The sequence below is a fragment of the Medicago truncatula genome, chromosome 2, assembly GCF_003473485.1.
Source record: "Medicago truncatula cultivar Jemalong A17 chromosome 2, MtrunA17r5.0-ANR, whole genome shotgun sequence".
Lineage (NCBI taxonomy): Eukaryota > Viridiplantae > Streptophyta > Magnoliopsida > Fabales > Fabaceae > Medicago > Medicago truncatula.
The window spans coordinates 18,047,735-18,177,581 of NC_053043.1; the positions used below are offsets into that span (position 1 = coordinate 18,047,735).

Consider the following 129,847-nt stretch of genomic DNA (forward strand, 5'->3'; position numbering starts at 1 on the left):
ATTGTTTGGATATTTTATGACGGAATGGAACTAATTTCCCATTCCATTGTTTGAAAAGTGGACGGAACGGGAAGTGTCATAACTTTTTTATTTCATTTTTACCCTTTAGTTTAAAATATCAATTTGTTGAATTGTCAGCTCAATTCAATCAATATATGGTTATTTTAGTATCAAATAACACCAGAATAAATGAGTACAAAATAAACATGAGTAACACCATAAATTCAATATATTTTTACGAAAATCTTTTTTTTTTAACGAGCAACTTCATTCAGGAGTTTCAAAGTCAATACATATTTATGCTATAAACAACAACAAATGATATAGTACTGGTTAGTTAGAATTGAAAATGTTGTGCTGCATAATAATGGTTCCTACATAATATACAATAGTTGTATTTTCATTTGGTAGCTTAAACTTCATAGGCTTAATTATAGTAAAATTAGATCAATTATTGAAAAGCTAGAAAACACTCAGGAAACAAGATGTAAGAGATTTATGATTGAATGGATATATTAATTAAAAGAAGTGGCAGTAGAAACGAGACTAGAAAGAGTAGTGTTATTTGAACATCTATTTGTTTGACAACTAAATAGACAACCTTGTTTTTACAAAGAAAAATATGTATTGGCACGAAAATCAAAGTAATAGAGAGATAAAATAAAAAATGTAATGTGGAATGAGAGAGAAAGTTGTACAAAATGGTTGTACAAGTATCATTTCTTTAAAAAAAAAAAAAATGATATTTGTACAACCATTTGTGTACAACTTTTGTACAACTTTCTCTCTCATACTCACATTATCTTTTTATTCTCTCTTCCTTTTTCTCTCTGCATTGTTTTTGACCAATGAAAAGATATCACAACAAGGTTGTCCCAAAAGTTATAGCAAAAAAGTTGTTCAAATTGTCATTGTTTTATTAATGTATTCCATTCCATCGGATACACCCCAAATTGGAGGGATGAAAATTTGGCTTAATGAGTGGTATTGGATAGAATGGATTCCATCACACTCCATTCCATTCAATTCCATTCATATTTCATAAAACCAAAAATGAAACATGGTTCCATTCCATTCCATCACTCTCCATCAATCCAAACATAGTCTTAGTTCTTAGCGATTCATATTGCTATGTAACATTGTCAAATATATATGAGTATTGCTGTTCCCACATGTTGTTTGGTTGTGCCACACGAGTAAAATACCAAAATACCCTTCGGCAGTTTGCTACCGAGGTTTTTAGGAAACCGGCGGCAGTTAACTGCCGAGGAAAACCTCGGTAGTTAACTGGCGAGGAAATTTGATTATGCAGACAGCAGGTTCTGCATAATTCTAAGTATTTCCAAGCCATTTTTTCGGCCAGTTTTTACCTGTAATTAAACCAAAGCATTTCCAAAGGTAATATAATTCATATGTATGATTGAAACTCGGACATAATGAAGATAAATACAATATCTTTTACAATTGTTCATAATTAAATTAAACCGACATTTGGTTAAAATTAAACAGACGTTTGAAATTCATCAAAACATTACAAAGTGTCCATAATTAAACTACTCATTACACATCATTAAATTAAATCCCTACTTACATTCAATGCAATTACATATGGAACGAACATACATATATAATATATTGTCTTCCACCATAAATGGAAGCATGAAGCGTGGCATATAATCAATAGGACGCATAATCGGGATAGCTTTAGGCTTTGGATACCGAGTAGGTGGTGGAAGTGGGGAAAGTGATGTTTTACCAAGACGAGCACCTTTTTTCCTTTTATATGATGATGTAGTTGGTGATGGTGACGGTTGGCTATCCGGATTTTGGGAATCAACAACCTCCCAAGAAGAAGGGATCCGACTAGTCGATGTAATTTTTCCTTTAGACCTCGCAATGTCGACTTTTTTCTTTGCTCCCTTGGTTGGTACTTTTCGTGGTGGTGGAGACATCAAGGTGGTTTCAGGAAATGCCAATTGCCGCAAACCCTCTTTGACCTCAAGCTTCATTTGGAAAGGGAGTTTCTTTAGACGCTCTACAATAGCCTTCAACTCAACCTCGACACAAAAAGCATCTTCATTACTTTGTTCACCCATAGATAACCGAAGCCAATGGTGGTATATCTCATCCAATAAAATTGGCTTCTCTTGAAGGAGTTTTGTAGCAATTTCACATGCACATGGTAGTCCATAAGATGTCCTTTGAACACAACCACAAATGTCATTGTCCATGCACAATGTTTCCCTACAACGTTTTTCTTCCAAAGCAATGTTGTCCAAAACATTTCTAGACACATGACCACCTAACCCCGAGTACAAAGTGACATCTTTGAATCTATGTTCCAACACGCAAACATTTTGACCAAAGGATGTTTGTATAGCGGTCAACTGGAGCAACAACATGTGATGTATTTTCTCCCAACAAGTACCCAAATCACCCACACTATTGTCCAAGTATTTCTTCAACAAAGCATGGGCCGATTCGACCCTGTTTGTGGTCCTGCAACCAAGATGCAACACATGGTCTGTCCATGCCCTCACAATTTTGTCCTTCACTTCATCCAAGGTGGTCATGGCATAATCTACAAAAATTGGGAAATCACTACATGAATCTTTGAACTCCACTAATGCATTTGCATATAATTGTTGATTGGGAGATTCAACCATAGCTTTCCATGCGTTCATTATCTTCTTCACCACATCCCGATTGCTCACCTCTTTCCCATCCTTTTTAAAGCCCAAAGGATATTTACAATTCAAGACACACCTTTGTTTAACATTAGCTTGCACATGAAAAAAACAATTCAATGCATAACTTTTCGGAAAAACATGTGCAACCGCTTTCATCAAAGACATATCCCTATCGGTAACAATCACCTTAGGCATATTCATCTTTGACGAAAGAAGTTTACGCAACATTGTTAAAACCCAAACAAAGTTTTCTTCTTTCTCATGTGTCATAAATCCAAACCCAACCGAATATGTCAAATCGGTTGAAGTCACCCCAACTACCTCAAACATTGGCATCCTATACATGTTGCTCTTGTACGTGGAGTCCATAACCAAAACCGTTGGAAAATTGTTAAACAATTTAATGGATGTTGGATGAGCCCAAAAAATATCTTCAATAGTATTACTTTCAAGTTGTGTTCTTGAGTAATAAGTATAGTTGTGCTCCTCCAACTTCGAGATTAGAAATTGCAACGGCTTCTTGTCACCCCTATTTTCCTTCCATATTTGTTGACGTTCATTGTACACTTGCTTCACATTTGTCATGCAATGTGGTCTCTGGTTCTTCAAGTGTATCAAAATATTTCTTGGAAGCATCTTGCTCTTGGTCAAGTCACGTACGATCTTCTTGTCGTCCTCCTTTAATCTACCGGCAAGAATGTGTCCTTCTAAAGCCGGCTCCATGGGATGGTTGTGAACTCCATTAAGAATGTTCAATCCCCATTCCTTTGTTTGCTTACTTTGATATCCACTAATCATGAATAAGCAACCGTATTTTCTTGAGCCCGTGTTCGCATGCTTCGGTTTTTTTTCGGAACTATGTGACTTCCACTCCTTTCACACACTAGCCGGAACATTGGATTGATCAAGCTTGATCTTTGTGTGACAATGGTAAATCCCGCCTTATTTGCTTGTCGGCGCACCCACTCAAGCAATTCATCTCTATTTTTCGACTTAACGTCGTCTGAAAAAAACTTAGCCGTGTCGACCTCGTGGGGTTGAAGTGGGAGTACACTGGAGCCGCCAACATACTTTGAAGCTTCATCTATGTTTGTTTTCGCTTCAAAATTAGGCGGTTTGACATCTCCGGAATTTTCGACAAAATTTTCTTTTGTCTCTCCCGGAACATCTTTCGCATTCTTTACCATTACTATAATTAAACAACACATAAATATGAATTAACAACTAAGTAATGCATAAACATCAATGCCATAATAAATCAAAACAAAAAAAACAAAAAAAAACAAAAGAAAAAATTTTTTGAAAATTTGGCAGTGGCTGCCATTTTTTCGTGGTGAAAATTTTCACCAAGAGTTCCTCGGTACCTAGCTACCGAGGTTTTCCTCGGCACTAAACAACCGAAGTTTTCCTCGGCAGTTAACTGCCGAGGATTCCCATGACAGGGTTCTACGTAACTGACGTAGATACCCCTAAAACACCCAAAAAATGACTCAAATAAAACGCACAATACCTGTTTTTTTACGTCAATAGTGTGTTGATACCTCCTATGCTTGATGCTTGAATGATTTTGGATCAAAAATTGATTATAGAAAAAATGGATTTTGGGATTGAAATGAGGTTGGAAATGAAGGTGATGAAAAATAGTGTGCAGGGGGAGCAGGTAGCTGTTTCATCGGATGAAACATTTTCCTCGGCAGTTAACTACCGAGGAATTCCTCGGTAGTTAACTGCCGCCGGTTTCCTAAAAACCTCGGCAGTTAACTGCCGAGAGGGTATTTGCGTAAATTACTGGTATGGCACAGCCATACTATATGTGGGAACAGCAAAACTCAATATCTATATATTGCTATGTAACATGCGCTAATTTTGATTAATATTTATATTAATTTCTTTTATGAATTTGTATGCAGATATGATTGCATACACTGCCATCAAAAAAATCATTGCATACACTGCATTGATTCCATCGTATGGCATTGCATGTGGATAGATATATGTAAGATTAAAAGCAACAAAAAAAAAAACAAATATTATTTAAATGAAATTAACAATCTTCTTATTTATTTAGCTTTATGCTTTTTGAATCTCTTTTCCACCATTTTTGTGCCTCAAGTATTTTTGTAAAGAAAGATAGATGCACATATCAACGTATCAGAAACTTATCGTATCAAATACTGTACTGTATACATGTATCCAATACTCATATTGTGTCTTGGCACCATCACCTACTACTTTAAACCAAGCTCAAACCAAAGCAAATTATATATTGATCACAAACCAAAAAAAGTTTCATGCAGAAACTATTCCAATCCAGTCCAAAAGACAAGTGTAAGCAATACCAATTTTAAAATACTTGTGAAAGTAATAAAAAGGTTCCAAGTGCTAATGCACACACTTTGAAGTTTCTCTCAAAAAGAGTAATTCACAAGAACACATGAAAAGCACAAAATAAGTGACCAATTACCATGAAAACACCGAAACCGAAGTGATTAAGCCAAGGATGATTTGCCTGTTCGGTGAAACTATCACCGGACAACAGAAGCACGTTGTTTTGTTCCGCCAAATGTGAGTCCTCCACTGCATTGTGGTGCTCCTCCCCCCATGTTTGGAGAGTTTCCGAGAAACATGTGCTCTGGCTGCCTAAAACTGAAACTGTTGCCGGAAAAACATGTCCGATCGGAACAACTTGTGATGGAAGATATGTTATCTCTGGTTTTTGAGGAATGATGACTTTCCATCTCTGAAGTATCTTCCTTTTGATAATTGTTGCCAGGGCCAGAATGTGAACCAGTGACAAATTCTGCATTAGACTCTGAAAGCTGCTTGGTGCTTAGAAATCGGCCACCAGATCCTCTAACTCTATTCAAAGCATGTTTGTGGCGAGATTCGTGAAGATATGGCTGCATCAAATCAAACGGAGTAAACAATTAAAAAAATAAAACGGTGCAACACATTATAAAAAGTTGAATAAAATCAGAAACTTTGCTACTAGTTTATATGCTATCAGGTCCTGAATAAAAAAAGTAGAGTTCAAAGCATGGAACATACTTTACGATTTTTGATGAGTTTGTTCTGTGCCTCAAGTTTAGCTCGTGACTGTCGCCTTCTCAGTATACCATGGTATTGTTTTGCATTGACATAAATGGGCCCATCTTGTGCAAGATCAAGTGGTAATGCAACTCTGGTGGATGCTAATCCCATCATTTGAGGCAACATTTGGGGTTGATTCTAAAACATTAAAAAACAAACATTTCATTTCGACAAAACCAAGCATCAAAAAGTGCTAATAGCGCATTCATGAAGAGATATATATTACTAGACAAAACACTTACAACAGCATGCGGTGCGTAAGCAACTAACGAACCAGCGAAAATTGGATCACTATAAGGATAATGAGCATGAGTCTGAGCCTGAAAACGGACGACAATAACTGCTTGGTTACTAAAAATGGAAGCGAACAAATCCAAATACAGAAGTTTTACATACCATTGACTGATTATGATCAACTTGTGAGCAATTGAACTCGGTATCAGGATGATTCAAAGAGAGAAAAGGCTTCATGTAACCTTCAACAACACAGCCATTACTTAAAATTTAGATCTTGACCTGAGAGAATGATTCTGTATAAGATAGATTTGAAGGCAGGAATATCACAAACATAAAAGAAAGTTATGTAAAAGCATAAGAGGAACACGAAAGGACATATTTACAAGACTAAGAAACTACAACACAAAATATTTGTTTCTAAAGGATGTGAAGGGAGGTAATATAACAAAAGCTTTTTCGCGTGTAGGTGCCATAAAACACCAAATTATCAACATATCTATACTGAAAGAGTAAAGGTATCCTTAATCGGGTTTTTTCAGTATACTAACAAGGATCGAAAATGAAGCTAATGACACAGCTCGACCCACCAGCATACTTGAGAAACAGTGATAGGAGAGTCAGCAAGCAACATATTCGATGTAGAATCAATCGACAAAAACCAAACAATAAAACTTTTTAAACATGAAAATCGTAACAATGAGAATTAGCTTAGCTGCTCTCATGTCAAAAGATAATATTCTACTTTCTTCGCTACAATTTCTTAGAAAACATAAATTAGGCCATGGAGACTAAAACAACCATGTAGAACAATACTCGTTTCGGACATACATAGAATGAAACGTTGTCAAAAATCATATAACACAAATCAATAAGACAAACCCCTTAAACTATAGATATCAATATTACATTCAAAAATCCTATAGTGCTAAATTAAAAAAAAAAAATTAAAAAAATTACAGAATGCATCCATCTCCTCAACATTGTAATAGGAAAACAAACCATGCATGCTTGGCTAATTTTGAGTTAGCTTAATTCAGTTTGCAATCCTTTCAAATTTAGTTGGCTAAATTTTTTACTCCATAACAATATTCATATTAATCCATTCAAATTGCACATGCATTCTTGTCCTTATAGTGATTTTTCATCAAATTATTTGTTAAATTATGAAATGTCACATTAAAATAATACTATCCTACAATTCTCAAAATCTTACAAAGGGATCACAAAAAACTAAGGCACCAACCATATAAAATGGATCATCAAACTCAAATCTCTGCCTTGAAACTTGAGTTCAATATTCTGTTTAGATCTTTGAAAAACCAAGTAGTAAAATATTGAAACTTTAAGTTTATTAATGACATCAAAGCCCCCAAATTTAGATTATTTATGATTATCCTTTCACTTCTCATTGATCTTAACGAAACTAAATAAATTAATTTTGCTCTTTTGCTTATAAAAACTACAAATAAAAACATTATTATAAAAACAAACACATGCCAAAAAACAAACACAAAAGAACTGGTTCATTCATACAAGAATTGGTTAACAGAAACAGTTTTACCTCAAAAAACAAAACAGACAAAAAAACAACCTTTTCAAATCTGAAGTCAAGTTAGTGTGATCTCAACTAACAACCACAAACTCCACATGCAAATAAAAAACACCAAAATTTAACCTTAAATCATGCTAAAAGGAAAAAAACAATTATAAATGAAAAATAAAATATAAAAAGCATAATAAAAAAAAAACAAAAAAGGAAAAAAGGTAAAGAGGATAGGAGAGAGAGTACCTTTGGGATCTGGCAAGAAGGATATGTATGAAGAAGAAAGACAAGTAAACTAGTTAGAAGTGTTGTACTTGTTGGGTTGAAATTGGGCATGTTTCCTCTATTGAAACCCAAACCAACCCACTTATATAAATGTTGTATTCTCAATGAAGCTATTTTTTTCACACTCTAGAATCATCTTTTTTTTTTTGGTGAGACAAAAAGAAACAGGTGTTACAATAAATACAGAGAGTAACAACCAGCACCAAACTCTACTACTCTACCATCAATATTATTCATTCACAAGTCATAAAAAAACTAGTTTTTTTTTTTTTTTTTGGTTTAGAGTAATATTGTGAGTGGGCCATGGACACAGTTCCCTAAACTTTGGGTCTTCGTTTTCATCACTCAGCTTAGCTTAGCTCACAGCCGCCCCCTCACTGTTTATGTCTCTCCCACGCGCATATCTTACACGCGCCATGCAAATCTTGTTTTTATTTTTATGAAAAATGTTATGGACATCTTCTTTGTAACATTCTCTTTTTAAGGTAGGAATTTGTCTCAAAATATCCTGTGAACATAGTTCAGTTGGTAGGACAATGTATTATTATATGTAAAGGTTGGGGTTCAAACCCCATACACCCCACTTATTCATTTTATAAAGTGAAATTTGGCCGCTAGGCTACATGACCAAAAAAATAAATTATTTGTCTCAAAACTCATGTATTCAGACGTAAAATGGTTCTTTTCAATGTGAAATTTATATTCTTTTAAGTTTATTAACATGTATCTTTAATACAAGAGTAAGAATGTTTCAATTATTTGATCTCAAATATAAACAAAAATTGATCAAAGAAAGTTGATATATTTGGTACAAATTTTGGACCAAATACGTTAATTTTTTTTGACCAACTTTTTTTTTTACATTTGAGATTGAAATAGTAAGTTGTCAGTCGAGAACGACAAGCAATCAAAAGTAGGATAAGCCAAATTCTTTTTAAGTTGAATCTACAATAGTTGAATCCAATATATTTAAATAAGAGATAAGAAGATTTTTCTGAAGTCCACTAAGCTTCACACAGGTTGCGGTAGTGTCGGAAGAAGTCAAAGACATGTGAAACTTAACAACTCAATATTATACTCGTGTTCAGGTTTATAACACCTATAATCGAAGTATCTATCTTCATATAAGGCATGTTTGAAGGCAGGATTGTGCACATGGATAAGGTAAACGAAAAACCAATACATCAAAAGTTTAAAATGTGCTTTTTTTCAACTTAAAATTTCTTCTTTAGCCTTTTTAACCAGTGCTTCAGAGACATTGATTAACATTTTTCATTTTAGAAATAATGAATAAAGGTATTCTTCGCAATTACTATCACACTTGGTTTGTTCCAAGAAATCATGTATGACCTCTCAGACAATCTATGATGAATGATACAATATCACATGAACACATTCACTCATCACATTCTCTTGATATTTTCCCCCAATAAATAGACCCTTGATTCCACGCAAGGCAAAACTTAAGAAGAACATGGCTCATTTGGTGCACTCAAGCTCTCATATCCTTTCTCATCTCCATAAGATCCCTTATGCGACATGCAAAAGTACAAAAGGGTTGCATGATATATGCCGACAATCAAAGTAATCACCTTGAGTCACAAAGGAATTACCCCTCAGAGAATGAACTTGAGCTTCCAATTCCATCTTGGATACAACGTATGATTAAATCTTCAACAAAGGATCACAACAAGATTAATAAGAATATACTAATATAGAAGAAAACTACAATTTTTAGGAATAATAATATATACTCTTAAATAGGGAAAGATTGAAAATGGTTGAATAAACTCTAAGTGAAGGATTAGAGTTCATGAGACTTGTTCCATCCCTCATGGGTGACAAAACCTTATATAAAAGTGGTAAGGTTTTAGACTCAAAGAACAATGTTAAAAACGTAATGTACAGAGAGAAGGATAAACCTTAGCAATGAAGAATAAGAAGTCAAATAGATATTGTGATGAGTGTTTTTGACCATTTGAGAGTTGTTCATGATCAAGGGTTTGATAAATACCAATAATGGTTCATTTGAGAAGTAAAAATGATAGTACTGTGGTTTTCATTAGAGTAAATTTAATGTTGCATCTTGTTTGCTACAAAATAACGATAGCTTCATCTTGTTTTATAAAAAATTTCAATTTTGCAGGCTACATGTGGCATTAAAGAATAAATGTAAACTTTATAACAACGTAATATAAGGGATTAACTATAAATAAAGGAACTTCTATGGTACACTTACAATTTTGAGTGTACCGGTACTCTTGTTTCACAAAATTTAAAATTAACGATCACTTTAATGAAATAAAAAGGTATTTGTTAATATTTATATTTTAGAAAACATCATTTCGTAAGAAAAACCATCATTTCATTGTTTATAAGGATCATATTAAAAAATTTACATTTTGTCATAAAAAATAATCAATATTCATTGTTATGAGTAGTAAAAATTCTTAAAAATTAAATTTTATTTCGTCGAAGCTTTTGGTAAATAAAATTTAATTATCTTAGTTGTCAATGATAGAAAATAATTATTTTTCTTCAAAAAAACAACTCATTTATTATTAATTTTACGATTTGGTGTACCGATACACCTAAATTTATTGGATGTATCATAGAACTTGCCTAAATAAATTGTTCATTATAGTAATACACTAAGAGGTTACATGTTCATGATGATATTTCACCTATAAAAAGAGTATGGCGTCGAAGAAGTAATTTTATTGCTTTGTATCAACTTGATACAAAGGAATAACGGCTCTTCAACTAAATAACCGGTTTAGTTAATAAAGCTAAAATGATTCGGTTAATTTTGTTATTAAAACAAACAACATAAAGGCTATGTATAAAATATACATCAAAAATTATTTTACAGCTTACACCCTCCATTCACTATTATAAATAAAAATCTATTTTTTAGATTCATTTGATAAATGATGTATGCACAAACCATTATAACATGAATGCCGACAACGCCACCACACCAACAAACATGATTGACCTTGAGATTTTTGGTGCCCGCAAGAATTAAATGAATGGCTCCCTTTATTGTTGAACTTGAAAGTTACCCAATGATTCAAATAACAACTCTCGACAATCATTCCTTTTTTTCTTCAAGTGATTATGCTGAGGAATGAACAATGTGCCTCTGTTGTAGGTTCTTTAACTTCTTCAAAGAGTATTACGTACAAATTTTTGGATTTTTGTGAACTACTAAAAACGAAGGTAAATAAAAGGCGGATTGATTGTATGACACCACCAATATATTATAAACTTGTGGGTTCTTTAACTTCTTCAAAGAGTATCAAGGACAAATTTTTGGGATTTTGTAAACTACTAAAAATATAGGTAAATAAAAGACAAAATGATGGAGGATAAATTGCGAGTAAAAATGATGATTTGATGGATTGTATGACACCACCAATATATTGTGAAGTTTAAAATAAAAATTTAAAATTTTATTATAGAGTTACTTTTCCATCATTCTCATGTATTAAATATGACTCATGGAGTCATGCATATCAATAATTAAAAACACAACCGACTAATTACATACATAACACCACCTATACATTTTTAAAAGCATTCAATCTCCTTAATGCTTAATATATTAAATGACTCTTGGAGTCATCTATGTCATGTGATAACTAGTATTATATATTTTTGAAATAAAAACTAATTTAAATTCTAACCCTTAACACATTTATGTATAATATATCAATTAACTATCAATTAACTAAATTCTTTTAACAATTAAATGTGTTTTTCGTCCTTATAAAATTATGAACTTTTGGTTTTTGTCCCCATAAAAAGTAGTGATCCTCTGTCATTCCTAAAAAAGTCTCTCACACGTTGTTTTAGTCTTTGATAAAGCCAAAATTGTTTAAACATCCGTAAACTTTTAAATTTTGAATGCTTTTTGCAGGCATGTTTAAAAAAATTATAGTTTTTTTAACATGTTAATTTTGAGTGGGTAACAAAGGATAGGAGTTTATGGAGGTGTCAAATATGTTGGGATCTCCATGTTTCATCTTGATGTTTAACCACACTCTTAGTGTGTACATAATATATATCATTTGATGAATCCAATACTGGCACATGAAAAGTATGCATAAATCACTCAACTTCTTCTTGCTAATCTTCATCACGAGCAACCTGTTTATCTGAAATGAAATAAAGGGATTGGGGTGAGACAGGATGTCTCAGTGAGTTCCACCTATCCTAGGCTGCAGGCAATCTCGGCAACTTATAATCGCCTGTACATGAACCTAATTTAGGTTTTACTATTCTGTTCTGCATATTTTAGCGATCGGGGGAAATCTAGGATCTCTAACTGTATACTATTGATGACTGTGCATCAACACTAGTTTTTAGCTATGTTTATGTCGTTTTTATCACATTTAGAGAGACAACTGCTTGTAAATCATGGTGACATCAAACCAAAATAGGAACAAGAGCTCAAAGAGAAGAAACTGAGAAAAAGATGAAAAATTCCTAAAAGTAAAGAATCGTGCCACGTTTGTAGTATATCGTGGCACAATATGAGAACATGGGACAAAGGATTCAACACTGGAAATTTCGTAGCACAAAGCAATATGCAACGTGCCACGATGCTAGGTTTTGTCTGCTGCCACATAGGATTAATGAAGCCATCTTGCCACGATTGGATCGTAACGTGGCACAATGGTGGGCTTTCTAAAACCCTAAAATTCTTTCTATATAAAGCCAGCTGCGGCCAAAGATTAGGGTACCGATTTTGATTGCGATTTTGAGCATAGAAGACACCTGGAGACCGAAGAACTAGCCCTGAATCTCATACAAACTCATAGTTGGTCCGGATTTATGTATGTTCACTCTTATTTATGCTTATAATTGTTAGCTATGAGTAGCTAAACTCTTAGTTTGATTGAGCCATGATGAACCTATTGTAATATATAAATCAGTAGTTGATACTCTCTTTATTATTAATGTTATTCAGTCTTTATTTATAATTACTTGTGTTCATTGCTTTTTATATAGTTGCTTTGTATGACTATTAACCCTAGCTTCTTGCAATTACATGAATTGATATTAGGAATTGAATGACTATTAACCCTAACTTTTAATCCTGAAATAGTAATCCTGTTTGATTCAACATAGGAACCTAGAGATAGAAAATTGAGGATTATGACACATGAATTAACGTTCTTTTATCGCTTCCGCGGATCGGTTTAAGAGATTAAAAGGTTATAACTTAGGAAAGGGTTTGAGTCAAGAGATTGATCAAAACTACTTAGTTAATTTATCTTAAAGATTGAATAGTAATTAGGAATAAAGGGAGGTAAACTACTCATATAAACCAATAGCGGATTCATCGGCTTAATCATTCATCTCCAATCATCTTTCGAACAACTTTTACTTACTTTTGTTACACTCAAATCTACTGCCCAGGGCAACCAAAATAACTTTTATATATCCTAAACTAATAACATATTTGTTATAATTGGAATTAATACAGTCTTTGTGGAACGATATTTATTACTAATTCGATAGTTATTGGTACACCTGCCAATTATCTATCAACTATCATAAGTATTGTCATAATCATAATCATATTCATATACCTTAGTAATCACTAAACTTTCGACCCGTGCGACGCACAGGTCCTGCTGGCTTAGAAATACACCGATAAATTATACCTTAGTAAAAAATTGATGTCAAATAAGTCATATGATAAATATGTATTAACATTAATATATTATGATAATATTCTTAACATGTTTACTTGTGAGTTATAAGTTTCACATTGTTTAAAAAATTGGACATTGAACACTATAAATGAGAGGGCCCATAATTTCATTACCTTAAGATTTTGGGTTAAAGTTTAATATCTCTCACTTGCATGGTGCCTCGTGACCCCAAGACATTCATATTTTTGGAAAACCACACAAACATAAATTGTTATCATGAATTACGAAATATTATTCTATAGACCACATTTGGCGTTACGTTACTATATTTAGCCTCTTTATCGGCTATCAAACTGATCAATTGGTTATAAATATCCAGAGTGAGTGAGACAGTATTAGTACACTTACAAATTCATGTAACAAAACTAAAAAACAAATAATACACAACTGCAAAATAAGTCCACCTTAGACTTCATAATAGACTAATGCAAATTAGTTTTAACAAATGAAGTGACTAAATTAGTTTTAACTGAGAATTATGTTCTACCCAAGTTTTGATTAGGCTTCCTTGAAAAATTGAGCAACAAACATATGAAACGTAAAGAAAAAATGACAAAGAAAGTTCTACTTAGTCTATAGATCTTATCTACCATAACTTCAAGTCTTACATTGAAACAAACCAAGCAATAACATTAACACTTTAAATAGAAAATGTATTTGAGAAATATTTGAAAATGAAGATTCTCCACAAAGAAATATACTAGTATTTTATCATTATCAATATCCATTAGCATTCTTTATACATGGTTTCGTCAATTTTCAAATAATACCAATTTCCTATCTTCAGAAAAACATCCTTTAGTAATGTAGCGAAGATATGATAAGGCTATAAACTTTTGAGAAAAAAGTTTCATAGCTGTCTGATTCATTTATGATATGTTAGTAGAAATGATGAATTAAATGGCTCTAATATACGTTTAATAATTTAATATACTAATATAATCAAAATAAAATCATTGTGTATTAAATGGATCTACTTCCGCCTTCTTTTTTTAACATAAAGTTAATGGTCTATAAAACAAAAATGGAATAAAGAAACTTGTATATGATAAGGAAGATTTTAGAATTGCTCGAACAAAGAAGCTCACCAAGGACCATTTTGTATGCAAATCGAGTAAACTTGCAATTAAATACCAAAATTTCAATTATACAAATATAATTATACACTGAATCATGCAAATAAACTTATCAATCACAAAAAATTCCTAGACGTAGCAGTTTAACAAATGTAAGCAACTGAAGAAAAAATTTCCGCATGAAAGTTCTATTCAATATCTTCAAAGTGCAAAGTAAAAGAAATAGACGACCTACAAACTTGAAATAGAACACAACACAAGATATCTTCTTTCAAACTCAATTGGTATCATTCAAAAAGGAGTTTCTTAGCTCATGATATAAAGGTTCTATTGTGACTGATGCAGAGTAATTTGTAAAACATAACAATCCACTTCATAATATCACAAAATAATGTTAAAGTAATATAAAATTACACAACTTTTGAGTATCATAAAACTATAAGCTAACTTTCCAATGCAACTGGCTTCGCTCATATATGAGTTATATAGCTCAAGTTATAAGAATTTTATTCCGGCTATGTCAATTATCTCTGGTCTTGCATTTTATCTTTTTGATTCGATTCAAATATTCTTGATTCGTATCAATCTTCATTTGGAAACTTTTGAATCATACCAAGTATTCTTGATTCGTATCAATCTTCATAGCTTTAGTTTTTTCTTGCCTGAATGAAATGTATCAAACATTCTTGATTCGTATCAATCTTCATCTGAATTTTTTTGAATCGTATCAAACATTCTTGATTCGTATCAAATTTTGACAGCTTCAGATTTTCCATTTTCACATTACTGAATCGAATTAGACTTTTACTGGATAGAATCACAACGTTGTTTTTGTCTAAAATCTTGCACATATCACTCCTTCCTATATATAGCAATACCCATACTCCTATCAAACTATTGAGTCAATTGCAACTATCTCTCTTGAGTCAAGAATATTTCCACTAGTTCTTTAGGTTAAATACTTATTCTAAGAATCTCTGTGATCTTTGAGTCATAAATGGCTAGAGTGCTATAAAGATTGTATATCAATTTCATTCAAGAAATAAAATATGAATAAGTAAACTACTAATAGGAAATTGGAAAGAAATAGAATAGAGGATGTCAATTCTAGATTGAATGGATATCTTGTTAAGAATGATTGAACGGTTATTTGGAGGAGAAAATTGTTGAATAGAAAAAGATTATAGGAATTATTAATATATATTTTTATTGTGAAAAAATCTTTTTGTGAATTGGAGGAAAGTGGGATGCATAAGTGGATGCCACTTGTATAATGTTGTAATAAGAATAACCTTACTTTAATATATATAGTAGATAGTAGATAAGTAACGCACGTAACGATTATGTATTATATACACATTTACATGGGCTAATGATTTTCTTATTAAAAATGGTAGGTGGTTTTCATTGTTATGGAGTGCAGCCAGAGCCCCTAATTGCTCTTACCTAGTATCGTCCCTCCCATCCTTTACAAAAAGTAAAGTAACTTAACCAACCTTTGTTTTCATTTTCAGCGTCTCTTTCACTTTTTTGGTCTCTTTCAATTCCTTCATTTTTTTCACCTCCATTGTGTTCATATTCTTCTCGTGCCCGTTCTCCTTTTCCACCTTCTATATCCTTTTTCCATTCTTTACCCCATCCCCAAATGTACCCATGTGGTCCACAAAAAATGCCATAAAACCAATCTATCTCAATTCTTGTTTTGGATTCTTCTATTACACCAACTGCAAGTCAACAAAGAGTTTTTTTTATTGAGTACAATAAAATAAGAAAGCAATTGCGCATACAAATTATAGATATACTTTGATTCTCGTCTTTGAATGGTTCAATTGCGACAACATTTATAAGAACTAGTGCACAAAGAAATAATAGGACAATAAAAGGTTTGATATTCATCCTTGATAAACTAAAAGTATTACGATGAAATATGAATACAATCAACAACTATTTATAACAACCATCTAAATATATATAGAAAATAAGAATAGAAAGAACTTGATTAGATAATATATATTGTACAATAAAAAATATAATATATTTATAAGTTAGCTCGTTGTGAGGTTAATAGGTTACCAATATCTATTGAGCTAATCAAAGGTTAAATTTGGACACATTTATCAAACGAGGTAAGAAGAATTTTAGCACAACTAACTAGTGATTAAGATGGTCGATAATTTATTTAATCTGAAATATAGCTATAGCTATTTGTATAAGCATAAATATGAAAATATGGGGGCGTACCTAACGCGTAAGTAAGATTGGGTACTAGCAAGTAGAAAATGGTTAAAAGTAAGGTGATAAAAATGTGATGTTATCGTACCTGTGGGAGAGGTCCCCTATTTATAGTAGTTGTTCTAGTGTAAGGCTTCTTATTGTTTTTTATCTTCTCACCTTAATTTTAGAATAGTTAGTCACAAGGTGAATTTAAACTATTAGAGTAACACAACCGCGATAGGCAAGGATGCCTATCTGGTTTAAGTGAGTCCTTTATAACTAGGAATGACTCAATTACATTTTGTGTAACTAAACAAAAGATAAGTGGTGGCGCCTATCTGGTTCAAATCGTGTCCTTATATATAGGAACAACTAGACAACTATTTGGGAATTGGTTATGTTTCAAGGCAGTGGAACATGTAGGTGCTTTGATGATATTCGAGGTGGAACAAGGTTATTCCTAGTATACTGCAAGAGTTTGTTGTCCAGTCTTGTGCATTGATCTGAAGTGGTGCAAGATTTTGGATCATCTGATGCACCACGTGACCTGACAAAGTGGTCATTTGACTCGTGCTGGATCCTACCGTCCCAGTAGTATATTGTGCTTTGCAGTGTTTACAAACAGCTCTAAACACACCTTTAGTAATTTCCTTTTCATCGAAATCTTTTCAAATTATACTTGTTTTTTTCCTCTTTCTCCCAACAATTGGTTCAGCTTGAGTTTCTTCTTCTTGGGTTGCATTTGCTTCTGCTTGAGTTGTGTTTGCTCCTGCTTGAGTTGGTTCTTCATTTGCTTGAGAAGACATTTTTTGTACATGGTAAAAACATTAATGAAAATGTGTTATATTAAGTAGAAAACTATTAATCAATTTTATTAGTTTCTGCTTATTACCTTGTATATCAAAAAGAATATGATCAAAAATTTGATTACCCATCTATTTTCCTAATATTAGAAGCTCTACTATGACAAAAAAAAATTAAGTATGACATAATTACATGATTCTATTTCTATGCAAGCATGCAAGCATGGAAATCACAAGAACAAACACTAAAAAGGGGAAAAATTTATTATATGAGACAATGAAAAAAATCCAATAACAAATGGGAAAGAACAAAAGGTAGCAGCGATAAAAAAAAAAAAAAAAGGGAATTCAAAAGGTAGCAGCGATAAAAGGGGAAAAAAATCCAATAATGAAGTTCCAATCCAAATAAGGTAGCAGCGATTCAAACCTGATACGGCGGTGGCGGTGATAAGGTAGCAGCGGCGGCGATAAGGTAGCAGCGATTCAAAAGGCAGTAGAAGCGATTCAAGAGAAGCCAAAGGAATGGGAATTGGGAATGATTTTTTGATATATATTAATATAATAATAATAATTAGGCCTATTAGGCTTAACTTATGGGTATAGATAGGCCGGCCTAGCAGGCTTAACAGGCTTTTTTAAAAGTCAAAGCCTGGCGTATTTTATCAAATAGGCTTTTTAAAGAGCCTTAACCTGACCTTTTTAATAAATAGGCTAGGCCAGGCCCGGCTTAAACAGACCAGGTCGTAGGCCTCTGTAGGCCGGCCTAGCCTATTCCCAACCCTAGTGGTCACCTCAATGCACCTTGACTTGACCCTTTTATTAGGACTTCTTGCCTTGGTGTTGGGAGACCCAAAATATAATTGGGTAGGGCCTTTTAGGCACATACCATTACACTAGCCCCTATACCCTTGGTCACGTAGTGAGTAATAGGTCTAAGATTGTTGAAGTGAAAAGTTTTGAATTTTTATCTGATGTGGAAAAAGTTGTTTTTTTTTACAATGTGGTTTTGTCAATCTTGATGTGGGAACTCATTTGAATGCAGTAACCCCTAGCCTTCATAAACTTATAGCTAAGAGATGATGTGGAAGTCTAAAGGGTTTTTGAAGCAACATCTCAAGGGTTACATCCCTTTGATTCATGAGTGTTTCAATGCGTGTATCCATTGTGACATTTGACTGACGTAACGATGGGATCGTTTCCTTTAGGAGGTTTGATCTGAATTTTTGGATTTAATGGTGTTAGATCTTATTGTTCGATCGTAATTGAGTACCTCCAAATTGTTTCCAATCGTTGTTTCGTGTTCCCCTCCAATTTAAATATATACTTTTGAGGTTTCCTTTTTTGCGCATTTATTCCACCACGTTATCCCTAACTCTGGTTCTCTAAGATTCTCGTGCTTTCAATTATTTTTTCCTTCAAATATTTCTTTCCTGTTCTCATATTGGGTATATTCTCATTTCTTTTACCAGTGTCAGCAAAGTCTTTTGTGAAAAACAATGTTGTTAGATTTAGTACGCATTTTGGCTATTCTATTGAAGCCTAATTTTTTTTAGGATCAGACGGAGTTTTTATCTTTTTCGACAACATAAATATGTCATATAGGTTAAGGTCTTTGTGTCGATTTATTCTCCCCAAACTAAATGCTCTTAGATATGGATCGTCGTGGCTATTCTTGGATTAACGAGAGTATTATGAGTGTGGAATCCCAATATATGAACCTAAATACCATTTGGTCTTTCATTTTCACCCTTCATATTATTAGGGATCCTTATAGGTTGACAAAATTCAATTTCTTCCCTTGTACTCATGTCGAACTATCCGTTTTAGAAAGGTAGGAAATTATACTTTGGATTTCACTTAGACTTTGTTTGGGAGTTTGGAGGGGAAGGGATGGGAGGGCTTTGGGGGTTGAAAATATATAGAAAAATGGACAAAAATTCACATTTTTTTGAAAGAACAATTTTTTAGAGAATGATAAACTAATACTTATGATTAATATACTTTTAATTTTAAGAATTTTATAACAAGATACATTGAATTTGAAAATTTCATATAACCCTCCATAACCCCTCAAAACCCTCCCCAATACAATTTTTGAGTTCCCCCAAATGAGGGAGATTTTTTATTATGAGTAAAAAATTAACCTCCAAAACCCTCTCCTCCCAATGTCTTCTATTTCTTTCACTTGCTTCTTCCTTTTTTCCAAAACCCTCCCCTCCCCTCCCCTCGAAACTCCCAAACAAAGGCTAAATTAAGCTAATCATAGGCTAAATTGGACACATTTTTCAAACAAGGTAAGACGATTTGTAGCACAACTAACTAGTGATTAAGATGGTTGATAATTTATTTAATCTGAAATATAGTTCTAGCTATTTGTATAAGCATAATAATTAGGGGAGAAAACATGGATGGTATTCCTATATGAAAAGATCGGGGTGTACATATTCAGCAGGAGATTTTCTTTACTGGTGAGTGGAATTACCATGATTAGCCATACACTTATTCTCTAAAAAGAGGGAATGCCTACAAAAATCTTAATACACTCCGAAGCTTAAGTAAGATTGGGTGCTAGCAGGTAGAAAAGAGTTAAAAGTAAGGTGATAAAAATGTTATGTTTTTGTACCTGTGCGAGAGGGGACTTATTTATAGTAGGTTATCTAGTGTAAGGCATCTTATTGGTTTTTATCTTCTCTCCTTAACTTTATAGCAGTTAGTCACAAGGTGAATTCAAACGATCAGAGTAACACAACCGAGATAGGCAGGGTTGCCTATCTGGTTTGAGTGAGTCCTATATAATTAGGAACGACTCAATTATATTTAGTGTAACTAAACAAAAGATAAGTGGTGGCGCCTATCTAGTTCAAATCATGTCCCTATATATAGGAATGACTAAGTAGCTATCCAAAAATTAGTTACGCTTGAAGGCAGTGGAACACAAATGTTCTTTGTTGATATCTGAGGTGGAACAAAGTTGTTCATGTATACCGTAAGAGTTTGTTGTCATGTATTGTGCACTGCTCTGAGGCACTACTTCTGAGGTGGTTCAAGATTTCAGGTCATGTGATGCACCACGTGACTCGACGAGGTGGTCACCTCAATGCACCTTGACTTGACCCGTTTATTATGACTTCTTGCCTTATTCCTGATAGGTCTTGGTGTTGGGAGACCCAAAATATAATTGTCCAGAGCCTTTTAGGCCCATACCATTACACTATCCCCTTATACCCTTGGTCACGTATTGAGTATTAGGTTTAAGAGTGTTGAAGCGAAAAGTTTTGAATTACATCGATGTGGAAAATGTTAATTTTTTTTACAATATGGTTTTGTCAATCCTAATGTGGGAACTCAATTGAATGAAGTATCCCCTAGCGTCCCTGGACTTATAGCTAAGAGATGAGGTGGAAGTCTAAAGGATTTTTGAAGCGGTATCTCATACATCACTTTGGTTTATGAGTGTTTCAATGCGTGTATCCGTTGAGACATTTGACTGACGTAACAATGAGATCATTTCCTTTAAGCGGTATCTCATACCATTAGGTCTTTCATTGTCACCCTTCATATTATTAAGACGAAATTCACTTTCTTCCCTTGTACTCATGTTGACCGTATATGTTTTAGAAAGGTAGGAAATGATACTCTGGATTTCACTTACTTGTATAGACACTTAGTAAAAAAGTTTGGTATTCGTATCCCCTTTTATGATTTTAAGTGTGAGGTACTTCATTGGTTGGATATCGAACTTACGCTGCTTAATCTCAATATAGTTGGGTCTTTGTCAAATGTTTCGAATTGCTCTGTACACATTGGAAAGTGTCTTGCACCACATCGATTTTTTCCTTCAGTTTCTACCAATTGAAGCTTACAAACGAGGTTAGTTTTTGATCCTTTAATGTCCAACCATCTAGGTCGTTGTTTAGTTTGTATTCCTTAAAGGTCTCTCTAGTTTTTAAGAATTCCTTCTTCATGGTTGTTGTGTTCCTATGTAACCATATTTCTTTTATGACGCCCAACGTGTTCCTAAGTTTCCTTTTTATTGGAATACTATCCCCCAAAGGGATTAAATGTGTCCATTCTACCTAATACCTCTGATAACCCAATGTATTGATTTTGTTGTTCCTTCAAATCTTTGAGTTCAAAAGAGTTTATGGATTCCGATATGATCCATCTAATTTGAAGAGAAATTTTAGTAACTACTATGGAATCATATTGTGTTTTCTCTACAATGAATTTGATGTTGACTAACCTATTTTTGTTTTCATTGATTAGCATATAAGATGCCTCATAAGTTCAAGAGATCAAACTTGGATCAATTGCTTGCAAGGCAAGCAAGTCAAATAAAGTGTTTGCCAACTTGAATGAATAGAGAGATTCTCCAAAAATGAGGCTCATGCTTCTGAGAAGAGGCAGAAAAATAAATGAGATGTTTCTACCTCCACCTCTTGCTGGTAGGCTAACCTGTTTGAGATTGGCGCCAACTGGGTCTGGTTCTCTTGAAACTTGCAACATCGCAACTATATCAAATATCATTCATGCTCGCAGTTCCTTGGTTCCAATATCGAGTGAGAGCACTAGGAAGTTTGTAGTCATTGTACAATTCAAAATGGATAAAAATTCACAGATATTTGTAGTGGATAACGTTTTGGACCGATAAGTCTAATCTCAAACGTTGTTGATTTTTTTTTTATGAGTAAGTAAACTAAATAAATTTAGAAATGTGATTGCGCACAGGTGAATTCAAAGAAACTTCAATTTAACGACTTATCGAATTAATCTAGGTGATTAATATAAAGATAATAAAATCGATGTTAATGAAAAACTAGTTTTAAGATTGAATGTATAGAAGCGCACACATGAGTTGCTCCTAAAACGATAAAGAATTTAAAAAAAAAAAAAACAGTTTTTAAAGCTTTTGAATAAGGTTGATTTTATGTTACCTTGAATCGTTAAGATTTAGTCGTTATGACTTAAATTTTCTGCGTTTGTGAGATGAAACTTCTCAAAATTTGTTGTATCAAAAGAATAGTAGAAAATTTGAATAAAGGTAAAATCTTTCTCAAGACAAAGATGCCCAAACCTTTCGACAATCAACTTTAGAGGAGAGGAGCCGGATCAAAAAAATGAGTTCGCCTACTCTATGTCATGACATTACTCTATTGCTAGGTGGTGTCATATCAGGCATAATGGTGCTGCCATAACAGCAAACCCAAAAGTAACAATTAAGAGTTTGTCATTCATACTTCCCTATTGATAACATTTGGAACTCAATCCGATGTTAGGATTACAAAATTTATTAGTTAATGGAGTGGATTATATGGCATAAGCATTTGACATGATCTAATGAGGACACATTGTAATTTCCTAACCTTCCATGCATATATACTATGACAAGGATTATTAGCCTCACAGACTACTTCCTCTTGTACCTGAAAGGGAATTTGAATAACATTTTATTTATTAGCATTGCACTCCAGATCGAGAATGAAATAGGTATTTCTCTCGACGCTTAAAAAGATCATAAGAATAGTTTCAGAAATGAGATAGGTTTTTTAAATGATACCTTGACTTGCTTTTGAACGATTTCTTGACCTTTCCTACTCCAGAACCTCTTTGTTTCGGCTTTTTATCGTTCATGTCAGTCTGGAATATCTCCCACATCTCTTCTGTCCTTGAAGAAGTCTTTTCCGGAGGATTAGATTTATTAGATTTCTTTTGAGGCTTCTTCACAACCTTTCCAGAATCTAGTGCTCTCTTGACGGCCTTTACTGCTTTTGCACGTCGGTATGCAAGATCAACAAGTGCCATTCCACCCTTATCATTCTTATTTGCCCCCTTATCCTGCAATTTTATGCATTTCATTTTCAGTGCAACAGAAAGTGAGGAATAAAGAAATGCACCCCAACCTTTGACAATACAGAGAAAGTTAACAGTTAAGAAGTGATTACTTTTGGCTTGTCATCCTGCTCCTCGTTCTCCAACATCTCTCTAGCAGCTTCCAGCTTTCTGCGCTTCTTCCTAGGCATATTTTTCTGCATTGAAGATATTTCCATCAAGTAAATATGCAAGTCGTAACAAAGCGCACATGCAGCCTTATGTACATTTTATATGCAACAAAACAAACTGATCATTATGCACAAGAAGGTTGGTAAACACTTCTTACCTCTCGCTCTCGCTTCCTCTTTTCCTTCATTTTGAGGTCCTCAGCTTGCTCGGCACTAATCACCTTCTGAGAAGAACCCTCTTCCTTATCCAAGTATGCCTGTTTACAGTCATTTTTCATTTCTTATTAACATAAGGCAGAATTTTAGCCAATATTTTGCTGAATCGGAACCAAAAGGTCAGTTAATCACTAGTTCGGCCGGCATGCCACCTTCATTGTTAAAGATTGCAGAACATCGAAGGGAAATAACGAGCCTTCTTTGCATGCATAATACTAGGTTTGAAAATCTTAGGTAGTTACGGATAGCCCATGTATGGTTAGGACTTAGGATTGAATTATTGTAATTAACAATATCCCAAATGTATATAATACTAAGACCTTGAAAGGAATGGAGACACACACTTTATGGCTAATAAGATGGTTCTTAGAATTCTAAAGTAATACACTGTAAAATGGGAGAATCAATGCCTGCGTTTAGAGGAATATCAGCAAAATAAAACAATGCCATACTTTTGCTGCTTTAGCTGAAAGCTTCTTCTCCTTCTCTGTAACAAACCAAGTTCTTTTGGGGCGGGAGAATATCTCGTCCCTATGTGCAATCATGTTTTCGGCCTGCAATATCATATATAGAAGTGTGTGATTTTATTGACAGGATAATGTTAAAGATGAGAAGATGGAAGTGTAACTAAATTCAAAGAATACAATACAGACTATTAAGACAATATAATAACAGACAAAAGTAACTGATCAATACCTTGGTGGCCTCCATTTCAGCTTTCCTTAGGATCATTTCTTCCCTGATAAAATTGAAAAAATAAGAATTTAGTACAATATTAAAAAGAAAAAGAAACAACAATGAAGCCTCGACAACTAAATGTAATCAAAACCTCTTTTCTTGAAGTACTTCAGAAATTTGATACTCCATTTGCTCAATTACTTGAGACCACTTGAGTATAGCTTGTTCTGCAACAATGCGGCTTTTCAGCTTTGACCCAGCCCTCTTTGCCTATTAATTGAAAACCAATATTCACAAGATTATATAGTGGCTTGATTAATGTGTAAACTTTTTTTTTCCTCTCATTTTAGTTTGCATGTTATCTCATATCCCTTAAAAGATAATCAATACACCTTTCAAATAGGAAAACAAATTACTGGCAGAACAAACATGCAGCAACCCGTGAAAATATTGAAAATAGTGGTTTTTCAAGGCATATTATATAAAGTGGTCAACATAAAAGGTCCATATAATCTAGACCATAGAAAAAACTACAATCAGGAGATATATAATGAATGAATATTTTTCTGTAAAGGATGAAATATGAATGATGTAGAAGCTATCTTTTGAAATGTCAAACTTGAATAACTCAAAGGGAAAGTTAAGTAATTTTTATTGACAGACTCTATGTAACTGTGACCTGTAACCCAGAGATCAACGTGCATGACTTTTTTATGTTGCAAGGAAAAGTGCAAACGAAATATATGAAGTGACATATAGCTTTTAGAAACACAATCAACAATTCTCCAAATTGTACTCACAATAGCTTTTAGAAGTGATCGGTCACTATCAGTAACAAATGTGACAGCAGATCCCGCTCTCCCAGCTCTTGCAGTACGACCCACTCGATGAACATAGCTTCAAAGTTGATAAAGATGTGAAGGTCAATAACTCAGGGAGAATGATATTATATTTAAGGTAACAAAAACTGAAGCATGTACAAGTACAGAACTGCTAACATGTGGCAATGTTGGCCATCAAGAGCGGAGTTTTCAGTTATCAAAGAATGTTTCATATAGTATACCTGGTAAGATCACGAGGACATGCAAAATTGATAACTGTTTGAACACCGATAATGTCAAGGCCCTGTAAGTAAAATTAAGTGACTGTAAGATGTTTATTCAAAACGACAAAAGAAAATGGTAATAGGAGGCAATACACTTAGGTAGTGTTTGGTTGGATGGAAGGAATTATTTTAAACTTTTATCGCTCTTTTCTTTTTTTGGAGGGAAGGGATTACAGCAAAATCAGTAGAGTCTTAACTGGCTCCCCACCAATATTGGAGGGATTTGGAAGGGAGAGATGATGTCTTAATAAAATTTTAGAAGATTGACTAAAATCCTCCCTTCTCTCAACCAAACATAATATCTCATCTAATCCTTTCCTCCCCCTCCCTTCCATTTAAATTATTCTATTTGTTTGAACCAAACATGCCCTTAATAAATTGATCTTCCTCTTAAGCTAATCTAGTTTCACTATCATTATCCCGTGTTGGGAATATGCAATAAAAGATATATTAATACTATATTCAAAGTGATAAAAGAGAAATATGAGTCGACTCTTTTACAACGAATTCTTACACGAGCAGCCACATCAGTCGCAACCAAAAAATCCACTTGCTGCTTCCTGAACTGTTCCAAAGCCTATACAAATAACCAGAAGTGATAAGTATTGCCACAACAGCATTAAATGTAGCAATTCCTTTTAGCAGAAAATTTATGAATAAATTTTACAAAAAATAATCTGAATCAGCTTCATCAATTTAGTATCCTAAAAATATGATAGTAAAACAATAATTTTATAACTACAAGCCATACAAAGAGCTAAAATGCAAAGATCAAAATATGCAACATACATCAAGACGTTGGGCCTGAGTAAGATTTCCATGAAGCTCAGCAGCTTTCAATCCAGATAATCCAAAAATAATCCTCAGCCTATGTGCCGCTTGCTTTGTTCCACTGCATATCAAATGCGAAAGTATTTAGTAGTTAGAATTAGAAGAACAGTGAACAGAAGTTAATAATACAAAATCTGTGGAAATAAAAATATAAATTCAAAATCGGAAATATACACGGGATCGCGGTAAAATCAACTTCATAGCTACTACCTCTGTTGTCAATGCGGAAATATGGCACGGCGCGGCCAACTCAATAATTGGCACAATGCGGGAGCGGGGCGCGTAGCAGGCACTATTTTGGTAGTGCGGCCACTAATAAATTTAATACTAGATACGATACTATTCAAAAAGAAATACTAAAATACCTTAAGCATTACTCAAAATTTCATGAAGTATTTATAATATGAAATAAAAGGGATTGCAAAATCGAAAATGGCTAATACCAATTATATACAACTAGTACAAGTTATTGTTTTACTATTTATAGGTTCGCTTTGGCCGTTTTCAACTTTTGACACGTGCTGACACCGCCTGAGACGCGCCGACGCGGCCTGGTGCGGCGGTCCTGATTTTTCCGCTCCGCTCCGCTATAGCAGTCAGCACGGCCGCTATTGAAAACAGAGGCTACTACCAGTCATTCATGGAAAAGAATTCACTAAAAGCTTTAGAAATCAACTATCACAAGCTGAATGTAAGCATAGTTATAGTAAATAATCATGAAGTGATACCTGAAAATTATCACTTTAGAGGTAAAAGTTTTGGTGCACATTGCAAGGAGAACTGCTTCATGATTGACTTCACGCATTCTTCTTATTCTAACCACTCTGAAGAAAGAAAGAAAAAATTAACAATAGTTAACAAGGCTCAATGGATTTCACAAGATGCTAAACCATGCAAACAGCAAACTACAAAAAGCTTAACATAATAGTTTTGCATAATTATGGTTTTTCGATAGAAATAGTACTTCACATGTATGAAAAACACCCTTCTTCATCAATTTTTCAAACTCAAAAAACCCTTTATGCTACTACCACCATAATTTGCGATTGTCTTTTATTGTAAAACATACAGCTAAATATCATAGCATACAGAACAGAAGTCGATGGAAGATGAATGATCAAATCAGAAAATGAAAGGGAAAGTGAAGAAATTACTCCTCAGTCAAGGATGCTGGCCGTTTTGCAGATGGATCAGCAGAAAGACGCACGGGTTTTGACAGGGAAAGTTTAATAAGATCATCAACCTCCTCGGTCATGGTTGCAGAAAACAGCATGGTCTGCCTTTTTTTGGGACACACGCGAACCTGTTAAAAATATAAAGTGTTTGACATTGTTTTCCAAAAACTTGTCAAGAGAAATTGTGAAATACTAGCATATGTAACGACAATTATTTCTGCATCATAGGGTTGACTAACACTCACAAGTTCCTGAATTTCAGCACTAAATCCAAGCTCCAAAAGACGATCTGCTTCATCAAGGATTAAAACAGCGAGATCATCCAAATCCACCGACATCGAATTGCGCAAATGGTCAATCATGCGTCCTGGAGTAGCCACAACAATGTCTGGCCTTGATCTCAAGGCAGCCTCTTGCCCCTAAGATTAGAAGTTACAACTTTTAATCATAAATCAATAGCAACGAAGGCAAACTGCATTACTCACCAACTAGATAGTGGAGGTTTTTAAAAAAAAAAAATCCCATATTGCTCTCTCTCTCTCTCTCTCTCTCTCATTCATAAAAATAAATCACTGAACTGTGTGATATATATCATCAGAGTTACGAAACCGTTAATAACATTCCATTTAAAAATATAATCCTATGTATTTTCCGGCTGATTAGGTTGGAATAGTTCATAATAATGCTTGTTTATTTAGTAAGTCATAGAAAAACATTCATGTTGATACAAAGGGATTTCTTACAGTTTTCACATCATCACCAAGGAATAGAGACCAAAAGAAGTGTTTGAAAGATCATTTTTGGGCTTATCTCATAATATATGCACTTATATTAGTGTATGGATACACTTGTAAAAGTAACTTATGAAACGTTTTCAGTTTACTTTAATAAGTTCCCATAGAATGGTTTATGAATAAGCACTTAATTAGGCTTTCTAGAATAGATGATTGAACTAGCAGTTAATTAAAATATTTTCCCAAATGCACCCCCAAATCATAATACAATACTCAATGAAACAGTAACCTAACCTTCGTTGGCACACCACCAACAATCAGGCAACACCTTATATTATCAGTAAATTTAGCAAGCTCCTCTATCATACTGTGAACTCTGCCAAAAACAATTAGGAATGAACATATTCAGAAAGAAAATAACATGAATCACCAGAAAGAAGTACTCTGAAAATCTACATATGTGATCTTTAAACGAAAGTTCTTGATTAAACACAATAAGAAAATGTTTAATTTCAATAATGTTTATTTTCATTAAAGCTTACTTAGAATGTGATCATTCACAAGTTTTAGTTAAATTTACTATAAAAATGTATTTCATTAATTTAAAAACATAACAGAAAGAAAGATAAAGGCACTGAGTATGTCAAAAAACAAAAACTTGATTCATTCATTGCACAGCCATAAACTGAGCTACGTATACTCATTGAAACACAGGCTTTTGAAAGTGAAGTACTGAACCTGGATTTCCTGCTGTAACTGCTTCACGCAGTTACATGCAGTAGTTAATCTCAGCCGTCTGATCTTTAATCAGTGGCTGAGATCAAACTGTGAAAACTGGTCAAACAAATCTGAACCGTTATATTACTTTTCTACGGCTGAGATTAACTACTGCGTGAAGCAGTTACAGCAGGAAATCCAGTTCCGTGAAGTACTTAAGAACATGAATGTGAATCCATAAAAATCCACCCGACATATTCATACATACTGGTAGTAGTAGGCATGCTCAGCCAAGTAAAAGAAAAGAACATCAACATAACACTTCAATATCTATACGCCAGTTACTCTCCTGGCACAACTAAATATCTGTAATGCCTTCGCATGATAAATAAGATTAAAAAAATGATAACAGAAGAAGCACCCTTATAATAAAATGTGAGGATACTTACTGGACTGCCAACTCTCTTGTTGGAGTAAGAATAAGAACCCTTATTGCATGCACACCTTTTGGACGGAACAGCAATCGCTCTAAAGTAGGTAGCGCAAATGCAGCTGTCTGCATGATAGCAGGATATGGACAAAGGGTGTTAAAAGAAATACTGTTATATAAAGCTCAGGCACCAAAACATAGAATCAAGGTATCACAAAACTATAAATCACCAAATGAGAGTAACAGAAAGACTACCTTTCCCGATCCTGTGATGGCGCTTCCACATATATCACGACCAGTCAATGCTAATGGTATACAAGCCGCCTAACATTAAGATTCAAAATCCCAAAAACAAGTAAATATTTCAATCTGAATTATGCTAGAGATCATAGAACTACGTAACCAGAAGGTGAAGCCAAGTAAATTTTTCAAGACAAAGGGTCCTATATAGCACAGAGTTACAATGCTACATAACTTATAAGGCTAAGAATCAAAATAACAAAAAATACAACGCAAAAAAGAACCTGAATTGGTGTTGGTTTAGCATACCCCAAGGCCTCACAAGCCAGGAGTAAAGAGCGAGACAAATTGAGTTGCAAGAATGAATCGGCACTAAAAGAGGTTCCATCAGAAGGAGCAAAAAAGGGCTTGTTGTCACCACCAGCATTACCCTCTTCTCCATCTTCTTCCGATCTATAATCTTCCTAAACAAACCAAATCGCACAAAAAAAAAAAATCAATTTCCAAAACAAATAACCACAACTATCTATCATCAATCCGAAAACAACTTCTAGAAATAAGATAAAATATGCACTTCTTCTATAATCATCCTACCAATTCAACCCAATATTAGAACTTCTTCTATTTAAAAAAAAAAATTGTAATTTTTTAACTTCTACCATAACTCAAGAACAACTTCTCAAACATATAAGCAATTTTTCTATCATGAATAACTCTTTAAAGCACTCTACCTATACAAACCCAACAAATATATTTTTCAATAAAAAAATTAAAAAAACGAAACAAGCAAGCACTTTTTCCTATCATGAATTACAATGCAACATTTGAAACAAGCCCTATAGCATCGACACTGCTGATTGAAAGTGTGTCCGCTGTCCGAACATGACACTGACACATTGATTACAGTGAGTTAAGTCATTTTCTCAAATTATTATTGGTGTCAAAATGTCATTGTTCGTGTCTGTGCTTCACACGAAACCAGTATTTCTATGATCTTCCTAAACAAACCCATAAAAAAAATGTGTTGAGAGCTATAAGGGGACATATATGTATGTATATGAAAACCAAACCACAAGATTATTTTACTTGTTTATCAGGTTCAGAGTCAGAGTTACTGTAGTCATCGGTGTCGGGGAAAGCAACAATGGGCATGGCACGTTGTCTAACGGCATAGATTTTGTCGTCTACAGAGGTTGTACTCCTGCGAGCATGTTCTTCGGCTACTGATTCCGAGTATTTTGTGAAATCCCACGGAGACTGTGTTTTCTTCTTTGAAACTCGTGGTTCTTTGTACTCTTCTTCTTTCTCTTCTACTCCTGATTCTGATTCTGATTTACCTTGCTCTTCTTCTGATTCAGGATTGTAGTGTTCAATTTCTTCGTCACTGGGAGGGTCGAAGAGGAACATTGTTTGCGATAGTTGTCAATCCCGGATAGCAGAGCGGAAGCTATTTCATATATTTAGGAATTATTATACAGTTAGTATTAATAATCAAATAATTGCAGAAAAATGAAATAAATTACTCAAAACTCATAATCAGAAGTAAAAGCCAACAAGGAAACAAACAAGTTAAGTCCAAGACTCTGTTTTGGCAAGACAATTTTGAGCTTATAGCTTATATCATATTATTTCATGTTTATAAGCTAGTTTAACCGCTAACTTTACCAAACACCCCCAAATGTATTCGACTAGCTTATTTGCAAGCTATCCGCTATAACTTCTTCTATAAGCTAACTTATCAGATATCCGTTGTTTTCTACCAAACAAAGCGTAAATACCAAAACTCAAACAAAAGTTAAAGCAAATTTGGAAAATCTGGAAAAGAAACATAAATCAAACAGATTATCAACAAAAGAATTGAAGAAACAGAAACCAAGTTTGAAAAGAAAAGAAACAGAGAGAAACAGAAAACAGAGGAAGAAAGGAAAGTGTGGATAGAGCAGAGAACAAAGCAACAAACTATAGCTATGGAATGATAGGGGATGCGACGGCGCTTGAAGACAATGCGGCTGTGGACAGAACGGAGCGGTGGAGCACGGCCTAGGTCCAGAGGTTCGCAACGTCAAAAACCGAAACAAATGGGTTTTATTTGGGAAATTTAGGGACAAAAACCCAATACACTCTTTTAACGGCTGCACTCAATTTAAGGGCAATTTCGTATTTTTCTCTTTCCATTTGCGACCGTGCCCCTCCGAGCCGATACAGTCATATGTACGGGTGTTCATTGGTCCGGATAACCCATTCAACCCGCATTTGTTCGAACCCATTTAAGTTTGGTTCTAATCCGAACCAACTCATTCAAACCTTTAGTAGTTTGGTTGAAGTAATGAGTTTATGATTTCAAACACTTAAAAATGTCATTTTATGAATCTTTGTCTCACCCTTTAATTTCGTTTGATATTGTGCATAGTGATCGTTGGACATCAACAACTCTTGGTCATGGTGGTCATCGTTACTCTATTTTATTTCTAGACGATTTTATAAATTTTTTATGAACTTTTTCTTTTGCACATAAATCTCAAGCTTATTCCACTTTTCTTCATTTTCTTAATCACATTAAAACACAATTTAAAAGAGATATAAAATGTTTTCAATGTGATAACAGAAAAGAATATGACAATACTTCTTTTCATAATGTAAATATAATGGAATGAGCTTCCAATTTTCTTGTCCCCACACCTCACATCTTTTTGACATCATGCTCTTCATATGACTACTTATTTGTTAATTATTCTTCCAACAATTAGCTCTTCAAACACCAAATACAATTTTTTTACCAAAAACGTCCCTCCTATTCTCAACTTAAAGTCTTCTGGTGTCTCTGTTTTCCATTCATCCCTTCCACTAGTAGAAATAAACTCCAACCAAGGTCAACACCATATGTCTTCTTAGGTTACCCCTCCAATCATATAGGATATAAGTGTCTTGACAGACCGCAAGTGTACAACTATGTCGGTTTTAGTATAAAAAGTATTGTATCCACAAAGACCAATTTAACACAGAGACCAATTTAACAAGTACCGCTTCTTGTTCTTGTTGTTTCTATGTTTATGAAATGCGAAATTCAAAACAACTGGGTTTAGCGCGTAAAATAAATATTGGTTTTAATTAAATATATGACGGGTAGAGACATAAACGACGGGTTTCCGTCACTCGAGTAATTTTGCGCTTATTAAATAGTAACGAGAAAAATAAAACTTTTGTAGAAAATATTGAATAAGAGACACCGTTTTGCTTTCGCAATACGTTGTCGGAATTTTTTGACGTGTAACTCGCTGCTTTCGTAGTGTATAATTACGGGCTTACAAATTCTCTTTTCTTAATTCAATAGATTCTTAATTAAAGGAAGAGAAGTGATTTCGCTTTAACCTTTTCAATTAAAAATATGAATTTTTCGAAGTCAGATGTCGTTTGTCTCTATTTTTGTAGTATTTTTTGAAGTCAATGTCGTTTTTGCTCTTTCAACGCGAAAATGATATCTCAGTGTCTCAATTTTCGTAGTAGACATTTTAAATTGCAAAACATAATATTTTAAAATAAATATATTTAAATTCTCGTTACAATAAAAGAGACGCGTAGTTTACATTTACATGAGTTCCGTCATTGGTACGATGGTCCCTCGTTTTGGACTCAAATATAAATGTTCAGACATAATTAAATAATTCTCTATACATGCCTTTGATAAATTCATGCTAAAAAAAGTCAAAGAATGAAACCTGTTTAATGTTGATCACTTTAATTTTATAGAACAGCATGGAAAGTTCAGCACCAGCATGGAATAGCCAATATGTTTATATTGAAGAGCCACGCAGCAACAGTGAGAAATATATAGCAGTAAAGAAATTCAATGGAAATTGGATGAATAGTAACTTAATAGGAGCAAATTCAATTGATTGGAATCCAATAATTCAACACCAGCGATGGATAATAAATATGGAACTAGGGTTGTCACTTTTTGCGGTGGCAGCATGAATTAAAAAGAAATAATAATAATAAAATAAAAACTAAAATTGAAATTTTATCGAAGACTAGGGTTATGAAATTGCGGTAGCTAAAGATCTCTTGCAACTGAGTGACTAGTGTAATTTTATAGTCTAATTCTTGAGCAGAAAAATTAACAAAGGTTGTTGGGCTTGTGACGTTGATGATTTCTTTCTTTTCCTCTTTCTTCTTCACTATTGCTTGTTATGTTCCTGAAACACATCAAAATATAAGCACTAGTCGGGCAAAATACAATAATTGACTCTAGAATAAATGGAAAACAAACTATTTAGACAGTGTATTTTGAATGTTATCATGTTTTGAATTGTCTAGTCGCAAAATAATCATTTCTAGACAATCATTTTTTATGAAAGTAGCTTTCCATTCTCTTCTTCACTTGCTCTCGCATCCTCATGCTATTCATTTTTTAATACAAACAATGATCCCTTTCCTTATCACATGTTACCTAAATTGAACACCCATCAATCAATACAACCCACTCTTACACCTAAAACACCACATATCAACACTACTCCTCATCCCATCCCATCGGCCTCCACCCTACCTCCCTTACCCTAATCACATTCAACGCCAAACAATACCATCAACAACACAAATCAACCACCAACTTGTATCTCTAACACCCCATCCCCCTCCTATTATCCCCACACCCACTTCGTCTCTGCTAATCCTCTATTATCTCCTGAAATGATCACTCGAGCTCAACTTGGCATTTTCAAACCATGGTAACTTTTTAATCTCCACACTTCTACTTCACCCATCATTTCTCCCTTGCCAACTAATTCTATCAATGCATTACAAGATCATAACTAGAAAATGGTTACGAAAGACAAATATGATGCTTTTATTGAAGATAAGATGTGGGATTTAGTAACATGCCCGGCTAATGATAATGTATTCGTAATTTATGGATTTTCAAGCATTAGATAAAATCATATGGTTTCTTCGAAATAAACAAAGATTTCCTAGTAGGGAAATAAACTAGTGTAGATTGTGGAGAAACTTTTAGTCCGGTTGTAAAACCAGCAACTATATGAATAGTCCTCGGTATTGCTATTTCAAAATCATGGTGTCTACATCAAATGGATGTCAAAAATACATTTTTACATGGTAACAATAATGAAATTGTTTATATGCATCAACATCCTGGCTTTACCATCCTGATTATGTCTGTCTACTAAAGAAGTCACTATATGGCCTTAAACAAGCCCTTTTTTGCATGGTACCAATGCTACATTGAATTTGTTGCTACATTGGACTTCTCACACAGTGCATGCGACCATTCCTTGTTCACATATCACAATGTTAATGACACGACATACCTTCTCTTGTATCTCAGTTACTAGACATTTAGGTGGTCTCTTTCTCTCTCAACCTATGTCATCTTGAAAACCAGTCTCCACCCCCATAGTCACTAAATCAAAACTCAGTGTCAACAGTGGATTTTATTTGTAGATATCATGCATATAAATTCTTTGGCATGTCTAATCACTGCCAATGTTACTATTATTTTTTCTCTTCTTAAGTTTATTATTACTATTATATTCATTTGATCTTTTTTATTTAATTTATTTATATACTTTGCGTTCTTTTTTAACAACTAATTGTTAATATGTGTTATTAAAAAAAATCCTTTATTTTAAGGAGAAAACTTAGGTGCATTTTCCTTTCATGATTTTCGTATTGTCCTTCACTTAATTAAAATTTCTTTTTTGTGGTTATGACAAACTTTGAAAAAAAAAATGTGGATTTGAGAAATCATAGGTAGTTGTGAGTATTTTATGTGAAGTACCACACGAAAAGTATTTAAGAAAATGCACCTAAGTTTTATCCATATTTTAACTCTAACAAAAAACTTAGGTGCATATTCTTAGGTGCTTTTCATATGGTTCCTAAATAAACTAGTCATGAAAAGTATGTTTTTAGCTAAGAATCATATAAAAAAGCACATAAATAAATTCACATAAATTTTGTCCTTATTTCAGACTATTTATTTGTTTCACAGTTTTCTCCTTCATTAATTTCATTTTAAATTATATTTCATTAAGCATAGATTTGTCATATTAATATATAATTCATTCATTTTTTAAATATTAAATTGATAGAGAAGATTTTAAATGATTATATTATTAAATTATTTATTGTAATCAATTTTATATATTTATAAGAAAATAATTTTGTTTTCCTACATCTGCTAATTATTTTTATTCTTTTTTTTTAAGCAAAGGAGATTACAACCTCAGTTGTAATCCCATAATATATATATATATATATATATATATATATATATATATATATATATATATATATAGAAAGATACAAAGCAAAAAAACAAAAAAAAAAAAAAGGGGGGACATAAAACCAAAATCCTCAAGGTTAAGAAATTTTGAAATCAGGTAAACCTAGCTTGTTGTGCACTAAGTCTGCCCTAATACTATTAGGAGGATGAGAAAATCAAACATGAGAAGCAAGTTGTAATCCAGTGTTTGCGAGAGTGTCAGCGCATTTGTTTCCTTCCCATAAATATGGGTAACAAAGAAATTCATAGAAGCACTGAGATGAATACAGTTGCTCCTATTGATAATTTTTGAATAATTTTAATTAGATAACTAGGAATTATTCCTTAAAAAAACCAGGATTTATTTACTCTATATTTTAATTAGTTTTTCTAAAAAAAACCTTATTATCTGTTTCAATGACCGACTAATATGAGGGGTTCAATCCCACCGTGCATTTGAGGAGGGATTTGCAAACTTTAAAAGCATGTCTCTAATATTTTATTAAAAATCAACAAAATTCCAATTGATGGTAATAAATTGATTAGGTAACAGATGATAGAAAAATGGCAGTATCGTAATTTTAATAATACGTACATAAAGATGATATGCATCTTATCTTATTGCTACAAAACAAAGATAACTTCATAGTTTTATAAAAGTTTCAAAATTTGTAGGTTATATTGTTTCATATTAGTTGAAGATGATATACATCTTTTGTTAGAAAGTCCGGATTATTTCAAAAGTTTCTTTGATGACACAAGAGCTCAATATTCTTCCACTCTTTGGAGCTTTTAAATTTTATTTCTACTTACATTCTTGCTTCATACATTGTTTGCGACTACTTATGTTGTAACAAAGACTCTTGAAGAACCTCTCAATCAACCACATAAGTGGAGTCTGATCAAGGTTTTTTTTTTAATTAAACTAGAAAATTTAAAACATTAATATATGTGGATTCTAGGGTGAAAGCTCAATTAAGTCTTTCACTGATTATATTGTTACATATTTAATACAATGATAAACTTAATTGAGTCATCAAGAGGCACTTCAATACCTTCATATAAACTAAATTAATAAGAATTTAATCTTTTGAAATGAACAATAGAACTTCCGAGTGAATGTTTGGGAACTGTCGTTTAGCAAGTTTAAAATATCTCATTTCAGAGGTAAGACAATTGTTGTAGTTGGAAGGTGCATTTCCTACCTAATCACGATCTTCTGGCGGAATCAAATTGTTGAGAATATTTTTAGTTGATCTCTGCAACGTGACAAACATATTGATAAACGGAGCCATGTTGTGCTGCCAAAAAATCAAGAACATGCTCCTCACATCGTCGTCCTTTAATTCTAGCCGAATTAACGTTATTCTCCTGTCGTCAAACGTTGGACATTCATACCAAATGTATTTCACCCTCCTTGTGTCTTCGGGGTTGAGTCCTTGGTGAATTTCATCCAGTTGATCCTTGAGACCTTTTAACATGACATTGTTGTACCAAACCTTGAACATTTAAGGTTTTCCACCGTTGAAGTGTATGCAAATACTGAACAAATCGGTCATTGTTTCAAACCTACCTACACCATAAAAAAATTATACAATCAATGAAAAACTCATTCAAACATTTTGTCAAACACTTGGAGTGCAAATTATACATAATTCCTAAAAATGATAGCTATAACATAAAAATGAAAAAAAATATAACAAAAATAATCAACTTATATCTAAGTTTTTTATTTTTTTTCCTTAAAAAAAACACTTATATCTACTCTTAAAATAAATCATATACTCTTACATGTAAATCTACTCAGGTTATCTAGGCCTCGACAGTTTCACCCTACGAGACTCATTGTCCGCGACAATCTTGGTGATACTAACGAGCCATAGCCGACCTTTTAAAATCTCACCATAACAAACAAATAACACGGCACGACATATAGCAATAACAATTCAAACCATGATTGATGCCTTGTGATAAAATATATAAAATTGCAATTGGAACAGAAGGAATAACGGTGGCGTTTAGAATACACAAATGAAACTTTTTGTGTACCATACCTCAAATGCATTATAAGCCATTGATTTATAATTTAAGATTTTAATGGTAATGATTTTAAAAGGGTGATTTGTTGTGAGAAGTAGGAGATTATTTTGCCTAACAAAAAACGTGCGGGACCCACTGGTCTACCCCGCCTTCACCATCTCCTCTCCCCTCCTTTCTCATCTCCCTCCTCCATATACACCTATGTTCAATAATTATCCCTTCTTCTCTGCAAGTATTTTATTTCCAAAACATCTATATTTTGCATCTTATGAAGATGGTTGGACTTCTTTACAGTGAGTTGTTTCCCACAAAACCAATGACAATAATTATAGAGAAAGAGAACCATGGTCCACGATTGTAAGTTAATATGGAATAGTTGCAGATGCTTTGCTTTGTTCATGTGACAAGATTTTCATTCCATGGATGGATCTTAAGTTGAATGATTTGCCAATAAAATTGGGAAAAAATGTCTATTATGTTAACCCAAAAACATACTTCATCTATAAACATTTTATGTTAACCAAAAGCTTGATAAATATTTCAAACCCCAAAAAACAAAGCTTGATGATTATCCTTTGGTAATAACATGAACCATGAAATATCCTCCCAGAAAAAAAGCACCGGAATGAATTGTACACGTGCTATCTCTAAGTTCTTTTGTCAGGAAAACAATCTACTACTTTTTGTTACAAGATATCCATCTAAAATCATTACCATTGAACATTTAAATTATGAATCAATTTTACTAGAATTGTATTTGGATATGGTACAAAAAAAGATTCATTTGTGTATCCTAAATGCCACCAGGAATAACAAGCCAAACCAATAATCAACTTAGAAGGCAAAGAAGAATTAACACCTTTATCTCTTAGCGTAAAGAATATATGATGGCAATTGGATGAAAACATGAGTCATGTAACACGATCAAAGAAATCTTATGAAGTCATGCATGATAACTTATTCAATTGGAAAATAATTAACGTCCGTGGTCGCTAATTCATATTATCCTTGTGAAGATAATTACACTGCACAATCAAATTAGTTAACCTATTTCTACATTAATTAAAATTGTGTTGTACAAATAAATTAAAAATTATTCTACGAACCACGATGTCATGTAAATTCCTCAGAAGGGGTCTTTCTCCCAAATGTGAAATAAATTCCCCCTTACCTCAATAATTACCAAAGCAAGCATTTCCAATGAGTGAGCCTTTCTCCAATCTTCTCTTCTAGCCTCCTTATATAAAGAAGGATATGAGAGACGTTGGAGAGGTGCCAACACGTAATTTAGAGTCTTTGAGAAGCTTGATCATAGACGTTGGAATGTTTTTTGATTTGATTAATGTCGTTGAAGAGACATTTTAAAATTATTTTGCTTCAAAAGGAATTATTTGTTTCATTCGATTTGTCCTTGATGTTTTTTGTTTGTTTCTGCATGCGATCATAAGAAGACAAATTATACCTTATAGTTCAATAATGACATCTTCATAAGACGACAAAATCTAACGTGTTCTTCAGAGTCTTCAAAGTCTGATGTCCTTCAGAAGCTACTTCTTCAAAGTCCAATCCTCTATAGGCTACATTTTTTTTTCCAGAGTATGGTGCTCTTCAGATTCTGTTCTAGATCTTCATCTTACCTTCAAATTTCAATTGCTCTTGTATATGTTCTTCCATAACCAAAACTTGATTTAATACATATAATTTCTAGTCAATGGTCACGCACACTTGAACATACATTAGCATATCCAATTGTTCTTTTAATACCTTGTTATCATTAAAACCTAAGAGGCATTGTACAAAACCTATTTTGTTTCAACATTTAGTTGGCAGGGCAGTAGGATTATGTTCAAAAGAATATACTGAAATTCATTTATTTTTGTTATTACTCATCTTATATGAAGAAATTTGATGTGAGAACTTACATAGTTCATTCGGTAGAATACAACATATGTTATCTCCATTCTTTCGAATTTTTTAATACACTGAAAAATTGTTAAACTATGTATAAGATACTTCAATGCCGACATTTCTAGTAAGTACTATGTATTAAACACAAAGATTGAAGTTATGATAATTAGAATGATTCTTCAATTGGTTATCCTTGTCACAAGCAGATTCAATCTTTGTATTGATATAGTTCAGATCATATAATCCAAACATATTTTCCTTTGAATTCTTAGCACAAGAGTATGTATATGGGATGCTCCGATTTTATAATTCAAAAAAAAAAAAAATGTGACATACACATGCTTTGAAATAGAGTCTACAAAGAGCGTTCAAATTATAAAATTCAAATTACTTATTATTTGTTCCGATTTTAAAATCCGAATTGATGAAAATACATTTTTTCATAAAAAATATAAAAAAAGCCATATTTTAAATTATATAATTCAAAAACTCCAAAAAAGCATTTTCAAAAATTAGTAGACCGTGTGAAAATACAATACGATGGAAAAAAATTGCCTAGAAATATTTTATTTTTTTAAGGACAAATTTCTTTGAAGTTGACATCATCCAAAGTGTATAAGACACAAAAGTGAGAAAACACACACATTCATATTTCACATAATCCTCTCCTCTTCCACTAAACTCTTCTCTTACCCACCAAAAACAAAATAAAAAAACTCAATCAAACTCACACTTCCTTCCATTGTTCTCTCTTCCTCCACCACTCCAATGTCAAGCACATGGTACTTCTCTTTTCTTTTCAATTCAATTCAACATTTTTCTCCTTTTTCATTTTAATATTTTTATTACTTTATTTTCATAAACTACGTACTATATGTTCCTCATTTTACTAATTTCTTAATTTCTTTCCCTTTTTCTTTTTTCTGATATTTTCAGAGAATCTCTAATTTTCTTAACCGAAGTCACTCACTGCTACGCATGCCGCCTACAAATACCTGTCCCTCGATTTTCACATTTTCTTAACCGCACCCTCCACATTATTATTACTATATCCACCTCCATTTTTTGTCGTTTCATTTCTCACACAAACACGATCTGAATTCCAAAGAACAAAAAACATGCTTACATGCATAGCACGTCCAAAGAAACTCGAAGAAGATTCAGAATCAAACAACAATGCAAAGAGCGTAAAATCTTTGACATGTCAGATAAAAGACATGGCATTGAAAGCTTCAGGTGTATACAAAAGCTGTAATCCTTGTACTCCTGCAACCCGCCTCCGAAACGGTGGCTCCGAGTCAGAAGTTTCTGACTCGGAGAAGTTTCGGAGGACGAGGACGTGGGGGAAGGAGATGGAAGCTAGGTTGAAGGGGATATCAAGTGGAGAAGGGACGCCAAGTTCGTCTTCTTCGTCGTTTGGTGGAGGAAGTGGGAGGAGAGTGGTGGTTCTTGAGGAGGAGGAGGGCAAGGAGTGGGTGGCACAAGTGGAGCCTGGTGTTTTGATTACTTTTGTGTCTCTTCCAAGAGGTGGTAATGATCTCAAGCGGATACGGTTCAGGTACGTTGTTTTTAATTACTGTCCTAGTGTGGTTTCTGGTAGAACAATTCTTGATCAGATTATATTTATCTCATTACTCAGCTCTGCGCAATGAGAATCCAAAAGTTAGCATGGAAAAAATTACCGTGTCGTGTTATTTTTTTACTATTTTTTATTTTACAATTTAGTATTCGGTCCAAATATCGACTAGGTCAGAGATCAATCTCATCGTCCACTGGCATAGGTGTATTGGTTTGTGATGTCGTCTTGAGATTGGCTGGTGTTGTTAGAGGTCAATGAATGATATGGACCCTCTTCTTTGATTGATTATGGCTAGTGGTCTAGTGATGATGATAGTGAGTAATGACTATGGTGTGTCTTTTCTTTTTCTATGTTGGAGGGTTATTATCACATTTCACACTGTTAAAGTCACTACTCTCTAGTCTCTAGTCTTCTTTAGCTACTTTTCTTTTTCTCTTCTTTTACAGTTCATAGTACATATTTTAATTTAATTAGTACTTTTGATTAAAGAATATGAATAGGTATAGTCGAGTTTGATCCCTATCTTAAAGCCAGTAATTGCTTAATTTTACGTGAAATTCATCATTAATTGTGGTATGGGTGGTCTGAATTTTGTGGTGATGCTTGATTTTGATGAAGCACAAAGTATAGTTTTTGTAAAATTACCGTTTCTTTCTGATTGATTTTTAGTTTTTTTTTTTTTTTTTTGTGGTTGAGGTTTGAACTCAAATCTTGTATATATCATGCATTGTCCTACCATCTGAGTTAAACTCACGAAGACACTGATTTCTTTAGTTTACTGCAACCATAAAATTATTTGCCAAATAAAATATTTACCGAAAAATTAAAAAGCAATTGTGGAATTGAGTTAAGAATTTAGGATACTTCTTTTGTCAGAAAGAATTTGAATATCTTTTTTTGACCAAAAAGAACTTAGGATATTTATTTCCATGCACACGACTATTGATTTCGTAAGTTTCTTTTTTTACTAATTCTGAAATTTTTTTTTTATTGTTTTTGACCAAGAAATAGTTTTTTGTTAAAAGAAAAAGTTCACTTAAAAGTGATTTTATTTATACAGTAAAAACAAAAGTTCGATATTTGTTTCCATGCATGATTATTGATTTCCTTTATTTTTCCTACTTCTGAAATTATTATTTTTTGATCAAGAAATATTTTTCCATTAGAATATTTTTCCTACTTTTCTTTTTTCATATTGTCTTTGACCAAAAATAATTTTTTATTAGCATAAAAAAACCATTTAAAGTGAGTTTATTTATATAGTAAAAACAAGTTTTTTCTATAAATTTTTATCAGATAATAATCAGGATGCATAAATTATGTTGTGATTATAAATTCATTGCTCTTATTTTTTATTTTTTTGGTAGATATCATTGCTCTTATTTTATAAATATATTATATATATACTTTGGTACATTTATGTCTAGTATTTGGTAAAATAATATAATTTACCAAACAAAAGAAGATAACTAACAGCTAAGTATCCCACTAATAAAAAGAAACTAGCAGCAAGTATATTAAGTCTCTCTCTAGGTTCCTCCCACTAGATAATTTTAATTTAATTTATAAATCAATTATACATGAATAGAAGGTAAATAATTTAATTTATAAATTAATTATACATGAATAGAAAGGTAAACGAGCAATAAAGATACGCCGTTAGACTTTTTTAATGACAAAACTAAAAACTAACGGCAAAGTCTATAGGAGTACCTGAAAAATATTTCTCAAAGATAAAAAATGATAACTAGTCTAAATAATTTGTACATGAATGTGATTATAGACTTATTTGTTTCTCAAAATGTATATATGATGGATTACTAAAATAATTAAAATAAAAATGTATAGAACTATAAAAAAAAAAAAAGTAATTAAAAATGAAATTATTAGAAAAATTCCAAAGTAGATGTGGATTAAATTTAAGATCTCGATATCACATGGTTTGTTTATTTGTTTTCAAGGAAAAACGTGATTTAAATAACTTTAGTATGTTTCAAGTATAGTGTTCTTAGTATAAAACATTTATTAGTCGTACTAGTGCAATGCTAGGTTTATTTGTCTTTTATGCAAGTTTGAATTTGGTGAGTAATGATCCTTCAACAAACAATTGAGGCTTTTTATTTCTCAAAGCAACCTAAATTTAGAAAACTAAATCTCACTTTTTTTTTTCACATCATATATTTTATCTTGTCTCTCACAAAGTCACAATCTCACTTATCTCTCTTTCCCATTTGAGCTCATTTCTAAGAGTAAAAAATGAGTATGAAAATAAAATTTCTCATATAATGTTAGTTAGAATAGGCAAAACACATTTTTGGTCAAATTTGGACTTGGATATAGGGATGGATTCGAGGTTTATTAAAGAAAATGAGTGATTCTCAAATACACACCGTAATATCATACATAAGCATTGAATAAGTTTTAATCCTAATACACCATCAAAATATTTTACATTGTTGTCAATCAATTGTAATGGTTAGATTAGTAAAAACGACCAACTTTAATTATAACTACATTTTAATCTCATATTATTGATTGTGATTTATCGACGGTGTAAATTTATTTGCACTTGCATCCTAACAAATTTAAACTTTATTTTAGTATGCATAAATATTTCTAAACTTTACACACACTTTTTTCTCTACATGTCTACATCTATGTTTCTTCTCAATCTTTTTTTTCTTCTTTTTATCCTATAATATTCATTCCATCTCTCATTATTTTCTCTCTTTCTTTCCATTAGTTTCCTATATTTCTCTCATAATTTATAGGTTGAACAAGAACCACCCACTTCATACCAAAACCAGCATTCTAACTTCTTAGCCTAAAAGGGTTTTGTGGGGCCCAACTCCCCTTCACCTTTGTTTGAAGTTTCACCACGCCTTTACTAAAAGCAATCACAAAAGTGTTTCAAAAGAAAAACTTATTCTAGCCCCAAAGTAATTTGTGGGGCCAAGGTTAACTGTGTTAGGAACCTTTAAATTGGGTCATGTCGTTTGGTCGGAGAAGCTCATTTGTTCTTTTCTCATATCTCTTCATGCCGGATTATGTGACTTTGTCATCCTATAATAACAGTTTTTGTCTTTTATTATTATGCAATTTTATGGGGTGTGCTTTCATAATCTTCCACTCCTAAACTATATACAAGACAAAATGTGAACCTAGGTGGGTAATAGGGACCTAACAAAGTGATAAATAGATAACATAGGCTTTTATACTAAAGTTTAAATTTAGTCTCTAAAATATCTCTCCCACTTATTAGTCATTAAATTATATAAGATATAATATGTTGAAAGTATTAATTAAAGTAACATTAATTTTTATTCGGTTTTGTTAACGAGTATCACCGGGATACTCTTTAAACATACTAAATAAAGTACTATTTTTTTAAAATTTAAAAGTTTTTAGTTTTCAATGCATTAATTACACAAAGTTTTATAAAAAGTTACTATTTAAAGTGTGCTTCGAAGACACTAGTTAATATTTCTCATTTTTATTTTATAAACGTTTTTAAAAGGATTCAAACTCACTACTTTGAAGTTATAAAACAACTTTTATCATTGAGTTAACACCCCAAGTGTAATATAGTAACAAAGGTATTACAATATATGAAAGTTTGTCTTGTTAATCTTTAAAATATATAAAATTTGTCAATTTAGTCTCTTACGTATCAATAGCTAGAACCAACAAGATGGATCTTAATACACTTCATAAACTTTATCATTTTTATGTTTTTTTTTTTACAAAATCATTTTTATGTATTTTAGATAGTAAATATATATATAATAAATAACTAGTGCTATTTGAGGACTTAATTTACCCAATTTGGATATAGTACTCAACACCAATTATTTGATGCCACATCACCTTTTTATATTTATTTAATTTTCAAATATATTTAATTTTTGATTTTATTTTATTTCATGGGTGTTGATATCCAACTTTTTTGGGTATTAAAGAACCCTTCCCAAATTCATGATAAGTTTTTTCTTTGACAAAATGTTTTTATAAGTTATGGTATCGTACTCTCACTCTCACCTAAGTTTCATTCATATTTTTGTCTTCATATTATGTTATCTTATCGTAAGATAAAAGCACGCATGGCATTTGTGTATATTGGCCCTACATGATGACTTGAGGTGCAATCCCTACCATTATGTTGCTGGTGGGTGGGTCAATCCCTACCACATCAGTGATTCTATTTGTCTTTTTTTCTCCTGAATTTCAGATCACAAATAAATTTAATAAATAGTGTGGTCTTAGGCTATTAGTAACAAATTTTAGATATAGTGTGGTCTTATGCTAGTACTATTAAATTTAAAACGACTAAAACATCTAAATCATTGCATTGTTTGGTGGGTAATTGACATCAAAAGTTTGGACCCACCTGCTTTTGAATGTCTAGACAACTTCATTGTATGGTCAATGCAACAATTTCATTTTCACAAAGCATGATCGGTTTTACTAATTATTATTCTTTATTCATCTTACAATTCTTTGTCAAAAAGCATCTAGACTTGTATAATTGACATCATTGTCATACACCACTAAAAACTGCAAATTCAACTATGAAACTTTGGTCACAAAAATAACACAATCATATGATATAATGGCTAAATTGGTCACACATCATAATTATTAGAATATTTCAAACTTAGGGTTTCACGATTCACGATTTTAAATTGTGGTTCCAGTCACAACAATTCCGATTACACTGCAAACCTTTATATATTGCAGCAAAATGTGGACAAATATGGCTAATGCAGCCGCAATTGCGAATACAATGCCATTGAGAAAAACTCGAAAATCTTTATATTGTGACCGCAATTACAATCGTTGACTTGATTAGCTCTATGCTTCATACACTGATGATACACGTAGTAAAAAAAACTCAGTTGTCTTCGTAACATTGAAAAAATATTGCTTCAATTGAATGCAACATCATAAAACAAAACGGGGTGGCTTAGACAATAGGAACAATGTAGTTGTCATTTTTTTTATATGATGATATGATATGATGATTTCGCAACTTAATTATTGTTTACGTTTGATGTATAGTCGCGATATATTTAACAAATGGCAAGCTCAAAGATGGTGGGCAGAGAACTATGATAAGGTCATGGAGCTTTACAATGTTCAAAGGCTTAACCGCCAAGCCTTTCCGCTTCCAACTCCGGCAAGATCTGAAGACGAGGTAAATTCTCACTCTGGTAATTTGTTATGCAGATGCATCGGTACGGTGGAAATAATACAAAGTAGAAATCCTCACTTTGGTCTAGGCCAATTGATAATTTTTCCATGTGAATGGGATATATTTAACAATGACAATATACTTTTACATATTCAAAGTCATTTTAATTTTTAAAGTAGGATGTTTCTATGAGTACCATTTTGATAAATGGTATATAATAGACAATCACTTGAAGTATCAATGATGATGACTAATGTCGCGCATTTGAAGTTAAAGTTCACAATCTTCCTTGTTTTTGTTAGTGAGACAGTGACTTGATCGGTGTCGATTCGACACAAAAAAGGAAAACAAATGAGTTGAGTTTTGAGGTACTCATATTCGTTATTTCTTCAAATTGGTATCACTCAAGTTGATGTCTCACTTGTTAGGACGAGTAGGGCAGAACTTCTACTTCCTATAAGTACAGTGAATTGTTGTTGGAATTTTAGGTGATTTTCAAGTACTAGTCCACTATGAACCACCGATCAATGTAATTTATGCCGTGTTGCTCACATGTCTATTCAGATTCATCTTTTTTATTTTAGAGGACTGAAAAACCTCATTTTAGTCATTGAAATCGACAAAACATTTTTGAAATCATATATTAATTACATATTGGTCTGTGAGAGACATTGAGTTTAACCTATAGTTATAGATATAAGAATAAGTTGTTTTACTGTTTTTGATTTGTACATTTGTGTGAATATAATGCAGAGTTCGAAGCGTGAATCAATAGCAGACAGCCCAGTGACACCTCCACTGACAAAGGAACAACTATCACGCAATTTATTCCGACCAACAGGAATGGGAATGGGATACTCGTCCTCAGATTCCTATGATCAACACTCAATGCAGTCCAAACATTATCAGTATGACTTGAGTGGTATGAACTCAACCCCAAAGGTTTCAACCATTAGTGCCGCTAAGACAGATATATCATCAGTAGCTGCTTCTATAAGAAGTAGCTCTTCTAGAGAAGCTGATCGCTCTGGTGATTTATCGATGAGCAATGCTAGTGATCCGGATAGTGAGTGGGTTGAGGAAGATGAACCTGGTGTTTATATTACCATCAGGTCTATGCCAGGCGGCAAAAGGGAGATCAGAAGAGTCAGGTTCAGGTATGCTGTGTACCAATTATGTGGTTAGACTCTCTTTCGCAATTACCTCTGTCAAAAAAAAAAAAAAACTATTTCCTTTGTCTGCATTCATGTTAACATGCAGTTAATAAATTTGAATTTTTGAAATGAATGCATGCATCACTTCGAATCATATTTTTTAAAAGTGGCCAAATGGATGAATCCAAGGGTCTGGAAAGAATTTTTTAAGATGTGAATTGATGCTGCCTTAGTTGTAGGCAATCCAAATCTGGAAAAGAATTTCTGTCACCACAGGCACACTATTGTGAATTTGAACCTTAGTCGTGTTCGGACTTTGTATTCTAGACCTATTTGGCAAAGTGAAAATATGAGTCTACTGATTTCGTGTGATTGTGTCAATGCATAGTTATCCCCCGATGACAGGGAATTCAGATCCCAAATTGTTCACCAAAACTACTCTTAGATATTTAGATGTAGTCAACCTTGCTTGAGATATGTGCAGACCATGATTGTTTGACAAGGTCGAAAAATAGAAATGAAATCACTTTATACTTGTTGCTAAAGCAAGTTTTTCGGTCTTTAGCTCTTCAATTCATAAGAGGAAAGGCGCATGACTAATTTTGAGTTCAGTCGAGGTATAAGTAAAAGTAAAAGCAGGTAAATGACTAGTTTAGCTAGAAACGAAACTTGGATATTACCCGAGTGATTTGACTTTAGCTGAGACTTATTAACCGCATGACTTGAAAACAACAACTTAGTTGTTTCTACATCAAGTTGGCAACAATGTAAAACAATTGAATGTGGAAACAAGTAATTTACATCACATCCTGCTTTTGCCAAAGTTACCGCGTGCAAATTTATCGCCAAATGTGACTTCAATATTCAAGTTGCTTCTCTGATGCTTTATGTGTGCGTGTATTCTGTTTCGTTAGTAACCGTTGCTCATTCTGCTGCTACACATAGTCTTCGTTTCATAAGCTTGTTATAAATCTACGAAATTAATTTGTTAATGTTTATTTTTCTATGTTACAGTCGAGAAAAATTTGGGGAGATGCATGCTAGACTATGGTGGGAAGAGAATCGCGCCAGAGTACATGCACAATACTTGTGAGATTATTCATCGAAAGATTTGCTGCTAATGGCTTACAAAATGTGGAGGTGGTGTTATTAATTTTGTTTAATTCACAGTTCGCGACGCGATTAGATACCAAATGGTGCTACTTGCACCTCTATCTTTTTGAACTTCATATCATCTTCACGCGCGCGGTTACTACTAGTTATTATCTTCAATGTGGGAAGTAAATTTATTTAGTTTCTGTTAGTTAGAGATACCAGTGAATCAGTCAAGCAATTATTTTGTTGAAACTTATGAGTAATGGTTGTAAATTATATATATAGCTGTTGACATTGGATACAGAAAATGAGTCATGTTACTCATTACTTTTTTGTTCTCTAAGCATCCAACTTGCAACTCCTATTGTCAGATATCTGCTATATTGCACAAATAAAATGAACTTGCATGTGTCTATGAAGAACAGACATGATTTTTGCAGTATTTCTTTACGACTTTTTTTTTATCTTTATCTTTATCTTTACAATTTTCATTCTCTTCCATGTGGTTTTTTTTTTCGCCGGTATATCTAGTAAAACAAAGATTATGGTTCAGAGAACAAACTTGTATTGAGCTTAACTCATCTTTGTACGATGAAGAGTGACGGTCTTTAAAAACTCTAATCATATTTAATATTTATTATTATGTATCATAGTAGCTTATCTATTTTGTTTAAGTGTAAGTTTAGTATTATTTTGACTTTTTAGTAGACTTGTGAATGCAATTCTTTTAAAAAAAAAAAAAAAAAAAAAAACAAGAGTAGGGGTGTGTTGGTTATAAGTTATAACCACATAATAGTAAATTTTGCAAACTGCAAACTGTAATTGGCTTGTGATCCAAAATACATGTGCTTAATTTAATTATTATAAGGGTTTTACAAACAAAGAAATAATAAGGGTTAATAGTGCTTTACCCCTGTAATATAGGTCATTTTTGGTTTTACCCCCTATAAAATATATTTTTTTGGATTTCGTCCTTGTAATTTGAATATTTTTGGTTTTGGACCTTCATGAATTTTGACTGTACAAAATCGAAGATATAGCAGGGGGGTAAACCGAAATTTGGTCAAATTAACAGGGGGTAAATCGAAATTTGCTCAAATTACAAGGGAGGTAAACCTAAATTTTCTCAAATTACAGGGGGTGAAATTTTTCATGAAGGTCCAAAACCAAAAAATCTTCATATTACAAGGATGAAATTCAAAAAAATTATTTTACAGGGGGGAAAACCAGAAATGACCTAAATTACATGGGCTTAAAGCACTATTAACCCAAATAATAATAATAATAATAATTAACAATAGGTTGTTGGCCTCTCTTTTCTTTCTCCGTCACCACAAATTTATATAAACACAATTTTTCTTCTTTTTATTTTGAATTAATCTAAAAAGCCCATTTCCGTTTGAAAAGAACGCATGTTTGCATTTACTTGTATGCGAAGTATTGGTTCTTATTGAAAATCATTTGTGCCTAAGTAACGATCTCTTTTTGCGGTTACAAAGTATTGGGGGTTTGATCGATCTGGTTTTAAGTTTTATTGAAAAAATTGGACATGAAAATTTCATGGATGATGAGAGAAACTATTTTTGTTTTTTGTTTTTTTTTAATTGTAGAAGGTTAAATGACGATCAATCTATCTTTAATAATTCTCAGAGAGAAGAGTAAAAATAATTAAGGTATTTTGTAAAAAAGAAATTTGAGGAAGGAATATATACAACCAGATTTAGGATAAGTTCACTCTCCCATTGCGGGAGACATGTATTACTTGCCCACCCTAAAAGGCGCCCTTATATATTGCTACTTGCAATTAGGGATTAAGAAAAGTACTTGTGAACAAAATCTCAATTTAATTATTTAATTATTCCTATTTTTATGAGTAGTGGGTCTCACTTAGTAGGAATTTCACCCAACAAATTAATTTGTAAAGTCTGTGACCATCTGTTTGGTCCTCTGGTCTAGGATTTGGACTGGACGTTCATGGTATGCTTATCTGAGCTATTATCTAGTGGAATTTAGGGTGTGCCTGTTGTATGGTCTCTCTTCTACTTACGAGTCCTCGATTAGGCTCGGGTCTAACTTGGAGTGGACCTCGGCCTCGTCCGAAATAATTACCCCCAAGATGTAGGTTGAGGAAGTCATAATGTAGCTTTATAAAAGCTTTCATGAGTCCAGTACTTTAAGTGGGGACTTCTTTGGGCTTACCAGCTTTAGATTCATTGGCTTTGTCGTCTTCATCTACATTGGCCTTTCATGTTCCCGGTTCCTTGGGTCAATGTACCTTATTATCCTTTATGGATAATACTGTTTCCAAAAATTTGCAGCTGAAACTGAGTAATTTCTTCTAGACTTTTTCAGTTCTTTCATCCCACAAGACTTATGGACCGCTGTCAGTGAAACCACTCTTCCTCTAGGTAATGATCAAATGTGGAGAGTTTTGTTGACTCTCTTAAACTTTACCTGTCAATCTCTAGATGGCCATCCTGAAGGGCCAACTTACCCTTCTCGCGGGATCGAGGGTCACTCAAGAATGGTCTTGTCACCCTCTAAGATAGACAATTGATAGTTGTGGAGTTACTTTACTTTGTTTCCATCTATGCATACATTTTGGGCTAGCCTAAAAATTTTGTGTTTCCCTGGCCTCATGATTTGACCTTTATCAAGTCTACCATTAGGGGGGATCTTGCAGAGGGAGACTTGTACTTTGATGTAGATCTCATGAACTCTTTCCCTTTCTGGCTATAGATGTCTCTTTTGGAGTATATCAAGTGTGTATGGGGGTGAAAGTCTTGTCACTATAGATGTGACGTTTCAGTCACCTTTTGACACGTGTCATCATATCTTTGTTATGTCGTCACATTGGGTTGTGTCATTGTATTATCCGATCAAGGATTAATGATGGCTTTGGTGATGGTGTGCATCGCTCCACTGCTCTCGTTTGACGAGGGGGTTTTACGGGTTTTATCTTTTAGATGGTGCTCTTTCGCCTTAAACTAGCATATCTTTTTCCCTTTCTTCTTTAACCAGCAAATCTTTTTGAAATTTGGATGGGTTCCCTTATTTATTTAAAGGGTGTTCCCTTTCTTGCTTCACATTCCAAACTTTTTTTAACTTTTTTCTTTCTATCAATCCTTCAAGTTCTATTTTCCGGTGTTTTTCTCATAGTGCACCTTCATCTTTTTCTTCTCATGTAGGTGGTTTTCCTCTCTTTATGCGTTTTCTAGTGGTTCTTCCAGATCTCCAAGGTTTATGAGCCCTCTGTCTTAACACGTAGATATCGTATCAGAGGTCTGTTTCTCCTCATGATGTGTCCTTGCTCTAGGGGAATCTCCTTTAGGTAGGTGCCGAAGGGAAGACATTGCCTTGGTACTCCTGTTTTTTGGGAAATTTCTTCCCCTCTTCCGGGTAACTTTATCATTGGGACGAGAGTTAGTGGGAACATATCATCCAAGTTATGTATCTTGGTTTGAACTTCTAGTTTTATATTTTATCCTAACTCCTTCCTTTCTTTCTCCAGATTTAACACCATGATGAAGAAAACGGTGTATCCTTCCAGTTGTCTCGTCATTTCTGCTGGATATCTTGAATCATTCCCCTATGTGAAGGAAGAATACATGGGATTGCCTTTGATTTTTTTGCGATTCTGGTGAACATGTTGTATTTGTTTTGTCTTTTTTTGTGAACTCTCCGGCAGACTGAACTATTGGGCCTCCAGCTTATGATAACTGCATATGTAGCCGGTACGAACATTATTCCTAATGTATGATTACATGATTTGGGTCATAAGGGTCAGGCTTGCCCTTTTGGCTTTCCATTTCGGCATTGTGGATTGCTCTTTTGCCCTTTAGGGAGTTGTGGACCGCTAAGGTACCTTTTTCTACACCAAAATTCAAATTTTCTAACGTGTTTGACTCTTTTTTTTTTTTTTTTTTTTTCAGATTCTATAATTCGTAAATACAAAAATAATTTTGGGTTTATACGATCCAAAATGTAGTTTTAGGCTCTGTTTGGATTGATGTAATATAACGGAGCAAAGTGGAATGAAATATAATGGAATGGAGTGGAACGGAGCGGAACAGAACATATATTCCATTCTATTTGTTTCGAAAGTGAACGGAACAGAACATGTTATAATTTTTTTATTCCATTTTTACCCTTAGCATCTTTCATAAAATGATTAGATTTTTATCACTTTTATAAGAATTTTTTTCTAAAAAAAATAAAACTTTCACTTAGTTACCCTTATATGCAGAATGAAAATGGAAACGAAGAAAATAATCATTATATTCAACCATGGAATTCTATTATTGAAGTAGATAAATAAGATACCTCAAAATCAATCATGAAACTAAAAGACCGTTTAAAAAAATACTAAACCAAAAGACTTTCACTTAGTTACCCTTATATGCAGAAATGAAAATGGAAACGAAAAAACATGAAATAACTTCAAACATGAAATGAAAAGTGAAACGATAATTTAGCAGGAAAAAATTGGTGAACTATATTTGTTTATAAGTATTCTAAAAAGTGAAACGAAAAATCATGAAGCAGAGACAACGCAAAACATAAAGAAATGGAGCAGAATAAAAAAAAACGTAAACAGAGGGAAGAAGAAGAAATGCTACAGTTTTGTGAAATAAAAAAATAGGGGTAAAAAGATAATTAATGTAATTAAGATGCTTCATTCCATCTCATACACCCCAAATTGGGATGGAAGAAAAATAAGAGAAAATGATGGAACGGGATGGAATGTATTCCATCACATCCCACTCCATTCCATCCATATTTAAAGAATCCAAACAATAGAACATTATTAAATATCACTCCATTCGGCTCCATTCCAATGGATTCCATCATTTCGAACAAAGCCTTATAGAGATTACACAAACAGCTCCAATGTGTCTTTGGCTCCAACAGTTTTTGAATCCAAACTAAGTTCGAATTATAAAATTCGAAGAAAGAGTATTTTTAAAAGAAAAAAATAGGGTGTGTTTTTTTTTCTTTTCCAAAATAGGGCGTTTAAGAATGCAATAAGATGAAGAAAGTAAAAACCTAATAATTTTTTGGAAAATGTTAACCAGTGTCCCCGGGGCATTAGTTAAGGCCTTTAAAGGTAATTTATCATGAAAGTATGTATAATCAATGCATCGGAAATCAAAATATTTGACTTTTTTATAAAATAATTTCTTCTTTTGAAATCCTTAAAGAGTGTCCCAGGAACACTCGTTAACAAGACCCTAAATTTTTTGATGTCCAAATATTATTTTGGAGGCCTGATTCTATAAAACTGGTTGTAGAAAATTCATTTTTAAACCCCTTCAATATCTTATGGGCCCTTTAAAATTTCCTTTTTAACCCTTAATATATACCTCATGTCGATATATCTCATGAGACTTGAGAGTTATTTTGAAAGACTATTATTCTACCAGGAAGTTTTCACAAATGAGATAGCTATTTGGGAGTTATCTCCTGGAAGTAGGGCTGGAAATGAGTCGAGTCGAATCGAACTTGTCTGATCTCGACTCGACTCGTTAAGAATTGGCTCGGTTTGAACCTCGGTTTGAGTTTGGCACGAACTTTTTTTTTTCAGCTTAAGTTCGGCTCGTTTAAAGTTCACAAACAATTTGGTTAAGTTCGTTAGGTTCCATCTGTTTGTTCAAAGCACATAACTATGGAATTCAGTAAAGTTATTTGAACCACGTATCTCAAAAGTCAAAGAATTTAGCTATTATTACACATAGTAATTAACACCGATATGCAACCACCAAATCTAGTTTTGTCTTCTTATGTCATTTGTTTCTCTTATTATAGATAGATAATCATATCCTCCATTTTTCATGCATGTTCCGATGCAGGGCTATTTTAGTTTTGAAATTCTTAAAAACTACAACAACGTTGTGCATGACGTTGTCTATCAATTTTAAAGTAGCTCATTTTTAGCCTATTATTGCTAAGTGTTTGTCTTAATTTTAAACTACAACAACGTTGTGCATGGCGTTGTCTATCACATTTGATATTTTTTTTTACCCAACAACATTTCATACTGTTTAATTTTATTTTTTTTTTAGGAACGGTTTAAATATTAATGCAACTTGAGAATTATAACAAGTACTCCATCCGACAAATTTTTGCTCTTGACGTCTTATATTTTATTTTATGGTTGATGTTAACTTGTATTCTTCGTATGTATGTTAAACATTTCATAAATGGTAAGAAATTATTAAAAAAAATTAATTTCAACATTTTCAATAATAAATTAACATAATTTTTAATACATAATTTTATTAGTCGATTCTTAACATGTGCTCTAATGACATAAATTATCATTTCTCTTATTATATTGGAAAATTGAAAAGATGCATATGTCCAAATGATGTCCTAATTTATATTAGAAGAGATGCACCTTATCAGGTGAATAAGTGGATTGTCCAAGGTTCGAACCTCAGTCCCTATATATAACAATGTATTGTCCTACCAACTGAGCTAAGCTTACGGAACCTGAATATCCTATTTATGGTGAAAGGTATTATTGTTCAATAACTTCTTGGTGAACAAGAGACTTATAAAGGAAATGAATACTACGGATTGGAAGTCATTGTTGTCTTCTGAAATCATTGATATCTCTGCCCTTGGCAGCTGGAAGGAGATAAGAGATGATAATACGTCACTTGGTTGACGTACTTGCTTGACGTAATCAATCCAAAGTTATTCAAATACGTGTTCTTGGAGAGGAAGGGGTTGAAGCTACTTATGAAAAATAAATTCAAGCAAGGACGTTGTAAGGAAGAGTTTGGAGAGCTATGAAGCACGGACATTCCTTGGATAAGGCGTGTTTCCGTGTCAGACACGTGTCGTATTAGACACGCGTCGTGTTCGACACCGACACGACACCAACACATATAATTACACTGCAGTTTGTGATTTTCTAAAAAAAATTAGCTGTGTCGACGTGTCGGTGTCCCTGTCGTGTCCGGTGTCCGTGTCTGTATCTGTGCAAAAGAGAATGTCTTTGGGTGAGGTGCAAAAGTGAAAATTGATGGTGTTTAAAGTCTTCGTGCTTAGTTGATAGAGACATGCATTGTTATATGTAGGGGTTGTGGTTCAAACTTCAGACATCCCATTTATTCTCCTTCTTAATTGCACTTTTCCCCCTACTTTTGCTAATTGTGCGATTTTGCACCCCCTCTTTTTTTTTAGCGATTTTGCACCCCATTTTTTGTCCCCTTTCTGGTTGGATGGACTTTCTTGTGTTTAATTGCACTTTTGCACCCTATAATTTTGCCAATTGTGCGATTTTGCACCCCCTCTTATTTTTTTGAGCGATTTTGCATCCCATCTTTCGACCTATTTCCCCTCTTTTAATGATGATTTTGAAGACAAACACAATTGGCAAAAGATGGGGTGCAAAATCGCACAATTGACAAAAGGTAGAGGGAAAAAGTGCAATTAAACCAAAAATGAATTATAACCACTAGATTACTTTGACAAAAAAAAAAAAAAACAATATCAATCTGTTAATCTCAAAATTTTCTGGCTGTGCACATACACATCCTCACATTAATGGACTAGGATTTGTTACAGCGAAACAATACAGTTTTCAATAATAACCATTGAATCTTATTGGATGGTACTGTTATATTTTTGTGAATAATGATGCATCAAGCGAACTAAAGAGAAATGATATTTGAACATCTCTTTTGCAACAACTATTTTAACAACCCTATATATATAGGGGTATTTTTGTAAAAATAAAAAGAAAAAAAAGCTCAAAAACACTATATCAATGTGTCATAAGGGTATTTTTAGGTTGTTGGAAAAGTTGTTCCAAAATTATAGAAGTCTAAGGAGGCTTTATTCCACGAAACATAGGATTTAATAATGTCGGCAAATTGTTAAACACCTTTATGAGTTTTCACAATATTAAAATGTCACGGGCAGTATCCATAAGTCCTAGCTCAATTGGCAAAAATGTCAAAATTGCTAGGCCGGATGTCATGATCGGGGTTCGAACCGCGTTACCTCCATTTGTGTGTGTGAGTTTATAATGACTTTGTCATTTCGTCTATCTAAAAAAAAAAATGTCACGGGCAGTGGGGAGCCACATTAGTTGAAGTACACATGCTGAAAAAAAAAAAAAAAAAGTGATAGCAAGACCAATTTAACAAGGTCGTGAATATCTCGGGATAAAAAAATTCGGGATACTCATCATTAACCTTTCTTATTTTATATCTTCACTTTTTCAACTTTACAAATAAATTCTTGAATCCAAAAATCATGAAAGAGAGGTACTTTATTTTTCGAAATAAGTAGTGGCTGATCTTGGTTGACAAAAATAAAATTGATATTCATTTATTTAAATTGATAAAGTATATAATATACAACACATATTCAACATCATTAATAACGTAAATGAGAATATGCAAACAAACTCATAACATCTAAGTTAACAACATACAATGACAAAATACTTACAAATAATATGATAATTGATGAGAGTTTTTCACTAGAAACCAAACGAACACCGCAACAAGATAGAAAATCATACAACGCTGCAAAACACAACATCACCCTTTGACAACGAAATCACAAGGGAAAAAAACTAGATCTATGTAAAACTTACTAATTTAGACTAAAATATGGAGATAAAGATGGAAATAGGTGATTTTGTGTCAAAAATTTATCCTAAACCTTCCTCTCAATGAAGAAAATGGAAGAGTAAACTAGGACCGACTTATTGAAAAGATAGTGAAAAAGATGGAATTTTAAGAAGCACTCCTAGTGGAGACATCATGATCCTTACCTACATGATGGATTTCTGGAGAGTGAGGAGGGTCATCAAATGGAAGAATGAACAAACCTTTGAACACTGAACTGAACTTGGCTTCCTTCATTGTACTGAATGTGTTCTTAATCTCACAAATTGCTTGTATGAATGTAAAGTAAAGAGCCAAAAAAGCCCCAAAGGTTGAAAGTCCCACAGCCCAGCTAGTTAAATAGTTGTGCACAATTGCAACTCTCAATCCTGCACGCCAAGAACTCAAATAATCATTTGCATCATTCACAACTTTGTATAAATATGACTCATTCATATCAGGAACTATATCTTTAGTTATGTTGTTGATTAGTTCTTCCACATGTTCATCACTCCCTAAAGAATGATGAATAATCCCTTTATAATGAAGAACAGAAACATCGTTGGTCGAGTTTATGAGTCCGTTTAAGAAAAACATGTAATTTGTCATGTCTGGGTTGCATCTCTTGTGACATTTCTCGAATGCAACGATGTTACGAAACACGGTTCCTCTATGATCACCAATGTACAATGGAGGAATAGTTAGTTGCTTTATCATAACTCCCCATTTTTTTCCAAAGCTTATATCCAACAATTCTCTATTCTCACAAGCTTTAATTTTCACACCCCCTTCTTTTAGTTCGGTTATTGAATGAATCATCTCGCTCTGACGTCCTCTCAGCTCTTCGCCGATGAGTTTCGGTCTTATGTTGTATCTAAGAAGATCAAGAACATGTTCAACTTTATACTTGTAAGATGTTTGACATTTAGGGGTTTTTCTCGACTCGGGTTTAAGCAAACCGTAGAAGAATTTGAAGGAAAGAGTGTTGAAACTCATTTGTGGTTTAGGACTATTGGTCATGTTATTGGTTAATTCAAACAATTTTGTTAAAACAAACATTGGAAGTTGGTTTTCGAGCATTATCAACTCGCGACGAATGGTTGGTAACATCCATCTACTAAGAGAAGGAACATGTTTGAATTTGTTGTCTGATAAATCTCTCAAGAGTTGAATGATGAAAGAACCATCAACTAACATCATCTTTAGAAACTCATCACTGCTTAATTTGATTTCACCCATGTAACATCTTCTAGCATTGATCTCTTCTTTCTCAAGAAACTTCCAAGCATCTTCTAATTTGGCTCCATTTGCACCTTTTTTATCAAAGAGACGCTGAAAGAACTTGTTTTTGAGAATTTCCATTTCTTGTAGGTGTTGTGATCCATAATGGTAAGGACCTATTGAGATATTGTTGGGTATGTAGGCTTTTGGTTCTACACGTAACATGTTTGGTGGGACCCTATATATGGATACACTCTCATTATTTTCTTCAGGGTTTCCAATTTTTACATCTTTCTCAATAAGATTCTCCCAATAGGTTGAACTTGTTTTGGTAGTGCCATGAAATTTTCTTTTGCTGAGTTTCTGAAAAGTCAAACTAATGAGCTTATTGTAACTCATAGTTGGGAAATTTGAGAGTAAGAGTGAGGCAACAAGTTCTCTTGTTCTCTTCAGAGTACCACATTCATCTCTTTTTAACTTGCAACAGGTCAATATTTAATATTCTAAGTCAACTTGTTTTTTTGAGTAAAAGTCATGTGAACATGTGTGAACTGTAGAAATGTGTAAAATGTGTGGAAGCACTTAATGCCATCATTACTCACCAACCATAAAAGCACAACTTTTGAAATAAGATGAGTATTATAACAATGTCTCTAAAGTTTTGACGATAACAATATATAAAAGGATCTTGTTAACCAATGTCTGTCTTAAAGATATTGATTAAGAAATCCGCTAATAGAAATTTTATCTTGAAAATATAAGTTTTTACTTGTTTTTTTTGAGTAAAAGTCTCTTAACATATGTGAACGGTGGAAATGTGTAAAAACAAACTTTTGTGAAATTGTCATGCATGATAGTATCTGGGTGTTTTTAGTTCTCAGATTTGGTTCTTTTACTGCCAAAGGTGTGCAGCTCGGTGTAGTTATGGCTGGTATATAATTTATGGGGTTTTTCTACGGTGCAGTTAGAAAATTGACTTTTTTGACTTTTTTGGAAAGAGATATTCTTGCATGAACTCTCACCCAACACATTATTCTTACACTTGACTAATAAAAATATGACACATGTTATTAACTTTAAATAAAGTGTGATTTTAATTAAGGAAATGGAAACATAAATGGTGGTGGGTGGTTCTTGTCGGTTAAAGAAAGTAGAAAAAGGAGAGAGAAATATTAAAAATATTTTTTTTTTATATTAATTCTTTTTATTATTTTAATGAGGTGTTTGATTTTAATTGGTTGGGTGTAAGAATGATGTGTTGGGTAAGAGTTCACGTAAGAATTTCTCTTCTGGAAAAAGTTATTTTGTTTAGTCAATAGTATAATTGTCGATGTCATGTTAGCTAGTGTGCTGCTAATAGACCACTCTAAAACTAAACTTTACCTTGTTACAAATCAGTCATCATACAAAATATTAAGGGGAATTTCAATCTTAGTGCACAAACGAGAATCTATATTTAATTTTAATCTAATCAAGGACACAATTGCAATAAGTAAAGATATAATAACACACATTATGGATAAATATGCAATACACCATATAATCTGACATGACATGAATTAAATACACAAATATTCAATAATTGACCATTTAACATCACCAAAAAAAAAAATTCATTATCACGACTTCACCGAAGAATTTTCCATAATTTAATTGGATTGATGGTGGTAGTTCCTTGGAGTTTTAAAGAAGGCATCTTTTTTGAGTAAATAGTCATTTTCCCCTCTGAAATTGTAAGTTTCGTCAATTATCCCCCTGAAATTAACAAAACTTCAATTACCCCCCTGAAATTGCATAACGTTAATCAATTTACCCCTCCGTCAAATTTTTCTGTTAACTGTTTACGGTTATGATCAAATATCCCCCCTGAAATTTTGTACTTATGTGCAAAATGCCCCATAAACTTAAAAATTTAAATTTTTTTTCTTACCAAAAATCATACATTTAGTTCTTCAAGTAGTATATTGTACCTATTGTCATAAAAATTCTATTCACAAGAAAATGAATGAATATATGCCAAAGAAATCATGGTTTTGTCATGTGCAGCATTTTCATTCATATTTCATTTATCTACAAGGAGCAAGATAAATTTTTTACAAAGAAGGTAAAACTAAAAACCAAATATTAAAAAGATATCAAGCCGTTGAAATAAACCAAGACAAGAATGCCATAGTAGCAGAAAATTAATATCTATCACATAACTTTGTAGTACAATGTAATCTATCGGCTTCATGCAGAAGGTCTATGACATAATCTATTTAACATGTTGCAGCTAATAGATATGACATTTCCTGCATTATAAAAATTATATCATTAATTAAGTTGCAAATTCACAAACCTAAGCCTTGTTTCTTCTTCCTTCTGTAGATATTAACCTATGAATTTTCTTTATGGACACACAATTATCAAAGACTTGTTTACTTTATGACTACATACTCTAACATAATTACCAACTTATGTAAAAAAAAGGTCTTCTATATATGTATATATTTAAAACACATGAGAGTAACATACATTCCATAAAGATTTATATGACCAATAGCTGCATAAACATACATTCCATAAAGATTTATATGATAAATAATTGTTAATTGTTTGCTTTTAATATCTTTTGAGTCAAGGATAAAAAATATATATATATAAATTTTCAAGTTTAGGGGACATTTTGCACATAAGTGCAAAATTTCAGGGGGGTATTTGATCATAACCGAAAACAGTTAACAGAAAAATTTGACGGAGGGGTAAATTGATTAACGTTATACAATTTCAAGGGGGTAATTAAAGTTTTGTTAATTTTAGGGGGATAATTGACGAAGAAAATTGACTATTTACTCCATCTTTTTTTATTTCTTTTGCCTCTATGTTCGCGACCTTTGGAGAATGGTGTTTTGTTTTTTAAGCTTGCCACCAGCTTCTATTGATTGCTTCAATGTGCTACTATAGTATCTTTTGGGGAGTCTTGCTCTATGTCAATGTGCTCCTGCTTCTTGGATTTTTGCCTTGGCACAATCATAATATTTTGTTTAATTTATCTTCTAGGCTAATAGTCTTAGGTTAAAGCTCTTTTGCTTTTGGCCTTGTTTGTTTTTTATCTTCATTTAAGTTTGGGATTGGTATATCTTTGATAGTTCTTTTGGTCTCTCTTGTGCGTTAGTGTTTATTTGTAATAAGAGTGTATTATTTGGGCTAATCCTCCAAAATTGCACAATTTTTGCGAGGGGGACAAACATAAAGAAGAAATAAAAGTATTTTAAAAACTAAAATATTAAACTTAATCAATAAGTAAAATTAATTTACAATAATTTTTACTTATACTTAATGAAACACGACAAAGAAAACAAAAGCTAACAATAGTTATTTATAAAATTTGAGCTATATAGAGTTTTAAGAAGTCAAATTTATTCATAATGGACACTAAACTAAATAGATTATTAATATTATTTTAATAGCATCTCTCTTTGAACCAACCAAATTGTTTGGAGTAACCAAATAATATATTAATGGGGTAGCTATACATTAAGGCTATGTTTGGATGGTGAGAGGAAAGAAAGTAAAAGGAAAGAATGATTAAGGAATGAAAGTGAATAGAAAGTGAAAGGAAAGTAAGATGATTTTTAGGTTGTTTGGAATAAGTGAAAAAGTGAAAGGAAAGAAAGATGTATATTTAATAAATGACATAAATACCCTTATATAAAGATTGTAATTTACATGCATATCAACACGTAGAAATATATGTTTATTTAATAAAATCAAATATAAAATTAGGTACTTGAAGAAGAACTATGACAACACGTTAATTGCACAACCCACGTTTGCCATTTTCCGAAAAATAATGGTGTATATATTAGAAAAAATAACATGGGACTATAGATGATAAAATAAGGGCTATATTGTCTTTTCAGTCTAAAAGTTTATCCACTCCCACTTTCTTTACAAATTTGAGCGGAAAGAATATTTATGTGGGTCCCATATATCAGTTTCTTTCCTTTGTCATGTTCCTTTGTTCCAAACTATGGAAATTCTTTCTTTCCCTCAACTTTCCCACCCCCTTCACTTTCTTTCCTTAGAAACAAACAACCCTTAAACCATGTTAATTATTCAAGTTTTTATTTTTCCTTTTGGAGTAGCCAATGCTACCCCATGAATATACGACCATTTACCCCTGGTTATACCGCCTTTTTATTGGAATCTCATCTCTTTCGACAAAAAAAAAGTATAAACTCTTACAAAATTTGTGGAAGCATTTAATTCCATTATTCACCTACCTTGAAAGCAACACTTTTGAACTAAGATGAGTTTTAGTACAATGTCTCTAAGATTTTGTTGATAACAATATATAAAATAAACAATTTGGTGCTCTCTAAAGCTTGTTCGAGTGTGTAGGACAATAGAATTAAAATTCAACTCTAAAGTCAACAATCTCTGAAAGTCAATGCACTGAACAAAAAAAGAGGCTCTGATGACAAAGCTCTGATTGAAGATGGTCAACAAAAAATCAATGCTTTGATCAAATATGCATCAAGTTGTGAAGACAAGCTCTGATATGAAGACGAAGCTTTGAAGGATCAAGTTAATGATTAGTGCTCTGATGAACATCTGACCCACTTTTGTCTTCTTCCGAAAAAACATGATTGTCAACAATTTGTCCACAATCATAGTGCTTTTGTCTTTGTGAATTAAAAGAATACAAGTTGCAAGAGCGGACAAATCTTTGTAAGAGACAAAATGGATGCAACATATCATTCCTAAAGAAGCAAAGAAATTTTGAAGTACTATTCAACGGAGAAATCCAAAATGGGCAAAGGATTTGAATTCTGAAGAAACTTCTCAAGGAAGTTTGGTGAGCTCACATTCTCTTCAAACAACGGCTCTATTCAAATCTCCTATAAAATGACATTGAGTGTTTGAAGAAATATAGAGAGAAATATTCGCTTTCAACTGTGCCGAAATTCTGATAAAGTATTAGCACAAAAATACTTAGAAAAATTCTTACAAACTCTCATCTTAAAATTCTTATGTTAGAAATACTTTTTAGATACAAATCATTTGTATTATGCTTAAATTAGTTTATCACTCTTTAAATCTGAAGTGTACACAACAACAAATTCCTTTAAACTCTTAATCATGTTGGATTATAGGAAGTCCTTAGGGAAAGACATGAAATCTTAGACGTTGTGTTTAAGTACTTTTGTAATCAAGGTTGATTATAATTGAAAAAAACTTTCGAGAGTGAAGGAACTAGAGGTAATCCCAGATTGTTTCTAAGTATTGTTGGATTATAGGAAGTCCACTTAAGAGTACCACAAGCATCCCTTTTTAATTTGCAGCGGGTCAATATTTAATATTCAAGTCAACTTGTTAAACAAAGTAAAATGTCCATCAATTTAGGTATGTAGTAATTTTTTATGAAGTTCCCGTCTTGTTAAAAAAGAGTCTCCCATTTATATTAGTATATCATAATTATAAGTAATTAAACCAACCACATGTTTTTTGGATCACACGCCAATTATAGTTTTGCAATTTGCAAAATTAACTTTTTTTTTTTAGTAGTTGCAAAATTTAACTATTATGTCCTCACATGTGTATCCTTTAGTTCTATTAGTTTCATAAAATGTTAAAAAGAATTGTGATCTCATGCAGACCTATATCAGCGAGTTGAGAGAAGGATGAGTGACTGGGGATAGTGATTGTTTCAAGGGTGATGGATCTGCAAACATTTTAAAGATGTGAGTGTGAGGTCGTAGACCTATATTTAGATATTAGTTTTGAGTTAGTTTATATTGGAAGGGAATTTTTTTTTGTTACAGCAAATTTAAGGTGATGGGATGGTGCCTCAGTTTAAGGCATGATCTTTAGGGGACTAGTGAGACTCGAACCTTAGATCTCTCGAATTCAAGATCTATTCTTTTTATAATTAGACCAAACATTTGAAGTTATAGAAGGTGGATTTGATATTTATATATAAAAAAATAAAAAAAACAGAGGTGAATTTGGATTTATCATAATACAAATCTTTATTGGACAAATGTCCTTATAGTACATTATTTGAGGGCAGGAGAATTGTTCGTTTCCAGAGATCGAAAATGAAACCTTCTTCAATGTCCCTTTACCAAACTACCTACGTGAGACATATGATGGCTTGATTTAGGACCACATGTTTTTTATTCAAGATTTTATGGGACCTTGAACAGAAAAATCAAGACTTAGAAAGTCTCCTATTTATGATAGTTAAACCAACCACATGTTTTATGGCGCCATTTATGGGTCACTCACCGATTTTAGTTTTGCAATTTACAAAATTTACTGTTGCGTTGTTAAGTTTAACGTGTTTGAACTAAGAGTTAAGAAGTTAGAGGTTAGGGTTCGAGCTCGGATAAGAAAAAGAAAATAACATAATAATTTTTTTTCTTAAAGGAAAATAACATAATAATTAACATTTGTCATTAAAAATAACTATTACTTAGTTACAATTGTATCCTCTCCCTTAAAAAAATAATATATATTATATATTTTTTTGTAAAAAAAATTCTCAAAGCCAATGATAAGGTGACACGTGTCCACACTTAACGTTTTTTATTAAACCTAACGGAAACCTAACAGAAGGGACCAAAACGAGACTAAAAAAAAACTTAAAGTACTCAAACAATCTTTTTTTTAGTTAATGGACCAAAGCGATACCAATTAAATACTTAAGGGATCAAAAGAGCATTTAAGCCTTCACATATTCTACTCAAAGCCAAAGATCTGGAAATAATAAACAAAAGTTATCCATAAACAAAGGTGAAGTTCTTTCCGCCATGTTTCCCGCGCCTTATTGTATTCCAAAACTATTTATGTTTGAATTCAAAAATCTGAAATGTATTTGATGTATTCAAATTCTAGAATTCGGACATATTTATATACATTTCGAACCTCTCATTTTCCCCTCACTTCTGCATTTTAGTTTGGACTCTTAAAAACTCACAAACTCTCAAATCTGAAACCCACCATATTGTGCAATTTTTCGTCAAAACTTGTTTTAATCCATCACATTTTTTAGATTTCCAACTACTACACAAAATGTTTGTAGACATTTACTTAAATCTTACAGTTTTATATGCGGTTTTTCTTCTTCTTTTTAAAAAAATGACATTTTTACAAAAATAAAATAAAATTGCACATCATTAGATAATATGACAACATTAAATATAATATGTATGTGAAACACTTTTAGACTCTCAAAAAATATGATATAACATTTTTTTTTTCCAATTTTACCCTTAATTAAATTATGTTATTTACTATTTTATCTTTTCTATAATATTATTTAAATAAAAAATAGTTAAATCTCATTAAAATATAAAGTACCCGACTTTAATAGGAACAATATCATTCACTATTAAAAAAAAATCTTATTTTCCAAAAAAATTAATTGATATATCATTCTACATACATAAATAAATATTATAAACGTTAGTATATAAATTAAAAGGGTCGATCTCTGTGAGCATAGCTCAGTTGGTAGAGGCATGCATTGTTATATGCAGGGGTTGAGGTTCGAACCCCGAACACCTTACTTATTCACCTTGAAAAATGTGAATTTTAACCATTAAACTAAAAAAAAAAAGGTTATGTTAACAAAGTTTTCACATATAATAGATATTTATTAAGAAAAATTAATTTTCAGTTTATTGAGAAATAAGTTGCCATAATTTTTAATACTCTTATTTAAATATACTATCTATAAAAGTACATGTTAACATTTCTCAAAATCAAATTCATATTCTAAAATAATTATTCTTCGGGCACCTCAAAAAAAAAAAATTATTGTTAGGTCTCACACGTATTGTGGCACGTGTGGGAAAAGATGAAAACGAATTATTTCGTGGATGATTCGTTGTTTCAACGCTTACCGCGTAAGCAAGCTAAACGATCAAAAGCAGAATCGCTTCCAAAAATAATCACTTCTCAGAAACCACGATTGTGTAGATTATTAAGTTCCGTTTTTCTCATCGAATAGATCTCCGATTCAATCAACCATCATGAGTTTCATCTTCGGAAAGAGAAAAACACCTGCAGGTTCGTTTATCCTCAATCAAACCCCTTTTTTGCTATCAATCTTTGAAATTCAAAAATTTAATTCTTCAATTTTGATTATGAACTTATCAATTGTCATTAAAATTTTCATTTAATTTAATTATTTTCAACATGATCGTTGATCGACCTTTTTTTATTGCAAATTCCTGTGATATTGTAAATCATAATTCGCTGCTGTGTTTTGATAAACATCTTATCTGTAGCTTATAGCATAAGCGCTCATGTAGAAGCTATTTCTACAGTAAAATATGAAATAAAGTTAAATTGTTTTCATATAAGCTATAAGCTGTTTTCATAAGCTATCTTGGAGAACTTAAGAAAATAAGGTGAAAATAGCTTATGAGCAATGTCATAAGCTGTTTTCATAAGTTGTACAAAACAGTTTCACAAAACTTATGTCAGTAGATAAGCTTGATTTGAAGTTGGATATCTCTGTTATGATGATCCTTAGTTTTCATCATGTATTGGCATATCTTTTGATTGATTTGATGGGATTCAAATATAGTTTTTGTAAGATGAAATACTACATATTGATTTCGTAGTATATGATTGAGTTTGTGATTTTCAGAGCTTCTGCGGGAAAACAAGAGAATGCTGGACAAATCAATTAGGGAAATTGAGCGGGAGAGGCAAGGTTTACAGACACAAGAGAAGAAGTTGATTGCGGAGATAAAGAAAAGTGCCAAACAAGGCCAGATGGTAATGTGATCATTTCTTGATCGTGTTCTTTGCCTATGAAGTTATTTGTTGTAGCAAGTTGAATATGGTAGCTTAGATTATCTGTTTTGATGGCAGAGTTGTTGTAGCACCCTGCCACTATTATTCTGGTAACAATTACATGATTTGTACATGAATACTGTAGTTGTATGAGTAATTATATACCCTATTTCCTAAGCAAGATTCTTATATGCTATACATAGAATGTACATGCGAAGAGTGAGTCCTCTGCCAGATTTAGTAGATAATGAAAATACGTAGCAGTGCCGGTGGTCACTGCGACGCCTTGGGAATGTAAGCCACCTTCCACAGTCGCAGTTTTTGTGGCCGCGGTTGGCGGGGGAATTGTGGCCGCAGTTTTAAGTTCAATTTTTCAAAATGCCTTACTTATAAAACATTGTCTTTTTTTAAGGTTATAATGGCCCTTCGAACCCTTTAAGTGGCCTAATAGTTTACTATTTCAATTCCCACATTTTCTTTCATCTTGTCGCTGTTTCCTTCTTCGTGTGCTGTACTGCTTCTTTGTGTGTTCTGCTGCGCCTTTTTCATCCTCATCTTCATCGTTTTGTTCTGTTTCTTTGTTTGTGTTCTGCTTCTTCTGTGTTTGTTTTCCGTTCTGATTGTTTTGATTTTATGTTCTTGTTCTGTTCTTGCTTCTACTGCTTTGCTTTATTCTTCGTTCTGTTAAGTTCTGCTCTTTGATTACTTTTAGAACTTGATTTTGATGGGATGTCATTTTGATTACATTTAGAACTTGATTTTGATGGAAAATTACAGTTTATTATCATTTTTAATTATGATGGTCTCTTTAATTTTGTATTTTTCTATTTTTAAGTATTTATGTTTACTTTGTACACTGATATTTAGTTTTTGGAATAGTGGCTATCCCACTATTCGCTATAGTGCTGTAGCATTTTAGGGGGTCGGCACTACGTGCGACGCTATCTGGGATTAACAAAATAGAGATCGCTGAGTCAGCCAGTTGAAGCAACATTTTAGCCCCATAGTTTTACATCAGGTTGTTGCTATGCACAGCACTCTGTCTTGACACTAGACCTAAAAACAATGCTGTTCTATCTAATGGTACCACAAATGAACCTTTTTCCTTGCGCAGTCCTGATTGCCTGAGGGTGTGAACCACAACATCCCAATGCTGTTACATTTAGCATTTAGACACACACTTACACACCTAAATAAAAAATAATTGTTGGTCTAGTTACTATTAGATTTGTTCAGATGACTATATTTCACTGGATCTGTTAATGGCAGTCATTGCCTTGGTAGTAGTTTGATGTTAGGATCCAATGGAGTGTTTGCGTATCATTGAGTCAATAGGCACCGCATCGGTTTCCTAAAGTAGTTTTTGGCATACTTTAGCTTAGTGGTTGTAGCATGTGTAGTTGACTGTGCCACGACAATCCCTGAAAAATATTTAAAAAGGTCCAAGTCTTTTGTCTGAAAATGATTTGACAAATGCTGCCTGAGACATACCAGCGGAATAATTACAATTGATAACAATATCTCATCAATATAGACAAGAAGATAGATGAAAAAGTCAGGTGGAAGTGCACTGAAAGAAAATTGTGTGATCAATTTCACATTGAATCATGACAAATTGCATGAGATAGAACTGGATAATCAAAATAAGGCACGAGGAGAATGCTTTAATTTTATTGAGAGATCAGGGTAGTTAGCATACTAAGTTAGCTGATCCCTGAGCTGTAAAGCATTTATTCTTCCTATAACTGACCTTGACGATGAATATCTATAATGGTAGGAGGAGGCAAAATTAGGCTATCTTGGCTAAACTGATACTATTAATTACTAGGGAGAGTATCTATACATGTAAGATTTGTGGTTTATTATGACTATGATTTGTAAGATAACCCTTAGAAACTGTACTCCTATGATGTCAGCCATCTCTATTACATTGTTTCTAATCTGATTGGCCTTAAGAAACAAGAGATGGACATGTGAACTTACTTCACTAACCTAAGTTTGATGCTCTGCTACCAAATAATGAAATTGGGGTTTTGAGGATGTGTATATTGGTAACACAACTCTTCTGATTATACAGATGATTGGTACATGAATACGGTAATGGTATTACGCATCACACATAATATTTTCTTAGCATGATTTCTTATATGCTATAGGTGCAGTATGCATGTGATGATAGAGATCTGCATTCTATCAGAATACACTTGAATTGCACTTAGTGCAATTGGCAATAGTAGTTAATGTTACATTTTCTTAGTATTATGTAGCAAGACAATGGAACGTGAAATTTTGACTGAATAGAGTTCTTGCATGATAAAATAGTAGAACTGGTTTGCACACGTTGAGTGTAGTTTGCTTTTAATATTGTAACACCAAGTTTAGATTTTTACACCAACCTTAGATTTGGCTGCAATGACACATGTATTTTAGGTTCTTCATTGTTAACTTCTGATTTAGGCTTTAAGGTAGCCAGGCAGGTGACATTTATTATATTAATGGCATTTTTGTATTTTATGTAATTTTGTTCAGGGAGCTGTTAGAGTCATGGCAAAAGATCTTGTTAGAACAAGGCATCAGATTGAAAAGTTTTACAAGCTAAAATCACAGCTCCAAGGTGTATCACTCAGAATTCAGGTATGTTAATGTTTTGTAATCTATTTTATTCTATCATACATGTCATTATTGATAATATTATGTTCTAAGGCTCATAGCAATATTTGTTTCGTGGAATTTAATCAATTGGCTAACACCGGTAAAAGTTTGATCGGACACCATGTCTGTCTTTAACTTTTTGATTGAATTGATTACTGAATGCTAGTTTTTTTTGCACTACGATTTTCAGACATTGAAATCAACACAAGCTATGGGTGAGGCGATGAAAGGTGTGACGAAGGCCATGGGGCAAATGAATAGGCAGATGAATTTGCCAAATTTGCAGAAAATCATGCAAGATTTCGAGAGACAGAATGAAAAGATGGAATTGACTATGGAAGTGATGGGAGACGCCATAGACGATGCTTTGGAAGGGGATGAAGAGGAAGAGGAAACAGACGAATTAGTGAACCAGGTCCTTGATGAGATTGGAATTGACATAAACCAAGAGGTATCTTTCTTAAATGTTTGTCATTCAACATTAATGTTCACCTAAAAGTAAATGACACTAGTGGTGACTATAACGATGCATAACGAGTTTTTGTTTCAATGCACAGCTTGTAAATGCACCATCATCAGCCGTGGCTGCCCCGGCTGCAAAGACGAAGGTACCTCAAGCTGAAACTGCTGCGACCGATGATAGTGGTATAGACAGTGATTTACAGGCAAGATTAGACAACTTAAGAAAAATGTAGTCTTTCATCTATGATATAGGAACGGGACCCCTTGTTTATTGGGAAAAATGAACCTCATATGTACTATGCTATGATTGACAAGTTGTGCCAGGATTTGATGAATTTGTGATTATAAATAGATGTTATTCTGTATAAATAAAATTTCTTTTTTCAGTTTTGATATGCTAATGGCTTAATTACTTTGAATATGTCTTTGTACTTTATAGTAATTGTATATCTCCTACAATCAAAGAAAAAAAAGAGAAGGAAATGTAATATCGACTCTTGAATCCAAGTCATGGTCGGACCCCAAAAAATGTAACATTCTTTTGAAGGGTATACTTCCTAATTATTATATTTTATTTTTGTATCTATGAATATACAATATGGTAAGGATTTCATAAATAATATTTTTTTTTTAAAGATTCATAAATAATATATTTATTAAGAAAATTTAATTTTAAAATTTTGAAATATAAATTGACACAATTTTTAATACATAATTTTTATCTTTGATATACGAACATATGCTTTAAGGGTACATGTTAGATTATCTTAATATAATTAGTAAGTAAATTCAAAATGACTGTAAAAATAATGGTCGAAACATCTTCAGTGATTTGGGTTCTATTTTGAGTAGTGGACGGTTCATCACTCAATCAATCAATGTGTTTGGCATTTATTAACATGAATATTATGTAATACATTGTCCGTTTCGATAAATAAATATGATATTTGTGTTTTCTTTATATCCATACGTGTATCCTTTATACAAATAATATACGAATTTTGAGGTATACGTAGATGTTTAATGATATCCATAGATAACTTTAAAAAATATTGACTTTTGTAAAATTAATTGACATTTATAATACCTAAAATTACTTCATCTTACAACAAAATGATCAATAATAATATCAATACATTTCAACCTCAATTTAACAATAAAAATTTTGAAACAAAACAAAATCCATCACATCAATTTCATTTATCCTTTTACCACATAACAATAGTTTTGAATTAAGCAAAAACTCATATACTCATGAGTCATGACCAAGAGTTGAGATTGAACATGACCAAAATTTAACATGAGGGAATCTATTTTCGAAGAAGACTTTCTCACATTATAAATACATGAGAGAACTTTTAGATACACACACTCTTTTATGACGAAATGTGATATTCAACATGACCAAAATTTAACATGAGGGAATCCATTTTCAATAAAGGTGAAGGGATCCTGTCATGTTTAAAAAACACAAGGGGTCATGTCTCTGATTCCCACTATCTAATTATCCATCTACTTTCAAACACACATACTCTCATGACCAAAGGTTGAGAATCAACATGACCAAAGTTGAACATAGAAAACCATGAAGCACGGATACATCAAAATAGCTACCGTATCGTATCTGATACGTCCTGATACTCCGTCGATACGTATCGATGGAGTATCCAATTTATTTATTTATCTTTGAAAAATAAAATAATTCTGATACGTCGTCGACACGCAGCGATACGCTGCCGATACGCCTCAGATGCCACTCACACAACTAGTTCATTTAGTTTTCCAATAAAAACTTTCTCCTCCTTAATTACCCCTCTTTGTTTTAGTTACTTCTTCTCTCTCCTTTAATAGATACAATATATTTTTCTATGATTTCATTACTCATTACATATACGTTTTTCTTTTCTTTAATATAGTTGATACATTTAACCAGTTGTCCATTCAATTGTACGTTCAACTCTTGTTCAAAAAAAAATTTGTACGATCACCTATGATTGTAGTTTCCATTTTATATTTACTATAAATGTTTAAGATTTGTGTTATTTTTTCTTCTTCTAGGTTTTACAGCAAATATTTTTTCTATAAATGCACATTCAATTTCTGTCATATTCAAAGCGGTCTTTTTATTTTAATTTTCTTAAATTACAATAATAATATATAATTTTTTTTATATGCGTATCTCAAACGTATCGAATCCTATATTTTTTAATGAATGACGTATCGCCGTATTGGATACGCGTCGTATCCAATACTCGTATCGTGTCCGTGCTTCATTGATAGGAAATTATTTTGATAGAAGGGGAAAAGATCATCTCATATTGAAAAAAAAAAAAAAAAAACTTGAGGGAGGTCATGTTTTTAATCACCACCAATAAGAAAGGCATGAATGCAACTCATTCCACTAACAAATAATAATAATAATTAATATTTTTTATTTAATATATATTTTTTTAAATGCAATTTTGTTAACCCTAATATATATATAAAGTAACCCTTTCAGCTTCTTTGGACTGACTTTTTCTCTTTTCAAAAATGTCCCCAATTTTCAATACAAATAACACATGTAACAGATAGATAAGAATAAATTTAAATATTAAAATAAAATTGTAACAAACACAAATGTCCAAATTTTTCTTTATCATTTAAAAAGTGTAACAAACTAGATGAGATACTAACTTTTTCATTATCTCAATTATACCCTTAAGCAACAACTTTTTCTATAATAAAGATTGTTGTTGGTGTCATTAAAAAAAAGAATTTAGATTATATTTTTCGTTATATTGTTGGTTTCATTGAAATATATAATCATGGTTAATTTGATCTGTTATAATTTGAAAGAAAAAACATTTATATTTTTACTTTTTTTACAAGATTTTTATTTTTACTTTTAATCAAAATTAAAATTTCATAAAAAAACAGCGTTAATAATTTTCAAACGTTAGCGCAATATATAAAGAATTTTGGTCTCCCCGTTTTAAAAACTAGTTTTTGTCTTCCACTTTTTTTTTTCTTTCTGAATTTTGCTCACTTTTTAGTCACTTTTTATGACATGACCTATTCATTAATGATATGGAAGTGTTTATTAGATCACATGGAATATCTATTTTAACAAAATATGTTTAATAAATATTGTCACGTCTTATATAAATATGACACATCATTTAAAATGACCCAAAAATAGAAGGAGAGATCAAAATTTTGAAAAAAGCTAATTTGAGAAACCAAACAACGGATTTTTAAAATAAGGGTACTAAAACTTCAATTTATCAAAAACTAAAAGACCAAAAATATATTTAAGCTAAAATAACGATTACTATTTTAAATATTTCTTTAGAACTATATTTTCAACATAATTGCAGTTTTGCCCTCAAATATAGCGATTATGCAATTTTCACCCACTTCCCCACTAAACAAAACTATTTTTAGAGATAGATGTAGTATCACAATCCGTCGCAAAAGCCCATTAATAAAACAAGACGATGAAGAAATTTCAATGATGTTGACTCATGTGGACACCAAAATGCCAACCAATAAAATGGAGCTGTAAGACATCCCTCCTTCCCGATGCTAAAAAACAAAACAAAAGGCTGTATAAATGTGTCTTCAACTTGATTCAAGTTTCTAGCACATATAGTATTTTTAATGTCTTGCAAATAAGTGTATTAAGAGTATTAGTTGAAGAATCTTTTAATAAAAACCTTCTCTTAAAAATATAAAGATTTATTTTTGTTTAAGTAATGGTTACACCATTTTTTATTATTTTTTTTTTATTTTTAAATTTAACCGATGTCTCAAGTATACTCATTTACTACATTCTTAATATATTTATTTTTATGTAGTAGGTAGTACAATTTAATATAGACACTTCATTCATTTAACATTAACCGCGTCATATATGGAGCATTTAATTTTATTTTCTCTCAACAAAATACTTAATATTAAATGAAGTGAAATAATAGTTGAATATCTATATGTCTCTTGACCAATGCATATGAAAAATATGCCTATATTAAATTTATCAACAAAATACATTATCTTTTTTATTAAATCCTTCAATTATTATCTCCGCGAGCTTAGCTCAGTTGGTAGAGATATCACATTTTATATGCAAAGGCCGGAGTTCGAATCCCGGACACTCCACTTCTCCACAATTAAATTGTGTGAGTTCTAGTCACTAGGCTATTTGACAAAAAAAAAAAAAAAATCCTAAGAGGGAAAAGATTAATTTTTCTTTCATACAAAAAACAAGAGAAATGATCAATTCTTTTAATTCTCTCCAATTAACTAAAGATATTTTTCGTGAAAATACATTAGTATATCTTATAATTTAAAAACCAATCTTATAAAAAGGGATAAATTTTTATTTTGCAAAAATAATCTTTTAATTCTTTTCATTTAAACAAAGATATATTTCGGTATAAGAGACCCATTTTTATTTTACAAAAATGTGTCACATATATAGTAAGAGAGATAACGAGAGAGAGATAATAAGAAAATACAAATGACAATATTTTCTCATCTAACTCAACCTTAAAGTTGCTCCAATCAAAGAACCTAACTATAGTGTGGTGGGGTGTTTCTCACTCACTATACTATGTCGTGTCCTAGATGCAAAACAACATGCCACACACACATTTCTAAACTAATCAAATCAAACAGAGATGCTACCACCAGATTCAATCACCCCATCACGATAATTCTCTTCTTGAAAATTATGACAAAGAGGGCCAACAGGTGTTCTACAAATTGGGCAATCAAAGTGAGAATAAAGCCACATATCTATACAAAGAGCATGAAAACAATGTTTACACTTTGGTAGCTTCCTAACATCTTCCCCTTCTTCATAAACCGATAAGCAAACATAGCATTCATAATCATAACCCTTATGTTCTTGTTCTTTTGCTACCACTTCCTTCTTGTACTTGAAGCTTGAAAGCAAGTTCCTTTGTTGGTTTTCAAAGCTTCTTTCAAATCCTTCAATAACCATAAGATTTGGCCTTGTGGGTTGTGATTGATTATGCCTCCTATTGCAACGTTTGATAATGATGATGTTATATATTGCTAGGACTATGGCTGCAATTCCCATCACCACTAGACCATAATATAACATGGGTATGCTATTGTTTTTGTTTGATAAAGAAGGTGGTGGAGGAGGAGATGGGATTGTGAAAGGGCTTAGAACATCAACCATTTTGTTGAGAAATTGGGAGAAGAAATTTAATTTGGAGAAACAAGTTGAAGAATATTTAGTATATAGAACTAGACATGAGTGTAAGATCCTATCAAGTTGAAGAATATTTAGTATATATAGAACTAGAGATGATAGTAAAATCTTATCTAAAGTCGATTGAATGAAAGAATTATTAGACATTATAATTTTTTTTTTTTTTTTGTGAAAATAATACATTATAATATTGATAAGTATTTATTATAAAAGACATGGTGGTTATGTCATGATTGGGGAAGATAATAAAATATTAATATTTTTATTTGATATGTAATGAAATAAGAATAAAGGACAAAATGGTGTACAACAAGGACCCAAAGTTGAGTGAAAGTGATAATATTTGTAGAGTAGGCAATGATATTTGTATGATTATTTGGTGACATTTTTTATTTTTATTGGAGAGAGAGCGCCCTTAATGTGAGTATGAAAAAAAGGGTGTTTAAAAATTGTCATAAAATAATTGTATAAATATCATATCTCTTATAGATAAGTAGGGTTGGGAATAGGTCAGGTCGGCCTACAGGGGTCTATGGTCTGGCCTGACCTGTTTATTAAAAAGGCTAGGCTTAGGCTTTTTAAAAAGCCTATTTAAGTAAATAGGTCAGACTTATGCTATCAAAAAAGCTTATGAAGCCTAATAGGCCGGCCTGTTTATGCATGTTAGGCTTCATAGTGGACTTTTTAAATAGGCTTTAAAGCTTTATAGTGAAATAGGTTTTTAAGGCCTTATAGTAGTGATAGACAAGTCTTACACTGAAATAGGTTTTGGGGCCTATTAAGCTATTTAAAAGTAGATAAAATGGAATGTTTAGTGACTTTAATAGTAAGTAGGCCTGTAAATAGGCTTTCAGGCCAGGCCAGACTTTTAAATAGGTCAGGCCAGGCCAAAAAAATAGGTCTATGAAAGGCCATAGGCCAAGCTCAAGCCTGCAAATTTTTTCGTAGGCTCAGGCCTAACAAAGTCTGGCCTGACCTATTCCCAACCCTATAGATAAGCCTTTTGTTCAATTGTTAATTTTTTGTAATAATCACAATAAGCAGGATAAATCTAAAGCTCAAGTGGTAGTTGCAACAAATTTTTTAGAACAGAAAGCAAGACAAATACACCAAAATAGTTTCCGGTCATGCCGAAGGTTCAAAATAGGTGCAAATGCAGATTAAACGATACAAACAAAGAAAGTCTTGGCATTAATGCTCAAATGGTTGATCACATTCTTGATATGAAGTTAGGAGGCAAAACTGTTTTTTCATGAATTTTTTCCATCAGATCAAGAAAAAATTGATAAGAATCAAGCATCTAAATATGAACTCAATTGACAACTTTTTTGTGAAGAGTTCGCATAAGAAAGTAGTAGCAGATTCACTTTCTTTGGGGATCATGTCAAACAAGCTTTGGTTTATAATGCTTTTGATGGTTCCATAGTGGTGACAAATTCTAACGTGTCAAACTTTAATGCAAATATTATTGATGATATGTAAGTTGATTTACAAAGTGTATCTATTGTGCCCCGATAAGCAATGGATTTCAGAGTGAATCCTCGACTAACGTGTCTCAGAATAAAGAGATTATTGACTTGGATAAAAACACAAATCAACAATTTTAACTTTTTAACTGATTGTTTCTCTTGTTTTTAGCCGGTTCTATCTATTTTCGTCTTTCTTTTTTGACTTATGATTTTCTTGAGGGTTGTGGTTTTATTCCCCTGTCTCTCTTTGTGCTTTTTTCCCTCTTTATATTAATATATTATCAGAATGATGCAACAGGCGACCCCTTTGCACGTATTTTTATCGACAAAAAAAAAGTCAAAAATAATTGTCAGAAGTTTTGGTAAATCCTCCATGATTAAAAACGAAAATGAATCATGTCCGTATTTTAAGGAAATAAGTTTATAGTATTTCATTACTTAAAGTGTGTTCAATACAATATGGTATTTCAACCAACATTCTGATGAACACGTCAACGGTCAACAATCTGATGGACTCTGACCATAACTATACTACAATATGAGTTATACTAAAACAGATCATGTCAAGAAGATTTAGAGAAGTCTTCATGTCAAATGGAAACCCAAGAGAACTGTGATTTAAGAAGCAAAAGACTTGAACAAACTTGGTTTGGAGACTCTGATGATCCCTCTGAAGAGTCGGGATATGGAGCTATTAAGGGATGATCCATCCAAGAAAACTAAGTCTATTGCTCTCAAGTCAATGGGAAAATCTCTCAGCTCTTCAAGATGTACAGTCTGAAGAAGACACTTCAGAGGAAGATCTCGCAGAATGGTCTGATGAAGATGAACTGACATTCTTGTCTAGTAAATTGAGTGCATGCATGTTATGCTTAATCAAATCTTTGTCAGGGGGTCATTTACGTTGATCATTTATGTCAGTAAAAGTGAATAAGTTAGTTGTTTATTTATTTAACAAAGTATACCATATTTTCATATAACTCTTTTAAAAAGTGCTTACATGACGATTTAAAATTGACATGGAAGGTCCAAAACGTTTTTAAGACACCAAACATGATTTCTTAATTACTTTTTTCTTCTTATCGTTTTTCACTTTAATCTTAATTTTACCGATAAATATTTCATCAACACCATTATATCTAGAAATTGTAACCCGTAAATAAAATGATTAATCGTTAACTTTTGATATTAAAAGTTGTATCATAACATAATAAATCAATATGCTCTACTACCATTACATGCATGACTTTAATAGTCATATTTAATACATGAAGAATTAAGAAGATGGGTTGATGATGAGGTGCATATAGGATGGAGGTCTCTTGGGATGCCAACTTAGTTGAGATGCCGATGATGCATGTCTACGTTCCTTGCTTATCAAAAAAAATTAACATGCATGATTTCAAAATTCATAAATAGGAGGATGAAAGGGATGCAATATTTTATGATGTATCTAATATTTAAAATTATTTTTTAATTGTAATTTTACCAATACTTGATAGATTTACTTACCTTCAACTACTCTTGAGGTGTTATCTTAGTGGGTAGAGCTTAACATGGTAACCTTAAGGTGTCGAGTTCGAATTCGCTCGATGATAATTCTCCCCAATTATGAAGAGAAAAACCTTTCTCCGGACTAAATTTTGGATTATTTGCAATTTCCTAAAACTTGCAATTAAAATTACTCCATCCGTTTCACAATATTTGTCGCTTTTAAAGAATTTACAAATACCAAAAAATCAAATAAATTTTGTTATTTTTGATGAATTTTTTTGTGGATTTTCTATAATACTCTTGACCATTTATTAATTCATTCTATTATTTTTCTCTCTACAATAAATAGTTAAGACTATTTAATTTTCATTTTTCTCTTGACCATTTAATGAAACCAGAAGGAACTTTATTCCTAATAATTGACCTAAGATTTCATTTTCTCTCCGGTCTCCACCGTCTCAATAATGCATATTTCTAAAATTATTTAACAGTTGAACTGTCATTCATTTCACAATGTGCCTGTCAAGAAAGTACTTTTCTTTCTCTCAGTCTTTAGACTAGCCTAGTTCTTAAATGTCTCAAGTAGGGCTGGACAAAAAGCCGATACCTGCTCGAATCCGCATTAATCGGTAGATAAAAGAGTGATTCGGACGGATCATTTTCAGATGAACCGATCGTCAGGCTATTTTTGTCAGTTTCCAACGGATGACAGTGGTCGGTTACGGACTTGGATTTTCAATCCAACGGAACTCGAATCCGATCGATAGATAATAGTGATACACACTCTCAAGAAGTCTATGACTTATTCAGCATAGACACATAACAAGATAAAACAAAGAGTTAAATATGTTTTTGATCCCGATAAATATACCAACGTTTCGTTTTAGTCCCTCTAAAATTTTCCTTCAACTTTTAGAGGAACTAAAATGAAAAATTGGTATATTTATAGGATTAAAAATATATTTAACTCTAAAATAAATCTATTTGTAGGCATCAGTCTCAATATAACCTCTCCAAGATTAAAAAGTCCTAGTCAATCATGGTCAGCAATAACTATCTTTATCTGGCAGTGGCACACACCTCTACATAACCAAAAAAAATTCCCTGTTTTCTTCTTTGCTTGAAAATTTTCCACTTTGAAGAAGCTGCAAGCTAGCTCTATATTCTCTTTCAGTTAAAGTATAGTTGAAAATTCATAGTTAAGAATCTAGAAAGTCATAAACTTGTGATGGAACAAGAAGAAAAAAACATGAAAGACAACAAAACGACAAAAAACGAGGTTGTTCTTCGAATTTCCAACAACGAAGAAAACAGTGATTTTGGTGGTACCCATTTTGCTGAAACTAGTTCCTACTCTCCTCAGTTCATTTCCAAGACGGGTTCATCTCCATCTCCAAAAGGATCACATGCAGAAGCAGAACTCATGGAGCTTGAGAATCTCAGAAGAAGCAATGTTCAAGTTCCTACAACAAGCACTTTCTTGGCTAGGTCTGAATTTTCAAAGCCAAAGTCAAGAATGGTTGAGCCACCATTTCCAAAAGATGCAACCTTTGGTGAAGAAAAGACTCAAATGAAGAAGGTTGCAGTTGGTTCTCCAAGGGATGTTCATGATGGAAGTGGAACTGTTGTTACTCCAAGGACACCTTTGATTGCTACTCCAAGAGGGAAGGAAGAAGATGAAGAAGATGATGATGATGATGATGAAGAAGTGTACAAGACTGCAGAAGTTGAAGTGAGTAAGAGATCTGGTAAGAAAAAGAGGAAACTTTGGAGTTGGATTGAGTTGTTTGCTTTTGTTTGCATTTTAGGGTTTTTGATTGCAACCTTATTGGTTCATAGGTTGCAACATAAGGAAATTTGGAGTTTGGAACTTTGGAAATGGTGTGTGCTTACATTGGTAATTATCTCTGGTAGATTAGTCACTAGTTGGTTTATCAGTGTTCTGGTTTTCTTAATTGAAAGAAACTTTCTGTTTAAGAAGAAAGTTTTGTATTTTGTTTATGGTGTTAGGAAGAGTGTTCAAGCTTTTATATGGTTTAGTTTGGTACTTTTGGCATGGAGTTTAATTTTCCACAATGGAGTTAAGAGAACAAGAAAAGTTATTAGGGTTCTCGATTACATCACAAGGGCACTTGGTTCTTGTGTTATTGCATCGGCTATATGGTTGGCGAAAACATTGTTGATTAAGCTGCTGTCTTCACATTTTCAATCATCTAGATTTTTCGATAGGGTTCAAGAATCAATTTTTCATCAGTACATTCTTAGGACTCTTTCTGGTCCTCCTTTGATGGAGATGGCGGTAGGTAAGAGTTCGAGTGGAGGCCGACTCAGTTTCAAGACGTTGATTAGAGATAATGAGAAGAAAGGGAAGAAAGAACAAGAACAAGTCATTGATGTGGACAAGCTCAAGAAAATGAAACAAGAGAAGGTTTCGGCTTGGACTATGAAAGGATTGATTAATGTGATCAGGAGTTCTGGATTGTCTACCATTAGCTATACACCAGAGAGCATCTATGAAGATGTGAGTGACAACAAAGATAATGAAATTACTAGTGAATGGGAAGCGAAGGCGGCTGCGTTTCGAATTTTCAGGAATGTTGCTAAGCCAGGAAGCAAGTAAGATTTTGTTGCCCTGCAAACATTCCCTGCAATGTGATTTAGATTCATTTTTCTGGAATTGGCTTATCATATTTTCGTTTAACCGTTGAAATCATCAGGTGCATTGAGAAGGAAGATCTGTGGCGCTTCATGAGAATTGAAGAAGTAGAAAATTTGCTTCCACTTTTTGAAGGAGCAGTTGAGACTGGAAGAATTAAGAGAAAGTCTCTTAAGAACTGGCTGGTAAAGTCACTTGATATAGTCTTTAGTATTTGTCTGTCCATTTGATTATATAGCACCGACACTTCAGATTAAAAACATGTATTACTGTCCAGCACGTGTATGTATCTGACACTCGTACGACACCAACACATTCAATCACTTCTATTTTCTATATCTATTTTCGGTGTCTACATATCAGTTTCGGTGTCATGTTCAGTGTCTACATATCAGTTACAATGAATGCTCACATATATTACTAATGTTTGCAGGTGAAAGTCTACCTAGAGCGTCGATCACTTGTGCATTCACTAAATGATGCCAAAACAGCTGTTGATGAATTGAATAACCTTGCTTCTGCAATTGTCCTTGTTTTGTCCATTATTGTGTGGCTGCTTGTTATGGGACTCTTAACAACTCAAGTTCTTGTCTTCATATCATCACAGCTTTTACTTGTTGTGTTTGTGTTTGGCAACACAGCTAAGACTGTATTTGAAGCTATTATATTTGTTTTTGTGATGCATCCGTTCGATGTCGGTGATCGTTGTGTCATTGATGGTGTTCAGGTAGTTTTCAATTGTTAATAACATGGTTTTAAATTGTGGTTGCGATTACACTACATTCCTTTATATTGTGGGAAAATATAGTCGAAATTGCAATTGCGATTGCAGAGGCCTCAAAATCCTTTATATTGCAGACTGCGATTACAAACCATGGTTAATCGATATATCCTTTATATCATTAATATAGCAGATGAAGAAGTGCCTAATAAATTTATTATATGTATTTCACAGATGATTGTTGAAGAGATGAACATATTGACTACAATCTTTTTGAGATACGACAATGAAAAGATATTCTATCCAAATTCAGTTCTTGCAACTAAGCCAATCAGTAACTTCTACCGGAGTCCCGAAATGAGCGATTCTGTTGAATTTGCTGTTGATGTTTCTACTTCAATAGAAAATATTGGAGCCTTGAAGACTAGATTAAAAGCGTAAGTTTTTACTATGCTCTACCTCTAAATTTTAATATCAGAAGTCTTTTGTTGCATCTGTTATACTTGCTCTTGATTGCAAATCGATATATATTGACTTAGGCATACAACGCGATTCAGTTAATGGCTTAATAGCGGGATCAAATCCCCGGATTGGATAAAACATGAGGACCAAAACTGCATTTAAGCTTCAATTAATTTACCATTGAATGAACAAATGACTTTATATTGGTAATGTGAATTTCAACTTAATGTTGATATTTTTGTATAACATGTTTGCAGATACTTGGAGAGTAGGCCTCAACACTGGCGTCCGAACCACAACGTAATCGTTAAGGATATCGAGAATGTAAACAAGATGAAAATGGCTCTATATGTTAATCACACCATAAACTTTCAGAATTATACCGATAAGAGCAGCAGAAGATCTGAATTAGTCCTGGAGTTGAAGAAAACCTTTGAAGATCTTGATATTAAATACCATCTTCTGCCGCAAGAAGTTCATCTCGACCGCCAAGGAAATGTTAGCGACGAGAAACAGAGAAATAAAGGAAGGAGTTGTTAGACATAGTTGGATATTAATTAGAATTAGTTTAATGTAGTTTAAGGTGGTTAGAAGTTAGTTGTGATTAGTTGTTAGTTGGTTATATTAGTTATACTTTAGTATTACCAAAATTAGCTAACTTATGAGCAATTTGATTAGCTTCATGCCTTTCATAATCATGTATTGCATTGCTAAAAACTGATATAAAAGAGGATAAAAATGCTTAATGCAGTCCTTAAACAAGATAATTTCTTTTTCATTCACGTGACTCATTCATAGGGATATTATTCCTTCGTGGCTTGTTTGTTTGTGTACTCTTTCTGAATTTTGCTGCTTTCAACTGAAAAATTGCATAAGGTGTCAACTAATAAGAGAAGTATGAGGCGGTGAGGATAAACATGAGAAAAACTCACGTAGTTCAAGGTTTATTTTATATGTATTATTTGTTTTTCTCTTTACAATTTTTATTTTTTGATTCATTTGAAAGAGGTAGAGACAGGTTTATCAGTCTGTGTTTTCACAACAGTTTTATGTTGTGCGTCACAAATAGTGTTATGTGTTTGCACAATTTATATCATTCTTTTTTTGAACACAATTTATGAATCCATACTCCCGTTATGACCCAACAACTTCATACATTTATGTAATCATTCAACACTAAAAAAATGTTTAGTTATATTTTAATGAACAGAAATCCAACTTGGTATTCTTAGAATTTTTAATACTCGTACACTAGGACAAACTACTTGCACTTGACCCTTGACCTGATAACCAACTACTTGCACTTACCTGACAGTTACAAATGGTTCAATACAAGTTACAAATGGTAACTCTTGATCACATAAAATCTATCGAGATATGTGATTTGATCGACTTTTTTTTTTTTTTTCATTGGCTAACACATTCGATATTACACTTATGCTTATATCATTTAATTCGACATACATTTTGAATGCAACATATTTTGTGGCTAATCAGACACGGTTTAGCGTCCTAACATACATGTCCTTAAAGCAATTTATTATACCCTGATTTTGGACCTAAAAATACTCGTTCAAATTTCTTTTCTACCACTGATAATTGTCAATTTACTATTGTTTTACTTTGAACCTTCACTTTATTTTCATCTGTATATTTTACTGTCTCTGTCTCAAGGTATTTGCAAATCATGATTTTGCCTGTGTTTTTCTTGCATAAAACCATCCAAAGTGTTTTTTCTTGTGTTACAAGTCATTTGAAAACTCTCTGAATCATTGCATTACTTTTCTTGCATTTTATTTCAAAAATCATACAAAAAGGGTATTTTGGTCGTTTCCTGCAGTGGAACCCATTTTAGTCCATGTGTTTGTCTCTGAGTCTTTTCAACTTGTTTTACAAATCATTGTTGAGTCTTTGTTTAAAAACCATTTCAAAAATTGCATCTGAGTCAGGTTGAGTCATTTTAGTCCCTAGGGGCATTTTGGTCTTTTCCTGTCAAAATTTCGGCAGAGAGGTATTTTGAAATACCTCATTTTTGTAATTGGTTCATTTTAGTCCTTTTGTTGATTTTATTTTAGGTTTCACTTTACTTTTTTTTTTCAATTTACCAATTTTAATTCAATTTTATTTTTAATTGCATTCTGGTCCCTCAAACAAGTTTCCAGAATTGCACTTTAGTCCAAAACTTTTTAAAATTGCATTTTAGTCCATTATTAATTGCAGTTTAGTCCTCAATTTTACTTTTTTGCAGAAAGGTCCCTAGGTCACAACAAGTCCAAGGCCGAGCCATACAAGTCCAGGTGTCACCATTTCATTGGTCCAAAGGCACACTTGGCAGCTTATAAATAGTGCACAGTGTCAGAGATCCATTAACTACGTGCCACATCACAAACAGAGAAAGATCTTCTCTCTCTTGTCAATTAGGATCAAAACAGAAAAATCACCAAGAACAATTCACAAAACCCTAACTTTCCATAACCAAATTTCATCAGAAATTGCATCAATTCTCAGAGATTCATGGTGAATCTTCATCATTGAATCGTTTTTTCCTCTGCAATTTCAGTGCGAATTCGTCACCAAGTGGTGACAAACTCAAGCACGATCACAGAGCTTTTTTTTGAGAAGAAGAAGGAAAAAAGATGAAGAATCCGAACCGGTAAAGAAGAAGAAGAAGAACCGATTTATTTTCGGATTCACGCAACAAATCATCAAACAGAATCAAGTTCAAGTGTTTCCGAAGATCTTCGCTCGAAATCTCCAATTGAAACCACAAGTAAACACATAAACTTCATCTTTCTTGCTCAAACACATCAACACAGACAAATCAATGTAGATCTATGGAGTTTTAAGAAGTTTCATTCAAAACTGGAAAACCTAAAAAAATTCATTCGAAAACCGTGAAGAAATTTCTAGATCTACGTTGATTCGAGCCTTGCATGCAAAAAATAAGTTCAGATTCGTGTTTAAAACAAAAAAGGATATCCAAATATGTAAAAAAATTTGAAAACGGAGAGGTTTCGCATCTCCGGTGCGGCGGCGCCGCCCTGTTGGGCCGGCAAACCACCACGCCGGAGCGGCGAAGCTCACCGGAGAAGATGAAGTTCATCTTCTGTTTTTCCAGAAACCGGCGAGGGAGGAGAAGAGAGAAGTGAGAGCTTCTCTCACTAGGATGAGAGAAGAGAGAGAAAGAACATAGCAAAGTGAAAAAACCGGCGCGCCCTCCTTTTATAGGCCAGTGAACCGGACCGGTCCAATCCCTTTCATTCCTGGCCGTTGGATCTAGGGTTTGATCTCCTGGATCAATCCTGTGGTTCCTGTGCATCCGGATCTTTTAGGTTTGGGCTTGGGCTTTTTCCTTTTGGTTTTGCTGCGTTTTTGCTATTTTTCTTGCTATTCACACCTTGTTTCTTGCTATGTGGACCTCCTGCTTGCTTTATTTTTTTTTCTTTCATAAAATTCCTAAAAATTTTCTATGTGTTTCTTGATACATTTTTGATATTTTTGTGTTGTTTTTTTTTACATGTCAAAATTGATAAAAATATATGTATTTTTTGATTGTTTTTTTTCTTTTAGTGGAATTTTGTGTAATTTTTGCCATATTTTTGTTGATAATATTTTGATATATGATATGAATGATTGATATGCAATTTTGTGATGGATATGCCTCTGATCATGTGTTTGTTTGTACTGTTTTTGATATGATTTGTTAATTTCTTGTGTTGCAAGTAATGTGTACTTTTTACATTTTGTTGACATTTTTACCGTTTATCTCATATTTCTTTGCTAACTTGTTCTATCATTTTATGCCCTATTCTACTAACCATTTTATTTCTTGATTCATTCACCTCATAAGCATTCTATCATTTCATCTCCATTTCTCTTAGTTTAGGTCTTTTACTATTCATTTCTATGTTAAAGTTGACATGTAAATTTAGGTAGTTTCAATTTCTCCTTTTAATTTCTTGCAAGACCATAGAATGTAAACTAGGGCCAATGTAACGGACAATGGACTCTAATGATGTACACCGACACAAGCACCGACACGCACACAGGTTGTATGTTGATTTACCGCTTTAGATGTATGCTTAGGAAACGCGATACTTAGAAAAATATCAATTTTCCAAAATAAGTAAATTCCATCACTTGAAACTTTTCTTAATAAACCTTGGAGTCAAAACTCCATTGAATTTTCCCTTTATTTTCTTAATCAAACTCAAATGAACTCTAATTCCAACTTAGACCTTTTTAATAATAAATACCAACCACTCACCATTTTTTTTCTCTCATGCCTTTATGGCCTCTTTCCCTTCTTTAAAACCATTTTTTTTTTAAACTTAAAATCAATTGAAACACACAAAAATATTTTTGAAAGAGAACTACATGGAATTTTGATCCCTTAAAAGGGTATGTAGGCAAGAGGTCAAAACCTCTCCAAGTCCAATAAAATAAAATCTCAAACATTTTCTCCCCCCATTCTTAACACAAACAACTTCTCTTTTCAATAAATAGCATTAAAAATAAAGCGTAGACATAAAGCTAGGAAAACGGTTCCTATAGAGTACTATAGTCGTTTCGGGTGCTTAACACCTTCCCGTAACGAAAACGACCCCCGAACTTAGAATTTCTAAGGGTTTTCTCAATTTTACCCTTCCCAAGAAAAAATAGAGATTATCAAAGATTGAAAGGTTCAAGCCTAATTAATGACTTGATACCCCAAAATCGTGATAACACAATTCATTTATTTTTACCAAAATAGTGTTATCGACAGTGAATGGTTAAGTGGCTTTGCTGAAGGTGTTACCATGTGTAGTGCCTATGACACAACTTTGGAGAGTGTTTGAAGGTTTGAAGCATGTGAAAAGGTTACGATTGAGCAGTTGAATTTAATGGAAGCTCGATTTATAGACCATTGGTTGTGAAGGTTCGTTGATTGCTTGATTTAGAGTGGGGAGACAGTGATTAGGCATGATCTACCTTTAACCTTTAACTCATTAAGGGCAGCTGCCCCCACTACTTATTTGTTTTGTTTGAAGATTTTCAGTAGTTTTTTTTTTGTAGTTCCCACTAAAAAGTAAATAATACCCCTCACCACAAAGAGAGAAAAAGAATATGAAAAACTCTTGTTTATAAATAATTAAAATACACAATGATAATGAAAGATAATTGCTCTAATTAAAATACATAATCATAGCCGAAACATGTTTCTCAGCCACGGCGGATTATGATTATGTATTGATATGAATGTTTGTTATATAAATTTATTATTGAATATATTTATAATATCAGTTTTTTTAAACAAGAATATAAGTTAATTGTTTTAATATTTTTTAACATTATTTGAATACTGAAAATAAAAGTGGTATATATAAAATTAACAAATAAATGAAATAAACCACTTGCATTTAATGTTTCTCGCACTCTTAAATGAAAAATAAATGAAGTAGAAGAGTGGTAGAATAATGAAATGAAAATAGGATAAAAACAAAACTTTTTAAATGGTAGAAGGTAAATCATGAAATTTGTAGAGCTCGTTTGAATCATTACTGTCGTGCATAAGTAAATTTTGTAATTAAAATTATGCAACATTTTAATATTTGATATCTTATGAGGAAATAAGAATATACTATATGTATCATATAATAAATTACAAATTATAATAATCTTTTAATAGGATTATAAACCTAAAAAAAGTTAAAATAATAACTTTTAAGATAAAAGCTATGGTATAGAACTTGTGAGATTATAATAATTGAGTTTTGGAGGCGGATATCTATATGATTATAACTAAAAATGATTTTTTTTTTATTTATAACTAAAAATGATTTTTTTTATAATTTAATTAATATAATGAGAGAAAGAGAGACAAAAGTTACTCTAGAACTTATAGGGTGCCAATATAGTAGGGATGATCTGCCTTCTCCGATACCTCTAGCGTTTTTTGTTTTAAAAAATAACATATTTGTAAAATCTCATTGCAATTACTGTATAGATAAGAAACAAATATGAGCAATAGAAAAAAGAGTTTCATAGTTATGCAAAAGAGTAGGATTAAGATTGTATCAAACAGATTAAAATCAAATCAAAATGAATATGAAAAAATGAAAATGAAATCAAGAGAGGAAAAAGATGGACTAAGATTGTACCAAATATTGCAAAATAAAAATCAAATATTGCTTCTCTTTACTTTTTTGGGCAAATTATTATAGAAAATAATAACATAGGATAAGAATGATTAAAAAAGTTGTTGAACTTTTTCATCAAATATTATGTGTATGGATCAAAAGTGTTGCCTCTGAACAAATAAATAAAAAAATAAGAATCAACCAACAACAACTCTAATATAAGGAAGAGAGAATGATGAGATGATACATGAAGAGATAAGGAAATAACAAAAAAAGAAAGATAAATGGATCAAGGAAGGAGGAAAGTAAACATGCAATTGTTGTTACAACAATTGAACATATTAGGTGTGGTTTGTTGAATAGTTTGTTGATTATGAATTTACTCATGTATACCGTGTATTTATCAGCGATGTTGTTTGTGAATAATTTTGATCATGAAAATGGTGGGATAGTGGACGAGGTTTTTTTTTTTTTTTTGTGTGTGTAAGTGATGTGAGTTAGTTGGGATATATAAGTTATTTTTTCTATTTTTTAATTTAAATTTAATTTTTTTTAATTTAATATTTAATTAATAGAATTAGAGTTTTGGAGGGATTTTTTTAGGAAAAACTTGTAGATTATAATTTTAGAACTAGACTTCAACCCGTAATGCAAACAATATGAAAATGACTCTATATGTTAATCACACCATAAACTTTTAGAATTATACCGATAAGAGCAGAAGATCTGAATTAGTCTTGGAGTTGAAGAAAATCTTTGAAGATCTTGATATTAAATACCATCTTCTGCCACAGGAAGTCCATCTTTGTAATGTAAGGTCACAAGACCATAAGGAGAAAACAGGTTGAAAGTAACTTCTCAAAGGAAGGTGTTAGATATTAATTAGAATTAGTTTAATGTAGTTTAAGGTGGTTAGAAGTTAGTTGTGATAAGTTGTTAGTTAGTTATATTAGTTACTTTAGGATAACTATATGAATTGTGATCATACATTTATTTGCAATCAACTTCTCAATCCATATTTAAACTAGTATTACCAAAATTAGCTAACTTATCAGCAATTTGATGTAATCTTTCATTTGGTGAAAGTATGTAACACAGTTTTTGGGCTATTATTTTTTTCCCTAAACTGCTAAAAACTGATATAAAAGAGGACTGTAGCTAGAAATTTTGAGACATATGAAAAAGTTTAAAAGGAAACTTAATATTCTATAAAATGTTAAATTTCATTTTTTTTACAAAAATAAACGATATTCATTCATTCAAATTGATATAGTACATCGATACAATACAAATCCAAATTCGCTAAAAACAAAAAGGATGAATCTGTGAACAAACTCACAACATCCACATATTAATAGCATAAAACGGCAAAATACCTATGCCTGCAAATATGACTAATATGACTATATTCATGTCTCCGGATCTGCAACGCTGACGAAGCCAAAGTCATTGTCATTGATCGGATCTGCACTTGCTCAAAGCTAATCTTTCAACTTGAATCAAATAAACACCGCACTAAGACGGAAATAAAAAATACACCGCATAAAGACGGGAAATCAAAACAAAAAGAGTTGTTAAGAGACGACGAAATCACAAAAACTAAAGAAAACAGAAAATATGTGAAATCACTTATTCAATTAGGATATAAGAAAAAACAATTCGGAGGAGTGATTTTTGGATCAAAATTGACCCTAAATCACCCCTCTAAAAAAAAAAAAAAAAGGGTGACGGCTAGGATTTAAGAACGAGAGAAAAGAGAGGGGAAGAAAGGGGAATTCTGTTGTTAAATTTCATTTTAATCTCTTAATATCAAACTTTTGAAATAAACAATTTGGAATATTTTAATATATTTTTATTTTTGGTCAAGTAGCATAATTAAGTGTTTGAGGTTCGGTCTCCGTGAGCATAGCTCAGTTGGCAGAGACATGCATTATACTATGCAGGGGCCAGAGTTCGAACCCCAGACACCTCACTTATTCACCTTGAAAAACGTGAATTCTAGTCACTAGGTTAATTGACCCAAAAAGGAAAAAATGTTCGAGGTTCGAACTTCGATTAAAATTTAGATTAGTTCAGAAGTCTTAACTCAAATGACAAAAATATCAAAATTGTTAGGTCGGATGCCGTAACAAAAGTTCAAGCCCTAACTAATTCATTTATATGCGTGAATTTTTAATGACTATTATCGTTTCGTCTAAAAAAATAGGACTATTAGAGCTTTAAACTAGCATAAAAATGCTTAATGCAGTCCTTAAACGAGAAGTAATGTTCAACATGTTGATATATATTTTTTCCATTCACGTGACTCATTCATAGGGATATTCCTTTGTGTTCTTGTGTCTTGTTTGTGTACTCTTGCTGCTTTCAACTGAAAATTGCATAAAGAAAGCAAAGGTGTCGACTAATAAGAGAAGTATGAAGAGGTGAGGATAAACATGAGTATAACGATCACGTAGTTCAAGGTTTATTTTGCATGTATGATTTGTTTTTCTCTTTACAATTTATCTTTTTTATTCATTTGAAAGAGGTAGAGTCAGGTTTATCACTTTATGTGTCTTCACAGTAATATTATGTGTTTGCACAATGTATATGATTCTTTCTTTGAACAGAGTGCTTGTCGTGTGACAAAACTGAATTCAAGAGTAAACTATTCTGAAGAATGTTACCAACACAATGAATTTTTAAATGATTCGTTGATCACAAAAACTATATTTGATAGTGGTGAGAATGAAAAAAAAAATTATGCAACAATTTTAAAATATCGTTTCACTTGGAGAAATTTAATGTATAACTAGCTACATTTCGCACGGGTTGAATAACGTATTTTTCAAAAATTTAGTTCCGAAGGAGAAATCTTATAAATTACGGAAAACTATTGTCCTTTATAAATGTGAAAATCAAAGCTGCGCAAACCAAAATTTTGCAATACAGAGCCTAAAGTACTACATAAAAAATAACATAACAACTATTGTAATCTCTTATTCCTTAAAGTTAACCCGAACGCAAAATTTTGCCCCTAGATTTAACCTAACTTCTTTGCTTAATTTTACTGTATTAACCCTATTTAATTTAATCAAAATGTTAACGTTAATTGTTAGGGAAATCAAAATAAACAAATCGCTCTTAATTTTTCTCCTTAATTTTACTAAACAAATTATATTAACCCTAGATTTAATTTATGCAAAATGTCATCTCTTATTTATAAACGTTAACCTGTGACGCAATATTAACACTAGATTTAACCTAATTTTTTCGTGTGATTTTACTATATTAACCCTAAATTTAATTTATGCAAAATGCCGTCTCTTATTTTTAAATGTTAACCCGTGACGCAATATTAACCCTAGATTTAACCTAACTTTTTCCTGTGACTTTCTTATATTAATCCTATATGCAAAATGTCATCTTTTATTTCTAAATGTTAATCCGTGACGCAATATTAACCCTAAATTTAACCTATTTTTTCGCGTGACTTTACTATATTAACCCTAGATTTAATTTATGCAAAATGTCATCTCTAATATTAACCTAATTTTTCCCTCCACACTTTTGCATTTAATGTTTATCTAAAGTAAAATAAAATGATGTTCCCAATTATATGTTGTTTTTTTGGAAAGGAATAACCGTTAACCCATCTTGCTATACTTAACCTAATCTCTTACTTATAAATGTTAACCTGTCTTGCTATACTTAACCTATTTTATTTCTTAAAGTTAACCCGAATGCAAAATTTTGCCCTAGATTTAACATAACTTCTTTACTTAATTTTACTGTATTAACCCTATTTAATTAACCCTGTTTAATTTAATCAAAATATTAACGTTAATTGTTAGGGAAATCAATATAAACAAATCGCTCCTAATTTTTCTCTTTAATTTTACTAAACAAATTATATTAACCTTAGATTTAATTTATGCAAAATGACATCTCTTATTTCTAAATGTTAACCCGTGGCGCAATATTAACCCTAGATTTAACCTAATTTTTTTCGTGTGACTTTACTATATTAACCCTAGATTTAATTTATGCAAAATGTCATCTCTTATTTCTAAATGTTAACCCGTGACGCAATATTAACTCTAGATTTAACCTTTTTTTTTTGCGTGACTTTACTATATTAACCCTAGATTTAATTTATGCAAAATGTCAGGTCTAATTTTAACCTAATTTTTCCCTCCACACTTTTACATTTAATGTTTATCTAAGGTAAAATAAAAACCTTAGATAATCATGGCATAAAAAAAATTCTTCGAAAGAAAAGATGTTAAAACGACGGAACATTGTGATTCATCATAAAATATGTATGGGCTAATTTAGAGATCATATAATCAGTTTATGAAATTAGGAATTGACATAATATTTAGGATGAAAACAATTGGAACCAATGATGTGTGAATTATGATTACATATTATCCAAAATTATAAAAAAGAGTGTTGTTGTAGAGTTGCCAAAAAAGGATTGATACCCATATTTACATCAGATGAAATCAAATAAATAAGTAGCATCGGTGAGTGAAGATAATCTTATCTAGGATTAGAGTTAAGGTGATCTGTTGAAAGTGTGGATCATGAACACTAAATATTTATTTGGGAACGACTTGAACGTGCATATTTTTAGGTGGCTTCTCTAGATCAAAAATTAGCTTATCACCTACCTCTAACATATGTTCTCGGCAAAAGTTGAACCATTGACCGCCTAAGTATTTTTCGTAACTTGTTCTCTTTGCCGTTATCAAGCGACACTTATACCTTTTTTGAGTTTGTTTGTCGATGAGTGTGATTTTTTTCTCTATTCCTTTTAGAAATGTCTTTGATATCTCATTTGGGAAGTGCTAGGTACAAAACAAATTGCAGTGTTAATTAGATGTTATATATATAAGTACATTTCTAAAACATTTACCAAAACATTATAAAGATTTGTTGTAGGAAAAGAACATGTTTTATTTTGTTCAAGAGATTAGGAAAACAACATTATAATTAACTTGATACTAATTGGAATCAATGAAGGAACCAACAATGTGCAGATTAACGTTACATAATAGTTAGGTTTATAAAAAAAATTGCAAGTGTCATAGACTAACCAAAAAGGGATTTTTGCCAATATTTACATCAGACAAAATGAAAAGAACAAATGGCATCCCGAAGTCAAGATAGTTTATGATTACAGTCCAAAACGATGCGTCAAAATAGTAGAAGTTCAAATAGTTCAGCAACAAAGATCTACTTTGGAACAACTCGAACATGCAAGTTCTTCGGTGACTTTTCGAGATCAAAGATGAGCTTAACACCTTCTTGTTCTTTGCAGAAATTGAACCACTGTCCACCCAAGTATTTTTCATAGCTTTCTCTTTCGGTGGTAATGAGGCGACACTTATATTTTCTTTGTGTCTGGTCATCAATGAGAGTGATTGTTTTGCGCTTTCCTTTTAGAATTGTTCTTGACATCTCGTTTGGGAAATGCTAAACAGGGAAATAACAACAATATTAGTCTAATGCATATTAACATGGATAAGACGTATGCGAATATAGTTACATATAATTTATAAAATAAAGGTAGCATACTGATTTTAAGCTAAAGAAAATGTATCATGACTTCTAATTTATCTTCCTATTATCTTCCTAAAAAGGCTAGATAAATGCATTCATGTGCATTATATGAACCCCGTTGACCAATTAACATTGCTGAAACAGATGAAAATTAAGCATCGCTTCCGCATGTGCATCTATAGCTAGCACCATTTGACAATGATGTCTTCGAACATTTGGTGCAACTATCATAGTATCATCCAAACTGGTTAGGATTGAATTTAGTTGCTTTCCAAATAGTGATGCAATATGTATCCTAACACAAATTATGCACATGAAATAAAGAATAATGCAATATGTATTTTTAATTTGTGCGTAAAAAATTCAAAGCACGTTTGTGCATAAAAAACCAAGACCTTGACTAAGTTTATAAATTCAACAATTGGCCTAACCTGAGACAGATTGGAAAAATCGTTGTACGAAGTACATTGAGAAGAAGTCGAACCCTGACTTAAGTTCTGACTGATGTTTTGACTCTGAGCTTGAGAAGTGTTAAGGTCACGACAACAATTCAAGAAACATGGTCAAAAAACAATCAAATCAGATTGTGAAATAATAATTTACTCTAACACTGTATTGTGAAATCATAATGCAAACTTACTAAGTCTTAAACTTCTCAACAACCGGATAATGTAGGTTGATGAGCAGCCTCGAACCTGACCAATTGTTACATATATTTGGGTTGTCATTGACTACAAAATTGAAGCAAAGAACTCAAGGTAAATAAATGGTAAATGATTAAGCTACGAAATATTTTCTCATAGTGTTACGTCAACTATATTGTCACTGCATAAGGAAAGACATCTTTCAGGTCATTATCAAACTTATACAAAATCCTATCATCTTATGCCGACAAATTAGAAAATAATACCTTTTATCTTTCAATACAATGCTCGTACACAGTTTCTTTATAGTCCCAATTGACATTGTCTTGACAATCTCATGAAGAAGTCCGATGATTTCTTAAAAAAAATTACTATTATAAATGTTGGAATTTATATTATATGATATTATATTTGTTGGTGTCATGGAAACATATATATTTAGTTTTTTTGAATAAGAAAAAGATATGCATAGTTTGTTACAATATAAAGGTGCAAAATATATATATATATATATATATATATATATATATATATATATATATATATATATAGGGCATTTCAAATGAGAGGAGTGGTTATCATGAGAAATGAGAGGACTTAATAATAACCATTGGATCTAAACTAATCATGTTACTTCATCAATAGCTATGCAGTCAATTAAAACAAAAAACACAGCTCTTCGTCTTTCCTCTGCACACGCTTCTCATATATCATCCAACTTCTCGATGCTTACTACTTTTGTTAGAAGATTTCTATGGCCACCTAAATCATACATACCCCAATTGAATGTTTTTTTTTTCTTTTCAATTTTCCATTTTCATGACCCGTTTCTTATCAATTGATTAAATTTTTTAAAAATGGTTAATTTAAGTTGGATTTGAACAATATTAGAACTAAACTATAATTTCACTCTTAACCAAATCAGCTTGTGATTATTTGTTAGTCTTCTACGAAATTACTCTAACTAATTGGAATTTTTCTCCCAAAGCTATCATAATCTTTCTTTTCTTTGACAAAATCTTATTATGTTTTCTTTCTACAATTTTGAAGAAAAGACATCTACACCTTTTTTGAAGAAAAGACATCTTCAATTTTACTTTTATTAAAATCAAAATTTTATAAAAATAATCATACACATTATGCAACGCCAAAAAAAATTATACGCAGTAGCGTAACAAAAAACCAGACACACATAAAGTATTACTCTAAACACTAATGTGTGTATGTGTGTGTATTTGTGAGGTTGAAGAAAGAAAATAAAAATATTTGGTATCATTAAATGACAGCGTGAATAAAAAATATTTGTGAGGTTGTGATGATTAAACGATATTGAAATTAAATATATAAATGATAAAAAGATAATAAAATTCCTTTGAAAAAAAGGTAATAAAATTAAATGGGACCTCCTTAAAAAAAAATTAAATGCAACGGTTAAAAAAAATTAAATGGAAGAAAAAAACATATTGAAATATAATATTAAAAAATAAAAGAAAAGGTTCCCAACGTGTATTGAAGAGAGATACTTGTGAAAAAAATTGCCGAGAAGTAGTTTTTTGAAGTAGCATTCAACAACTTTTGACCAAAGCTCATTCCATTCAATTTTATGCATTAAAAAAAGTACATTTTTTAGTAAGTACTTAATTGATATTGTATTTGGCCTAACTTCTCCTTAAAAATGTAGAGAAGTTGAAAAAAAATAACAGGTCAAATGGTATCTTATTCGCCCACAACAGCGGTGTAGAAACAACTGAATTTGGGAGAAAAAATTGGAAAATAGTTAAAATTAAAAAATTGTAAAATAGTTAAAAGTTTTTAAAAATATAAAAATTGAAAAATAGTTAAAAAAAATTGGTGAGGTAGCACTCAACCAAGCAACACTAAAAAAATTATATGAATTAGCGTAACAAAAAAAAAACAGACAGACGGATATAAAATATTACTCTAAACGTTAATGTGCGTGTGTATTCGCGAGGTTGAAGAAAGGAAATAAAAATATTTGGAATCATTAAATGACAGCATGAATAAAAATATTTGTGAGGTTGTGATGATTAAACGATATTGAAATTAAATATATAAGTGATAAAAAGATATCCACCGGAAGACTTTATTAAAATCAATGTAGACGGATCTTCTTTTGGTAATCCTGGTAATGCAGGTTTTGGAGGTCTTTTGAGAAACAATAGGGGGAATTGGATTCATGGTTTTTCCGGATCTTGTGGAAGAGCTACTAATTCGTTTGCTGAACTTTCAGCTATTTGGAAGGGTCTTCAGTTGGCGTGGGATCTTGGTTATAGGTCTATCATCATGGAATCTGACTCTCAAGTAGCTTTGGATCTTATTCTTGATACTAAACAAAAGGATTTTCATCCTCATGCATCTTTACTTTCTCTCCTTAGGAAGCTTTCTTCTCTTCCATGGGTGGTCTCATTTAGTCATACTTTGAGAGAAGGGAACGAATGTGCTGACTGCTTGGCTAAATTTGGTGCAACTAATACTGACTCCTTGAAGATGTGGACTTCTCCTCCATCTCAATTGGATATCATCATGCTTGCGGATACCTCTGGAGTATTTGGGCAGCGAATTGGCTAGTTTGATTTTCTTGTCTTTTAATTTCCTCTTCATCAAAAAAAAAATTGATACTTTCTAATTTTGTCAGGGACAAAATTGTTGCTTTTATTTTTTATAGAAGCCTAAATATCTATGTATATACTTATACTTATATAAAAAGAAATGTCCTTTGAATTTACCATTTTGCCCCTATAAGGGGTAATTTGGCAAATTATTAATTGGTTAAGTTTTTTTTAAGGTTGACCTATGAATTTCCATTTTTGTCCCTAACCAATTTTTTTAATTATTTTCTAATTTTTATATTTTTAATAACTTTTAATTATTTTCGAATTTTTATATTTTTAACTATTTTTAAATTTTTTTCTCCCAAATTCAGTTGCTTATACATTGCCGTTGTAGGAGATTAAGGTATCGTTTGACCCGACTTTTTTCAAACTTCTCTACATTTTTAAGAAGAAGTTAGCCAAACACAATATCAATTAAGTACTTACTAAAAAAGAACATTTTTTGAACGCATAAAATTTAATGGAATGAGTTTTGACAAGAAGCTGTTGAATGTTACTTTAAAAAACTATTTCTCGACAATTTATTTCACAAACACCTCTTTTCAACTCACGTTGAGAATCTTTTCTTTAATTTTTAATATTATATTTCAATATGTTTTTTTTCTTCCATTTAACTTTATTTTTTTCAACCGTTCCATTTAATTTTTTAAGGAGGTTCCATTTAATTTTATCTTTTTTTTAAAAGAAATTTTATTATCTTTTTATCACTTATATATTTAATTTCAATATCGTTTAATTATCACAACCTCACAAATATTTTTATTCATGCTGTCATTTAATGATTCCAAATATTTTTATTTCCTTTCTTCAACCTCGTGAATATACACACACACACATTAACGTTTAGAGTAATGTTTTATGTCTGTCTGTCTGTTTTTTTTGTTACGTTAATGCATATAATTTTTTTAGTGTTGCTTGGTTGAGTGCTACCTCATCAATTTTTTTTTAACTATTTTCCAATTTTTATATTTTTAAAAATTTTAACTATTTTACAATTTTTTATTTTTAACTATTTTCCAATTTTTCTCTCAAATTCAGTTGCTTCTACATTGTCGTTGTGGGCGAATAAGATACCGTTTGTCCCGGTATTTTTTTCAACTTCGATACATTTTTAAGGAGAAGTTGGGCCAAATACAATATCAATTAAGTACTTACTAAAAAATGTACTTTTTTTAATGCATAAAATTGAATGGAATGAGCTTTGGCCAAAAGTTGTTGAATGCTACTTCAAAAAACAACTTCTTGACAATTTATTTCACAAGTATCTCTCTTCAATTTACGTTGGGAACCTTTTCTTTTATTTTTTAATATTATATTTCAATATGTTTTTTTCTTCCATTTAATTTTTTTTAACCGTTGCATTTAATTTTTTTTAAGGAGGTCCCAATTAGTTTTATTACCTTTTTTTTCAAAGGAATTTTATTATCTTTTATATATTTAATTTCAATATCGTTTAATCATCACAACCTCACAAATATTTTTATTCACACTGTAATTTAATGATACCAAATATTTTTATTTTCTTTCTTCAACCTCACAAATACACACACATTCACACATTAGTGTTTAGAGTAATACTTTATGTGTGTCTGGTTTTTTGTTACGCTACTGCGTATAATTTTTTTTGGCGTTGCATAATGTTATGATTATTTTTATAAAATTTTGATTTTAATAAAAGTAAAATTGAAGATGTCTTTTCTTCAAAAAAGGTGTAGATGTCTTTTCTTCAAAATTGTAGAAAGAAAACATAATAAGATTTTGTCAAAGAAAAGAAAAATTATGATAGCTTTGGGAGAGAAATTCCAATTAGTTAGAGTAATTTCGTAGAAGACTAACAAATAATCACAAGCTGATTTGGTTAAGAGTGAAATTATAGTTTAGTTCTACTATTGTTCAAATCCAACTTCAATTAACCCTTTTTAAAAAATTTAATCAATTGATAAGAAATGGGTCACGAAAATGGAAAATAGAAAAAAAAAACATTCAAGCTGTGTTTTTTGTTTTAATTGACTGCAAAGCTATAGCTATTGATGAAGTAACATGAATAGTTTAGATCCAATGGTTATTATTAAGTCCTCTCATCTCTCATAATAACCACTCCTCTCATTTGAAATGCCATATATATATACATATATATATATATATATTTTGCACCTTTATATTGTAACAAACTATGCATATCTTTTTCTTATTCAAAAAAACTAAACATATATGTTTCCATGACACAAACAAATATAATATCATATAATTACCTACACGGCCTCAGGGTTCCTCTCATTCCGATGTGATTCGATTCCTCTATAAGCTGTCGGGAGCCGCTCAATGTCGTGCCTTGTGCACCGGCGATCACTCCCCTGCCCTCGTCAGCCGTGGGTGTTACATGCCCACCAGCTTTCGCTTGGTTCGTCCCCGAACCACACCGTACTGGGAGAGGTCTGCTTTGATACCAATTGTAGGCTTAACTATGGAGTTCTTATGGAATGAGCTACCAAAAAGAAGATGCATCTTGTTGATATAGGTAGTACCAAACAATTCTTATAAGCATCCCTTCAACCATGTAGTCTCATACCTACACGGCCTCAGGATTCCTCTCATTCCGATGTGATTCGGTTCCTCTATAAGCTGTCGGGAGCTGCTCATTGTCGTGCCTTGTGCACCGGCGATCACTCCCCTGCCCTCGTCAGCCGTGGGTGTTACAAGACCATTTTTCCATGACTACTGTTTGGTGATTGCAACCGTAATTAACTGTAGTTGGCCTCCTCAACGGTAGTTAATTACCGTTGCGATTGAAATTTTCCCAAAATCAGCAGACCTGGGGGTGGTATTCTTTCACCACTAATTTTTGTGTTTAATGCATACTTTATTTGACCAAAAAAATAAATTTCATAATTTTAAATTTATATAGAATACTATGTAAAGGAAGGATTGTTCATTCAAAATCAATAAAGAAAGGGATTGTGACTTTTTTCTAGTTTTGATGGTCTTCGACAAGACTTTTTTTTTTTTTTTTTTTGAGGAGAAGGTCTTCAATAAGATTAAGATTTGAAATTGTCCTTTCCATATGAACTTCAAAATATAGGTTGGGTATTTGAACCTTGTTGATTTAAAGAAGGTTGGTTGAGAGTTTAAAAACTGTCCACTCAAGAGACAAGGAATAAATTATTTTACACGAATACAATCATATTTCACTATGGTGTGCGTTGACAAAGCATGATTTTGCCAAATTTCAATACACGTTTTATTTATTGAACATTGTAGAAATTTACAATTACAGATATCATGGTATATCATTGTGATTACATTTTCTATTTTTTAAAAAGGTTAACCCAAATACCGAATTTGAACAAACCCATTCAAAATCAGAATCTGTTATTTCGTACAACTTCAATTATGCTCCTTAGTGAATTGTCACTTTCAATTTAATAGATGCTGATTGAACATTTGAACAATGAGATAACCTTATCTGTCAATTTCCAATGGAGAAGCTGCCACATCAGATTCATGCAAATATGCCCAAAATGTCCACCTCTCATTCCACGCATGCCTCCACCGCCCTTTCCACTCAAAGCAAAACGCAAAATCACACCAAACCCATTTCCTAATTATACACACAAGCATCAAGCAAGTTAAGAGCTAGCAGGGGAAGAAGAAACAACCTATAGAAAAGGAATGGCTTCCACTTCTGCAGTTTCAGTGGCAATGCCACTAACTTACACCAGCCAGAAGAGGGTGGTGATGAATAGCTCCGAGGCATTCTTCAATCCACCGCCTCTTCGGTCTTCAAAGGCTACGGAATCTTTGAAACGCAATGGAAGATTTCAAGTTAGGGCTTCCATGAAGGAGAAAGTTGTATCGGGGCTCACAGCGGCAGCATTGACAGCTTCAATGGTGGTTCCTGATGTGGCTGAAGCGGCCGTTTCACCTTCTCTCAAGAACTTCTTGCTCAGCATTGCAGCTGGGGGAGTTGTGGTTGTAGTCATTATAGGTGCGGTGATCGCTGTGTCCAATTTCGATCCCGTCAAGCGACGCTGATAAATTTCTGTTGTGCTGCTCGGGACCTTTTTTTTTCCTTTTCTTATCATGATGTGTATATCAGTATATGTAATGTTCTTCAGTAATGAATTGAACTGTCTTGTGTGTTAACTAATATCTAACTTTTGAACTCAACTTGAGCAGAAGCTTCTCAATTATTTAAATGAGATGTTCATTTTCATACATCATAGAAACCGATTATTACAAGATTCTGCTGATGGGAACAAAACTAACTAGCAGATTTATGGCAGATTTCATTTTGAAATAGTCCAATATGAAGGATAAACATAGCTGACAGGAAATTTAAAACATAAGATCAGACAATACGTAGAATAATGGTTGATAAACGTAGTGTGATTACCGTTTACACGTATGATGCAATAATCCATAATCACTAATAGTCAATTCTATGTAAAGCTTGTATACTAATGCCAACATGTATGGCTCATAGCTGACAGAAAATTTAAAACAAACTATCAGACTGTAAGTCGAATAATAATAGCCGATAAAAACGTATTGTGATTACACGTATGATGCAATAATCCGTAATCATGGATACTCGACTCTACGTTAAGCTTATAGACTAATGCCAATATGTATGGCTAATCACATGAAAATATGCTGCAACCAAGCTATAATCACTGCCTACGGAACTTGGAAATAAAATCAAGCATGTACCTACTCTCTGCAGAATAATTCACCTTATCTGCCTTAACTACTGTAATCTTCACCTTCTGTTCCTCATTATATAATTCCTCTTTGATTTTCAGCCTAAACACAAACTCATTGAAGAGTCTACTCTTGATTATATCTCCAAACTTCTCATCATCCTCCTGTTCATACTTCAACACATACAAATCTTTTGCTGGGTACCCCATAATCTCCTCCCCTGCTTCCTGGAAAGCAGTTACCCAAGTTAATCCTGAATGATCCTGGATTTGAGCTTGGAGAAGGTAACGATAATCACATTCCTCAAACTCCTGGTTGCATCTATCACACTGCCATTTTGTGTCTCCTGACTTCGTCACTTTCTTATTGCACGGTCGATCTCCAATCATCAGAGGGCAAGCTGTGTAACAAAACGGATCGGTCCTCATGAATGATACGGTTGCCCTCATTGTTATCCAGTCTGGCTTGCCTGAACGCCCTAGACCTTCATCTTTAATTTGAGACACAGTTTTGCGTATCTCATTTTTGGGTCCTCCATGAGTGATGTCCTTAGAAATGGATAGAGAAGCAGAATCTTTCCCAACTTGATCAAACCAGTTTCTTAAGGTCTGAGCCTCAGGGAAATCGGGATTTATGAAAAGCTGTGTAGTAGAAATAGAGCCTATAGACTTTCCACTGAATTCATTAACTTTCCCAGCCTTTACTGCTAAAACGGGGAAAACCCCAGCATCCACCATCTCTTGAAGCTTTTGTCCTTCCCTGTTGCAGAATTCACCCCAAAGTGTTAGCTCAACACTCTTGCCAGAATTGTCCTTCAGATTCAAAACCCTTCTCAGTGTTTCCATTCCATTCTTCCTTAAGATGGGAACTGAAGGATTCACAGATGTCACAACCCCAATAACATCAAGGATAGCGTTATTCTCAACAATCTCAATGTCACTGATAGGTCTGAAGGAGAATTGCTGTCTAGGTATAGAACCATCCTCATCTGGGCAAAGCTCAATCGTTGAATTTAAATCCAGCATAATTTCCCATTCATTCTTCAAATGGTTGAAATTCTTCTGTGCGGGTTTCAAGCTACCTTTCGATATCAAGTAAACTTTACCAACCTCAATTGCTTCATAGAAACGGTCAACAACAGCATTAAAGCAAGTTACCCGTATTTCACCTCCATCAGAATCAAGGAGATCAAACGAGAAGACTTTTCCATCTCCACGAGCATTGTTATAGCGGCGCAAATCCCCTTTTGCAGTAACCCTTGCCTTGATGGCCCACCTACCCTGATAGGGATTTAAAGCAGCTATAGGTATTACACGTGCTGGCGCCTCATTTTTCATAACTGCACCACGACCTTTGTAAAGCGGAGGAGGTTGGTATGGAGGTTGAACTGTTGGCCTGAAATTCTGCCCATTACTACCAGCATTTTGAGCAGCCAAATTATTAATACTTCTGGACGAACCAGCCACAGTGTTATCAGGCAATGCTTTCTGAACTGGTAACTCTGAATCCACAAATGACTTTGGATTCCCAATGATTTCACAATCAGGTATTATGGTTTCCATGTTAAGCACCATAATAATCCTGCACAAGGAAAAACAAACACAGAAGCACATGAATCAAGTTTAGAGAATAAACCTAAAGTCAGTTATGATACATTTCATCCGTAACATTCTTTCAACTCTTAAACATCCATAAGCTCTAATGTATCATCTATAATGTTTAGGGTGAAAATTGGAATGATGCAAACAATGAAATTCGCATAAAGTTCAAATCGCAACAATCTTAATTAAACTATCACAAGAAACTAAAACTTAATTCAATTATCACAATTCTTCACTAAGGTTCCAATCCATATCACTAATCATTTGTTAAATGACCAAAGAAGAAAACACTTAAAGTAACCAAATGCATCATCTGTAACGTTTTAGGTTGAAATTTTGGAATGATGCAAAAACTGAAATTCACATAATATTCAAATCGCAACAATCTTAACAAGAGTATCACAAGAGACTAAAACTTAATTAGACTATCACAGTTCATTACCGAGGTTCCATAACATTAATCATTCGCCCAAGAGCCACAAGAAGCTAACACTTATATAAAATAATCAAATGCATCATCTATTAACATTTTAGGTTGAAAATTTGGAATGATACAAAAACTGAATTTCGCATAGAATTCAAGCACAACAATCTTAAGTAAACTATCACAAGAAACCAAAACGTAATTCAACTATCACAATTCATCACTGAGGTTCCATATCCTAATTCTATCACTAATCATTCTCCCAGGAGATAGAAGAAGCTAACACTCGTGTAAAATAATCAATTGTATCATCAATAACATTTTAGGTTGAAAATTGGAATGATACAAAACTGAATTTCACATAAAATTCAAATCACAAGAATCTTACTTCAACTATGACAAGAAACTAAAACTTAATTCAACTATCGCAATTGACAGTTCATAACTGAGTTATCGTATCCTAATTCTTACACTAAAAATTAACCCAAGCGATACAAGAAAGTAAAACTTGAGCAAAAAATTTAACTAAACCAATGGATTACAACAGTGTTATTGTCAAATAGCTACTATAGCAGGGCACAATTTGAACAAATTGCTACTGTTTCACAATACACTATTTGGTACAAAGTGTTGTCAAATAGCAACCATAGGCGTAACACTGTATTGTGGACGGATTTGAACAAACTGCTATTTTATGGAATATGTGATTGACAAAATGAATTCCAAATGTGTCTTAAGAAAATTTAAACTAAAACATTGTTGATAACACTTGTAATCCATAGTAACGCTGATGTAATCCAGTTGAACTAAAGCATTTCTGACAACATGTATTACAAGAAACTAAAACTTAAGTAAACAATAGAACTATTACAACAGTGTTGTCAAATAGCTGTCAAAACATGGCACAATTAGAACAAATCGCTATTGTTTCACGATACACTATTCAGTTCAAAATCTTGTCAAATAGCGACTATTTTCCACGATCTAACAACACTGATTCCAAATACATCTAACAGAACGTTTTATGTTCAAAATTAGAATGTTCTATAAAGTGAAATGTACATAAAATTCAAATTGCAACAAAATCTTAATTAAACTATCACAAGAAACTAAAAGTCAGTTATCACATTTCATCAACAAGGTTCCATATCCTAATTCTTTGAAATGCAACTTCTGGAACGATTAGGTTCAAACTCAAAATGACCTAAAAAGTGAAATGAACATAAAATTCAAATTTCAAAAATCTCAATTCAACAATCACAAGAAACTAGACCTTAGTTCAAATATCACATTTCATCAATGAGGTTCCATAATCTAATTCTTACAAATGCAACTTCTAGAAGGTTTTAAGTTCAAACTATAAATGATCTAATAAAAAGTGAAAATCACATGAAATTCAAATTTCAACTATCACAAGAAACTAAAACTTAGTTCAACTATCACATTTCATCAACGAAGTACCATATCTTAATTCATACACTAATTCTTCGAACGCAACTTCTAGAACGTTCTAGATTCACCTTAAATAACCTAAAAAGCATAAAGCACACAAAATTCAAATCGAAACAATCTAAATACACCGAAAATCAAATAATCACATTAATCACTTAATCGAACAACAAATTAAGCAACAAAAAAAAGTGAAGAGAAATACTTGCGATTCTGAAGCGGAGTGCAAATGTAATCGAGAAGCTGAACGATGGAACCTTGCTTAACTCGACCGGTATTGACTCGGTCGTTGAGTTGAGCAGCGAGCATAGCGTGATGAGACGAAACGGCGTCGGAGAGAAGAAGACGGTAACGCTGTTGTTGAGAGTTTTTGGTACTTACGATTGTTGCAATATCGAGAACTTGAAGTAACGGTTTTGCGTCGACGTCGCCGGCGATTATCGCCGTAATAGCGTTTGCGGTGAGATTCACCGCCATTGGTGATGGTTGTTGCGATTGTGTGTGGAGAAAGAAATTTTGATAACAGAAATGGAAATGTGTTGTGTAATAGAGAGCGAGATTTTGATATATAGAATCGTTTTAGGGAATGAACCGAGAGAGATAAAAAATCGGACCGGGTTTGCGAGTTGGGAAACAAAGCACTCAAACGGTTCAATAATTCTTCTACAAAAAGGTGAGGATTTATATATATATATATATATATATATATATATATATATATATATATATATATATATATATATATATATTTTTATAAACCGGATATCCTCCGCGCGCAACTGCGAGACTAATCCCTCGAGTATTGTGAGACTCAAATGGGCGGCAGGCTCTCCATAAGAATTTTAACGTTGTTGCATGCCCAAGGCTGGATTCGAACCCAGGACCTTGGTTAAGCTAGAAGAGACTCGTTCCATCTCATATAAGCGCTCTTAGGTTGAAGATTTATAATTTGGGATTGGGGTAGTATTTTTTATATTTTTTAAAGGAAGATTGAGGTAGTATTTATTTTTTTTAAGGAAGATTGAGGTATCATTTCACAAAAATTGTTTAAAAAGTATGTAACTAGTTTTAAATTGTAAATGAGGCTAAAACTTTGATCACACGAACTTGATAGTCAAAATTTGCTTTTTTATTATGTTTTTGGTCCCTAAATTTTATGCGATTTTGAAGAATATTCCCTACATTTCAATAAAGGTTTTTAAAATTCCTACATTTTTCCTCTGTTAGCATAAATAGTTCATGCCATCAATTTTTATCCAGTCATCAAACAGAATGGTGAGGTGGCATTAATTTTATTTAATTTTTACTTTTTTAAATGGATTGTGCCAAACGAAATGGGTAAAACAAGACCCAACTCATGGATCCAACCCATTTCATATGGATTCCAATCCCTAAAATTCACAAATTTCTTCTTCCTCTTCCTCTTTTGTGATGCACAAAGGCATGACAACAAAACTCATATATGTGGTTACCCGCCCGAATCAAACTCAATTTTGACGGATTTTCCCCGTTTTGACTGGGTTTGGATATGGGTATGGGTTTTCCCCGATCTCAAAACACGGGTATATAGGTACCCATACCCGAACCTGTTCCAAATGTAAAAAATTATTTTATGTTGATACATTATGTTATTTTGTTTGATAATTGTCATGTTAATAAAAACTATCATTGATATTTAAAGGATCAATTAAATCATTTTGTCTAACAAATGTGAAAGTGAACTTATTGTTGGATAATGTATTACAACGTTGCTCTTGGGGATGCAAAAAAATTTCTATTTTTTATTAAAAAAATTATTCAATGCGGAGACGGGGATACCCGAATCCGTCGGAGACGGGGATGAGATTTAACTTCTCATCCCCGTTGGATATGGGTAGGGTAACAGGTAAGTATACGAGAATCGGGTATGGGGACGGGGAAGATAAAACCCGTCCCCACACGCCCCATTGCCATGCCACAACTACAAACCTTTTCTGTCCAACAAGGAACCCACTAGTATTCAAGACCCTTTTATACATGTTTATGAATTTGCTTTTGTACCACTTGCTCGCAAAATCACCGGTCTCTCCTTTCCCAACTTTGTTCATCTTCCTTCCTTTTTCAATCTTTCCCTTCACCATGGCTCGAGGCTTACTGAGAAACAGTGGTCCGAGTTCATCAACTTCCAAACCCTTTTCCTTCCTCCATCTCCACAACGATGGAGGATGTGCTAGAAGAGGAGCGGTTGTGGGACCCACAATGGTAGGTCGATCGGAGGTGGTGGTTGTTGTTGGACCAGCCGCCATGAAAGGAAGGAAGGAAGATGACAATTGTTGTTTGTTTGTTTGTGTGATCCGAGATGTCGGGAAGAACAATGATGTTGGGTCGAAATCTGTCTTTAAAATTGTCGCAGGTGAAACAATAGAATGAAAGGTTTGGGTGTGTTTGTTGTTTTTAGAAGGGAAAGGTGAAGAGAAAAAGGGTTTAGGCTTATGAGAGTGAAATGGAAATACTATCAATGAAATGAACTATATGCTATATGCTGATGAAGAGATGTTAAAGGCTGTTGGTGGAGGTGTTTGTGGGTAGTGGTGATATCAGCCACTGCAGTGTTACGACGAAGGGAGTTGGTGAAAAAAAAAAAAATTGAAGGAGGAGTTGGTGAAATTTTGTGTTCTAAGATGTACGGTCTTCAATTTCTTCTATTTTTTTTGTTTTAATTTTGTCTTAATTAATTAAATTAACTAACACTAATCATTTTATTAATTTACATTTATTTAATGTGTGGGGCCCATCATCTGCCACGTCAGCTTCCGTTAGAAAATTGATAGCAGGAACCATTTATGATAACGGAGGAAAAATTTAGGGATTTTAAAAACATTTATTAAAATGTAAGGATTATTCTTTAAAGTCACGCAAAATGCAGGGACTAAAAACATATTTAACCCTTTTTATTTTGAACAAAAATAAAACGATATGCATCATTCATTCAAATTGATAGAGTACATCACATATAATAACATGTTCATTATCACTAAAAACGTAAAGAGTGAATATGCGAACAAACTCACAACACGCAAGTTAATAATATAAAACGACAAAATGCCTACAAATAATATGATTAATTCTAAGTCATCGAAATACACATGCTTCTGGATCTGTATTGACGCATAAATTGTTAATTGAATCTGTGATTGAGTGAGGTTTATCTCTCAATATGAACCAAACGAACACCGCAGCATGACGCGAAATCAAACGCCGCACAAGACGACGAACAACAGCACTCAGACGACGAAATCACAAAAAACACAATGAAAAATTGATATGTGTGAAAACCACTTATTTAATTTGAAAGAAAGGGGTAAAAGATGCAAAGAGGTGATTCTAGGTCAAAAAATGACCTAAAACCACCATTCCTCAATGAATGAAAGAGAAAGAAAACTTAGAGAGAAAGTGGACTTTCTCTTACTTAAAAAACCTAGGACGGCTATATTGTATATTTTTATTTTAGTCGATATTTTCTTTCTTGTTTGCTTGGCAAATACAACCTTAATACTTTGTTTTGGGTTCATGAGATTATAATTCATTTGCCTTTGTTTACCATAACTGTTCGAGGAAAATCAAAATTAAAAAGTTGATGCGTGTGTAGCTTCCTTCTTGGTCAAGCAATATGTGAGTTGCAATTGTAAGAACTTGAATTAAAATTGCAAAGATAACATCACAAATTTGTAGCTTTCTTCTTAATCTTTCCCATCATGTAATCATCTCAGCATAAGTAATATCCGCACTAACAATGCCTAACCTCTTTTGTTCCCTCTTCTCCTCACTATACTACGTGCCAATAATTTGACCTTTTGTAATTCTTGTTTTCTACAAACATCCAACTTTTCCACAACAACCTCTCTTTTTTCTCCCTCGTTAATTTTTTCTTCCTCAATAATTTTTCCTTCATCCATCTTATTCTTCGACTTATTTTTTCCTCCTACTGCTTCACGCTTCCTATCCTCCTCCATATCACCGAAAAAAACATTATTCAGAGCACTCTTAAGCTTGTCAACCTGCTTCACATGAATGAAACACACAAAACCAAATATTTGACCTCTAGCATTTCTATTTCTAGCGACATAAGCATCAAACAAAATACCACACATCTTGTAAGCCTTTCTAAAATCCACATACTGAACATGTTCTAGAATATTTGTGACATAGAATGAAACTTTGGAAGCATAAAGTTTACCTTTTGCTGTGTCTGATTGCATTACCGAAACGTTGCAAGAGTTACGACTACGTCTCGTGTGGGAAAGTTTATGGTGATTGTACAACATATTGAGCAGTTTCAAAGTGTTTATGTGGCAATGTACCCTTCCCACTTAGGTCATCCAAGATATGTTGCACCTCGGTAACCTTACATTGCATCCATCATTTTACTATTTATAAGGTTGGGACAAAACAAAAACAAAAAGGCTTACTTGAATTGCAAATATGCCATTTTTCTCAAGCTTTGGTTTAACCCTTGGGGTGTGTTTGGTAAAAAAAAGTTATAAGCTAGCTGATAGCTGAAAAGCTAGCTTATAGCTGATGGCTGATAGCTGATAGCTTATAGCTGAAAAGTTAGCTGATTAAAATTAAAAGTGTTTGGTAAAATTAGCTGTTGAAGTGACTATAAATATAAAATGACATAAAAGGACATGTTTGATTAATTTGTTTTAATATCATATATATAATTTTTATCACTTAACGCATTTATTTTTAAATATTTAAATATATTTCAAATTATTTTCATCTCCAAAATAATAAATGTATTTATGAATTCAATAGAATTTTTTTATTTAACAATTTTTATTTTATTTTTATGAATTTTATTTAACTAAACTTGCTTCACTATTTATTATAAATTTTATATAAAATTATATATTATATGAATTATGAGCAAAGTAAAAAAAAAAACAAAAAAGTGGACAAGAAAATTTAAAAAGCCATACATGGTAAACATGGTTAGTTTAAGAAGATAGTGGGTAGTTTTTTTTTATTATAATAAAATAAAATAAAATTAAGAAAAGGTTAAAATGGGAAAAAAGTATAAAAAGCTACAAGCTATAAGCTAAAAAGCTACTTGGATTAGCTTCTTAAAAAACGCTATAAGCGAGTGAGAAAAGCTTTTTACCAAACACATCTCATTTTATCAAAACAAGCTTATAAGCTAGTCCAACAAGCTATAAGCTAGCTTTTTTGTGTTACCAAACACGATAGAAATATTTGGTGTACGTAAGAATTCAATGAAGAACTTGATTCATCGGGGTCACAAAGATCCCCTAAAATCACATCAAATTTCTCTTCACATTTATTGAATGCATCCCTGTATACCAATATATAGTTTTGTTAGGGCAAACCATTTATCTAAGTTAACTAATTTAATTCATGTAGAAATCAATGACAAGTTTGAGAGAGGAAATATCATAAATATCACATCTATGCAGATTGCGAAAACGATCTTATAAATTTTTAGCAAATTTAAACAGTAGTTACTAAATCTTATTAACAAAATCTTTTTTTCAATGGAAAAATGCTAATCAAAAGGCATTGGTATCTCAAAACTGTGTGCCTGGTCCATTAGTAAGCCTGTTTATAAAATGTCCATTTATTTTATAGATGAATATCCCTACAGAAATTCATGCCTAATTCATAGCAAATATTACTTAAAGACAGTGTTTTAAAAATCGAACAAGAGAAGACCGAACCGACAAGAAATTTAGGTATCATGATTTAATTGGTTCAATCGGTTGAATCACGATTAAATAAATGACTTGAAATAATAAATAAATAAATGCTAAAATTTATATTATCTTTTGAAAAAAAAATGAAAACATGATTCGGCTGAAATCACGATCCACTTGAATCTAAGATAGAACTATTGTTAAACCAATCGACAAATTAGTTGGTTCTTGGGTCAATTCTCAATTAATAGTTCAAAACATATCTTAAGACAACCAATTTCATATCAAATGCAAAATCAACAAAGAAAATATACCTTTCATGATATATATAAGATCGAATTGATGAAATTTAAGACTTATATAAAATTGATACAAGAACATGAACTTTTATAAATGTTACCATATCAATAGCCAAACACCATTTTACAAGATAAATTTCTTGCTCATATCAATTCCTTAAATTGACGACTGTCATATGAACGTTATGACCATCGTCAGCAATTTTTTTAATGGTAAAATAAACATATAGAAATAAAATAGGAATCACGAGTACGAAGGTGTTAGAGTACCGGAAGTACCCCACAAATCCAAAAGCAAACAAAAGAGAGAAAAAACCCAACAAGCAACCAACCCTCCACCAATGGTTGGTGAACACCCCACATCTGCACAATGACCGGCCTAAACATCCTCCATTAAAGGAGCTAACCCCACGGGATCGTCAACATTATCATCATTTTCATCTTCATTTCCATCATCTCTATTTTCTACGTGGCCATTACAATGCAGATAATTCTCTACATGTTCAGCATTGTAAAACTCTCCATTGTGATAGAAAATTATTGGAAAAAATAAAAGAACAAATTTCACTATGTTAAGCAATCTTGCCATTCCTTGAACAATCTGATATCTCAAAATTTTGATGAAATCTTTATATGCCAACAAAGATCAATTCTTTGTTTTTAGGTGTGACCGTCACTTCCTTTTGACTTATATTTATACTTGAATGAATTGAACTAGAGAAGTGTGGACAAAATAGTGGTCTTCAATTGAATTTAATTCATTTGCTATATTCCCTAGGTTCTATATTGACCATCATAGTATAAATGTCATAATAGTTTGTGTCTTTGGAACACAAATTAAAGAGCTAAAAACCAAATTAAAAATCAATGCTTTATTGAGAAAAAAATAAACTTTTTACCTTTCAATATATTGAATATACAATTTAACCAAATAATTAAGTTAAAGTGTTTAATAAGCTTTACCAACAGACGAATTATTCATAAGATGTTCAGTTTTATTTTTGGGTGGAACAATTTTTTGTCATATTTTAATGACCTTTTGACCGAATTCTGCATTATCAGTGCCCATTTTCTCAAAGAATTAAAGGCTTAACTAAAAACAATACTTGAATATACAATTTAAGCTAAAATGAAAAATGGACCACATCTAAAACTAAAAGCGAGTCAAGTTGTAATTATTGAAATGGATTACGTGATATCGGCTAATCCATAATCGGCAACTCCAGACAGTGGCGGAGCCATGAATTTTATAGAGCCTAGGCAAAAATTATAGAGTCAAGAATTCTTGTGCGGCGCATGTAAAAATAGAGTTTGTCCAATTTTATTTTTTTTTGAGTGGGTTAATGGACTATTGGACTGGGCGAAATATGAAAAAAGTATTGATTGAGCCCGGACGAGTGCCCGGATTCACCGGGTGGTGGCTTAGCCCCTGACTCTAGGAGCAACCATTCATGGTCATTATGGAGAAACCCTTTATCAATGAGATATTTTGGTTACAATTACATATGAAAAATCAAGATCCAATGATATAACATAGTGTATTTAACTTTTTAACTTGTGCTCTAGATACACAAGTCAACATTTCTTTTTAAAATGGAAGTATATCAATAAATTTTGTTTTATATAAAAATGATATTGTACATCACTATCAAGTTCATTATATTCAGTTTGTATCTACAATAATATATAAAGGGAATACACCTTTTTGTGAAGAGTTTTTTCTTCCATTTTTACCTTCCATTTAAACTACTTTATCACCCTTTTTATAATGTTATTTAAATTTGGGAAATGGTAACCATTGCCCTGGGGAGGGCATTGGATAATAAACAATTAATTCATGGGTTCCATTTATTTTACCACAATTAAAATGTAAAATAAGTCAACTAATTAAGATTAATAAAAATTCTATTTAATACTCTCAATTCTCAAATTCATGGCTATTACTACACACGCGCATCCTTTCCATCTCAAATGGCTATCTCAGTACCATATTTCTACAACTTTTAATAATTTAAAAAAAAAAAAAAGTAGATTTTTTCACCGGAAGAAAATAATTCATAGAAAAAAAAAAACTGGTTTGGGCATAGGCTTTTCCGTGAATTCGTTTGAAAGAAAAAAGTGATTAAAAAAATTTACGAAAAAAAAACCGATTAGAGTAAAATTCATAGGAAGATTTTTTTTTGTTAAGTTATAAAATGAAACAAGGGGATTAAAAAAATGATTCAAAGAGTTCCAAAGAAAAACAAATGAAAGGAAATGTTTGTTGTGTGTAGAAGGATCACCATTGTAATTAACAGTGCTAAATGTTGTGTTTCCCTATTTTAATTAAGTTGACTATCTTTTCATTTTAATTGAAGTAAATTAAATGAGACTCATCAATTTTATTGTTCCTTAATCCGTGCCCTGGGAGCACCGGTTAGCAGCACCATTTAAATATTTATAATGTTATTTAAAGGGAATACTCTTTACGGGTATTTAAAAATGTGGTTGTAACATTAAATTTATAAGGCTAAAATATGGTTTTGGTCCCTGCAAATATGCCTAGTTTTGGTTTTAGTCCCTGTAAAAAAAATTTGTTGTTTTTGGTCCCTGCAAATATGCCTCATTTTGGTTTTGGTCACTGGCTCCACTTTTGTGATGATTTACACACGTAGCACATGATGAGTGAACCCATTTATTAGAGAAATAGTCCCTGCAAAATCTTTTGATTTAAAAAAAGGCCCCTGCAAAATATTTTGTTTTTGAAAATAGTCCCTGCAGGGACTATTTTCAAAAAGAAAATATTTTGCAGGGACTAAAAACAACAAAAAAAATTTACAGGGATTAAAACCAAAACGAAGCATATTTGTAGGGACCAAAACCATATTTTAGCCAATTTATAAAAAAGAGTGTTACTTTTTACAAAATTACGCTTACAATGAATGTAATTTACTCAATAAATATAGTCAATGTTATTATTAAATGAAAGCTAACCTAACTGTTACATCATCATTTTAGGGCTTTTTATAAGTAATAAATGCTATCATTATTTTAGGGCTTTTTGCCCTATTTTTCCGAAAAGATAAAATAAAATGCTATCATCATTTTCATGCTTCGACAACTTAAAAATAATGTAACAAGTAGGTTCTAATTTGCTCTTTAGGTTCTCTCTTTTATTTCTTTATCGAGAAGGTACTTTTCCGTCATTTTTGAACATGAAATCATTTTCATCTTTTTCTTTATATTTAAATTTAGATAAGTGATTTCACATAAATTTATGCTTTTTTCTTCGTGATTTTATCGTCTGGACATGGTGTTGTTTGTTTATGGTCTTGTGCGGCGTTGTTTGATTTTCCGTCTTATTGCGGTGTTAATATGGTTCATATTGAAATATCAGTTATTCAATAAATGATTTGGATGTCAACGTTGCAGATCCAAAGATATCGATATTTCGATCAATTTAATTTTATCATATTACTTTTAGACATTTTGCCGCTGTATATTATTAACTTGGATTATGTGAGTTTGTTCGCATATTTACCCTTTATGTTTTTTGTGATGTTGAATGATATACTTTATCAATTTGAATAAATAAACGTCGTTTATTTTTGTCAATTATACTTCCAAGATAATCAGAGAGAAATGAGACAACTCAAGAAAATTATCATGGTTTATCTCATATTCTGAGGTTAGTCCAGTCCCCTTATACTTCCAAGATATTTTTCACTATAATCACACAAAATTACAAGTGCTCCAACACACAAGTTTGAAACTTCCTTGCCTCAAACAAGAGTACTTATACAATCCGAGTTTTATTAAATAAGTTTGATTGTGTTTACGTACTTTGTACTCAAAGAGTGGTAAACTAAATTAAAGCTCAGGTAACTTCTGACACTAAAAAATTATAAGATATAAAGTTTGTAAGAATTTTCTTTGTGTTTGTGCGCTTTTGAATATGCAAAGTTTTGGCACTTGTAAAAATACTTGAATTCTCTTGATTTCTTCAAATTTTTCATGTCCTTGTATAGGAGAGAAATGAGAAAGTCATTGTTTGAAGATTGCCAACGCATCAAATTCGTCCTTGAGAAGCTTTGATCGTATTTGAAAACTTTGCCTCTAATGGATAGTACTAGAGGGGGGGGGGGGGGGGGGGGGGGGGGGGGGGGTCCTTTGTTTCTTTTGAAATGATCTGTTATTCTCTTTTTCAATAAAGTTCTTTGTTCGTTTTTGCACGTGGTCAGAAGAAGACAAACACTACGATCAGAACTTGAAAGCAGCGTTCCTTTAAAAGAAGACAAAACTAGGCAGAGTCTCTTAGAATGCTGACGTGTCCTTCAGATATTGCTTCCTTCGGAGTCCAATTCCATTAGAACTTGTTCTCATCAGAGTCTTCAAGGTTTTATGCATCTTCTGTCATCTTTTAAGTCTTCAGAAGTCTTTATAACTTCTCTTGAGTACCAAAAGCTTTCCTTTGCGTTCAATGCTTGATATATCGGAACTAAAACTTGACTTTGAGGTCATAATTTAATTATATAGTCATGCACACTTGAGCACACATTAGAGTACCCAATTATTCTTTTATACGTTGTTATCATCAAAACCTTAGAAAAATTGTGTTAAACCCCACTTTAGATCAACATCACAAACAACAAACCAATAAATATATTTATGTTAATAAGAAGAAAAGGAAAACAAGATTCGGGGACTGAAACAAATCAAAATGAAACAGATAAATTAGTTAAAAAGAATGAAAAATAGAAACACCCTTGTATTGGATATTGTAACTATTATTAATTAACAGTATGGGTTAATAATGTTTTTCACCTCTATAATATATGTCATTTTTGGTTTTCGTCCCTATAAAATTTTTGGTTTGATTTGCACCCTCGTAAAAATTTTATTTTCCGGAAAACACCCTTAATAGGCCATTCAAAAACCAAAATTTCTTGAAAAAAAATTCTGAAAATAAAAATTCATATTTAATTCATGTTTTGGTAAAAAGTTCTAATTTTTTTTGGGAGAGATCCTTATAATATTATATATTTTTCTGCAAAATTTTATTTAAAAATATGAATTCTACATATGAGTTTACTTTAAAAGAGAGACCAAAAATAATGATTGAAAATTTTATAGGGACTAAAAGTTGAAGGAAAATTTTAGAGGGACTAAAACGAAAAGTTGGTATATTTATAGGGACTAACGCTTTTGTTTATATTTTTAAAAGGGCAATTTTTAGACCTAGTCCAAATTACAAGAGCTATTTAAGATATTAACCTTATTTCTATTTTTTAACTTTGATGAAATGATATTTTTAATTAATTAACACATAGACACGCACCTCATTGCTACATTATTCGTACACCAATTTCTTTTATTATGCAACCCTAAATTTTCTCTTCTGAGATTTTTCCCTGACAATCATGAAAGGATAACATAGAAAGAAAATATATTAATAATGAAAGATTAATATAGACCACAACCTACTAATACACCGAAGAGACACTTAAACATATTTATAATTTGAAGAATGGAAGTTTTACACTATAAAATTATCATACAAATTTTTATTGTATGTAGTAAGCAAGATAAAATATGGCTAAAATAATAACGATCATACAAATTTTTACGATTATCATGCTTTTCATCTTTGTCATTGTAACTGACGGTAATAATTTCCTTATTCTCTTCTTTGTTTTTATTTCAAATTCTCTTATTTATCTTATACACGATGTTTCATTTTCTATTATTAACATTCATTTTTTCTTATTTCATATAACAGCAAGTTATCCATGCAAAATTCATAGAGATTGTACTACTATTACGTGTAGTTATCCTCTAGTTCCAAGGTGCTTAATTCAAAAATGTTATTGCGGGTTTAATTAAGAATTAAGTTCAAAAATAATTTCATGATACTTTTAAGAATATAATTGTATATGCAATTATATTGTTGGTACTTTTATGATTTCTCTCGCTCATCGATCTTTGTTCGTCATCCATATAAAATAATTGTAAAATGGTCATTAGTGCCACCGTTATTAATAATTTTTTTTCTCTAAATTTGAATAAAAAAATTGTTAGTAGTAACTTTAAATTTATTTGATCGAGTCAAAATCATATTATCATATTATTGAAGTGTTAATCCATTCATTTGCTTTTTGAAGTAATTGAAAATCGTGTAAATCAATTTTTGGGAACATATAAACACACTTCAAAATAATAGATGAATATAATGAATAATATTTTTAGGATTAAGGATCACAAGATATGATGGAAAAAAATATATCTCGTCAGTGGAAAAACTTCATAAAAGATAACTGCACACATATGAGTTTTTTATTTATTTATTTATTTATTTTTTATTTTTTTACTGTTGACGGAGTTTCATATGATATTTTAGTGTATGTTTGTAGTTAGATTTTTTTTTTGTATTTGAAGACAAATGAGAGGTCATTTAGAGGATTTGGTCATGGTTTGACGAACATTTTGTATTGTTTTCATTTGAGTCATTGTAATTCACTTTAATCCAAATAATGCAACTAGGTTGGTGTTTTGAATCTTTTTAACAAAAAATCATGTAAATCGGCAAAACAAGATATCGCGTGAAGCATCGAGGATATGAAAAATGAAGATAAATGGTTCTTAGAATATTTTTTAAGACAGTACAAGTTGGTGAAAATTCTTCCCAAGTCCCGAGGCATTTCAAGATGGAAGAGCGCTAGAAAAAGTAATGAAAACTGCAAAATTCGCACATTAGCTAATGCCCCATGCATCCCTGCGCATGAGTCATCCCTGGCTACTAGTCCATATGTAACACCCTAAACCTCATATGCAATAATCATGCAATTAATTCAATAAATCAAAGAGTTTAGATGCTACATATTTCAAAACATGCATAAACTGGTTTCGATAAAAATTCGGAACGAAAGACAATCATCATATATAATATCTCATCAACATGAAAAATCCTCAAAATACATGAGTAATAAATCTCAACATCAAATATCATGCTTCAAATAATACATAACATGGTATACTCAAATAAAATCCAACAACGGACAAATGAAAATAACGTAAATGTCTGACACCCTAATCAGAGCCTAACAAGACTCGAGCAAAAGAGAAAGGAGGTAGCTCCACGCTATCCTCAAGCAACTCACTAGAAAAAGAAAACTTAATTCTGCAAGTTGTGTACCCATTCGTACAAATAGACAGACAGTCAACCAAATGACCATTGAGGGTTAGATTATATTTTACATAATAAACATAATCAAATAAAGATTATTCAAGATTCCAAATGAATTTTAGTATCGACATTATTTCTCAAACATATCAAATACAACATATACAAGTCTGCAACTCCACATATATCAACATTCACCAATCACATAGTTCACATAATTCACCAAGTCACGTAATCAAGCGTGGCTCATTTCTCACAATAGCAAGTGCATGCAATGTTCTAGACACGACTCTAAATACACGTGGTACCATTGAACGTCGGTGGTAATTTTACCGATCGATCCCTCTACATATCTCTGCATATCTCTACATATCTTCACATATAGGACTTATGAATGCATGGATGGCAAGTATTGACTCGATAATGCAAAACACCAATTTACTCTACATATTCTCCACATATCTCCACATATTGCATTATCAAACAATACATCCACACATCAAGCATTCATTAAATAATAAATCATCTCTACATATTCATCATCAAGCATTCATCTCCACGTATTCATAAATCAACAATCATAAACAATTGTCAAATAATCATCATTACAAAGAAACAACATTGCTTCATATAGCATAATCACATAATAGATGGACCATCAATCACATCATTATAACCAACCTATTAAACATCCAACAAACATTGGTCCATTCTTATTTCATCATGTTATCCTGTTCACAAAGTCATTTGCAAGTCATTCGATCATAAAACCCCATTTTGACCAAGTTCGTCTATTTTCACAAAATTGCTTATTATCAATTTTCTTAACAAAAGTATGATTCTATGTTCTTACATATCATCAAAATACCCCTACATATCATCCAACATCTAAGGTAATCAGTCATAGCATTTTGGTTTCACAAGGTTCCTTTATTTTCCCCAATTAAAATCTCCAAGTTCGTCTCATTTTTACTTCATTTGCAAAGCCAATTCATTTTCAAATCAAAGCTATGATAAATAACTCTTAGAAGTTCAATTATACTTCATGTAATTAGCTTTAGGTATTTGGGAACCATTGGTGTAAGTTTGGGATCGAAAAAGTGCGAAAAATCAATGTTCTAGAAACATAACTTAAGCAAAATGTTTCTTTCCTCGAATCAACATTAATCCTCACAGGAACTCTTTATACTTTTTCAATAACCATGTGATGTCCCAAACAAGTCTTTCCTCCCGTAAACTCCTAGCCTCTTTTCAATAATCCATCTGAATCTTCATACATTTCAACTTCAGCGTTTCTCATGAAATTCCATATAAAAAATATGCCTTAAAATGCTTTCATACTCATCGTTCTTTAACTATAAACGTTGCCAACATCCCAAATCCTTTATTTCCTAATGTATTATTATCACACCTTGGCTATACTTCATTAATCATTTTAACATGAACGAAAACCTCATAACTTTACCTAGAACTCTTTCGTCCTACCTTTCTCAAACTTATAAGTACAACTTCAACATCCTCATAGATTTCTTGCAATCATTCCCTACTAGACTTAAGTTCTTCCACACAAAACTACTTCTTTTTCAGTCAACTACACAAATAAACTTACACTCTTAATAATGATAAAATAATGCCATTAAGTCCACAGTTCAATACCACAATGGCAAGTTCCAAATCATGCGCGTAACAACTCCTTCACAAATTCTCAATCTCGCAAGCCGTGTCTTCCCTCTAATACTCATAACACATCCTAAACCTTGGCGGAATCCATCACCTTATTTCTTTAAAATTACTTTTGATTCCAATATTACCTCAATTCCTAGACTGCCTTTAGTCTTCCGTCCATGCCGAACACTAAACTGTCTAGTAACTACTTCGTAGGCACTACCCACTTTGCAGATTCCTTAACTTCATACTTTTTGACTCCCTGGTCAAATCCAAAACCTTAAACGATTGACAATTATCTTGGGTTATTTCTTAAACTTACAAGATCCAAACTTCTCATTTCTTCAACGATTATTGTCGTAGCGGAATAATCTTATAATTTTTTGATTTCACTTGAGTCGTCAAGACTTATCCAAAGATCATGGAATCCTTTTTGTCCAAAATAATTCATCTCATATGCACAACTTCCGGTTACCATTGTAGATACACTTCTTCACTCATCGATAAGCTCCCAACTTACTCTCACGGTCTATATCCAAATTAGTTTCCTTAGATTCCCAAATGTCTGGTACCCACTTTCTCCCATTACATCTCAAAATATTATCCAGTCCGATCTTGAATTTCCTCACCTTCTAGTGAACTATTAGGTTGCTCTCAAAACATACTTAATTCCAAAACATGACTTCACGACTTCAAACTAAAGTATTGCTGAAACAACATAATTTCGTTATCTCATAAACAATTGAAACTCTTAAACAAAATCACAACACTTAACTTGTTCAAGAACAACACACACAACCATGAAACAATCTGATAAGTGAAACACATTTTTCACGCTTAGTTGTGGAATAAATCCTATTCAAGTTCCCTTAACATTCAATTAACTTCCACATAATCAAAGATGAATCACTATATTTTAAGTCCAAGGTATCTCTTGGTTCACCACCCTAAATTTAGCCGATAAAATCTCTAACTTAAGATCAAACTACCTTTGGGTTATCAATCAAACCATCACTCTAACTCCACCCAAGCGTTCCGAATGTTCAGACTCTCCTAGTGCCTAACAATCTTAATCGTCTACATACTTTGCACAACAACAAATTTCAACTATTTTCTTATTTAATACTTCCAATCATAACCCAATAATAGTAGGTAACGGATGACATGTCATCTTACGTTATTCTTAGCATGTTTTTCAGTTTATTTTAGTAGGAAATAGCAGCAAAATGGAGGAGTATTAGAACGATTGCCTATGATTTCGGGACTATAGTAATGTTTTTTTTTATATATGAGTCTGTAATTCTAATTTTCCCGAAACATAACAATTTCAGGGATTTTTTGAAGTAATTCACGAAGAAATCATGCAAATCGGAAAATCAAGAACATCCGAACAAATTGTGAAGATTCAAGAACCAAAGAATGAAGATTCAAGAGGCCTCAGAAGACTTACAAATGGGAGGAATTTTGTTCCCAAGTCCTTAGGCAATTTATTTGAAGACGAAGACTTAAAACGACATAAAATCGGAGAGTTTGGGCCTAGGAAAGGCAAGACCATGCGCCTAGCACATGGTGTAGGCTACCATGCGCCTAGGGCATGACTTTTTTCCATACACCCATGCGCTAGGCGCATTGGTAATGTGCCTTAAGCGCTTGAAAACTCGGGGCACAATTGTCTTTTCCTGTTAGGGTTTTTGGGTAAAGCCCACACTATTAGCCCAAATCCAGGTAGAAACTCTCACTATAAATACCAGTCTTTCTCATTCAGAATTTGTCGTTCAAAACTGGACCAGTTCAAGAGGAAGACTACTTTGGAGCTTCGGGGGGAGTTTCTATCTTCTCCTTGATTTTCTAGGGTATGTTTTATTCTTTAGCAATTTATTTTTAGTTACCATGTGTAACTTAAATATTTTTATGTTAGAGTTCTAAGATGAACCTCTCTATATTTTTGTTGGATATTTATTTATTATAATTTTTCGTTTATTTAATTTATTTATTCATTTGTTCGTTATTGAGTTTTATTAGATTATAAATTTATTTATGTGAGAGGTGCAACGCTAGATTAGGTACTTAAGTTGTGACAGGATCTAATATTGTTTTCACTAACTCGATGCTTATATCTTGATATTTATATCCTTTTACCGTTAACTATCTGTCTAGGAAGTAAGTAATTATTAATTAGCCAAAGAAACCACTGGAATTGTCAACCCTAGACTTAGGTATCCAATGGATGATACCCATTGGGTCGTGTGGTGCATTACCGAAGCTAGGAATTAACTGGTTAGTAATTAGGGAAACAAGTGCCTAGCTGTCCGATTTAAAGCTATAGTTTAGTAAAACCATTCTCTTGAAACCCTTAGTAAGGTAGACATATATTAGAGATGTCTGTTTGTAAAACTGTTAAGTAAGCGTAGAAAGAGTGTGCTATGAGTGTCCTAAGATTCATAGATGGGCAGACCTAAGGGAACATTGGCCTTCATTGCCTTGAGAAACACTGGAAAACCAATTTAAGTTTATGTTTCAATTACCTTTGAATTAGCAAGACCCCGCATGTAAGGATCACTGTGCGATTAGCAGGTGCTGTTAGGCATCAGATGGATATACCAAAGTAGGTAAATAAATTTGTAATAAAACTTAATAGCGAACAAAAAATAAATTAAATATAAACGACATTAAATTTAATAAATAACCAACAAAAATAAATAGAGGTTCATCTTAGAACTCTAACCCAAAAAGAATTAGTTACACATGACAACTAAAATAATTTACTAAAGATAAAAACATACCCTAGAAAATCAAGAAGTTTGGGCTAAAAGCGCATGCTTTACTCACAAAAAAGTAGGAAAAGATGCTTTCGCCCTGCACATTTTTGATGCACGGGGCGCACAACACTTGCCCTAGGCGTATTTGAGAGTTGAAGCTTAACCTTGACGAGCTAAGATGAGAATGTAGGTTTCTGTTTTTGGCCATTAAAGATAATCTAATGACTAATGAATCAATACAGATGAATGGATACATGGTGGTTTTGCGGAAGGGATAGTAAACCAGGTCTAAGGGTTGTGTTTGGAGTTTACAATGAGTCTCTGATCAAGAACGTTAAGGAGTCTCTGCACGTAAATATTAATTCCTCAAATCAACTAACAATATAATCGATGATAAAACTCTCGTCAAGATATTCAACGCCGTCGATGCAATCTCATGGCTGAAATTAAAATCAGATGCTAAAATATTAAAATAATACTAAATACCTAGGATTAAAAAAGAGAATATATATTTGTAAATATTAAGATTTAAGACACGAAAGAGGGTCCAAACGTGAGCGTGACTGTCAAATCTACATGTTTTCTTTCTCTCTCTTCTCTCTTTCTCTCTCTTTCTCTCTCTAAGCAGCGAAGAATTCATTCATTCAATTCACATTTCACAGCACACAGGTCTTCTTCTTCTTCGGAGATTCATCATCACTCTTCCGCTCAATCTTTCAATCTCAAATTATAATGTTCCCGATTCATAAGGTACCATGTTTTTTCTTTATACATAAAATTCTATTATCAATAAACCTTTCATTAATTTGTTTTACGTCGCTTAAACCAGAATTTTGATTTTATTTTTCATTAATCTTGTTATATTTTTTTTTTGTTCATACATTGATTATTTTAGCTCCATGTTTTTTTTTTCTCTCTTTCGTTCTTTTGTTTCTTTCTAGTTGAATAAAATATTCTCAGAAGATCTCTACAGTTAAATTGTTTTGAGATTCGTAATAACTCGAAATAATCAATTTATCAAATTCTCATGAGTTTATAATGCTGTTGCAAGATTTTCAATTTCAACTTTTTATTAATTTTTTTATTTGTTGTTGATTATTTATTATTTTAATTCTGAGCAATGCCAATTTTACGAATGTATGGATTTTGGGTTTTTAATTTGTTTTTGTGTTGATTTTTGCTTTTGGGTGATTTTTATTTTTTGTGGAAAAGGTTAATGATTGATTTTTAATTTTTGAGGGAATTTGAGTTTCTGAGATTCTTCTATGGAACTCTGTGCTTTTAGGGTAGCTATTTTTCTGAGTACAATAAAAAAAGGTACCCTTTTATGGAAACGGGATCTGCTTTTTCCCAATTCATAAATAAATTATTAATTATCACTATCCATAATAATAGTGCCAATAATAGTTCTATAGTGTACTTGTATTAGTAATTAGTAGTAATAATAATAATTATAATAATGCAATAATAATTAATTTTTATAAGAGTCTGATACCTCTGGAAAAGTAACTAATGGTGGTCATGATTTCTACAACAGACCTTGTCTCATCTGCCTAAATGCCTTAAACAATTCCAAAACTGCTCACGTTTTGTCTCTCTGTTATGTTTAAGTGCAGGCCTGTACAGATATAGGAGTATATCATTATGGATAAAATTATTTTTAATCAACAATAGACAGTTCACTACGGTAACACTGACACTTCTGATAGAAGACGTGTTTAGTGTTTTTCATGTGTTGTGTTAGACATTTTTTTTTAAAATTAATATGAGAATCGAAGTGTCAATATCGTTTCTGTTTAAGCTTTGTAGCATTGACACTTTTGATTGAAGTCATGTCAGATGTCTGATACGTGTTGTGTTTGACATGACACAGGCACATGTAAATATATTCAATAAATTCATATATTTTTTCAAAATTAATACCACTATCGATGTGTTAACTGTAAACTACAGCTGCAACCACGTTTCTTATGGAAATCGTATGTTGTGTCTAACATGACACTGACACATGTATTTGCATTTAATTAATTAATTTTCAAAAAATTAATACTAGTATCGATGTATCAATATGTGTCTGATGTTTGTGTTTGTGTAAATGCTATATAGGTTGTAACACTAACAATATATATTACTTAAATCATTTTCATATTTTGTTGTATGTTATGATGCAGGGTTGGTTCTGACTTGAATTGCCTTTTGAGTTCTGACTCCAAAAAATTACAAAAATGGAGGATGATACATTCTCTGGTATTGGAAATGGTACACAAATTGATACTAAGATATTAGGAACTTTTCAGAAGAGCTTTGTACAAGTGCAGAACATTTTGGATCAGAACAGGTTACTAATCAATGAGATAAACCAAAATCATGAATCCAAAATTCCTGATAATCTCAGCAGAAATGTTGGACTAATTAAAGAGCTCAACAACAATATTAGAAGAGTGGTTGATTTATATGCTGATCTTTCAAGTTCTTTTACTAAATCCATGGATGTTACTTCAGAAGGAGATTCAAGTGGTGCTGTGAAATCAGATGGAAAAGGTGGACACAAAAGACACAGGCCTACATAGAAAGAGGGTTTGTTTTTCTTAATTCTTTTGCTTTGTGGAGAAGCTTAACTTCACAATCTTGTTGAGGTGTAGAACATGTTTAGGCTCTTTAGTTGAAAACTGAAACTCTCTTCTTGTATTACAGGACTTTCTTAAGCTTATCACTTACTATGTTTTAAATATATAAAATTTATATGTTGATTATCCATCCCTATTCCTCTCATTGTAACCTTGTAATTTTGGATCTAATAAAAAATTAATCATGTTTCAGGTACTATTGATTCACCCTTCTGTTATTCAATATGGAAAATAAATAATAGTTTGTTTATTTTTTACTTTTTAATTTCTTTATAATTTGTGTGGCTTTCTCTCTTTGAACATGTGATGAAATACAATTTACAGATGAGAATTATTTTCTCTATCTGCTGTTTTAGCAATGATGAGTTAGATTGCATGAGTTAAGTCTTTCAACTTGCTTTAACTTTTCTCCTTGTAAAAAGGAGCTAAAGGTTCTTCACTAAACTTTGTCTATAATTCTTTTAGATGGGAACTCATCATGATACCTTTCTTTATTCTCTTTACAAGTTCAACTCAAAATGTTGGTCCCCTAGCTCTTACTTTAGATGATATATCTGAAATTGAGAATGGATTGCAGATACTCTTTTAGGTCCATTCCTATGTAACCTGAGCTTTTTACCAAATGCAAAATACTTGGTTTTAATTGCTTGTGTTTCCTTGTGGGTGGAAACTAAGAACAATACATTTTTTTTAAGGAAAATCTTAGTAATTAATTTGTTAGGGAGGAGAAAATGTTAGTAGCAGATATCGAATCCTAAGTTCGCGCATATAAATTACTCGGTGTCGCAACCTATGAAGCATCAACATAGACACGGGCACAACACAGACACCGACACCGACATGTCGACACCGATAATAATTTGAAAAAAATGGCATAATTCAATCTAATCATAGATATCGTGTTAGTGTCGGACACACGATACACACATAATCTGAGAGTTATCCGTGCTTTATAGGTTGCAACCCATACCACTGGACTATTCCTTTGGGGGTGGGGGTGGGGATTCAGAAGTATACATGTATGGAAGATGCCCTGAAACAGGGGGAAGAAATCAGCTTTAGGTAAATATTTTTTGTTTCTGATCACACACAACCACAAAAACAGAATCTTAGATAAGAGACCATGAGCTGTTGACTATTATTTTAATTTTTCTTCTTTTTTACTCAATGAATGATATTGGGTGGTAAAGTTAAGTATATTTTGTTATCTTATAGTTATAATACAGTAGTATACAGTATAGTCTCTAGAGGTAGATGTATGTAAACAGTGACACCCCAACAATATGACAAGGGACCCAAAGATTCTCTTTTGGAAGTTAACTTCTCCATGTTTATCTCTTCTTTCTTAGGTTCTTCCTCTTGATCTACTTTTCAATTTTCCCCTCCTTTTTATTCTCTTTATGCAATAAATGTCCTCAATGACAAACCTTATTATAGTTGAAAATTCTCTGGCTTGGATTTCTCTTTCTCTCTCTCTCTCACTCTCACTGATTGAGCAGATTCTTTGATGGTGGACCCAGTTTGTGGCAGCCTAATTTCCTGATCTTAGGAGAGAGGCCCACATGAGTGATTGCTGAAAATGGCTTGTTTCTGGTTTAGATTTTGCACATTGAAGGAAAGGACATTTTCCTCATCTACAAAATTGATTCCTTTATCCATATTACATACTAATCAAAAAATCACAATCAATTTACTTTGAGGTACCTTACTTTGATTGTTTATTATTGGTTTCAACTATTGAAATATATGCTTGGATTTTGACACTCTTAGAATGTTTAGTTATTGACTTCTTCAATTGATTTTAGCCTTGAATCAATTATACATAATCAATTCATTCAAATTCAATTTATGCCGTTGCAAAACCACCGAGCTTTCTAAAGCATCCCTGGTGGCGCAATTAAGGTCAAGTTGTTTAACTAAAATTTTGGTCGGGTCTTTCATGCCACAACAACATTTAGTAATTTAGATTTAGGATAGGAATAGGATATTCTTATGATATTTTTATTCAATAACACAATTATATAGAAACTTAAAAATACATTAATAATACATTTGGCTTTCACATGTGTATATGCTCCAACGATAAAGTCAATAAAGGTACGTTTGATCGGTTAAAAAATAAGTGATTGGAGAAGATAACTTCAGTTGTACTCTGTTTGATTTTAAAATTGTTGATGGGACTAGAAAGTTGAGAGGTAAGAAACTAGACAAAAGCTGAACTTTTTGTCTATCATTAAACCACAACACAACTTTTTGTCTCAAGTACAAGTTATGTAAAATAGCAAAATAACGTTTTGTCCATCAAACATTGTACAAAACAAAATGTTGTTCAATACCTTGAAAGTTTGTCGTATATTGTTATATCTTATGTTGTTCTGTTTTGTCTTGTGTTGATTTGTCAAATACTTATCTTTTAACAAATCAAACGCACCCTAATACTTTCTTAAAGGTAAACAATTCAATAAGACACTTTCGTTGAAGATGATCTTAATTTATCTCTAAATACAGGTTGAATTTGACCAGCGTGATTTTACTGAAGCAAAGTTATACTTTGAAGTTTCAACAAAATCACAGCACCACCACAGAAACATTGTCAAAGTCTGCCGTGATTCCAAACATGAGAACAACATTTATGCATTCCTTCACGTTTCTTGTGCTCACTTAGAAATCGAATATTAAGTACCACTTTCATTTTACACAATGAAATATAAGTGCGAAACTTTCCTATTCAAGACAATTTATTTACTTTTAGGCCAATGCAAATTAGGTCTGGCTCAAAATCTTAACCGTTAAAGTAAAACAACCTGTGACAGAAATTATGAGGGTTAGAGTCACACTTTCTTATAAAGGTTAAAAAAGGATTTTGGAATTATTGACTTAATTAGTTCATTATTGACTAATCACTTGTCACACTCTTGTTTACCACTGCACAAAAATGACATGTTGATAAAACATTATCAATTACTCATTTCATAACCAAATAAATAATATCAACTTGGGTGTGACATAATTTAGTTAAACCTTATCAGCCGCTAAAAGATAAAGCATAATGCAATAGATTAACCAATATATTTGTAGAGAGAGAGAATGGTGGGGGAACAGTGTTCCATACAGATATCATATGCATGCAATGTTTGAGGTAATCATCAAGGTTTGGAAAATCTTATATAAAAAATGTATTTGGTCCCTACCCAAGCCAAGACAAATTAAACATTGTCTAGCACATAACATGTGCAGTGGGAATCTACTTTTCTCTTTGTTCCTTGCATTTCCAGCAAATAGGTTGGAAAGGAGGCCAACTCTAGTTTGCTCTTAGAAAGCAATTTTTTTTTTTATAATAATGTAACTTGTTGATATGACTCTATTACTGTAACTTGATTATAATAATCCCCCCATGCCGGAAATATATTTGATTATGGCTAAATGACGATACTTATAATAATTTGATGATAATTTTAATAAGTTATCATCTTTTTTTCTTCTTTATTTTTGTATAAAACCAAACTCCTTTTACAAAATTAGTGTTATCTCAAGTTAGATTTGACGTCTATTGCGATCCTATCCGAATTGAAAGATTAGTTGTTACATATCCACAATGAGGATAATCACTCCAGATCTAATTAGCATTGTCCAAAAATTTAGCAACTGCGGTTACTTAAACATATCGTCATGGATCGATCTCTGACTCATAAATTAGTCTTAGTAGTTGA

At 32.4% G+C, this 129,847-nt stretch overlaps 9 protein-coding genes, 2 long non-coding RNA genes and 1 pseudogene across 12 annotated transcripts; 6 read left to right on the forward strand and 6 right to left on the reverse strand.

The window, feature by feature from the left end:
* Nucleotides 1-4,849: 4,849 nt before the first annotated feature.
* Nucleotides 4,850-8,049, reverse strand: LOC25486468 (nuclear transcription factor Y subunit A-4-like; annotated as a pseudogene).
* A 7,871-nt stretch (nt 8,050-15,920) lies between these two features.
* On the reverse strand, nt 15,921-16,626 carry LOC25486469 (uncharacterized). The gene is made up of 2 exons (XR_003009341.2): nt 16,450-16,626; nt 15,921-16,371 (listed from the first exon to the last, which is right to left on the reverse strand). It is a non-coding gene; the product is annotated as an uncharacterized lncRNA (long non-coding RNA).
* A 6,207-nt stretch (nt 16,627-22,833) lies between these two features.
* On the reverse strand, nt 22,834-31,872 carry LOC25486470 (DEAD-box ATP-dependent RNA helicase 28). Of its 2 annotated transcripts, XM_013608049.3 has the most exons (20): nt 31,750-31,872; nt 30,876-31,236; nt 30,074-30,253; nt 29,805-29,873; nt 29,569-29,675; nt 28,697-28,778; nt 27,914-28,087; nt 27,648-27,796; nt 27,222-27,317; nt 26,452-26,554; nt 26,177-26,239; nt 25,621-25,682; nt 25,358-25,454; nt 24,709-24,827; nt 24,576-24,618; nt 24,332-24,433; nt 23,822-23,920; nt 23,607-23,690; nt 23,222-23,499; nt 22,834-23,087 (listed from the first exon to the last, which is right to left on the reverse strand). In XM_013608049.3, exons 2-20 carry the CDS (start codon nt 31,194-31,196, stop codon nt 23,072-23,074), a joined length of 2,244 nt encoding a protein of 747 aa, XP_013463503.1. In that variant the 5' UTR covers nt 31,197-31,236; nt 31,750-31,872; the 3' UTR covers nt 22,834-23,071. The 2 variants fall into 2 exon arrangements, with proteins under 2 accessions (XP_013463503.1, XP_039686429.1); XM_039830495.1 differs by having other exon boundaries at nt 30,876-31,872.
* An 8,772-nt stretch (nt 31,873-40,644) lies between these two features.
* On the forward strand, nt 40,645-49,449 carry LOC25486472 (protein Brevis radix-like 4). Its single transcript, XM_013608051.3, has 5 exons — nt 40,645-40,799; nt 40,954-41,575; nt 46,655-46,790; nt 47,541-47,944; nt 48,956-49,449. Exons 2-5 carry the CDS (start codon nt 41,136-41,138, stop codon nt 49,032-49,034), a joined length of 1,059 nt encoding a protein of 352 aa, XP_013463505.1. The 5' UTR covers nt 40,645-40,799; nt 40,954-41,135; the 3' UTR covers nt 49,035-49,449.
* Nucleotides 49,450-57,498: 8,049 nt separating this feature from the next.
* On the reverse strand, nt 57,499-59,328 carry LOC25486473 (UPF0481 protein At3g47200). Its single transcript, XM_013608052.3, has one exon. It carries the CDS (start codon nt 59,281-59,283, stop codon nt 57,793-57,795), a length of 1,491 nt encoding a protein of 496 aa, XP_013463506.1. The 5' UTR covers nt 59,284-59,328; the 3' UTR covers nt 57,499-57,792.
* Nucleotides 59,329-66,758: 7,430 nt separating this feature from the next.
* Nucleotides 66,759-71,186, forward strand: LOC25486474 (vacuolar protein sorting-associated protein 2 homolog 1). Its single transcript, XM_013608053.2, has 5 exons — nt 66,759-66,942; nt 67,529-67,659; nt 70,207-70,311; nt 70,520-70,780; nt 70,887-71,186. The coding sequence occupies exons 1-5, from the start codon at nt 66,906-66,908 to the stop codon at nt 71,022-71,024; spliced, it is 672 nt and encodes a 223-aa protein (XP_013463507.1). The 5' UTR covers nt 66,759-66,905; the 3' UTR covers nt 71,025-71,186.
* Nucleotides 71,187-75,227: 4,041 nt separating this feature from the next.
* LOC25486475 (RING-H2 finger protein ATL1) lies at nt 75,228-76,131 on the reverse strand. Its single transcript, XM_013608054.3, has one exon. It carries the CDS (start codon nt 75,980-75,982, stop codon nt 75,443-75,445), a length of 540 nt encoding a protein of 179 aa, XP_013463508.1. The 5' UTR covers nt 75,983-76,131; the 3' UTR covers nt 75,228-75,442.
* A 3,882-nt stretch (nt 76,132-80,013) lies between these two features.
* On the forward strand, nt 80,014-83,595 carry LOC25486477 (mechanosensitive ion channel protein 10). Its single transcript, XM_013608056.3, has 5 exons — nt 80,014-81,594; nt 81,696-81,819; nt 82,068-82,361; nt 82,590-82,792; nt 83,075-83,595. Exons 1-5 carry the CDS (start codon nt 80,207-80,209, stop codon nt 83,355-83,357), a joined length of 2,292 nt encoding a protein of 763 aa, XP_013463510.1. The 5' UTR covers nt 80,014-80,206; the 3' UTR covers nt 83,358-83,595.
* Nucleotides 83,596-101,157: 17,562 nt separating this feature from the next.
* Nucleotides 101,158-101,956, forward strand: LOC25486479 (uncharacterized). The gene has a single exon (XM_013608058.3). The coding sequence runs from the start codon at nt 101,430-101,432 to the stop codon at nt 101,790-101,792; it is 363 nt and encodes a 120-aa protein (XP_013463512.1). The 5' UTR covers nt 101,158-101,429; the 3' UTR covers nt 101,793-101,956.
* Nucleotides 101,957-102,094: 138 nt separating this feature from the next.
* On the reverse strand, nt 102,095-106,551 carry LOC25486480 (replication protein A 70 kDa DNA-binding subunit A). The gene is made up of 2 exons (XM_013608059.3): nt 106,141-106,551; nt 102,095-104,042 (listed from the first exon to the last, which is right to left on the reverse strand). The coding sequence occupies exons 1-2, from the start codon at nt 106,410-106,412 to the stop codon at nt 102,431-102,433; spliced, it is 1,884 nt and encodes a 627-aa protein (XP_013463513.1). The 5' UTR covers nt 106,413-106,551; the 3' UTR covers nt 102,095-102,430.
* Nucleotides 106,552-117,449: 10,898 nt separating this feature from the next.
* On the forward strand, nt 117,450-118,781 carry LOC112419519 (uncharacterized). The gene is made up of 2 exons (XR_003009632.2): nt 117,450-117,571; nt 117,686-118,781. It is a non-coding gene; the product is annotated as an uncharacterized lncRNA (long non-coding RNA).
* Nucleotides 118,782-124,045: 5,264 nt separating this feature from the next.
* On the forward strand, nt 124,046-126,336 carry LOC25486483 (protein ELF4-LIKE 4). Its single transcript, XM_013608062.3, has 2 exons — nt 124,046-124,260; nt 125,682-126,336. Exon 2 carries the CDS (start codon nt 125,736-125,738, stop codon nt 126,078-126,080), a length of 345 nt encoding a protein of 114 aa, XP_013463516.1. The 5' UTR covers nt 124,046-124,260; nt 125,682-125,735; the 3' UTR covers nt 126,081-126,336.
* Nucleotides 126,337-129,847: the final 3,511 nt, after the last annotated feature.

Excerpts from the sequence above, each read along its gene's own strand:
- LOC25486470 (XM_013608049.3), bottom strand. The coding sequence starts at position 31,196 with ATGTTCCTCTTCGACCCTCCCAGTGACGAAGAAATTGAACACTACAAT. Across the intron at positions 25,683-26,176 it reads CGACTGATGTGGCTGCTCGT|GGCCTTGACATTATCGGTGT; the intron begins GTAAGAATTCGT and ends TTTTACTTACAG. Across the intron at positions 24,828-25,357 it reads GATCACTTCTAAAAGCTATT|GCAAAGAGGGCTGGGTCAAA; the intron begins GTGAGTACAATT and ends TTCAATTAATAG.
- LOC25486472 (XM_013608051.3), top strand. The coding sequence starts at position 41,136 with ATGCTTACATGCATAGCACGTCCAAAGAAACTCGAAGAAGATTCAGAA. Across the intron at positions 41,576-46,654 it reads CTCAAGCGGATACGGTTCAG|TCGCGATATATTTAACAAAT; the intron begins GTACGTTGTTTT and ends TTTGATGTATAG. Across the intron at positions 47,945-48,955 it reads ATCAGAAGAGTCAGGTTCAG|TCGAGAAAAATTTGGGGAGA; the intron begins GTATGCTGTGTA and ends TCTATGTTACAG.
- LOC25486473 (XM_013608052.3), bottom strand. The coding sequence starts at position 59,283 with ATGAGTTACAATAAGCTCATTAGTTTGACTTTTCAGAAACTCAGCAAA.
- LOC25486474 (XM_013608053.2), top strand. The coding sequence starts at position 66,906 with ATGAGTTTCATCTTCGGAAAGAGAAAAACACCTGCAG. Across the intron at positions 67,660-70,206 it reads GTGCCAAACAAGGCCAGATG|GGAGCTGTTAGAGTCATGGC; the intron begins GTAATGTGATCA and ends AATTTTGTTCAG. Across the intron at positions 70,312-70,519 it reads GTGTATCACTCAGAATTCAG|ACATTGAAATCAACACAAGC; the intron begins GTATGTTAATGT and ends TACGATTTTCAG.
- LOC25486475 (XM_013608054.3), bottom strand. The coding sequence starts at position 75,982 with ATGGTTGATGTTCTAAGCCCTTTCACAATCCCATCTCCTCCTCCACCA.
- LOC25486477 (XM_013608056.3), top strand. The coding sequence starts at position 80,207 with ATGGAACAAGAAGAAAAAAACATGAAAGACAACAAAACGACAAAAAAC. Across the intron at positions 81,595-81,695 it reads GTTGCTAAGCCAGGAAGCAA|GTGCATTGAGAAGGAAGATC; the intron begins GTAAGATTTTGT and ends TGAAATCATCAG. Across the intron at positions 82,793-83,074 it reads TTGAAGACTAGATTAAAAGC|ATACTTGGAGAGTAGGCCTC; the intron begins GTAAGTTTTTAC and ends ACATGTTTGCAG.
- LOC25486479 (XM_013608058.3), top strand. The coding sequence starts at position 101,430 with ATGGCTTCCACTTCTGCAGTTTCAGTGGCAATGCCACTAACTTACACC.
- LOC25486480 (XM_013608059.3), bottom strand. The coding sequence starts at position 106,412 with ATGGCGGTGAATCTCACCGCAAACGCTATTACGGCGATAATCGCCGGC. Across the intron at positions 104,043-106,140 it reads ACTCCGCTTCAGAATCGCAA|GATTATTATGGTGCTTAACA; the intron begins GTATTTCTCTTC and ends TTCCTTGTGCAG.
- LOC25486483 (XM_013608062.3), top strand. The coding sequence starts at position 125,736 with ATGGAGGATGATACATTCTCTGGTATTGGAAATGGTACACAAATTGAT.